We start from the raw sequence: 144,179 nt of genomic DNA, 5'->3' as shown, positions 1-144,179 counted from the left end.
CAAGGTGGAACTCAACACTGCACATGCTTCAGAGACTGTGCGAACAGAGGCGGGCTGTTATGTTTTTGTGGGAGGATACACATACACGGGCAGGCAGTAGGATGGCAGACATGGAGTTGTCAGGTGTGCAGTGGTCGAAGATTCAAGACATGTGTCAAGTCCTTCAGTGTTTTGAGGAATGCACACGGCTGGTTAGTGCAGACAACGCCATAATAAGCATGAGCATCCCCCTAATGCGTCTGCTGATGCAAAGTTTGACGCACATAAAGGATCAGGCGTCTGCACCAGAGGAAGAGGAAAGCCTTGATGACAGTCAGCGATTGTCTGGTCAGGGCAGTGTACATGACGAGGTACCGGGCGAAGAGGAGGTGGAGGATGAGGAGGATGATGGGGATGAGTATATTTTTAATGAGGAAGCTTTCCCGGGGGCACGGGAAATTGGTGGCGTGGCAAGGCCGGGTTCTGGTTTTTTGAGGGACACAAGTGACGTAGATTTGCCTGCAACTGCCCCTCAACCAAGCACAACCGCAGATTTGACAACGGGAACTTTGGCCCACATGGCGGATTATGCCTTGCGTATCCTCAAAAGGGACACACGCATTACAAAAATGATGAACGATGACGATTACTGGTTGGCCTGCCTCCTTGATCCTCGCTATAAAGGCAAATTGCAAAATATTATGCCACATGAGAACTTGGAACTAATATTAGCAACAAAACAATCAACTCTTGTTGACCGTTTGCTTCTGGCATTCCCTGCACACAGCGCCCGTGATCGTTCTCACACGAGCTCCAGGGGCCAGCAGACCAGAGGTGTTAGAGGGGCAGAAATCAGAAGTGGCGTTGGCCAGAGGGGTTTTCTGACCAGGTTGTGGAGTGATTTTTCTATGACCGCAGACAGGACAGGTACTGCAGCATCAATTCAAAGTGACAGGAGACAACATTTGTCCAGTATGGTTACAAACTATTTTTCATCCCTTATCGACGTTCTCCCTCAACCGTCATTCCCATTTGATTACTGGGCATCCAAATTAGACACCTGGCCAGAATTGGCAGAATATGCATTGCAGGAGCTTGCTTGCCCGGCAGCTAGTGTCCTATCAGAAAGAGTATTCAGTGCTGCAGGTTCAATACTAACAGAAAAAAGGACTCGTCTGGCTACCCAAAATGTAGATGATCTAACCTTCATTAAAATGAACCACAACTGGATTTCAAAATCTTTTGCCCCACCCTGCCCGGCTGACACCTAGCTTTCCTATGAAAAGGTCTTGCCTGTGGACTATTCTGAATGACTTTTCCAATCTCGTAATTTTCTTCACCTGATTGTCCAGCATACGACATGTTTCCACCTCACGAAATGGCCAAACTCCCCACACGGGGCCGTGCTATCGCCACTTTGCGCTTGGACCCTTGAGAGTGCTGTTTGTCTGAAGAGGTGGGTGTGGCCGCTTTTGGTCGACGGCACTGCCACTGGGTCCCTCATAGTACAATAAAGTGTCTCTGGCGGTGGTGGTGCGCACCCAACGTCAGACACACCGTTGTAATATGAGGGGCCCTGTGCCTGTACCGCCGGCCACAAGACAGTTCCCCCCCCCAGCTCAAACAGTGCTCTACCACTAGCAAAATTATCTCTCACAGCTTCACCAATGTGTAGTCTAGGCGCTGACATCCTTCAATGCCTGGCACTGACAATACCATTGTTTTGACATTTTTGTTATGTTAGGCCTTCGAAGCCTGTCTGCGGTCCCTTCTTTCTACAACTACTACACTGACCAGGCCACTGCTGGCCGTGTTACCCTGGAACCAATTTAAAAGTGCCTACAGTCAGCCCAATTTTGTTATGTTAGGCCTTCGAAGACTGTCTGCCGTCACTCCTTCCACTAGACTTCCACTGACCATACACTGCTGCCCATGTACCCCTGGAACCAATTTAAAAGTGCCTACAGCCAGCCCAATTTTGTTATGTTAGGCCTTCGAAGCCTGTCTGCGGTCACTCCTTCCACTAGACTTCCACTGACCAGACCACTGCTGCCCGTGTACCCCTGCAACCAATTTAAAAGTGCCTACAGCCAGCCCAAGTTTGTTATGTTAGGCCTTCGAAACCTGTCTGCGGTCACTCCTTCCACTAGACTTCCACTGACCAGACCACTGCTGCCCGTGTACCCCTGGAACCAATTTAAAAGTGCCTACAGCCAGCCCAAGTTTGTTATGTTAGGCCTTCGAAGCCTGTCTGCGGTGACTCCTTCCACTAGACTTCCACAGACCAGACCACTGCTGCCCGTGTACCCCTGGAACCAATTTAAAAGTGCCTACAGCCAGCCCAAGTTTGTTATGTTAGGCCTTGGAAGCCTGTCTGCAGTCACTCCTTCCACTAAACTTCCACTGACCAGACCACTGCTGCCCGTGTACCCCTGGAACCAATTTAAAAGTGCCTACAGCCAGCCCAAGTTTGTTATGTTAGGCCTTGGAAGCCTGTCTGCAGTCACTCCTTCCACTAAACTTCCACTGACCAGACCACTGCTGCCCGTGTACCCCTGGAACCAATTTAAAAGTGCCTACAGCCAGCCCAAGTTTGTTATGTTAGGCCTTCGAAGCCTGTCTGCGGTCACTCCTTCCACTAGACTTCCACAGACCAGACCACTGCTGCCCGTGTACCCCTGGAACCAATTTAAAAGTGCCTACAGCCAGCCCAAGTTTGTTATGTTAGGCCTTGGAAGCCTGTCTGCGGTCACTCCTTCCACTAGACTTCCACTGACCAGACCACTGCTGCCCGTGTACCCCTGGAACCAATTTAAAAGTGCCTACAGCCAGCCCAAGTTTGTTATGTTAGGCCTTGGAAGCCTGTCTGCGGTCACTCCTTCCACTAGACTTCCACTGACCAGACCACTGCTGCCCGTGTACCCCTGGAACCAATTTAAAAGTGCCTACAGCCAGCCCAAGTTTGTTATGTTAGGCCTTCGAAGCCTGTCTGCGTCCCGTTCTTTCAACTACAACTACACTGACCAGGCCACTGATGGCCGTGTTCCCCTGGAACCAATTTTAACTTGCCTACAGCCAGCCCTATGTTATTATGTTAGGCCTTCGAAGCCTGTCTGCGTCCCGTTCTTTCAACTACAACTACACTGACCAGGCCACTGATGGCCGTGTTCCCCTGGAACCAATTTTAACTTGCCTACAGCCAGCCCAATGTTAGGCCTTTGATGCCTGTCTGCCGTCACTCCTTCCACTAGGCCTCCACTGACCTGTCTATTGCTGCCCGTGTACCCCTTGAACCAACATCATTAAATATAAAAAAAATTAATTTGATTATAAAAAATAAGATCGTGTTGAGATCTCAAATGCAGACATTTTAACAATCAAAACAAACACACAACAAATATCTGGAACTGTACTACAAAGGTCCAACAGCTACAATTTCTTTCTCCTGCAAGAAGTTAACTGAAAGTTTTTTGGAGTTGTTAACACAGATATGGCATCCACCGAGTGTTGTCCTGTCGCGTCTCCTTTAAATTATTTCCAATAAGATGTTAAACTATTAATTTAATAAAATCAATAATTAAAAAAATAATTGAGTAAGTCAAAAGCACATTGCAAATAAACATTAATTACAAATCAAGAAGCATGGCGCGTCCGAGGGTGAGTAGATACCGAATAAGAATATAATCACCCTCGGACGCGCAATGCTTATTTACAACAGCCTTCCTTCCTAAGAATCAGCCCTTCCGTGGTATAGAGAGAGGTTGTGTTACACTCCAAGGTGTTCCCCAGGTTGCCTTTCCTGAGCTTCGATCTTCCGGCTCTCGTTTAGTAGCTGTTGGAAACTACGCTGCATTAGGCCTACTAATTGTGTATGGGTGAAACAGTGGCGCATCTGCGGTCCCTCCTTCCACTAGGCCTCCACTGACCTGTCTACTGCGGCCCGTGTACCCCTTGAACCAACCTAATAAAATATTTAAAAAATTAATTTGATTATAAAAAATAAGATCGTGTTGAGATCTCAAATGCAGACATTTTAACAATCAAAACAAACACACAACAAATATCTGGAACTGTACTACAAAGGTCCAACAGCTACAATTTCTTTCTCCTGCAAGAAGTTAACTGAAAGTTTTTTGGAGTTGTTAACACAGATATGGCATCCACCGAGTGTTGTCCTGTCGCGTCTCCTTTAAATTATTTCCAATAAGATGTTAAACTATTAATTTAATAAAATCAATAATTAAAAAAATAATTGAGTAAGTCAAAAGCACATTGCAAATAAACATTAATTACAAATCAAGAAGCATGGCGCGTCCGAGGGTGAGTAGATACCGAATAAGAATATAATCACCCTCGGACGCGCAATGCTTATTTACAACAGCCTTCCTTCCTAAGAATCAGCCCTTTCGTGGTGTAGAGAGAGGTTGTGTTACACTCCAAGGTGTTCCCCGGGTTGCCTTTCATGAGCTTCGATCTTCCGGCTCTCGTTTAGTAGTTGGTGGAAACTACGCTGCATTAGGCCTACAAATTTGGTATGGGGTGTAGAGACAGGTTGTGTTACACTCCAAGGTTTTCACCAGGTTGCCTTTCCTGAGCTTCTATCTTCAGGCTCTCATTAAATTGTGGTTAAATGGAACAACTGCATTTGGCGTACTAGTTGGTTTGGGGCCTACTATCGGTGTCTGCCGCTCCTTGCTGTTCTCCTGGTTTCCTGTCCTGAAATTCCATTTTCAGCCTCTCGTTAAGTAGTTGTTAATGTTAAACTGCATTTGGCCTACTAGTTGGGTTGGGGCCTACTATCGGTGTCTGCCACTCCTTGCTGTTCTCCTCCACTGAACAAAGCTGTGCCGCCTGTTTACTACGGTTGCCAATTTTGAACTGCATTTCGACTACTTACTGATTTGGCCCTACTCTCTGTGTCAGCCTCTCATTCCAGTTGTCCTCCACTGCAATGCCCCCTGGTTATTCCTGTGTTACCAATTTTGAACTGCATTTAGCCCACTTTCTTCTTTGGGCCTATATCTGTGTTTCCACTTCATCGTGCCCATTGCCCAGCCAGTGATAGATGAGTCTGCTGGTACATTGACCCATAACGCAACATTCCCCGTGCACGCTACACAACAACATTGTGACCCTGCTGAAAGTCAGGTTGCTCTTCCCGCATACCATACCACCTTACACGGGGACAAAGAGGAAGGTGCAGATGAAAGTGCAGGTTCCTTCATCAGGTGGGGGGAGGAATACTAGTTGGCGACGTCACTGGCACAGGGCCTCTCATAGTACGCAAAAGTGTTGCTGCCGGTGGGAGGCGCCCCCGCCGTGCAAACACACCGCTGTACTTTGAGGGGCCCTGTGCCAGTGCCAATGCCAACGAGTGGGCCCCCCTGCTTGCTCAGGTTCACAGCACTTGCAAAGTTGAAATACTTACCTCTCCCTGCTCCACTGCCGTGACGTGGTCCAGATTTCCTGGGCCCACTAATTACTTGAACCAGCCCTACCCCCCACAACTTTAGCCAAATGACCCCCAATTTCAAATGCCTTCCAATTATTATAAGGTAAATTACGCTTGACAAGCTTCATTAAGAAGAATGGATGGTTTTGACATTAAAATGGGCACTCTAGGTGTTTTCCTGGCCCCCACTCACTGCCGACTATGCTGCCCCATTGACTTGCATTGGGTTTCGTGTTTCGGTCGATCCCGACTTTACGTCATAATCGGCCGATTTCACTCGACCCGACTTTGGACATAGTCGGGTTTCGCAAAACCCGGCTCGACTCTAAAAAGGTCAAGGTCGCTCAACTCTAATCCTGACCAGTTCAGCTAAGCTAAGTTTTTGCATGCCCTTTTCTGTCCATAGATTGTGGACTTATCCACTGTGCTTTCTATGTTTGTCCAGCTTATCAGTGTGAATTAATTCTGTCTTGCTGGAAGCTCTGGGAGGCAGATTTGCCCTCCACACCTTTAGTCAGGTGTGGAGATTTTTGTAAACTCTGCGTGGATTTTTGTAGTGTTTTATACTGACCGCACAGTATTCCATCCTGTCCTATCTATTTAGTTAGACTGGCCTCCTGCGCTCATCCTGGTTTCATTCTGTGTATGTCTTTTCCCTCTCCACTCACAGTCATTATTTGTGGGGGGCTAATCTATCCTTTGGGGATTTTCTCTGAGGCAAGATAGCTTTCCTGCTTCTATCTTTAGGGGTAGTTAGCTCTTAGGCTGTGACGAGATGCCTAGGGAGAGTTAGGAGCATTCCACAGCTACTTCTAGTGTTGTGTTGAGCTTACGGACTGCGGTCAGTACAGTTACCACTTCCTTCTGAGCTCGTTCCATGTTGCTCCTAGACCACTGTATCATAACAGAGCGGGTTTCTTTTTTGTTGCTAAGAAGGATGGCTCCTTGAGACCCTGTATAGATTATCGTCTTCTTAATAAGATCACGGTCAAATTCCAATACCCCTTGCCTTTGCTTTCTGATTTGTTTGCTCAGATTAAGGGGGCTAGTTGGTTTACTAAGATTGACCTCCGAGGGGCATATAATCTTGTTCGTATTAAACAGGGTGACGAATGGAAAACTGCATTTAATACGCCCGAAGGCCATTTTGAATACCTCGTGATGCCATTCGGGCTCTCTAATGCTCCATCTGTGTTCCAATCTTTCATGCATGATATTTTCCGCAATTATCTTGATAAATTCATGGTTGTATATTTGGATGATATTTAGATTTTTTCCGAAAAAAAGAAGTAAGACAGGCAATTAACAGTAAAAAGAAAGCATTTGCACTACTAAAGCAGGATGGCACCATTGAAGCTCTAAAAAACTATAGGGAGAAAAATACTTTATCTAAAAAACTAATTAAAGCTGCCAAAAAGGAAACAGAGAAGCACATTGCTAAGGAGAGTAAAACTAATCCCAAACTGTTCTTCAACTATATCAATAGTAAAAGAATAAAAACTGAAAATGTAGGCCCCTTAAAAAATAGCGAGGAAAGAATGGTTGTAGATGACGAGGAAAAAGCTAACATATTAAACACCTTCTTCTCCACGGTATTCACGGTGGAAAATGAAATGCTAGGTGAAATCCCAAGAAACAATGAAAACCCTATATTAAGGGTCACCAATCTAACCCAAGAAGAGGTGCGAAACCGGCTAAATAAGATTAAAATAGATAAATCTCCGGGTCCGGATGGCATACACCCACGAGTTCTAAGAGAACTAAGTAATGTAATAGATAAACCATTATTTCTTATTTTTAGGGACTCTATAGCGACAGGGCCTGTTCCGCAGGATTGGCGCATAGCAAATGTGGTGCCAATATTCAAAAAGGGCTCTAAAAGTGAACCTGGAAATTATAGGCCAGTAAGTCTAACCTCTATTGTTGGTAAAATATTTGAAGGGTTTCTGAGGGATGTTATTCTGGATTATCTCAATGAGAATAACTGTTTAACTCCATATCAGCATGGGTTTATGAGAAATCGCTCCTGTCAAACCAATCTAATCAGTTTTTATGAAGAGGTAAGCTATAGGCTGGACCACGTTGAGTCATTGGACGTGGTATATCTCGATTTTTCCAAAGCGTTTGATACCGTGCCGCACAAGAGGTTGGTACACAAAATGAGAATGCTTGGTCTGGGGGAAAATGTGTGTAAATGGGTTAGTAACTGGCTTAGTGATAGAAAGCAGAGGGTGGTTATAAATGGTATAGTCTCTAACTGGGTCGCTGTGACCAGTGGGGTTCCACAGGGGTGGGTATTGGGACCTGTTCTCTTCAACATATTCATTAATGATCTGGTAGAAGGTTTACACAGTAAAATATCGATATTTGCAGATGATACAAAACTATGTAAAGCAGTTAATACAAGAGAAGATAGTATTCTGCTACAGATGGATCTGGAGAAGTTGGAAACTTGGGCTGAAAGGTGGCAGATGAGGTTTAACAGTGATAAATGTAAGGTTATACACATGGGAAGAAGGAATCAATATCACCATTACACACTGAATGGGAAACCACTGGGTAAATCTGACAGGGAGAAGGACTTGGGGATCCTAGTTAATGATAAACTTACCTGGAGCAGCCAGTGCCAGGCAGCAGCTGCCAAGGCAAACAGGATCATGGGGTGCATTAAAAGAGGTCTGGATACACATGATGAGAGCATTATACTGCCTCTGTACAAATCCCTAGTTAGACCGCACATGGAGTACTGTGTCCAGTTTTGGGCACCGGTGCTCAGGAAGGATATAATGGAACTAGAGAGAGTACAAAGGAGGGCAACAAAATTAATAAAGGGGATGGGAGAACTACAATACCCAGATAGATTAGCGAAATTAGGATTATTTAGTCTAGAAAAAAGACGACTGAGGGGCGATCTAATAACCATGTATAAGTATATAAGGGGACAATACAAATATCTCGCTGAGGATCTGTTTATACCAAGGAAGGTGACGGGCACAAGGGGGCATTCTTCCTAGAGCAGAACAATATTGTATCATACAATTAGGTTCTGTAGAAGGACGTAGATCTGGGGATTTATTATTATGGAATATAGGCTGAACTGGATGGACAAATGTCTTTTTTCGGCCTTACTAACTATGTTACTATGTTACTATGTTACTATGTCTCATGTGAAGCAGGTCAGGATGGTATTCCAGATCCTTCATGATAATGTTTTATTTGTGAAGGGGTCTAAGTGCCTGTTCGGAGTTCAGAAGGTCTCTTTTTTGGGTTTTGTTTTTTCTCCCTCGTCTATGGAAATGGATCCTGTTAAGGTCCAAGCTATTCATGACTGGATTCAACCCACATCTGTGAAGAGCCTTCAAAAATGTTTGGGCTTTGCTAATTTCTATCGCCATTTCATTGCCAACTTTTCCAGTGTGGTTAAGCCCCTTACTGATTTGACGAAGAAAGGCGCTGATGTGACGAATTGGTCCTCTGCGGCTGTTGAGGCCTTTCGGGAGCTTAAACGCCGATTTACTTCTGCCCATGTGTTGCGTCAGCCGGATGTTTCTCTTCCTTTTCAGGTTGAGGTCGACGCTTCTGAGATTGGGGCAGGGGCCGTTTTGTCTCAGAGGGATTCTGATGGTTCTTTGATGAAACCGTGTGCTTTTTTTTCCAGAAAGTTTTCGCCTGCGGAACGCAATTATGATGTCGGCAATCGGGAGGAGTTGGCTATGAAGTGGGCGTTTGAGGAGTGGCGACATTGGCTTGAGGGAGCTAAGCACCGTGTTGTGGTCTTGACTGATCATAAGAATCTGATTTACCTCGAGTCGGCCAAGCGGCTGAATCCTAGACAGGCTCGATGGTCCCTGTTTTTCTCCCGTTTTGATTTTGTGGTCTCGTATCTTCCAGGATCTAAGAATGTTAAGGCTGATGCCCTCTCTAGGAGTTTTTTGCCTGATTCTCCTGGAGTCCTTGAGCCGTTGGCATTCTTAAGGAAGGGGTGATTCTTTCTTCCATCTCCCCTGATTTGCGGCGGGTGCTTCGGGAATTTCAGGCTGATAGGCCTGACCGCTGTCCAGTGGGGAAGCTGTTTGTTCCTGATAGATGGACAAGTAAGGTAATTTCTGAGGTTCATTGTTCAGTGTTGGCTGGTCATCCTGGGATTTTTGGTACCAGAGATTTGGTTGCCAGGTCCTTTTGGTGGCCTTCCTTGTCGCGCGATGTGCGTGCTTTTGTGCAGTCCTGTGGGACTTGTGCCCGGGCCAAGCCTTGCTGTTCCCGCGCTATTGGGTTGCTTTTGCCGGTCCCTGAGAGGCCCTGGACGCATATTTCCATGGATTTTATTTCGGACCTTCCTGTTTCCCAGAAGATGTCTGTTATCTGGGTTGTTTGTGACCGGTTCTCTAAAATGGTCCATCTGGTACCTTTGCCTAAGTTGCCTTCCTCCTTAGATTTGGTTCCATTGTTTTTTCAGCATGTGGTTCGTTTGCATGGCATTCCGGAGAATATTGTGTCTGACAGAGGTTCTCAGTTTGTCTCTAGGTTTTGGCGGGCCTTTTGTGCTAGGATGGGCATTGATTTGTCCTTTTCTTCGGCGTTTCATCCTCAGACTAATGGCCAAACTGAGTGAACTAATCAGACCTTGGAAACCTATTTGAGATGCTTTGTGTCTGCTGATCAGGATGATTGGGTGGCTTTCTTGCCGTTGGCCGAGTTTGCCCTTAATAATCTGGCTAGTTCGGCTACTTTGGTTTCACCTTTCTTTTGTAATTTTGGTTTTTATCCTCGTTTTTCTTTGGGGCAGGTTGAGCGTTCTGATTGTCCTGGTGTGGATTCTGTGGTGGACAGGCTGCAGCAGATTTGGACTCATGTGGTGGACAATTTGACGTTGTCTCAGGAAAGGGCTCAACGTTTTGCTAACCGCCGTCGGTGTGTTGGTCCCCGGCTTCGTGTGGGGGATTTGGTTTGGTTGTCTTCTCGTCATGTTCCTATGAAGGTTTCTTCCCCTAAGTTTAAGCCTCGGTTTATTGGTCCTTATAAGATTTCTGAAATTATCAATCCGGTGTCTTTTCGTTTGGCTCTTCCAGCCTCTTTTGCCATTCATAATGTTTTCCATAGATCTTTGTTGCGGAGATATGTGGTGCCCATTGTTCCCTCGGTTGATCCTCCTGCCCCGGTGTTGGTTGAGGGAGAGTTGGAATATGAGGTTGAGAAAATTTTGGATTCTCGTTTTTCGAGGCGGAGGCTTCAGTATCTTGTCAAGTGGAAGGGTAATGGCCAGGAGGATAATTCTTGGGTTGCTGCCTCCGATGTCCATGCCGCCAATTTGGTTCGTGCTTTTCACTTGGTTTGTCCTGATCGGCCTGGGGGTTCTGGTGAGGGTTCGGTGACCCCTCCTCAAGGGGGGGTACTGTTGTGAATTCCGCTCTTGGGCTCCCTCCGGTGGTTGTAAGTGGCACTTTTGTGAGTTCTGCTCTTGGGCTCCCTCCGGTGGTTTTAAGTGGTATGGCTGCTCCTTGGATTTAGCAGTCTGCAGCTGCTTCCACTGATTGTCTTTCTGCTCGGCTGTTTATGCCTGGCTCTTCCCTTCAGCCAGTGCCACTTGTCTATGGTTCCTGGTTGGATTCACATCTCTCTTGGATTTCCCTGTTATCCTGACCAGTTCAGCAAAGTTAAGTCCTTGCTTGCTCTTTTCTGTCCACAGGTTGTTGACTTATTCGTTCTGTGCTTTCTATGTTTTGTCTAGCTTGTCAGTATGGATTAATTCAGTTTAGCTGGAAGCTCTGGGAAGCAGATTTACCCTCTACACCTTTCGTCAGGTGTGGAGATTTTTGTAAACTCTGTGTGGATTTTTTGTAGTTTTTAATACTGACCGCACAGTATTCTATCCTGTCCTATCTATCTAGCTAGACTGGCCTCCTGTGCTACATCCTGGTTTCATTCTGTGTATGTCTTTTCCCTCTCCACTCACAGTCATTACTTGTGGGGGGCTATCTATCCTTTGGGGATTTTCTCTGAGGCAAGATAGTTTTCCTGTTTCTATCTTTAGGGGTAGTTAGTTCTCAGGCTGTGACGAGGTGCCTAGGGAGTGAAAGGAGCATCCCACGGCTACTTCTAGTGTTGTGTTGAGCTTAGGGACTGCGGTCAGTACAGGTACCACCTCCTTCAGAGCTCGTCCCATGTTGCTCCTAAACCACCAGATCATAACAGCTCCTCCTCCCCACCGACCCCTGGGAATGACTCGAGTATAAGCCGAGAGGGGCAATTTCAGCCTAAAAAAATGGTCTGAAATTCTCAGCTTATACTCGAGTATATACGGTATTTATTTTCACCAGGTAAACCAATATAACTGCACAAAATTTAGAAATAAACATTTCTGACATGCAAAACAAACCCCCAAAAAACTAGTGACCAATATACTGTCTTTATGATGACACTCAGCAGCCTCCATCCATAGATTCTGCCAGTTGCTTGATCTGTTTACGATCCACATTGCATGCAGCAGCCACCACAGCCTCCCAGACACTGTTCCGAGAGGTGTTCTGTTTTCCCTCCCTGTAGATCTCACATTTTATGAGGGACCACAGGTTTTCTATGGGGTTCAGATCAGGCGAACAAGGGGGCCATGTAATTATTTCTTTCTTCTTTGAGACCTTTACTGGCCAGCCACGCTGTGGAGTAGTTGGAGGCATGTGATGGAGCATTGTTCTACATGAAAATCATGTTTTTATTGAACGATACCGACTTCTTCCTGTACCACTGCTTGAAGAAGTTGTCATCCAGAAACTGGCAGTAGGTCTGGGAGTTGAGCTTCACTCCATCCTCGAAAAGGTCCCACAAGTTCATCTTTGATGATACCAGCCCATACCAGTACCCCACCTCCAGCTTGCTGGCGTCTGAGTTGGAGTGGAGCTCTCTGCCCTTTACTGATCCAGCCTCTGGCCCATCATGAGTCACTCTCATTTCATCAGTCCATGAAACCTTTAAAAAGTCAGTCTTAACATATTTCTTGGCCCAGTCTTGACGTTTAATCTTGTTTTTTGTTCAAAGGTCGTTTTTCAGCCTTCCTTAACTTGGCCATGTCCGAGTATGGCACACTTTGTGCTTTTTGTTACTCCAGTAACGTTGCAGCTCTGAAATATGGCAATACTGGTGGCAAATGGCATCTTTGCAGCTTCACGCTTGATTTTCCTCAATTCATGGGCAGTTATTTTGCGCCTTTTTTGCCCAACATGCTTGTTGCGACCCTGTTGGCTATTTGCCATGAAACGCTTGATTGTTCGGTGATCACGCTTCAATAGTTTGGCAATTTCAAGACTGCTGCATCCCTCTGCAAGACATCTCACAATTTTGGACTTTTCAGAGCCAGTCAAATCTCTCTTCTGACCCATTTTGCCAAAGGAAAGGAAGTTGCCTAATAATTAAGCACACCTTATATAGGGTTTTGATGTCATTAGACAACACCCCTCCTCATTACAGAGATGCACATCACCTGATTTACTTAATTGATAGTTGGCTCTCAAGCCTGAACAGCTTGGAGTAGGACAATATGTATAAAAAGTATCATGTGATCAAAATACAACTTGCCTAATAATTCTGCACACAGTGTATATGAATTTGGAAGTCACAAAACAAAAATACTCCAATGTTCAATGTTAAAATATAACTTTTAATATGAAAAATAAAATTATACAATAACGTGAATTACCGTATATACTCGAGTATAAGCCGAGATTTTCAGCCCAAATTTTAGGGCTGAAAGTGCCCCTCTCGGCTTATACTCGAGTCAAGGTGGGTGGCAGGGTCGGCGGGTGAGGGGGAGAGGGCGCTGAGGCATACTTACCTGCTTCCAGCGATCCTGACGCTCCCCTGCCCGTCCCACGGTCTTCGGTGCTGCAGCTCTTCCCCTGTTCAGCGGTCACGTGGGACCGCTCATTAGAGAAATGAATAAGCGGCTCCACCTCCCATAGGGGTGGAGCCGCCTATTCATTTCTCTAATCAGCGGTAACGGTGACCGCTGATAGAGGAAGAGGCACCGAAGACAGCTGTCCGGGAGAAGGAGCCGGACGCGGGGACCAGGTAAGTATAGCATATTTACCTGTCCCCGTTCCAGCCGCCGGGCGCCGCTCCATCTTCCCGGCGTCTATCTGCGCTCTGACTGTGCAGGTCAGAGGGCGCGATGACGCATATAGTGTGCGCGCCGCCCTCTGCCTGATCAGTCAGAGCGGAGAGACGCCGGGTCCGGACGCTGGGAGCTGCAAGCAAGAAAGGTGAGTATGGCATTTTTTTTTTAATTGCAGCAGCAGCAGCAATGGCACAGATATATGTGGAGCATCTATGGGGAAATATGAACGGTGCAGAGCACTATATGGGGCACAGCTATGGGGAAATATGAACGGTGCAGAGCACTATATGGGGCACAGCTATGGGGAAACATGAACGGTGCAGAGCACTATATGGCACAGCTATGGGGAAATATGAACGGTGCAGAGCACTATATGGCAGAGCTATTGGGCAATATGAACGGTGCAGAGCACTATATGGCAGAGCTATGGGGCAATATGAACGGTGCAGAGCACTATATGGCACAGCTATGGGGCAATATGAACGGTGCAGAGCACTATATGGCAGAGCTATGGGGCAATATGAACGGTGCAGAGCACTATATGGCAGAGCTATGGGGCAATGTGAACGGTGCAGAGCACTATATGGCAGAGCTATGGGGCAATATGAACGGTGCAGAGCACTGTGGCACAGCTATGGGGCAATATGAACGGTGCAAAACACTATATGGCAGAGCTATGGGGCAATATGAACGGTGCAGAGCACTATATGGCACAGCTATGGGGAAATATGAACGGTGCAGAGCACTATATGGCAGAGCTATGGGGCAATATGAACGGTGCAGAGCACTATATCGCACAGCTATGGGGAAATATGAACGGTGCAGAGCACTATATGGGGCACAGCTATGGGGAAATATGAACAGTGCAGAGCACTATATGGGGCACAGCTATGGGGAAATATGAACGGTGCAGAGCACTATATGGCACAGCTATGGGGAAATATGAACGGTGCAGAGCACTATATGGCAGAGCTATGGGGCAATATGAACGGTGCAGAGCACTATATGGCAGAGCTATGGGGTAATATGAACGGTGCAGAGCACTATATGGCAGAGCTATGGGGCAATATGAACGGTGCAGAGCATATATGGCACAGCTATGGGGCAATATGAACGGTGCAGAGCACTATATAGCACAGCTATGGGACAATAATGAACGGTGCAGAGCACTATATGGCACAGCTATGGGGAAATATGAACGGTGCAGAGCACTATATGGCACAGCTATGGGGCAATATGAACGGTGCAGAGCACTATGTGGCACAGCTATGGGGCAATATGAACGGTGCATAGCACTATATGGCACAGCTATGGGGCAATATGAACGGTGCAGAGCACTATATGGCACAGCTATGGAACAATAATGAATGGCGCAGAGCATTATATGGCACAGCTATGGGGTAATATGAACGGTGCAGAGCACTATATGGCACAGCTATGGGACAATAATGAATGGCGCAGAGCACTATATGGCACAGCTATGGGGTAATATGAACGGTGCAGAGCACTATATGGCACAGCTATGGGGCAATATGAACGGTGCAGAGCACTATATGGCACAGCTATGGGGAAATATGAACGGTGCAGAGCACTATATGGCAGAGCTATGGGGCAATATGAACGGTGCAGAGCACTATATGGCAGAGCTATGGGGCAATATGAACGGTGCAGAGCACTATATAGCACAGCTATGGGACAATAATGAACGGTGCAGAGCACTATATGGCACAGCTATGGGGAAATATGAACGGTGCAGAGCACTATATGGCACAGCTATGGGGCAATATGAACGGTGCAGAGCACTATATGGCACAGCTATGGGGAAATATGAACGGTGCAGAGCACTATATGGCAGAGCTATGGGGCAATATGAACGGTGCAGAGCACTATATGGCAGAGCTATGGGGCAATATGAACGGTGCAGAGCACTATATGGCACAGCTATGGGGCAATATGAACGGTGCAGAGCACTATATGGCAGAGCTATGGGGCAATATGAACGGTGCAGAGCACTATATGGCAGAGCTATGGGGCAATATGAACGGTGCAGAGCACTATATGGCAGAGCTATGGGGCAATATGAACGGTGCAGAGCACTATATGGCAGAGCTATGGGGCAATATGAACGGTGCAGAGCACTGTCGCACAGCTATGGGGCAATATGAACGGTGCAGAGCACTATATGGCAGAGCTATGGGGTAATATGAACGGTGCAGAGCACTATATGGCAGAGCTATGGGGCAATATGAACGGTGCAGAGCACTGTGGCACAGCTATGGGGCAATATGAACGGTGCAGAGCACTATATGGCACAGCTATGGGGCAATATGAACGGTGCAGAGCACTATATAGCACAGCTATGGGACAATAATGAACGGTGCAGAGCACTATATGGCACAGCTATGGGGAAATATGAACGGTGCAGAGCACTATATGGCACAGCTATGGGGCAATATGAACGGTGCAGAGCACTATGTGGCACAGCTATGGGGCAATATGAACGGTGCAGAGCACTATATGGCACAGCTATGGGGCAATATGAACGGTGCAGAGCACTATATGGCACAGCTATGGGACAATAATGAATGGCGCAGAGCACTATATGGCACAGCTATGGGGTAATATGAACGGTGCAGAGCACTATATGGCACAGCTATGGGGCAATATGAACGGTGCAGAGCATTATATGGCACAGCTATGGGGAAATATGAACGGTGCAGAGCACTATATGGCAGAGCTATGGGGCAATATGAACGGTGCAGAGCACTATATGGCACAGCTATGGGGAAATATGAACGGTGCACAGCACTATATGGCAGAGCTATGGGGAAATATGAACGGTGCAGAGCACTATATGGCACAGCTATGGGGAAATATGAACGGTGCAGAGCACTATATGGCACAGCTATGGGGCAATATGAACGGTGCAGAGCACTATATGGCAGAGCTATGGGGCAATATGAACGGTGCAGAGCACTATATGGCACAGCTATGGGGCAATATGAACGGTGCAGAGCACTATATGGCAGAGCTATGGGGCAATATGAACGGTGCAGAGCACTATATGGCAGAGCTATGGGGCAATATGAACGGTGCAGAGCACTATATGGCAGAGCTATGGGGCAATATGAACGGTTCAGAGCACTGTGGCACAGCTATGGGGCAATATGAACGGTGCAGAGCACTATATGGCAGAGCTATGGGGCAATATGAACGGTGCAGAGCACTATATGGCAGAGCTATGGGGCAATATGAACGGTGCAGAGCACTGTGGCACAGCTATGGGGCAATATGAACGGTGCAGAGCACTATATCGCACAGCTATGGGGAAATATGAACGGTGCAGAGCACTATATGGGGCACAGCTATGGGGAAATATGAACAGTGCAGAGCACTATATGGGGCACAGCTATGGGGAAATATGAACGGTGCAGAGCACTATATGGCACAGCTATGGGGAAATATGAACGGTGCAGAGCACTATATGGCAGAGCTATGGGGCAATATGAACGGTGCAGAGCACTATATGGCAGAGCTATGGGGCAATATGAACGGTGCAGAGCACTATATGGCACAGCTATGGGGCAATATGAACGGTGCAGAGCACTATATGGCAGAGCTATGGGGCAATATGAACGGTGCAGAGCACTATATGGCAGAGCTATGGGGCAATATGAACGGTGCAGAGCACTATATGGCAGAGCTATGGGGCAATATGAACGGTGCAGAGCACTGTCGCACAGCTATGGGGCAATATGAACGGTGCAGAGCACTATATGGCAGAGCTATGGGGTAATATGAACGGTGCAGAGCACTATATGGCAGAGCTATGGGGCAATATGAACGGTGCAGAGCACTGTGGCACAGCTATGGGGCAATATGAACGGTGCAGAGCACTATATGGCACAGCTATGGGGCAATAAGAACGGTGCAGAGCACTATATAGCACAGCTATGGGACAATAATGAACGGTGCAGAGCACTATATGGCACAGCTATGGGGAAATATGAACGGTGCAGAGCACTATATGGCACAGCTATGGGGCAATATGAACGGTGCAGAGCACTATGTGGCACAGCTATGGGGCAACATGAACGGTGCAGAGCACTATATGGCACAGCTATGGGGCAATATGAACGGTGCAGAGCACTATATGGCACAGCTATGGGACAATAATGAATGGCGCAGAGCACTATATGGCACAGCTATGGGGTAATATGAACGGTGCAGAGCACTATATGGCACAGCTATGGGACAATAATGAATGGCGCAGAGCACTATATGGCACAGCTATGGGGTAATATGAACGGTGCAGAGCACTATATGGCACAGCTATGGGGCAATATGAACGGTGCAGAGCACTATATGGCACAGCTATGGGGAAATATGAACGGTGCAGAGCACTATATGGCAGAGCTATGGGGCAATATGAACGGTGCAGAGCACTATATGGCAGAGCTATGGGGAAATATGAACGGTGCACAGCACTATATGGCAGAGCTATGGGGAAATATGAACGGTGCAGAGCACTATATGGCACAGCTATGGGGCAATATGAACGGTGCAGAGCACTATATGGCAGAGCTATGGGGAAATATGAACGGTGCAGAGCACTATATGGCACAGCTATGGGGCAATATGAATGGTGCAGAGCACTATATGGCACAGCTATGGGGAAATATGAACGGTGCAGAGCACTATATGGCACAGCTATGGGGAAATATGAATGGTGCAGAGCACTATATGGCACAGCTATGGGGCAATAATGAACGGTGCAGAGCACTATATGGCACAGCTATGGGGCAAGAATGATCTATTTTTATTTTTGAAATTCACCGGTAAATGCTGCATTTCCACCCTAGGCTTATACTCGAGTCAATAAGTTTTCCCAGTTTTTTGTGGCAAAATTAGGGGGGTCGGCTTATACTCGGGTCGGCTTATACTCGAGTATATTCGGTATACACATGCCACCACCAAAGTGTCCGAGGACACTTATAAAGGAGACCTAGGGAGGTGCCTATCCCTATGATAACCTGTAGTTACCCTACCTAACTGCGGAGGTTAGCACCCTAGATCCTACGCAATAGGGCCTTACTCATCAACGGCTCACCCTGCTGGCCCTATCGACCCTGTTGTGGAGCAGGGGAGAGAAAAAATAGTAGAAAAAGGTAAAAAATAAAATAGTTAGTATATGTTGCACCTGAGTGTCAGGGTAAAGTCATTTGTCTACTCTAGAAGGATTATGTATATAGACTTATTGATAATACATTTTCCCCTATTCTTAGGCTGCCTAAAAGCGGGGGTTGACGTCCTAAATAAGGCGAACCCGCTCCTCGACAGCTATCCCTTCTGTCCCTTAATAGATGTTAATTAGCATAGTCAAGAGGAGAATATGATAGGTAAGGTGCTATGTGCAAAAATGAAGATGAGATGTAGTGCTTGCCACAGGTAATTGGCTTCAAGGTCACATCACAGACTGTTGTTGAATAACGGATAGGTAGTCTATGTAACCCTCTCATATGCAATGATAGAAAGAATAGAGTATTTGCATATAGTATATGGTATAGTCTATATAGCCAGAGTAATTAATCTGTGATAGCATTAAAAGTTAGCATCTTATATAATAAATGGGCTAGATGCTTTAAAGCGAACCTGTCAGCAGATTTTGCCGCTATAAGATACGGCCACTGCTTTTCAGGGCTTATCTACAGCATTCCTTAATGATGGAGATAAGCCCCCGATCCGACCTGCAAGTGATTAAAAATAAGCTATATTATACTCACCTGGGGCGGGCGGTCCGGTCCAATGGGTGTCGCAGTTCGGGGTCCGGCGCCTCCCATCTTCTTGCGACACCACCCTCCTGCTTCTTCATCACTCTCCGGCATCGGCGCTCCTGCGCAGGCGTACTTCTCTACCCTTTTGAGGACAGAGCAAAGTACTGCAGTGTGCAGGCGCTGGGAAAGGTCAGAGAGGCCCAGCACCTGTGCACTGCAGTACTTTGGTCTGCCCTCAACAGGGTAGAGAAGTACACCTGCGCAATAGCGCCGATGCCGGGGAGCGATGAAGAAGCAGGAGGGTGGCGTTGCAAGAAGATGGGAGGTGCAGGACCAAGACCAGGGATACCCATCGGAGCGGACTGCCTCTCGGGTGAGTATGATATAACTTATTTTTCTTCACTTGCAGGTCGGACAGGGGGCTTATCTACAGCATTATAGAATGCTGTATATAAGCCCTGAAAGGCACTGGCCGCATCTTATAGCGGCAAAATCTGATGACAGGTTCCCTTTAAGGCTAGAATAAATGGTGCACAACACTATAATGTCCTTGAACTGAAAAAATTATTTTTAGCCAGCATTATAGTTCCCTTATATGAATAAAGTGCTTTGTGCCTTGTATGTAAATAGTGGGTAAGTCAATCTCTGACAGCGTCATTTAACTCGCACTTCCTGGTAAGCACGCTGGAAATCCCACCCATCGGTGACCCCCATCACGTGATCGCGGATCACTGATGGGTTGGCATGACAACCAGAGGTCTTCAGCAGACCTCTATGGTTGTCATAGCCGAAATGCTATGAGCGCCACCCGTTGTTCGGTACTCATAGCAAGTGAGCATTTCTGCTACATACAGGCGATCTGATCATTGCCTGTATGTAGCAGAGCCGATCGGACAACTGCAGCTTCTAATCTAACATGGAGACTATTGAAGCATGCAAAAAGTTAAAAAAAATGTTTTTAAAAATATTAAAAATATAAAAGTTCAAATCACCCCCCTTTGCCCCATATTTGGTATCGCTGTGTTCAGAATCGCCAAATCTATCAATATTTTAAAAAATTAACCCAATCGCTAAAGGCGTAATGAGAAAAAAAGGCAAAACGCCAGAATTATGTTATTTTGGTCACCGCTACATTGCAATAAAATGCAATAACGGGCGATCAAAAGATCGTATCTGCACCAAAGTTGTATCAATAAGAACATCAGTTTGTCACGCAAAAAAAAAATAAGCCCTCACCCAGCACCAAATCACCAAAAATGGAGACGCTACAGGTCTCGGAAAATGGCACCTTTTTTTTTAACCAACGTTTGGATTTTGTTTTCACGACTTAAATAAAAAAGAACCTGGACATGTTTAGTGTCCATGAACTTATAATGACCTGGAGAATCATAATGGCAGATCAATTTTAGCATATAGTGAACACGGTAAAAAACAACAACAGTGGAATGGCACGTTTTTGCAATTTCACGGCACTTGGAATTTTTTCCCCATTTTCCAGTAAACTATATGTTTGCTATGGAGTTATTAGTGTCTGCCTGATGTGGTTTTTGCCTTCATCTGGATCAACATGTTAGGGTAAAGGTTAAACTTAATAGGCTTATGTCTACCTTCTGTTCTGTCCCCACATGAGGCGAATGGAGGTGTCCTTGACTAATAAGGGTTGTGAGAGAGAGAATCGTACCTTCAGTATTTCCTCGATATGAGGCAGACAGGACCAATGCTGCTCAGTGTCCGGAGAGATGAAGCACTCCAGGGATTGTGCAATCCAGACTTGTTGATTTGGAAATCTGGACTTACAGCGTATAACTGGTAATACAGTACTTTCTCCAGAAATGCATGTGTAGACAAGTGTTGTGAATTCTGTTATCGAACTCCCTCCTGTGGTCATGAATGGTACTTCGGCGAGTTCTGTCCATGGACTCCTTCTGGTGGCTGTGTGTGGAGCTGCTGCTTTTGAGGTTCCTTCCACAGGTGACTTAGTTTATTCTTTGGCTGGCTGCTCTATTTAACTCCACTCAGATCGTTACTCCATGCCAGCTGTCAATGTTCTTGTACTGGTTCAGTTCGATCTTGGATCTTTCTGGTGACCTGTTTACTCCAGCAGAAGCTAAGTCCCTGCTAGTTAATTATTTGTTCATTGTTTTCTTGTCCAGCTTGCTATCATGATTTTGCCTTGCTAGCTGGAAGCTCTGGGATGCAGAGTGGCACCTCCGCACCGTGAGTCGGTGCGGAGGTCTTTTTGCACACTCTGCGTGGTCTTTTTGTAGTTTTTTGTGCTGACCACAAAGATACCTTTTCTATCCTCAGTCTGTTTAGTAAGTCTGGCCTCCCTTTGCTGAAACTTGTTTCATTCCTGTGTTTGTGACTTTCATCTTAACTCACAGTCAATATATGTGGGGGGCTGCCTTTTCCTTTGGGGAATTTCTCTGAGGCAAGGTAGGCTTTATTTTCTATCTCTAGGGCTAGTTAGCTCTTAGGCTGTGAAGAGGTGTCTAGGTAGAGTTAGGTACGCTCCACGGCTATTTCTAGTGTGTGTGATAGGATTAGGGGTTGCGGTCAGCAGAGCTCCCACTTCCCAGAGCTTGTTCTGTGTTAGTTTAACCATCAGGTCGTTCCGGGTGCTCCTAACCACCAGGTCCATAACAGTACAGCTGGCCCAAAGTATTAATGCATCTCAATAGAGGGATAAGAGAAGTTCTGAGACCATTTTTTTTTCTCTGCAGTGTGTTTTGTCTTTCTTTTCCCCTTAACGTCTGGGTGGTTCAGGACACAGGTGTAGATAGGGACATTCAATGTCTGTCCTCTTGTGTGGATCATCTCACTGCAAGGGTACAAAACATTCAAGATTTTGTTGTTCGGAATCCGATGTTAGAGCCTAGAATTCCAATTCCTGATTTGTTTTCTGGGGATAGATCTAAGTTCCTGAATTTCAAAAATAATTGTAAACTGTTTCTTGCTTTGAAACCCTGCTCCTCTGGTGACCCCGTTCAACAAGTAAAAATCATTATTTCTTTGTTGCGTGGTGACCCTCAAGACTGGGCATTTTCCCTTGTGCCAGGAGATCCTGCATTGCGTGATGTAGATGCGTTTTTTCTGGCGCCTGGATTGCTTTATGATGAACCAAATTCAGTGGATCAGGCAGAGAAAATCTTGCTGGCTTTGTGTCAGGGTCAGGATGAAGCGGAGGTATATTGTCAGAAGTTTAGAAAGTGGTCTGTGCTTTCTCAGGGGAATGAGTGTGCCCTGTCGGCAATTTTCAGAAAGGGTCTTTCTGAAACCCTTAAGGATGTCATGGTGGGATTTCCCACGCCTGCTGGTCTGAATGAGTCTATGTCCTTGGCCATTCAGATCGATCGGCGCTTGCGGGAGCGCAAAGCTGTGCACCATTTGGCGGTATTCTCTGAGCATAGGCCTGAGCCTATGCAATGTGATAGGACTTCGACCAGAGCTGAACGGCAAGAACACAGACGTCGGAATGGGCTGTGTTTTTACTGTGGGGATTCCACTCATGCTATCTCCGAGTGTCCTAAGCGCACTAACCGGTTCGCTAGGTCTGCCACCATTGGTACGGTACAGTCTAAATTTCTTTTGTCCGTTACTCTGATTTGCTCTTTGTCGTCCTATTCTATGATGGCATTTGTGGATTCAGGCGCTGCCCTGAATTTGATGGACTCGGAGTTTGCCAGGCGCTGTGGTTTTTTCTTGGAGCCCTTGCAGTATCCTATTCCATTGAGAGGAATTGATGCTACGCCTTTGGCCAAGAATAAGCCTCAGTACTAGACTCAATTGACCATGTGCATGGCTCCTGCACATCAGGAGGATATTCGCTTTTTGGTGTTCATAATCTGCATGATGTGGTCGTTTTGGGGTTGCCATGGCTACAGGTCCATAATCCAGTATTGGATTGGAAATCTATGTCTGTGTCCAGCTGGGGTTGTCAAGGGGTACATGGTGATGTTCCATTGCTGTTAATTTCGCCTTCCACTCCTTCTGAAGTCCCTGAATTTTTGTCGGATTACCGGGATGTATTTGATGAGCCCAAATCCAGTGCCCTACCTCCTCATAGGGATTGCGATTGTGCTATTAATTTGATTCCTGGTAGTAAGTTTCCTAAGGGCCGACTGTTCAATTTATCTGTGCCAGAGCACGCCGCTATGCGGAGTTATATAAAGGAATCCTTGGAGAAAGGTCATATTCGCCCGTCGTCATCACCGTTGGGAGCAGGGTTCCTTTTTGTGGCCAAGAAGGATGGTTCTTTGAGACCTTGTATTGATTACCGCCTTCTTAATAAGATCACAGTCAAATTTCAGTACCCTTTGCCGCTGCTGTCTGATTTGTTTGCTCGGATTAAGGGGGCTAGTTGGTTCACCAAGATAGATCTTCGAGGGGCGTATAATCTTGTGCATATTAAACAGGGCAATGAATGGAAAACAGCATTTAATACGCCCGAGGGCCATTTTGAGTACCTGGTTATGCCATTCGGGCTTTCTAATGCTCCATCTGTATTTCAGTCCTTTATGCATGACATCTTCCGAGAGTACCTGGATAGATTCATGATTGTATATTTGGATGATATTTTGGTCTTTTCGGATGATTGGGAGTCTCATGTAAAGCAGGTCAGAATGGTGTTCCAGGTCCTTCGTGCGAATTCCTTGTTTGTGGAGGGGTCAAAGTGTCTCTTTGGAGTTCAGAAGGTTTCATTTTTGGGTTTCATTTTTTTCCCTTCTACTATCGAGATGGACCCTGTTAAAGTTCAGGCCATTTATGATTGGACTCAGCTGACATCTGTGAAGAGCCTGCAGAAGTTCCTGGGCTTTGCTAATTTTACCGTCGCTTCATCGCTAATTTTTCTAGTGTTGCTAAACCGTTGACTGATTTGACCAAGAAAGGTGCTGATGAGGTCAATTGGTCCTCTGCGGCTGTAGAGGCTTTTCAGGAGTTGAAGCGTCGTTTTTCTTCTGTCCCTGTGTTGTGTCAGCCAGATGTTTCGCTCCCGTTTCAGGTCGAGGTTGATGCTTCTGAGATTGGAGCAGGGGCTGTTTTGTCGCAAAGAAGTTCTGATGGCTCGGTGATGAAACCATGTGCTTCTTTTCTAGAAAGTTCTCGCCTGCTGAGCGCAATTATGATGTTGGCAATCGAGAGTTTTTGGCCATGAAGTGGGCATTTGAGGAGTGGCGACATTGGCTTGAAGGAGCCAAGCATCGCGTGGTGGTTTTGACGGATCACAAGAATTTGACTTATCTCGAGTCTGCCAAACGGTTGAATCCTAGACAGGCTCGATGGTTGCTGTTTTTCTCCCGTTTTGATTTTGTGGTTTTGTACCTTCCGGGCTCTAAGAATGTGAAGGCTGATGCCCTGTCAAGGAGTTTTGTGCCTGACTCTCCGGGTGTTCCTGAGCCAGCAGGTATTCTCAAAGAGGGGATAATTTTGTCTGCCATCTCCCCTGATTTGCGGCGGGTGCTGCAGAAGTTTCAGGCTGATAGACCTGACCGTTGTCCAGCGGAGAAACTGTTTGTCCCTGATAGATGGACTAGTAGAGTTATCTCTGAGGTTCATTGTTCGGTGTTGGCTGGTCATCCTGGAATCTTTGGTACCAGAGATTTGGTGGCAAGATCCTTTTGATGGCCTTCTTTGTCACGGGATGTGCGTTCTTTTGTGCAGTCCTGTGGGACTTGTGCTCGGGCTAAGCCCTGCTGTTCTCGTGCCAGTGGGTTGCTTTTGCCCTTGCCGGTCCCGAAGAGGCCCTGGACGCATATTTCCATGGATTTTATTTCAGATCTCCCTGTCTCTCAAAGGATGTCGGTCATTTGGGTGGTTTGTGATCGCTTCTCTAAGATGGTCCATTTGGTACCCTTGTCTAAATTGCCTTCCTCCTCTGATTTGGTGCCATTGTTTTTCCAGCATGTGGTTCGTTTGCATGGCATTCCGGAGAACATCGTCTCGGACAGAGGTTCCCAGTTTGTTTCGAGGTTTTGGCGGTCCTTTTGTGCTAAGATGGGCATTGATTTGTCTTTTTCCTCGGCTTTCCATCCTCAGACAAATGGCCAAACCGAACGAACTAATCAGACTTTGGAAACATATCTGAGATGCTTTGTTTCTGCTGATCAGGATGATTGGGTGTCCTTCTAGCCTTTGGCTGAGTTCGCCCTTAATAATCGGGCCAGCTCGGCTACTTTGGTTTCGCTGTTTTTCTGTAATTCTGGTTTTCATCCTCGTTTCTCTTGAGGGCAGGTTGAGCCTTCGGACTGTCCTGGTGTGGATACTGTGGTGGACAGGTTGCAGCAGATTTGGACTCATGTGGTGGACAATTTGACATTGTCCCAGTAGAAGGCTCAACATTTCGCTAACCGCCGGCGCTGTGTTGGTCCCCGACTTCGTGTTGGGGATTTGGTTTGGTTGTCGTCTCGTTATGTTCCTATGAAGGTTTCCTCTCCTAAGTTTAAGCCTCGTTTCATTGGTCCATATAAGATTTCTGAAGTTCTCAATCCTGTGTCATTTCGTTTGGCCCTCCCAGCTTCTTTTGCCATCCATAATGTGTTCCATAGGTCGTTATTGCGGAGATACGTGGCGCCTATGGTTCCCTCCGTTGATCCTCCTGCCCCGGTGTTGGTCGAGGGGGAGTTGAAGTATGTGGTGGAGAAGATTTTGGATTCTCGTATTTCGAGACGGAAACTCCAGTACCTTGTCAAGTGGAAGGGTTATGGTCAGGAAGATAATTCCTGGGTTTTTGCCTCTGATGTTCATGCTGCCGATCTAGTTCGTGCCTTTCATTTGGCTCGTCCTAATTGCCCTGGGGGCTCTGGTGAGGGTTCGGTGACCCCTCCTCAAGGGGGGGGGTACTGTTGTGAATTCCGTTATCGAACTCCCTCCTGTGGTCATGAATGGTACTTCGGCGAGTTCTGTCCATGGACTCCCTCTGGTGGCTGTGAGTGGAGCTGCTGCTTTTGAGGTTCCTTCCACAGGTGACTTAGTTTATTCTTTGGCTGGCTGCTCTATTTAACTCCACTCAGATCGTTACTCCATGCCAGCTGTCAATGTTCTTGTACTGGTTCAGTTCGATCTTGGATCTTATTGGTGACCTTTTTACTCCAGCAGAAGCTAAGTCCCTGCTAGTTAATTATTTGTTCATTGTTTTCTTGTCCAGCTTGCTATCATGATTTTGCCTTGCTAGTTGGAAGCTCTGGGATGCAGAGTGGCACCTCCGCACCGTGAGTCGGTGCGGAGGTCTTTTTGCACACTCTGCGTGGTCTTTTTGTAGTTTTTTGTGCTGACCACAAAGATACCTTTTCTATCCTCAGTCTGTTTAGTAAGTCTGGCCTCCCTTTGCTGAAACTTGTTTCATTCCTGTGTTTGTGACTTTCATCTTAACTCACAGTCAATATATGTGGGGGGCTGCCTTTTCCTTTGGGGAATTTCTCTGAGGCAAGGTAGGCTTTATTTTCTATCTCTAGGGCTAGTTAGCTCTTAGGCTGTGAAGAGGCGTCTAGGTAGAGTTAGGTACGCTCTACGGCTATTTCTAGTGTGTGTGATAGGATTAGGGGTTGCGGTCAGCAGAGCTCCCACTTCCCAGAGCTTGTTCTGTGTTAGTTTAACCATCAGGTCGTTCCGGGTGCTCCTAACCACCAGGTCCATAACAGACAAGGTACAGTAAGATGTAGCACCATGTATGACTGCAAGTGTGAGCAGCAAGAGGTCGAAAGACTCATGCCTTCCTAAGCCCGGTTCAAGTATGTCCTCTCACAACAGCAAGTAAACTGAAACTGAAATTCCTGCCAGAGGAAGAGAAGACTTGACCCCTGAACCGGAAGTGAAAGACATGCCCACAAGAATTAATGAATAACAAGCTGCCATACGGAAAAAGGCCATTTGGTGGCAGAAGAGCAAAATATAACAACATACATGGAACAGCACACCTTCAGCCTTTAAAACTATGAAACTATAAGCAATACTCCTTTCTGCAAATTAACAATAAAGCCAGTTTTACACAGATTTTTTAACAATCAAACTCATCTTACATAGGATGAAATTGGTCTGAGTTGGCCACCATCTGCACACCTATATTTTGCTGGCATTATCTGTTATGATCGTCCTACAATATAACAACCCTAAAATAAAGCTGTCTCCTTTCAGATATCGTTCTGATGTAGTTTACACTTTACAATTATGGCAATTGGCAGATAGATTACTGGGAGAGTGGGAAGGAAAAAGCTTTTACTTTCACACAAAAATGTTAAAGCTCATTTTGAGTTTGCAAAAGACAAGTGGGAGCTTTCCCAAAAATCGAAAGAGGAAGGTGCTGTGGTCAGATGACACCAAAATTGAACATTTTGGCGACCAAAGTAAATGCTATGTCTGCTCAACACAGTTTATAACCCCAAGAACATCGTTCCCACAGTGAAAGATGGGGTGGCAGCACCATTCTATGGGGATGTTTTTCAGAGGCAGGGACAAAGAAAATAATCTGAGTCATGTGGAAGATGAATGGTGTGAAATAAAGGGATATTCTTGAGCAAAACCTGTTTCAGTCTGTCAGTGATTTCAGAATGGGACGGAGATTCAACTTTCAACAAGACAGTAAACCAAAGCATACTGCTAAAGCAACACTCAAGTGGTTTAAGATGAAACATGTAAATGTTTTGGAGTGGCCCAGTCAAAGCCCAGACATTGATCCAATTGAGAATCAGTGTTCAGACTTAAAGATTGCTGCTCACCTTCCATAGGGGTGGAGCCGCATATTCATTTCTGTAATGGGCGGCCCCACGTGACCACTCATACAGTAGAAGGTGCGGCCAGGACAGGAAGCAGCGCTAGCGAGGGAGCCGGGTGAGTATTTTAATAAAAGCGGGCGGGCGCACAGGGAGTGGGAGGGGGTGGGGACATGGATCTTTATTATAAACACGAGAAACAAAAAAAAAAGGATTATTCATATCTTCTCTACAGCAAACGCTGCTGCAGAGAAGATATGAATGGCAGCTTCAGCACCAGATGCAGGGGACAGCGCTTATCTCTAGCGCTGTCTCCTGCACGGTGCGTATGGTACCCAGTCGGCACACGGGTGGCACACGTGTGCTGCACGTGTGCCACACTGATGTGCCACAGAAACGCACGGGCACACGGACACGGATAATTCCGGTACCGATTTTTCCGGTACCGGAATTATCTGGACGTGTGGGACTGCCCTAACTTGAAGGAGCTGGAGCAATTTTGCCTTGAGCAATGGGCAAAAATCCCTGTGGCCTTATGTGGAAAGCTCAGACTTAGGCTGCCGTCACACTAGCAGTATTTGGTCAGTATTTTACATCAGTATTTGTAGCCAAAACCAGGAGTGGAGCAAATAGAGGAAAAGTATAATAGAAACATATGCACCACTTCTGTATTTATCACCCACTCCTGGTTTTGGCTACAAATACTGAGGTAAAATACTGACCAAATACTGCTAGTGTGACGGCAGCTATTTGGTCAGTATTTTACATCAGTATTTGTAAGCCAAAACCAGAGTGGAACAATTAGAGGAAAAGCATAATAGAAACATGTCACCACTTCTGCATTTATCACCCACTCCTGGTTTTGGCTTACAAATACTGACGTAAAATACTGACCAAATACTGCTAGTGTGACGGCAGCCTTATCCAAAGTGACTTGCAGCTGTAATTGTCACAAAAGGAGGCTCTACAATGAAGTACTGACTTTAAAGGGGTGAATAGTTACAGTGGGGAAAAAAAGTGTTTAGTCAGCCACCAATTTTGCAAGTTACATAGTAACATAGCTATTAAGGTTGAAGGAAGACTTTAAAGGGAAGGTGCCATCAAAAAAAATTTTATTACAGCAATTGAAAAAATGTAAAGAATTAATGTTTACATTTTCTTAAAAAATATTATCATTTGTTTATAATTTAGTAAAATATGAAAAATAATTTGAAAAGGTTTGGTATTTCCACTTTTAAACACTAGAGGGAGCAGCTACTGAAATTTGACAAAAATCTAGTGTACAACTAGTTCACATTACAGCACTGCAGTAATTATGGGCAGAGTCTGCTGATGTGTGTGATGTCACTCCTCTCCTTCTGGGTGTTTGCTAAGGGATACGAGAGGATTCAGGAACACAGTGAGCAGCCATTTTGTTGGTGACTGCAAAGTTATACTGACAAGTAAACAGTCACAGAGGATGGCAGGCAGCAAGGATTCTGGGAGATATATGGTGGAGGGAGCAGGGTGACAGCAGCACAGAGTATTTCAGGAGAGCAGTGTGCTGGTCTATGGAGGCACCATGTTCTGTGCGCTGAGCAGCCAGGGATTTACGTAGAGCGCTGTCTTTTATACACATGGATGGACTGTCTGCTCCACAGAAATCCAGGAAACATTTCTGAGGATTGATGGTCTGTTCTGATCCAGACATTGCATGCAAAGACCCCATTCCCCTCCTCAGATCCTGTCCTGGTGATGTGTGAAAGCGAGGCGACAGGTGCAGTCTGGGGTGACGCTGGGAAGCAGGCTGGGGGAAAAGGTAGCCATATAGTAACGATAAAAATGAGACCCTTCTATTCAGCTGCCTCACTAGCCTCCCCCTGACTGCACCTAACTGGAGGTTATGCTGCCCCCTCTATTACCCCAGACCCGTGTACAGCTGCTCAACCAGAACCACCCTAGATTGGGTCCCCTTTCTGAAGATAATACTGCCATAGTGTTCTCACATAATACCGCCATATAGATCACACATAATACCACCATAGTGTTCTCTCATAATACCACTATAGTGTTCTCACATAATACCGCCATATAGATCATACATAATACCGCCATATAGATCACATACAATACTATCAAATAGATCACATAATACTGTCATAGGCCGGCTTCACACTCAGCGTATGAAAATACGGTCCGTATATTACGGCCGTAATACGCTGAAATGTCCCGAAAATAGTGGTCCGTAGCTCCTCCGTAGGCAGGGTGTGTCAGCGTTTTTTGCGCATGGCATCCTCCGTATGTAATCCGTATGGCATCCGTACTGCGTGGTTTTCTCGCAGGCTTGCAAAACCAACATACCGCTATAGAAATGATCCATGTGTCCCAAAAAGAAAAAAAAAAAAATATATATACTGTCTATATATATATATATATATATATATATATATATATATGTCATTAGACACATATGTGTATATATATTAATATTTATTCCAGTGCTATACAGCTTGAAAGCCAGTAATTCAATTACCGGCTTTTTCTTTCTCTTTCTTAAAACCCGACATGATTTGAGACATGGTTTACATACAGTAAACCATGTCTTCTCTCCATTTTTTTTGCAGATTCCACACTACTAATGTCAGTAGTGTGTATCTGCAAAATGTGGCCGTTCTAGCTCTTAAAATAAATGGTTAAATGGCGGAAAAAATTGGCGTGGGCTCCCGCGCAATTTTCTCCGCCAGAGTAGTAAAGCCAGTGACTGAGGGCAGATATTAATAGCCTGGAGAGGGTCCAGGGTTATTGGCCCCCCCCTGGCTAAAAATATCTGCCCCCAGCCACCCCAGAAAAGGCACATCTGGAAGATGCGCCTATTCTGGCACTTGGCCACTCTCTTCCCATTCCCGTGTAGCGGTGGGATATGGGGTAATGAAGGGTTAATGCCACCTTGCTATTGTAAGGTGACATTAAGCCAAATTAATAATGGAGAGGCGTCAATTATGACACCTATCCATTATTAATCCAATTGTAGTAAAGGGTTAAATAAAACACAAACACATTATTTAAAATTATTTTAATGAAATAAAAACAATGGTTGTTGGAGTATTTTATTCTACGCCCAATCCAGTCACTGAAGACCCTCGTTCTGTGAAAGAAAAAACATAATAAACCAACAATATACTTACCCTCCGCAGATCTGTAACGTCCAACGATGTAAATCCTTCTGAAGGGGTTAAAACATTTTGCAGCAAGGAGCTTTGCTAATGCAATGCTACTCCTCGCTGCAAAACCCCGGGGAATGAGTCTAAATATAGATCAATGAGCTATATTTAGCTTCATTTGCGGTGAGGCGCCCTCTGCTGGATGTTCATAGATCGTGGGAACTTTCCTAGAAAGCTCCCATGTTTTAACCCCTTCAGAAGGATTTACATCGTTGGACGTTACAGATCTGCGGAGGGTAAGTATATTGTTGGTTTATTATGTTTTTTCTTTCACAGAACGAGGGTCTTCAGTGACTGGATTGGGCGTAGAATAAAATACTCCAACAACCATTGTTTTTATTTCATTAAAATAATTTTAAATAATGTGTTTGTGTTTTATTTAACCCTTTACTACAATTGGATTAATAATGGATAGGTGTCATAATTGACGCCTCTCCATTATTAATTAGGCTTAATGTCACCTTACAATAGCAAGGTGGCATTAACCCTTCATTACCCCATATCCCACCGCTACACGGGAATGGGAAGAAAGTGGCCAAGTGCCAGGAATAGGCGCATCTTCCAGATGTGCCTTTTCTGGGGTGGCTGGGGGCAGATATTTGTAGCCAGGGGGGGCCAATAACCGTGGACTCTCTCCAGGCTATTAATATCTGCCCTCAGTCACTGGCTTTACTACTCTGGCGGAGAAAATTGCGCGGGAGCCCACGCCAATTTTTTCCGCCATTTAACCCTTTATTTTAAGAGCTAGAACGGCCAAATTTTGCAGATACACACTACTGACATTAGTAGTGTGGAATCTGCAAAAAAAATGGAGAGAAGACATGGCTTACTGTATGTAAACCATGTCTCAAATCATGTCGGGTTTTAGGAAGGAGAAAGAAAAAGCCGGTAATTGAATTACCGGCTTTCAAGCTGTATAGCGCTGGAAAAAATATTAATATATATACATATACAGTATGTGTCTAATGACATATATATATATATATATATATATATATATATATATAGACAGTATATATATTTTTTTTTTTCTTTTTGGGACACATGGATCATTTCTATAGCGGTATGTTGGTTTTGCAAGCCTGCGAGAAAACCACGCAGTACGGATGCCATACGGATTACATACGGAGGATGCCATGCGCAAAAAACGCTGACACACCCTGCCTACGGAGGAGCTACGGACCACTATTTTCGGGACATTTCAGCGTATTACGGCCGTAATATACGGACCGTATTTTCATACGCTGAGTGTGAAGCCGGCCTATCACACAGGATAGGATTAGATACATGGGTCAGCAGACAGTATCACACAGGAGAGGATTAGATACACGGCTCAGCAATCAGTATCACACAGGAGAGGATTAGATACATGGCTCAGCAGACAGTGTCACACAGGAGAGGATTAGATACACGGCTCAGCAGACAGTATCACACAGGAGAGGATTAGATACACGGGTCAGCAGACAGTATCACACAGGAGAGGATTAGATACACAGGTCAGCAGACAGTATCACACAGGAGAGGATTAGATATACGGGTCAGCAGACAGTATCACACAGGAGAGGATTAGATACATGGCTCAGCAGACAGTATCACACAGGAGAGGATTAGATACATGGCTCAGCAGTCAGTATCACACAGGAGAGGAATAAAACATGGCTCAGCAGGCAGTATCACACAGCATAGGATTAGATACATGGGTCAGCAGACAGTATCACGCAGGAGAGGATTAGATACACGGCTCAGCAGACAGTTTCACACAGGATAGTCTTAGATACACGGCTCAGCAGTCATTATCACACAGGATAGGATTAGATACACAGCTCAGGAGACAGTATCACACAGGATAGGATTAGATACATGGGTCAGCAGACAGTATCACACAGGAGAGGATTAGATACACGGCTCAGCAATCAGTATCACACAGGAGAGGATTAGATACATGGCTCAGCAGACAGTGTCACACAGGAGAGGATTAGATACACGGCTCAGCAGACAGTATCACACAGGAGAGGATTAGATACACGGCTCAGCAGACAGTATCACACAGGAGAGGATTAGATACACAGGTCAGCAGACAGTATCACTCAGGAAAGGATTAGATACACGGCTCAGCAGACAGTATCACACAGGAGAGGATTAGATACACGGGTCAGCAGTTATGACACAGGACAATCGCGATTTCACCCGCCGCTATTGCGCGCACATATCAGCTATACAAAACAGCTGACATGTTGCAACTTTGGTGTGGGCTCACCGCCGGAGCCCACATCAAAGGGGGAGACACGACATGCGCAGTACTAGTACGGCGCCTGTCCTGAAGGGGTTAAGGGAATGAATATTCACTGCCCTCGACGCCTATGGGAGTGGAGAGAGGTGAATATTCATTTCTCTTAAGTAGCGGGCACCCATGATCACCCGGCCACTTCTGGAAGTCTGCAGCTGCAGCTTTCACTGTGCACGCTATTACAGAGAAAAGAATATTCACTGCCAGCGCAGGGAATATTCATTTCTCTTTAGCAGTGGGCACAGGCTTTAGCCGCAGCAGCTGGCTCCTGCCTCTGTGACCCGCTGCTCCACTGCTGCCACTCCCCCTCCAACTTCTGGGACAATGACTCGAGTATAAGCTGAGGGGGGGCATTTTCAGCACAAAAAAAGGTACTGAAAAACTCAACTTATACTCGAGTATATACGAAATGTACAATTGGTGGAGAAAGGTTGAGCTTGATGGACCTAGGTCTTTTTTATACCTATTTAACTATATATGTAATGTACTATTTGTTTTTGCATTGTAAGGCTGGTAAATAAAGCTTTATGGATGTAGTACACTTACCCATACAATTGATCTTCAATTCTTTTGTCTGTGCATTTTCCAGTGTAGCCAGAAAAAGTTCACAAAGTTTATTAATGAAATGATCAGCAAGTTTTAATGTTGCTGCAGTTGAAGAGTAAAGCTTTCCATACAAGTAACACACCGCAGCTTTTAGTCCTTCATTAGGGTACATCAATCCCTGTGGTAACTGTTCTACAAGATTGTCTTGACAGAAAAATAAATATAGTAATCAGAATAGTTATATTCAACTGGATTGCAATATACTTCACTAACATATAAACTTTAAGGTCACTGCTGAAAGGACTAGAACTCATCTGATATAGTGATGAGCGAACCCGTTGATGTCCAGGTTTGCCAGTTTGACAAATATACAGTAAAAAGTTTGGCTCGGGTCTGAACTTGACCCAATAGAAGTCAATTTTGACCCACACTTTGGTGCTTAAAAATGTCTGTAAAATGATCATAGTTAAGGCTAGGGGGCTGCAACAGGAAGTAAAATGGAGGTAAGTGCAAGACAATTGCCCTGCAAACAAATATGGATAGGAAAATTACTTAAAATAACAATGTTAAAAAAGGACCCCCTTGCAGCGGGGGCAGGTCTAAGCCTGACAGAGGAACCATATAAGGCCCCACGCCCTTGCCCTTCTCCCGAGCACCCCTGTGTGTTGACTTGGGTTCAGTGGGTGATGAGGTACAGCGACCGTGGTGCCCTCTAGAGGCCATTCACCTCACCCTTGCTGTGCAAGGGGTTCTTTCTCTACGCCTGCTGCTTCTAGACCTGCCCACACAGTAAGCTGCTCTCCCTTTCAACCAGGGGCTGGCTGGCATTTTTCAGCCTGGGAAGCAATCACAAGGCAGTGGCCCTTCAGTTGCGGTGCTTTTGCCCTGCTTATTTCTGGCTGCTGCATTAAAGCAGCAGAGATAGCAGGCTTTAAAAACAGGCTTGTACATAGATATGGGAACAGAACGGAGCTAGATGCATATATATGGAAGCATAACCAAGCTTGCTGCCTACATAGATACTATAACAGAAGCAAGCTGACTACATAGACACGAGACCAGAACCAAGATTGCTACGTAGACAAGGAAACTGACTGGAGCTTACTACAGAGATATGGGAGCAGAAGCGAGCTTACCAGAGATGCAGGAGCAGAACCGAACTTACTACAGAAATATAGGAGCAGAACAGAGCTTACTACAGAGATATAGGAGCAGAACCGAGCTTACTACAGAGATATTGGAACAGAACGGAGCTTACTATAGTGCTATGGGAGCAGAACCAAGCTTACTACAGCGATATGGGAACAGAACACAGCTTACTATAGAGTTATGGAAGCAGAACCGAGCTTACTAAAGAGATATAGCAACAGAACGGAGCTTACCATAGAGCTATGGGAGCAGAACCAAGCTTACTACAGAGATATGGGAACAGAACGAAGCTTACTACAGAGATATAGGAGCAGAACGGAGCTTACTACAGAGATATAGGAGCAGAACTGAGCTTACTACAGAGATATGGGAACAGAGCGCAGCTTACTATAGAGCTATGGGAGCAGAACCAAGCTTACTACAGAGATATAGCAACAGAACAGAGCTTACCATAGAGCTATGGGAGCAGAACCGAGCTTACTACAGAGATATGGGAACAGAACGGAGCTTACTACAGAGATATGGGAGCAGAACCGAGCTTACTACAGAGATATGGGAGCTGAACCGAGCTTACTACCAAGATATGGGAGCAGATCCAAACTTACTACAGAGAAAAGGGAGCCTAACTGAGCTTACTACAGAGATATGGGAGCAGAACCAAGCTTACTACAGAGATATGGGAGCAGAACCAAGCTTACTGCAGAGATAAGGGAGCAGAAGCGAGCTTACTATGTCTACTACAAGATATGGAAACAGAACCAAGCTTACGGCATACATACCGTACCAGAATCTAGATTACTACATTGATATAGTACCAGAACCAAGGTTACTGCTTAGATATGGTACCATAACTGAGCTTACTTAAAAACATACATACATACAACTCCAGAAACACGAACATGTAAACACACAGTACAGCAGGGGCATTGCTAGGATCCTTAAAGATCAAGGGCCCAACCCCAAAGTGCATGTCTCCCCATACGACCACCCTATAGCCATTCAAAATAGCATGTATATATAATTACAGTATACCACTGTTGCTAACCAAAAACACACAATGCAAAGACCAATATTATCAATATTACTACTATAAAAGGCCAAAACAATATGGTTGCACAATGCGCACTACCATCACCACCTAACCGCGAATACATAATATAATGACCATTACCTCTACATAACAAAACACTCTATACAAAGACCAATGACACCACCATGGACCTTCTACTACATAAGCTCTGAATATACAGAATGATAGTCTTACAGCCTCCAATACACAATATAATAGTCCCCAAAGCCCTTTATTATACATTGAGGATCCCAGTGCTCCCTATATACCGTATAGTAAAATTGTTACATAGCACCTATATAAAATATGATGTTCCCATTGTCCCTATATATAGTATGATGGTCCCCACTGCCCCTATATACAGCATGAAGGTCCCCCTGCCCCCTATAGTATGAAGATCCCCACTGCCCCCAATACATAGAGTATGAAGGTCCACACTGCCCCCTGTATATAGTATGAAGGTCCCACTGCCCCTTATATATAGTATGAAGGTCCCCACTGCCCCATCTATATAGTGGCTAACAAAGTGGCTTAAGGATAACAATGTCAATGTTTTGGAGCAGTCCGAGCAAGGTGACCTACAAACCTGGATGAGTTACACCAGTTGTGTCAGGAGGAATGGGCCCAAATTCTGATTAACTATTGTGAGAAGCTTGTGGGAGGAGATCCCAAACATTTGACCCAAGTCATTCAGTTTAAGGGCAATGGTATCAAATACTAATGAAATGGATGGAAACTTTTGACTTTGCAATAAGTAATAAAAATGCCTTAAAACATTCCCTGTGTCTCTCATTATTCTGGCATTTGGCAAATATTGATAATTGTGGTAATCCTGATTGACCTAAAACACGAAAGGTTTATTCTGATTTCATGTCAGATAATGAGAAAAACATGCATATGTGTCTTTTTATATAGTGTATGGAAACTACTGGTTTCAACTGTATAGTATGATGGCCCCACCGCCCTGTATATATATTGTGGTGCACTAAAAGGTGTAGTGCTGGACGGAAGATATGTTTCTCCCAGCAGGATAAGTTTTGGCCTTTTATTTCCCTAAGGTTGAGGACCTGCAGTGATGTCACGATCATGTGATCAGCCCATGTGATGGATACCTCACCTGTGGGTGTGGCTATAGACTATGTAATGGAGTTTCTTTTGTTTGGCACATGTTATTCTGGGGATGGAACTAGGCTGGAAGGAGCCTGAACTGTCTTCTCTCCCACACATGTCACAAAGGTTGGTGACACGACTGTTAGCAGCCCTGGGAATGGCACCTGGCAGAGGCCGCTGACCTGGCAGCCGCTTAGTTAAGCCCATCCCATATAAGGGTGAGTCTGAGACCAGTGGTTCTCCAAGCTGGAGTATGTTTGGTTTTTCTCTTACTTTCTGTCTCGGACTGTTTAAAGCGCCAATAAACCACTGAAGTTTGGACTGCAAGCCTGTGTGTTGCCTCATTACTGCGGCCCTGCCATTGCTCACCTGAGCTAATCCCTACAATTTGGTGTTTCGAATGCGGGCACACGCAGTGAGGCCAGGCTATTTTTGCTTATTTTTACTCCAGCTTATGTCCTGGGTAAAAGGAGTGGCGCAGACCCAGTCGGGGAACTCTGCAGAAATGGAGGCCACAATAAAGGTGCTTGTGGATGCTATGCAACAACAGCAGCAGGCTACGCAGCAGCAGCAGGAAACCAACCAGCTGTTGATACAGCATATCACGGTGTCGCAGACAAGAGGAGCTTCACGGGGAATCCATGATGTCCGGAAAGCAGTTCGCACAGCGATTCCCAAAATGGAGAAATCTGATGACGTCGAGACATACTTGGACATGTTTGAGGGAGTAGCTGAGCGGGAGAGACTACCCCGGGACCAGTGGGCAGAAGTTATTGCTCCATTTCTGGCTCCAGGACCTATGAAAGCCTATCAAGATCTATCCCCTGAGCAGAGAGAGGACTACGCAGTCGTCAAGGGTGAGATACTGGCACGTCTTGAGGTAAATGTGTTGGTCCGGGCCCAGCGGGTACATCAGTGGGAGTTTAACCCCTCCAAGCCAGCTCGCTCCCAGTATTATGACCTGTTGCACTTGTTTCAGAAATGGTTGCAGCCTGAGGTTCTGTCTCCCGTGGCCATGCTGGACCGCCTAGTGACTGATAAATTTTGGAGGGGTCTGCCCCGCGACCTCCAGTCATGGGTCGGGCATGCATCCCCTACTAATGCTCTCCAGATGATGGACCTGATAGAACGATATGGGGCAACCAAAGAGCTCCAGGGAGGGACTCCCCGGAAGATGTCCGGAAGGTTCCCTAAATCTCCACCCCTGGCTTGGTGAGCAGAGCCTAGGAAGGCCACTCAAGACTTATCTGGAGGAGAAAGAGGCCCCATAGTCTGCTGGCGGTGCCAGGAGCCTGGCCATATGAGAGCTGATTGCCCCCACCTGGCTGAGCCCATGGAGACAAACTTTGGGTATCGCCAATCCCATTATGCCGAACTGATTTGCGCTACTGGTATCCAGGAGGGATCCAATATGGGACATTTGTGTAAGGTGGATGTGGAGGGTACCCCAGCCGTGGCCTTACTGGACTCAGGGAGTCTCGTGACCCTGGTACGAGCCAGTCTGGTACAGTCCAGCGAGTACACTGGTCGGAAAATTGGGGTGTTATGTATACATGGGGACTTAAAAGACTATCCTACCGCACTAGTGGTGATAAACATGCCAGCGGGGAGGCGGTGCCACGAGGTGGGGGTTGTGGTTAACTTACATTATGAATTGATACTTGGTAGAGATTTTCCTTTATTTTCTGTACTATGGCCCACAGTTGTCTCACCTAGTGGACAACTGCCATCACCGATGACAACCAGGCTACATTCTCCAGAAGTGGGGCATGAACCTGGTAGCCCAGAGGAAGAGTTGGCGGTAGGCGTGGCCTCCCCTTTGGTCGAGGAGGGGGAAAATTCTCCCATAGCAGTGTTGGCCGGGGATGTGGAAGACTTGCCGCCAGGACCTGAATTGTTAGATTTAAATGTATCGAGCGATAAATTTGGTACAGCGCAACTCCGAGACCCTACTTTGATTAGGGCCAGGGAAAATGTACTGTTTATTAATGGGGAACCCCAACAACCTGGGGCATCTACCCAGTGGCCACGCTTTGAGCTAAACCGAGACCTGTTGTATCGAGTTGAGAAAGTACGTGGGGAAATGGTAGAACAGTTATTGGTACCTCAGGCCTATCGTAGGCTGGTAATGGACAAAGCGCATGCGCATGTACTCGGGGGGCATTTGGGCCAAAAGAAAACCCTGGACCGAATTTTGCAGCGGTTTTACTGGCTAGGGGTCCATGAAGAAATTAAACGGTATTGTAATTCCTGTCCTGTGTGCCAGGTAACCAGTCCTCAGCCACACTTTCGGAGTCCTTTAGTGCCTTTACCTATTATAGAGGTGCCTTTCGAAAGAGTGGCAATGGATCTGGTCGGTCCTGTTAATAAGTCAGCAAGGGGGCACCAACACATACTAGTAGTTCTAGATTATGCCACCCGGTATCCGGAGGCTGTTCCGCTGCGCCACACGTCAGCTAAGCTTATAGCAAAGGAACTCATGGGAATGTTTTCTAGGGTGGGGATTCCGCAAGAGATTTTAACAGACCAAGGAACCCCCTTTATGTCAAAAATTATGAAAGAGTTCTGCCGCTTGTTAAATGTCAAACAGTTGCGCACCTCAGTTTATCACCCCCAAACAGATGGGCTGGTAGAAAGATTCAACAAAACGCTAAAGAGCATGCTAAAAAAACCAGTTTCTAAAGATGGGAAGGATTGGGATCTTTTACTCCCATATTTGTTGTTTGCAGTACGGGAGGTGCCGCAGGCATCTACGGGGTTCTCGCCCTTTGAATTGTTGTATGGCCGACATCCCCGGGGCTTACTTGATATAGCCAAGGAGGCTTGGGAGAACCAACCAACCCCCCACAAGAGTGTAATAGAGCATGTTGCAAAAATGCAGGAAAGGATGGAGACAGTCCTACCATTGGTACGGGAACATATGGAAGCAGCACAACAGTCTCAGAGTCGGGTCTATAACCGGGAGGCTCGGGTAAGAACCTTTAGTCCTGGGGATCGCGTGTAGGTACTTGTGCCCACAGTGGATAGCAAATTTCTGGCAAGGTGGCATGGGCCCTATGAGATTATGGAGAAGGTGGGACCGGTAGACTATAAGGTACACCAACCAGGCCGGAGGAAACCAGAGCAGGTTTATCATGTTAATTTGCTTAAACTGTGGAAAGACAGAGACCACCTTAGCGGGGATAGTCCGCTGCCTACATTTTCTGTAGAGAAGGCTCCATTACCTCTGAGTGAGTCAGGAGAAGCCTTGTCTGTAGTCAAAATACCAGATATGTTATCTCCTAAACAGGTTCAGGAGGTCCGGGAGTATGTTAGCCGAAATACAGACGTTTTTTCTGAACTCCCTGGACGTACCTCCATAGTCCAACATGACATTGTTACGGAGCCACAGGCCAAAGTCCGATTAAAGCCATATCGGGTGCCTGAGGCTCGGTGACAAGCCATATCCCGGGAGGTGGAAAATATGTTAAAATTAGGGGTCATAGAAGAGTCGCAAAGTGACTGGGCCAGTCCAATAGTCCTTATACCTAAGCCTGATGGGACCCTAAGATTCTGTAATGACTTCAGAAAACTTAATGAAGTTTCAAAATTTGATGCTTACCCCATGCCCCGGGTGGATGAATTGATAGAACGGTTTGGGCAGGCACGGTATTTTGCAACCCTTGACCTTACAAAAGGGTATTGGCAGGTGCCCCTAACAAAAGCAGCTAAGGAAAAAACGGCTTTTGTAACGCCCGAAGGGTTGTTTCAGTATAAGGTGTTACCTTTTGGTTTGCATGGTGCGCCGGCGACGTTCCAACGGCTAATGGATATTGTCCTCCGTCCCCATCGCCGTTATGCCTCAGCCTATCTGGATGATATTATTGTGGACAGTGCAGACTGGGAAAGTCACTTACCCAAGGTACAGGCGGTGGTTGACTCTCTCCGACAAGCAGGGCTAACAGCCAATCCAAAGAAGTGTTCCATAGGGATGGAGGAAGCTCGGTACTTGGGTTACGTCATTGGGAGAGGGGTCCTTAAGCCCCAAATAAACAAAGCACAGGCAATTCAGAACTGGCCCCGTCCCCTCACAACAAAGCAGGTAAAAGCCTTTTTAGGCTTAGTGGGATATTACAGGCGATTTGTTCCCAACTTTGCAACGTTGTCCGCGCCTTTAACAGACTGCTTGAAAGGGAGGAAGTCTGTGATGGTCCAATGGAATGTTCAGTTAGAAGAGGCCTTTGTAAAGTTAAAATCAGTACTGTGTGGTACACCTGTTCTGATTACACCTGATTTCAAGAGAGAGTTCATCGTGCAAGCCGATGCTTCTGAGATAGGTCTGGATGCCGTGTTGTCTCAAGAAATTAACGGAGAAGAGCATCCTGTTAGTTTCCTGAGCCGGAAGCTTACCCCAGCCGAAAGCAGGTACAGTATTGTGGAGAGAGAGTGCCTGGCCATTAAATGGGCACTTGAGTCTCTTCGCTATTATTTGCAGGGGAGAAAATTTCGCTTGGTGACAGATCACTCCCTCTTACATGGATGAGTCAAGCTAAGGAGAGAAATGCACGAGTCACCAGATGGTTTCTGTCCCTGCAAAATTTTAAATTTTCAGTAGAACATCAGGCCGGCAGACTACAGGGGAATGCAGATGCCCTGTCCAGAGTCCACTGTATGTCATGTGTCCACCCCAATAGGGTTGAACAAAGGGGGGAGGTATGTGGTGCACTAAAAGGTGTAGTGCTGGACGGAAGATATGTTTCTCCCAGCAGGATAAGTTTTGGCCTGTTATTTCCCTAAGGTTGAGGACCTGCAGTGATGTCACGATCATGTGATCAGCCCATGTGATGGATACCTCACCTGTGGGTGTGGCTATAGACTATGTAATGGAGTTTCTTTTGTTTGGCACATGTTATTCTGGGGATGGAACTAGGCTGGAAGGAGCCTGAACTGTCTTCTCTCCCACACATGTCACAAAGGTTGGTGACACGACTGTTAGCAGCCCTGGGAATGGCACCTGGCGGAGGCCGCTGACCTGGCAGCCGCTTAGTTAAGCCCGTCCCATATAAGGGTGAGTCTGAGACCAGTGGTTCTCCAAGCTGGAGTATGTTTGGTTTTTCTCTTACTTTTTGTCACGGACTGTTTAAAGTGCCAATAAACCACTGAAGTTTGGACTGCAAGCCTGTGTGTTGCCTCATTACTGCGGCCCTGCCATTGCTCACCTGAGCTAATCCCTACTATATATATATATATATATATATATATACATATATATATACACATATATATATATATATATATATATATATATATATATATATATGTATATATATATATATATATATATATATATAGTATAAAGGTCCCCACTTCACCATATAAATAGTTTTATGGCCCCAGTTGCCCCATGTGTATAGTAGGATGGTCCCAGTTCCCCCATATATATAGTATGATGACCCCAATTCCCTCATATATAAAGTATGATGGTCCTACAGCCCCATATATATTGTATGATGGCCTCAGTTCTCCCCATATATATAGTAGGATATCCCCAGTTCACCCCATGTATATAGTGTGATGGCCCCAGTTCCCTCATGTATAAAGTATTATGGCCCCACAGCCCCATATACAGGGGTTGGACAAAATAATGGAAACATCAACAAAAGTTAGTTTAATATGGTGTAGGTCTACCTTTTGCGGCGATTACAGCTTCAATTCTCCGAGGTATGGATTCATACAAGATGTGAATTGTTTCCAAAGGAATTTTAGCCCATTCTGCAGTTAAAACAAACTCCAGTTCTTTGAGCGACGATGGCTGCAGAAATCGACGTCTAATTTGAATCTCTAAAATAGACCATAAATGCTCAATAATGTTGAGGTCTGGGGATTGTGGGGGCCAGATGAGATGCTCAACTTCATTAGAATGTTCCTCATGCCATGCTTTAATGATTCTAGCTGTATGAATTGGTGCATTATCATCCTGAAAGATGGCGTTCCCCTCCGGGAACAGTGCTTGAAACATTGGATGCACTTGGTCGCCCAAAATGCCTAAATAATCTCGGCTGTAAATTCTTCCATGGAGGGATATCATTGGCCCGGCAGATCTCCACGAAATAGCACCCCAGATCATCACAGAACCTCCGCCATGTTTTACAGTTGGGAGACGGCAGTCTGGACGGAATGCTTCTTTCGGCTGTCTCCAAAAGTACACTCGGCCGGAGGTCGGAAAGAGGGTAAACGATGATTCGTCTGAGAATATCACGTGTTTCCACTGCTCGAGGGACCAATTCTGGAGGTTTCTACACCATTCTAAACACTTGGAAACATTTGTCATTGAGAGCAGCGGTTTTCTAATTGCAGCTCTTCCGTGGAATCCAGATTTGTGCAGCTCCCGACGAACAGTTTTCGTGGAAACTGGGTTCTACATAGTAACATAGTTAGTAAGGCCGAAAAAAGACATTTGTCCATCCAGTTCAGCCTATATTCCGTCATAATAAATCCCCAGATCTACGTCCTTTTACAGAACCTAATAATTGTATGATACAATATTGTTCTGCTCCAGGAAGACATCCAGGCCTCTCTTGAACCCCTCGACTGAGTTCGCCATCACCACCTCCTCAGGCAAGCAATTCCAGATTCTCACTGCCCTAACAGTAAAGAATCCTCTTCTATGTTGGTGGAAAAACCTTCTCTCCTCCAGCCACAAAGAATGCCCCCTTGTGCCCGTCACCTTCCTTGGTATAAACAGATCCTCAGCGAGATATTTGTATTGTCCCCTTATATACTTATACATGGTTATTAGATCGCCCCTCAGTCGTCTTTTTTCTAGACTAAATAATCCTAATTTCGCTAATCTATCTGGGTATTGTAGTTCTCCCATCCCCTTTATTAATTTTGTTGCCCTCCTTTGTACTCTCTCTAGTTCCATTATATCCTTCCTGAGCACCGGTGCCCAAAACTGGACACAGTACTCCATGTGCGGTCTAACTAGGGATTTGTACAGAGGCAGTATAATGCTCTCATCATGTGTATCCAGACCTCTTTTAATGCACCCCATGATCCTGTTTGCCTTGGCAGCTGCTGCCTGGCACTGGCTGCTCCAGGTAAGTTTATCATTAACTAGGATCCCCAAGTCCTTCTCCCTGTCAGATCTACCCAGTGGTTTCCCGTTCAGTGTGTAATGGTGATATTGATTCCCTCTTCCCATGTGTATAACCTTACATTTATCATTGTTAAACCTCATCTGCCACCTTTCAGCCCAAGTTTCCAACTTATCCAGATCCATCTGTAGCAGAATACTATCTTCTCTTGTATTAACTGCTTTACATAGTTTTGTATCATCTGCAAATATCGATATTTTACTGTGTAAACCTTCTACCAGATCATTAATGAATATGTTGAAGAGAACAGGTCCCAATACTGACCCCTGCGGTACCCCACTGGTCACAGCGACCCAGTTAGAGACTATACCATTTATAACCACCCTCTGCTTTCTATCACTAAGCCAGTTACTAACCCATTTACACACATTTTCCCCCAGACCAAGCATTCTCATTTTGTGTACCAACCTCTTGTGCGGCACGGTATCAAACGCTTTGGAAAAATCGAGATATACCACGTCCAATGACTCACCGTGGTCCAGTCTATAGCTTACCTCTTCATAAAAACTGATTTGATTGGTTTGACAGGAGCGATTTCTCATAAACCCATGCTGATATGGAGTTAAACAGTTATTCTCATTGAGATAATCCAGAATAACATCCCTCAGAAACCCTTCAAATATTTTACCAACAATAGAGGTTAGACTTACTGGCCTATAATTTCCAGGTTCACTTTTAGAGCCCTTTTTGAATATTGGCACCACATTTGCTATGCGCCAGTCCTGCGGAACAGACCCTGTCGCTATAGAGTCACTAAAAATAAGAAATAATGGTTTATCTATTACATTACTTAGTTCTCTTAGTACTCGTGGGTGTATGCCATCCGGACCCGGAGATTTATCTATTTTAATCTTATTTAGCCGGTTTCGCACCTCTTCTTGGGTTAGATTGGTGACCCTTAATATAGGGTTTTCATTGTTTCTTGGGATTTCACCTAGCATTTCATTTTCCACCGTGAATACCGTGGAGAAGAAGGTGTTTAATATGTTAGCTTTTTCCTCGTCATCTACAACCATTCTTTCCTCACTATTTTTTAAGGGGCCTACATTTTCAGTTTTTATTCTTTTACTATTGATATAGTTGAAGAACAGTTTGGGATTAGTTTTACTCTCCTTAGCAATGTGCTTCTCTGTTTCCTTTTTGGCAGCTTTAATTAGTTTTTTAGATAAAGTATTTTTCTCCCTATAGTTTTTTAGAGCTTCAATGGTGCCATCCTGCTTTAGTAGTGCAAATGCTTTCTTTTTACTGTTAATTGCCTGTCTTACTTCTTTGTTTAGCCACATTGGGTTTTTCCTATTTCTAGTCCTTTTATTCCCACAAGGTATAAACCGCTTACACTGCCTATTTAGGATGTTCTTAAACATTTCCAATTTATTATCTGTATTCTCATTTCTACCCAGTCTACCAGATTAAGGGCATCTCTAAGCTGTTCAAACTTTGCCTTCCTAAAGTTCAATGTTTTTGTGACTCCCTGACAAGTCCCCCTAGTGAAAGACAGGTGAAACTGCACAATATTGTGGTCGCTATTTCCTAAATGCCCAACCACCTGCAGATTTGTTATTCTGTCAGGTCTATTAGATAGTGTTAGGTCTAAAAGTGCTGCTCCTCTGGTTGAATTCTGCACCAGTTCTGTAGGTGTTCATTGAGCATAGCAGTGATTTTCGGAGCAATGGTCCTGCGATCCTTTCTCATAATTCGCTTTAGAGTCCGACGGTCTCTCTCAGTCAACTTTGACTTACCTGTGCTTTGCTGCGGACATTTTTCCTTCTCTTTCAAGCGCAGTCATTACTTTGGAGACAGTACCTCTTGACACGCCAAGCATTCGGGCACTTTCTGTTACACTAGCGCCTGCCATCCGAGCACCAACAATTTGGCCTCTTTGAAAATCTGAGAGGTCTGCCATTGGTATCAGGTTCTCATCAATGTTCTTACAATTATGCAAAACAAACAGTTAATTTAGGGTGGTTTCACACTTGCGTTTTAAAACGCATGCGTTTAAAAAAAAAAAAAGCATGGTGAAAAAACGCACGTAAACGCGTGCAAACGCCGCGTTTTTTTGACGCATGTGTTTTTGCATGTGGTGAAAAAAAGCGGCGTTTTACCACGTTTGCATGCGTTTTTTCATGCGTTTGCCTTTTTTAAACGCATGCAGATAAATGTGCTGCCAATCATCAAAATAAAGTAAAAAACCCACTATAAACAGAAAGAGCTAGGGGTAGGGGTAGGGTTAGGGGTAGGGATCCTAACCCTAAAGGGATCCTACCCCTAACCCTACCCCTAACCCTACCCCTAACCCTAACTCTACCCTTAAAGGGGTTAGGGGTAGGGGTAGGGTTAGGGGTAGCATATGGTTAAAAACGCATGCGTTTACATAGACAGCAATGCATTTTTTTTGCCGCAAAAAAAGCATGCTTTTTTTTGCGGCAAAAAAAACGCAGCTAAAATTACTACATGTTGCATTTCTGCAACACAACGCATGCATAAAAAAGATGCATGCGGTGGAAAAACACGGCAAAACGCATGCAAAAAAACGCATGCGTTTTTAATTTTAAGTATAGGGGAAAAAAACGCATGCGTTTTTTTGCGTTTTTTACTGCAAAAACGCAAAAAAAAAACGCAAATGTGAAACCAGCCTTACACACATATCACATAACACAAATAATCAACTACAAAACATTACCATATGTCACGGTTTGCATGTTTATCACAAGTTCGAAAATTATGATGCCAAAACATTAGGTGTTTCCATTATTTTGTCCAACCCCTGTATATTGTAGGATATCCCCAGTTTACCCCAAATATATATATAGTATGATGATCCCAGTTCCCTCATATATATAGTAGGATAGTCTGGGCTCTGTAGTACATGACAGCACCCCACAGGCAGACTCTGTAGTATAAGGCAGCACCCCCCACAAGTAAACTCTGTAGTATAAGGCACCAACCCCCCCAAGGCAGACTCTGTAGTATAAGGCAGCATCCCCAACCCCACAGGCAGACTCTGTAGTATAAGGCAGCCCCCCCATAGGTAAACTCTGTAGTATAAGGCATCAACCGCCACCAAAGGCAGGCTCCGTAGTATAAGGCAGCAACCCCCCCACAGGCAGACCTTGTAGCCTAGTAGCATAATTTCTGGGAGCAGTGGTATCCCAGCTCCCAGCAATTCTAGGAGTACATTTCTTGAAATGCGATATCTGGACTAAGCAAGCACCTTTGCAAACACAACCTCCAGGGGCAGGTGACACCCCACCTCTTATGGCCAGTAAAGGGCAATGGTTGACCGCCGGAGGCCACCCAGGAGCATGAGGTGCCTGCTTAGGTACAAAGTTACTATTCTTGACACAGACTTGACTGCAGAGTACACAGAGGCTTTTTGGAACAGTACTCCCACAGACGGGGTATCTGAGTACACACAGAGGCTTAAAGCACAGTCCTCCCACAGGCAGGTGTGCAGAGTACACACAGTGAATTTTTGGCACAGTACTATCACAGACATGGATGTGTAAGATTAGAAAAATTTGTTTGGACATACCGTACTATCAGAGACATGGGTGCATAAGAATAGAAAAATGTGTTTAGACGCACATGGCTCTCACCAACATGGTTGTAGATTACAAAAGAATTTGGGTATACATAGTACTATCATAGACACAGGAGCAAAGTACACATAGAGAATTACCGCAAGTACACAATGATTACCTGTACATGACAGCTGATACCCAGCAGTATCGGACCCGAACAGGTTTGCGACCAATCGGGGTCGAATAACCCCTTAAATACCGCTGTCAATTGTGACAGTAGTATTTAAGTTGCTACAAGGGGGTCACAAGACCCCCTTAGAAACCATGGGACCCCCACGATGAGAATCGCGGGTCGTGATAGTTACCAAGGTACTCTGAGGTCATGTGATGATGATGCAAGTTCGCGCCATCTCCGTCCCCGAGCTCAAACTTTAAAAAAAAAAACTTGGGTGAACCCGACGATCCCGATCATCGGGTGGTTCGTCCATCACTAATTTTTACCACTAACATGCCATATTTCCACATCTCAATGATATCAAATTCTGTAAAGCACCTATGGGTTCAAAATACTCACTACACCCCTAGATGAATTCCACGAGGGGTCTAGTTTCCAAAATGGGGTCACTTGTGGGTAGGTTCTTTTTTTTACATCAGGGGCTCTTCAAACGCGGCATAGCATTCACAATCTATCCCAGGCAAATAGCGCTCTTTCCTCTCTTATTCCTGCCATGTGTCCAAGCAGAGGTTTTTGACCACATATGGATTATACTCGCATTCAGGCAAATTGTGAAACAAATTATGGGGTCTGTTTTCTCCAATTATCCATTGTGAAAATTACAATTTTGGGGCTAAAACAGGCCCGGATTGAGCATCTACAGAGCCGTGCAAATGCCCGGTGGGCTGGCAGGTCCCCACGACAAAGTGGGCTGCCAGCCCTTTAAAGCTTCTATGTGAAGGACCTATGTGTGCCAGCTGTCTAGTTGCCGCAGCCGCAGCAGTGCTCGTGCACAGATGCGGGCCATGGCGGACTTTGTCAGCGCGTGCAACTAGACAGCACGCGCACACAGGGCCTTCACATAGAAAATTTAAATGGCCGCGGCCCACCTTGTGGTGGGGACCTGCGTCAGTGAGTGAGCACAGCTGCTGCCGCGGCCCTCGTTCTTGTGTGCGCACAGTTGCTGCTCTTCTCAGCGCTGGCAAGCTGGAGACCACGCACACACATAGGGCCGAGATTTGAAAAGGCCACTGCCGCAGTATGCAGAGGGCGCCTCCATCTGTGTTTGATGCTAGCCTGCCTTTACCAGTGTCAGAGAAGACTCACCAAGTCCAGGGATCCTCTCCACTTCAACGCCGATGCTGGACAGTGGACTGCCTCAGCTCTTCATCCTTCCCCCATCTGGCGTGAGTCCCAAGATGAGAACATTTTTTATGTATATACAGCAGTTGCACCTATATAAAGTATATAGACTGCTGTATACACAATATATAAGTGATACTGCTGTATATAATCACTGTATCACCTACATTATATACATTATATAATGTGCCAGGTATCACAGCAACACACACACTTCACACGCCGGCCACCAGGGGGAGCAAAAGGTTCTATCTATTAGGCCACTCCTCACACTTGGGTAAAACTGGGGGTTGGTTAGGAAGTTAGGGAGTTCTGACTGGAGGGAGAAGGAGATAGTCAGTAGGAGAGGAGCAAACTGGGCTTAGCCCAGGAAAGGGAAAGAAGGATACGGAGCTGCGCCTGCAACCCATGCGGCAGCCTCCTAAGAAAGGACAAGAAAGGAAGTGTGCCGTAGTGAGTGAGCACCGAAGTCGTAGCAACAGGAGTGAAACACCAGTGGGAGACCAGCAAGAAGCAGGCTGCCTCCCACTGAGCGCAGAACCGGTGGCCGGAACACCAAGGGAGTAATAGACTCTACGCTTTACTTCAGAGACCGGCAGGACAGTCAATTCCAAGTTGGCTGTCCGACCTAAGAACCTAAGCAGACAAGGTGGCAACGCGGAGGAGGGGCGACGCTAGGGTCCCTATAAAATAGCTTCAGGCCACCACCGTCATACGGGTTTGTCCTATCCATCTGGGGGACAGAGAGAAGAGTAACAAGAGTGAGGAACCTATGGGAGCTAATGCAAGTAGGGACTTACTATGTTACTGTGCGCAAGGGGAAGGCTACTGATTTCCACCTGGATAAGGGGACTCTGGAATTGCCGTCAGACCGGCCGGACTCTGCCACCCTGTCATCCGGCACGCTGGACTATGGATGCTGAAGCCTTCATTAAAAGGTAAAGAGACTGCACCCATTGTGTCCTCGTTATTCACTGCGCCTTGCACTATCCACCATCAACATCTACACTTCTGGGAAGCCCTGGGGATACACTTCACCTGTGGGAAGGTATACCATCTAGCTGCCATTCCATCACCCCAGCGGACCCCTAAGCAGCGTCGGTCACCCTGACTGAATACCACAGGTGGCGTCACAAACACTACCATTATCTACCAAACAAACTGTTCTCCCCTTTTATTTGGGCGCCCCTCATAGGGCCACGGTCCGGGTCAGGCCACCGTGACATCCCAGCTGAGGGAACCGGAGGACCCGGTACCGAGTACCCCATTGCCCTTACGTGGGGGCGTGGCACAAACAGTATATATATATATATATATATATTGTGGGAATATAGCTCATCAGGGATCTCTGCTTTGGCCCAAGCAGGTGGCTATGGAGTCACAACGAACAATAGCAGGCTAGCGAGTTCCACACAGGTATGTGTCAGGTGTATTTATTGTACACATTTGCCGTACAATGTTACACGTGCCAAACATGAAATAAAATGTCTAAGGCCGTCTGGCCACTAACTAACAACAAGATACTAACTGCAAAATAAACCTATAAAACAAGAAAGAAGTTTGTGCAACCTTACTGTGTCAGCTCCCAGACCAGCAGATGAGAGACTGAGATCCCAGCAGTTCCTTGATTATATCAGCTGAAGCAAAAGCTGGATCGTATGTGTGGAAGGGAAGCACCAGAGCTTTCAGGCTGATCACTAAAGAAACCAGGACCGGATTACAGAGAAATAAACAGCTTCACAATCAATACCGTGATACATATGAAATGAAACGGGGAGAAACATATCTGTTTTCTAGTACTTCTCCCCTTGGCACCTCACATACCCCCTTCCTTTGTTCGAGCCTGTAGGGTCGGACACGATGAGTCACTAAGCAGTGTGTTCTGGATAACGCATCTGCATTCCCGTGCGCTGCGCCTGCCCTGTGCTCAACGGAAAAGTTAAAAGGTTGTAATGCCAAGAACCAGCGTGTCACCCTCGCATTGCCCTCTTTTGCGCGGGACATCCATGTTAGGGGTGAATGGTCCGTTACTAGCCTAAATTGGCGACCTAGTAAATAATAGCGTAAGGTGAATAGGGCCCATTTCACAGCCAGGGCTTCGCGTTCAACCACGCTATAATTCTTTTCTGCCCTGGTAAGCTTCCTACTCAGATAGCTTACTGGGTGTTCCTCGCCATTCACTTCCTGTGACAACACTGCACCGAGGCCGACACCAGAGGCGTCCGTTTGGACAATAAACTCCCGTTTAAAGTCAGGGGCAACCAACACTGGTTGGTCACAGAGGACCGTTTTCAAATACTGAAAGGCCTTCTCTGCTTCTGCGTTCCACTTTATTGTGATAGATTTTGAGCCCTTGGTAAGCTCTGTGAGAGGGGCCGCAATAGTGGCAACATTTTTAATGAAGCGCCTATAATAGCCAACGATTCCTAAAAAGGCTCCGACCTGTTTTTTGTTGACCGGTCGTGGCCAATTCTGAATAGCGTCCACTTTATTGGTCTGTGGCTTTACGACTCCTCGCCCTATGCTATATCCCAGATAGCGAGCCTCTTCCAATCCCAAGGTACATTTCTTAGGATTGGCAGTTAACCCAGCAGTTTTTATCGAGTCTAAGACGGCTTGTACTTTTGACAAATGTGTGCCCCAGTCATCACTAAAGACAATGATATCGTCCAAGTATGCGGACGCATACCGGACGTGGGGTTTAAGGACAATATCTATTAGACGTTGCAAGGTGGCTGCAGCACCATGCAACCCAAATGGCATATCACGGTACTGGAACAGTCCCTGGGGCGTTACAAAGGCCGTTTTCTCTTTGGCTGAATCCGTGAGGGGAATCTGCCAATAATCTTTTGTTAAGTCGATAGTAGATATGTACCTGGCCGAACCCAGTCTCTCTATAAGCTCATCAACTCTCGGCATCGGGTAGGCATCGAATTTTGATACCTCATTTAATTTCCGAAAATCATTACAAAACCAAATAGTCCCATCGGGTTTGGGCACTAGCACGATTGGGCTAGCCCAATCACTCCGGGACTCTTCAATGACTCCAAGTTCTAACATTTTCTCGACTTCCTGGGCAATGGCTTGTCTCCGAGCCTCCGGAATTCGATATGGTTTTAGTCGTACACGGACCTGTGGATCAGTAACAATGTCGTGTTTAATTAAGTGAGTACGACCAGGAAGCTCTGAAAAAACCTCTGCGTTTTTCTGTATAAATTCCTTAGTCTCTCGTTTCTGACTTTCGGATAGTGTCTCTGCAATACCCACCTCTGGCAATGCTACCTGGGGGTCATTTACCACAGATGGGGGTGCCCTACGAGGTCCATCATTAAGGGTGGCTTTTGTCATTAGACTCTCCCTATCCCGCCAGGCCTTAAGCAAGTTTATGTGGTAGATTTGTTCGGTTTTCCTCTTGTCTGGTTGATATATCTTATAATTCACTTCACCTATTCTCTCCAACACCTCGTATGGGCCCTGCCACTTTGCAAGAAATTTATTTTCTACAGTGGGTACTAATACTAACACCCTGTCTCCGGGTTGAAAGACTCGTGTTTTAGCCGCTCGGTTATATACCGTGCTTTGGGCCTGTTGCGCACGTTCTAAACATTCTTTAACTATTGGCATGACCGCCTCAATTCTATCTTGCATAAGCATTACGTGTTCAATTACACTGCGATAAGGAGTCACCTCTTGTTCCCAAGTCTCTTTAGCAATATCTAACAGGCCTCTAGGACATCGCCCGTAAACTAACTCAAAAGGCGAAAAGCCTGTGGAGGATTTGGGTACTTCCCGTATAGCGAACAGGAGATATGGTAGGAGAGCATCCCAATCCCTCCCGTCCTTATCTACCACCCTTTTCAACATTCCCTTCAGGGTTTTATTAAATCGCTCCACCAACCCGTCAGTCTGAGGGTGATATACTGAAGTACGCAAGTGGGAGATTTTTAGTAGCTTACACAAGTCCTTAAGTATTCGAGACATAAAGGGGGTTCCCTGATCTGTTAGTATTTCTTTCGGAATGCCGGTGCGAGAAAACATATTAACAAGCTCCTTTGAAATTGCTTTCGCATTGGCATTCCGCAGAGGCACTGCTTCAGGGTAACGAGTGGCATAATCTAGTACTACCAAAATGTACTGATGTCCCCTGGCAGATTTAACTAATGGACCCACTATATCCATTGCTATCCTCTCGAAGGGCACCTCTATTATTGGTAAGGGCACAAGGGGGCTTCTAAAATGTGACATAGGTGTGGTCAATTGACACGTAGGACAGGACTGACAATACCGGGTCACGTCCCCCCCTAGACCCGGCCAAAAGAAACGCTGCAGAATACGGTGTTTTGTTTTTTCTCCGGCCAGGTGTCCCCCCAAGGGATGTTTATGTGCCAGTTCCAAAACTACCTGGCGAAAGGACTTGGGCACCACTAGTTGCTCTACTGCCACCCCCCGCACTTTGTCTATATGATACAGCATACCCTGTTGCACAGCTAGGTGTGGGAACTCATTTTGAGCCCCTGGGTACAATGGTCTTCCCTCAGAGACCTTTACATTTTCCCATGCCCTTGCCAGAGTAGGGTCCTGGTGTTGAGCGGTCCCGAACTTACCACGGGCCACCTCAAGACCTGGCATTTCTATAGCCTCCTCTAGTTCACTTGCGTCGCCTGCATATACAGCCAGAGGTGAGTCTACAGATTCTGGAGTTACCTCTGAGATGGACTCCCCCCCCCCCCCCTCTTGCTGCAATAGCTCAGGGGTTAGCCCCACGGCACCCTCCTCAACTAGAGTGCTCATGCCATTTTTAAGGTTCCACAAGTCCCAAAATAAGGGAAAGTCTCTCCCCAATATTACATCATGTCCCATAGACTTTAGGACTGCCGCTTGATGTCTTTTGGTTCCTACTGGCGTGGCAAGGGTGACCCAGGCAGTGGGGTAGTTTTTTATATCGCCATGGATGCAACTAATGCCCAGGGTTGAGTTCGTTAGGGCTCTAGGGTCCACCAAACTGGCATGTACCAGAGTTACTTGACTGCCGGAATCCAAGACGGCATTCACACTATGGCCGTCGACCTCGAGGCAACACACGTGTCGTTCATTTCCTGTGAGGACCTCTGCAACACAGACTGACTGTACATATAACGAAAGACGTCTCATAGCATTACAGTCCATTGGCTCTGTAGTCATTGGGCAGTTAGCTGCTACATGGCCAAGCCTGCGACATCGCCAACATTGTATAGGTCCTTGCTTCCTCGCCGGAGACGCCTGATAGGGTCTGCTGAATTGCTGTGAGACTGTACCGCCTCCATAGTTCTTTGTGGGTCTGCTACCCTTTATTGCAACGTTCTCTTCTTTTGAAGATGAAGTAGGTCTCGCAGTATTTTCTGGCGATTTCTTGGGAGCCCAGCGAGGTGATAACGTCCCTTGGAGTAGGCTTTCGGAAGCATTGTAGCGTTCGACCATATTCACCAACTGGTCGGCTGTATATGGGTCACCTTGTCCAACCCACCTCTGTAACTTAGGGGGCAAGGACCGCAGGTACTTGTCTAGAACAACACGTTCCACCATCTCTGCAGATGTCAAAATCTCTGGTTGCAGCCATTTTTTTACTAGATGGATAAGATCATGCATTTGTGAGCGGGCTGGCTGATCTTCCACAAAAGTCCATAAATGTACCCTCTGTGCTCGTACATATGTGTTTACTCCCAGCCTTGCCAGGATTTAGCTTTTTAATTTGGTATAGTCCATAGCATCCACTCCACTTAAATCGTAATAGGCCTTTTGTGGATCTCCACTCAGAAATGGCGCAACCACTTCAGCCCACATGTCCACCGGTAAATGCTCACGTTCTGCAATACGTTCAAATACGGTGAGATACGCTTCTACATCATCGTCAGCAGTCATTTTAAGCAGGGTTTTTTGTACGGCTTTCCGTGCACCAGCAACACTTTGTGCATGATCCCTCTCATCTCGGGGCTGCCGAATCAAAGCCTGCTTTATTGCATTCAACTGCTCTTGCTGAATCTGGTTTTGCTGGTCCAGGGCTTGCTGGAAGTAAGTATTGGTCTGCTGTTGTTGCACATTTGCCTGCAATAACTGTTTCACTAGTTCCTCCATATTACTGGACTCTTGGCTCTTCAAAAGCACATGAGCTTTCAGCCAGGACATACACAGAGCACTTTATCTGCAGTCACAGTCCAACAGCCACTATGCCCGCATTCTCCACCATTTGTGGGAATATAGCTCATCAGGGATCTCTGCTTTGGCCCAAGCAGGTGGCTATGGAGTCACAACGAACAATAGCAGGCTAGCGAGTTCCACACAGGTATGTGTCAGGTGTATTTATTGTACACATTTGCCGTACAATGTTACACGTGCCAAACATGAAATAAAATGTCTAAGGCCGTCTGGCCACTAACTAACAACAAGATACTAACTGCAAAATAAACCTATACAACAAGAAAGAACTTTGTGCAACCTTACTGTGTCAGCTCCCAGACCAGCAGATGAGAGACTGAGATCCCAGCAGTTCCTTGATTATATCAGCTGAAGCAAAAGCTGGATCGTATGTGTGGAAGGGAAGCATCAGAGCTTTCAGGCTGATCACTAAAGAAACCAGGACCGGATTATAGAGAAATAAACAGCTTCACAATCAATACCGTGATACATATGAAATGAAACGGGGAGAAACATATCTGTTTTCTAGTACTTCTCCCCTTGGCACCTCACAATATATATATATATACACAGTACAGACCAAAAGTTTGGACATTCTCATTTAAAGATTTTTCTGTATTTTCATGACTATGATAATTGCACATTCACACTGAAGGCATCAAAACTATGAAATAACACATGTGGAATTATATACTTAACAGAAAAGTGTGAAACAACTGAAATTATGTCTTATATTCTAGGTTTTTCAAAGTAGCCACCTTTTGCTTTGATGACTGCTTTGCACACTCTTGGCATTCTCTTGATGAGCTTCAAGAGGTAGTCACCGGGAATGGTCTTCTGACAATCTTGAAGGAGTTCCCAGAGATGCTTAGCACTTGTTGGCCCTTTTGCCTTCACTCTGCAGTCAAGTTCACCCCAAACCATCTCAATTGGGTTCAGGTCCGGTGACTGTGGAGGCCAGGTCATCTGGCGTAGCACCCCATCACTCTCCTTCTTGGTCAAATAGCCTGTCACGGGGATACCGCGACAGAGAGGTTCCAGAGAACCGCAGCGCTCTGAGCCTCGTTCACACACAGTGAACAGAAGCTCTTCTCCTGTATTTTGACCTGGCTGCTTTGTGCCAGCAGTGCAGGAGCTAACCTTATTTGCTAAGTTGCTGTGAGCTGGGTCTCTCAGCTGAAGTGGATTTTTGTAATCTCCTCCTCTATATAGACCCAGCCTTGACTACAGCTAGTGTCAGTGATCAGTTCTGCTGCCTGGCTTGGAGGTTGAAGGAGAGTGATATTTGGAGCTTGGAGGTTTATTACAGAGATTGATGTCTGCTGTTTTGGTTGCTTGTTAAACCTGTTTTCCTTCCTAGTTTTCTCCTTCTCTTCCCTTCTACGTGTACCCTCTGTGGTTGTGTGAGCATTTGCTGAGTTTGAGACTTTTAGTTACCTTGTCTGTATACCCTGTTTATTGTTGTGTTTATACACTGGTGCAGTCCTCCTCCCTGGGGGGGATAGGGGGCCACTTATAGGGCCTGCACAGGAGACAGGGATACGCTGGCGGCTCGGGCCTCCTAACCATCATAGGTACCGCCGAGATAAGGGAAAGCCAGGGCCCCATTAAAGTGGTAGGGACAGGTGCGGGTCCCAGTACGCCGTCCTGCCCCTTTAACGCCGCTTACGGCGTGACATAGCCCTTACACAGCCTGGAGGTGTCATTGGGGTCATTGTCCTGTTGAAAAATAAATGATGGTCCAACTAAACACAAAACTGGATGGAATAGCATTCCGCTGCAACATGCTGTGGTTTATGCTGGTTCAGTATGCCTTCAATTTTGAATAAATCCCTAACAGTGTCACCAGCAAAGCACCCCCACACCATCACACCTCCTCCTCCATGCTTCACGGTGGGAACCAGGCATGTAGAGTCCATCTGTTCACCTTTTCTGCATCGCACAAAGACACGGTGGTTGGAACCAAAGATCTCAAATTTGGACTCATAAGACCAAAGCACAGATTTTTACTGGTCTAATGTCCATTCTTTGTGTTCTCCCAAACAAGTCTCTTTTGCTTGTTGCCTGTCCTTAGCAGTGGTTTCCTGGCAGCTATTTTACCATGAAGGCCTGCTGCACAAAGTCTCCTCTTGAGGCCGGGATCACACACAGTGAGATACGGCCGAGTCTCGCAGGTTAAAACCAAGCTCTGGCACCTGCACTCCAAAGCGGAGTGTGTGGCCGCACAGCAATACATGGAGCCGCACACTCCGCTCTGGAGTGCCGGTGTCAGAGCTTGTTTTTAACCTGTGAGACTCGGCTGTATCTCGCTGTAGTGTGACTCCGGCCTAACAGTTGTTGTAGAGATGTGTCTGCTGCTAGAACTCTATGTGGCACTGACCTGGTTTCTAATTTGAGCTGCTGTTAACCTGCGATTTTTCAGGCTGGTGACTCTGATAAACTTATCCTCAAAAGCAGAGGTCTTCCTTTCCTGGGGCGGTCCTATTGTGAGCCAGTTTCTTTGTAGCGCTTGATGGTTTTTGCCGCTGCACTTAGGGACACTTTCAAAGTTTTCCCAATTTTTCGGACTGACTGACCTTCATTTCTTAAAGTAATGATGGCTACTCATTTTTCTTTGCTTAGCTGCTTTTTATTGCCATAATACAAATTCTAACAGTCTATTCCGTAGGACTATCAGCTGTGTATCCACCAGCCTTCTGCACAACACAACTGATGGTTCCAACACCATTTATAAGGCAAGAAATCCCACTTTTTACACCTGACAGGGCACACCTGTGAAGTGAAAACCATTCCCGGTGACTACCTCTTGAAGCTCATCAAGAGAATGCCAAGAGTGTGCAAAGCAGTCATCAAAGCAAAAGGTGGCTACTTTGAAGAACCTAGAATATAAGACATAATTTCAGTTGTTTCACACTTTTTTTGTTAAGTATATAATTCCACATGTGTTAGTTCATAGTTTTGATGCCTTCAGTGTGAATGTACAATTTTCATAGTCATGAAAATACAGAAAAATCTTTAGATGAGAAGGTCTGTCCAAACCTTTGGTCTGTACTGCATATATATATGTAGAAAAAGAGGAACAGCACCAGAAAAAATACCTTAAGGCTGTGTGCACACGTAGCAGATTTTTTCGCTATAAAAACGTTATAAAACCGCGAAAAAAATGCTCACATTAAGCCTCCTATTTAATAGAATGCAATCCGCATTTTTTGTGCACATGCTGCATTTTTTTCCTGAGCAGATTCGCATTCCAGAAAAAAACGCAGCATGCTCATTAAATTTGCGGAATAGCGGGGATTCTGCACACCTAGGAATGCATTGATCTGCTTACTTCCCGCATGGGGCTATGCCCACCATGCGGGAAGTAAGCAGATCATGTGTGGTTGGTACCCAGGGTGGAGGTGAGGAGACTCTTCTCCATGGACTGGGCACCATATAATTGTTAAAAAAAAGAATTAAAATTAAAAAATCGTGATATACTCACCTTCGATGGCCCCCGGAGTCTTCCTGCCCCTCAGCGCTGCACGCAGCCGCTTCCGTTCCTGTAGATGGTGTGTGAAAGACCTGCGATGACGTTCCGGTCACATGACCGCGATGACGTCGCGGTCACGTGACCGTAACGTCATCGAAGGTCCTGCACACACACCATCTATAGGAACGGAAGCCGCTGAGGAGATCGGCTGTTTGCGGTAGGTGAGTATAACCATTTTTTATTTTTTTTAATTATTTTTAACATTCTATCTTTTACAATTGATGCGGCATAGGCTGCATCAATAGTAAAAAGTTGGTCACACTTGTCAAACACTGTTTGACAAGTGTCACCAACCTGTCAATCAGTTTTCCAAGCGATGCTACAGATCGCTTGGAAAACGCTAGCATTCTGCAAGCTAATTATGCTTGCAAAACGCTAGTTTTCTGCAGGAATATGCATGCCAATTCCGCATGCGATATACCTGCGGCAGGAGGCGCAGAATTGCCGCGGAAATTTCCGCGGCAATTCTGCAACGTGTGCACTTAGCCTAAAGCTTGCACGTTTCCCTGACCAGCATTCCAATGGCCTTTCAAGACAGTAAAAAAAAAAGGGAAACTGCACAAAAAAATGTGCAGGACTTTAATGCCCTGTGGCGTGGCAACGTTTCGGATAAAACAAATCCTTTCTCAAGCCGTGACTTTTTTTGTGCTGTTTCCCTTTTTGTTTACGGCAACGTTTCGGATAAAACAAATCCTTTCTCAAGCCGTGACTTTTTTTGTGCTGTTTCCCTTTTTGTTTACTATATAGTAAACAAAAAGGGAAACAGCACAAAAAAAGTCACGGCTTGAGAAAGGATTTGTTTTATCCGAAACGTTGCCACGCCACAGGGCATTAAAGTCCTGCACATTTTTTTGTGCAGTTTCCCTTTTTTTTAATATATATATATATATATATATATATATATATATATATATATATATATATATATATATATATATATATTATACACACTGCTCAAAAAAATAAAGGGAACACTTAAACAACAGAATATAACTCCAAGTAAGTCAAACTTCTGTGAAATCAAACTGTCCACTTAGATAGCAACACTGTTTGACAATCAATTTCACATGCTGTTGTGCAAATGGAATACATAACAGATGGAAATTATTGGCAATTATCAAGACACACTCAATAAAGGAGTGGTTCTGCAGGTGGGGAGCACAGACCACATCTCAGTACCAATGCTTTCTGGCTGATGTTTTGGTCACTTTTGAATGTTGGTTGTGCTTTCACACTCGTGGTAGCATGAGACGGACTCTACAACCCACACAAGTGGCTCAGGAAGTGCAGCTCATCCAGGATGGCACATCAATGCGAGCTGTGGCAAGAAGTTTTGCTGTGTCTGTCAGCGTAGTGCCCAGAGGCTGGAGGCGCTACCAGGAGACAGGCCAGTACACCAGGAGACATGGAGAGGACCATAGGAGGGCAGCAACCCAGCAGCAGAACCGCTACCTCAGCCTTTGTGCAAGGAGGAACAGGAGGAGCACTGCCAGAACCCTGAAAAATGACCACCAGCAGGCCATAAATGTGCGTGTGTCTGCACAAACAGAAACCGACTCCATGAGGATGGTCTGAGTGCCTGACGTCCACAGATGGAGGTTGTTCTTCCAGCTCAACACCGTGCAGGACGCTTGGCATTTGCCACAGAACACCAGGAATGGCAAATTCACCACTGGCGCCCTGTGCTCTTCACAGATGAAAGCAGGTTCACACTGAGCACATATGACAGCGATATGATAGCATATGGAGAGCGATCTGCTGCCTGCAACATCCTTCAGCATGACCAATTTGGCAGTGGTAGAGTAAACAAAGAGCTAGCACTCGACTGTAGATGGGATGTTGATGGTGCAAGTGAACGGAGTCAGATGACCCCAAATACTTGAAGAGAGACGAATCACTGCACACGTCAGGACAAGTCAATTTTGCTGAAGTGAGTGTTTTTATTAAGGTGCAAAGGCTGAAGACGTAACAAGGCAACTGCCCACAATTTGGCAGTGGGTCAGTAATGGTGTAGGTTGGCATTCCTTTGGAGGGCCGCACAGCCCTCCATGTGCTCGCCAGAGGTATCCTGACTGCCATTAGGTACCAAGATGAGATCCTCATAACCCTTGTGAGACCATATGCTGGTGCAGTTGGCCCTGGGTTCCTTCTAATGCAGTACAATGTCAGACCTCATGTGGCTGGAGTGTGTCAGCAGTTCCTGCAAGATGAAGGCATTGAAGCTATGGACTGGCCTGCCCGTTCCCCAGACCTGAATCCGATTGAACACATCTGGAACATCATGTCTCGCACCATCCACCAACATCAAGTTGCACCAGAGACTTCCAGGAGTTGGCGGATGATTTAGTCCAGGTCTGGGAGGAGATCCCTCGGAAGACCTTCCGCCACCTCATCAGGAGCATACCCAAGCATTGTAGGGAGGTCATACAGGCACGTGGAGGCCACACACACAACTGAGCCTCATTTCCTTGTCTTGAGGCATTTCCACTGAAGTTGGATCAGCCTGTAACTTCATTTTCCACTTTGATTGTGAGCATCATTCCAACTCCAAACCTCCGTGGGATATTAGTTGTGATTTATGTTGATAACTTTTAGGTTTTATTGTTCTCAACACATTCCACTATATAATGAATAAAGATTTACAACTGGAATATTTCATTCAGTGACATATAGGATGTGGGATTTTAATGTCCCTTTTATATTTTTGAGCAGTATATATATATATATATATATATATATATATATATATATATATATCAGTAACACACATATATATATCATTATATTTCATAGAGAGATAGATAGCAGAATAGCCGATAATTCATTTGTTGGCTTCTGTGAAATAATTGCAGAAGCTGACAGGATAGGAGACATGGTTTACATTCAGTAAATCATTTCAGAACAGTTAGATTTATATATGTCAGTGACTAATACTGTTAGTACTATGTGTGTGTGAAATTTGGGACCTGTTTGTATTCAATAAAAGAATGTATTCACGGAAAAACTGGCGTGGGCTCCTGCACAATTGTCTGCAGCAGAGTGGGAAAGCCAGTGTCAGAGGACAGATATTAATAGCCTAGAGAGGGAACATGGTTATTTACCCCCCACCCCGGCTAAAAACATCTGCCCCCAGTCACCCCAGAAAAGGCGCATCTGTAAGATGCACCAATTCTGGAACTTAGCCTCTCTCTTCCCACTGCCCTGTAGGGGTGGCATATGGGGTAATAAGGGGTTAACCCCTTTCTGCCATTAGACGTACTATTCCATCCATGTGGGGTGGGCCCTACTTCCCAAGGATGGAATAGTACGTCATAGGCGATCGGCCGCGCTCACGGGGGGAGCGTGGCCGATCGTGGCCGGGTGTCAGCTGCTTATCGCAGCTGACATCCGGCACTATGTGCCAGGAGCGGTCACGGACCGCCCTCGGCACATTAACCCCCGGCACACCGCGATCAAACATGATCGCGATGTGCCGGCGGTGCAGGGAAGCATCGCGCAGGGAGGGGGCTCCCTGCGGGCTTCCCTGAGACCCCCGCAGCAACACGATGTGATCGCGTTGCTCTGGGGGTCTCCTACCTTCCTCCCTGCAGCAAGTCCCAGATCCAAGATGGCCGCGGATCCGGGTCCTGCAGGGAGGGAGTTGCCTTACCAAGTGCCTGCTCAGAGCAGGCACTTGGTAACGCTGCAGCGCTCTGAGACAGATCGGTGATCTGTCAGAGTGCTGTGCAAACTGGCAGATCACCGATCTGTATTGTCCCGCCCCCTGGGACAAAGTAAAAAAGTTTTAAAAAATTTTTTACAAGTGTGTAAAAAAAATTTTTAAAAAAATCCTAAATAATGAAAAAAAAAATATATATATATATTATTCCCATAAATACATTTCTTTATCTAAATATAAAAAAAACAATAAAAGTACACATATTTAGTATCGCCGTGTCCGTAACGACCCGACCTATAAAACGGTCCCACTAGTTAACCCCTTCAGTAAACACCGTAAGGAAAAAAAAAAAAGAGACAAAAAACAACGCTTTATTATCATACCGCCGAACAAAAAGTGGAATAACACGCGATCAAAAAGACGGATATAAATAACCATGGTACCGCTGAAAGCGTCATCTTGTCCCGCAAGAAACGAGCTGCCATACAGCAACATCAGCAAAAAAATAAAAAAGTTATAGTCATCAGAATAAAGCGATGCAAAAATAATTATTTTTTCTATAAAATAGTTTTTATCGTACAAAAGCGCCAAAACATAAAAAAATGATATAAATGAGGTATCACTGTAATCGTACTGACCCGATGAATAAAACTGCTTTATCAATTTTACCAAACACGGAATGGTATAAACGCCTCCCCCAAAAGAAATTCATGAATAGCTGGTTTTTGGTAATTCTGCCTCACAAAAATCGGAATAAAAAGCGATCAAAAAATGTTACGTGCCCGAAAATGTTACCAATAAAAACGTCAACTCGTCCCACAAAAAACAAGACCTCACATGACTCTGTGGACTCAAATATGGAAAAATTATAGCTCTCAAAATGTGGTAACGCAAAAAATATTTTTTGCAATAAAAAGCGTCTTTCAGTGTGTGACGGCTGCCAATCATAAAAATCCGCTAAAAAACCCACTATAGAAGTAAATCAAACCCCCCTTCATCACCCCCTTAGTTAGAGAAAAATAAAAAAATTAAAAAAATGTATTTATTTCCATTTTCCCATTAGGGTTAGGGCTAGGGTTAGGGTTAGGATTAGGGCTAGGGTTAGGGCTAGGGTTATGGTTAGGGCTAGGGTTAGGGTTAAGGCTACAGTTAGGGTTAAGGGTACAGTTAGGGTTGGGGCTAAAGTTAGGGTTAGGGTTTGGATTACATTTGCGGTTGGGAATAGGGTTGGGATTAGGGGTGTGTCTGGGTTAGAGGTGTGGTTAGGGTTACCGTTGGAAATAGGGTTAGGGGTGTGTTTGGATTAGGGTTTCAGTTATAGTTGGGGGGTTTCCACTGTTTACACACATCAGGGGCTCTCCAAACGCGACATGGCGTCCGATCTCAATTCCAGCCTATTCTGCGCTGAAAAAGTAAAACAGTGCTCCTTCCCTTCCGAGCTCTCCCGTGTGTCCAAACAGGAGTTTACCCCAATATATGGGGTATCAGCGTACTCAGGACAAATTGGACAACAACTTTTGGGGTCCAATTTCTCCTGTTACCCTTGGGAAAATACAAAACTGGGGGCTAAAAAATAATTTTTGCGGGAAAAAAAAAGATTTTTTATTTTCACGGCTCTGCGTTATAAACTGTAGTGAAACACTTGGGGGCTCAAAGTTCTCACAACACATCTAGATAAGTTTGTGGGGGGGTCTAGTTTCCAATATGGGGTCACTTGTGGGGGGTTTCTACTGTTTAGGTACATTAGGGGCTCTGCAAACGCAATGTGACGCCTGCAGACCATTCCATCTAAGTCTGTATTCCAAATGGCGCTCCTTCCCTTCCGAGCCCTCCCATGCGCCCAAACGGTGGTTCCCCCCACATATGGGGTATCAGCGCACTCAGGACAAATTGCACAACAACTTTTGGGGTCCAATTTCTCCTGTTACCTTCGGGAAAATACAAAACTGGGGACTAAAAAATAATTTTTGTGGGAAAAAATTTTTGTTTTATTTTTACGGCTCTGCATTATAAACTTCTGTAAAGCACTTGGTGGGTCAAAGTGCTCACCATACCTCTAGATAAGTTCCTTAGGGGGTCTACTTTCCAAAATGGTGTCACTTATGGGGGGTTTCAATGTTTAGGCACATCGGTGGCTCTCCAAACGCAACATGGCGTCTCATCTCAATTCCTGTGAATTTTGCATTGAAAAGTCAAACGGCGCTTCTTCCCTTCCGAGCTCTCCCATGCGCCTAAACAGTGGTTTACCCCCACATATGGGGTATCAGCATACTCAGGACAAATTGGACAACAACTTTTTGCTTCCAATTTCTTCTCTTACCATTGGGAAAATAAAAAAATTGGGGGCGAAAAGAAAATTTTTGTGAAAAAAAAATGATTTTTTATTTTTACGGTTCTGCATTATAAACTTCTGTGAAGCACTTGGTGGGTCAAAGTGCTCACCACACCTCTAGATAAGTTCCTTAGGGGGTCTACTTTCCAAAATGGTGTCACTTGTGGGGGGTTTAAATGTTTAGGCACATCAGTGGCTCTTCAAACGCAATATGGCGTCCCATCTCAATTCCTGTCAATTTTGCATTGAAAGGTCAAACAGCGCTCCTTCCCTTCCGAGCTCTCCCATGCGCCCAAACAGTGGTTTACCCCCACATATGGGGTATCAGAGTACTCAGGACAAATTGTGCAACAAGGTTAGAGGTCCATTTTCTCCTGTAACCCTTGGTAAAATAAAACAAATTGGAGCTGAAGTAAATTTTTTGTGAAAAAAAGTTAAATGTTAATTTTTATTTAAACATTCCAAAAATTCCTGTGAAACACCTGAATGGTTAATAAACTTCTTGAATGTGGTTTTGAGAACCTTGAGGGGTGCAGTTTTTAGAATGGTGTCACACTTGGGTAATTTCTATAAAATAGACCCCTCAAAATGACTTCAAATGAGATGTGGTCCCTAAAATAAAATGGTGTTGTAAAAATGAGAAATTGCTGGTCAACTTTTAACCCTTATAACTCCCTAGCAAAAAAAAATTTTGGTTCCAAAATTGTGCTGATGTAAAGTAGACATGTGGGAAATGTTACTTATTAAGTATTTTGTGTGACATATCTCTGTGATTTAATTGCATAAAAATTCAAAGATGGAAAATTGCAAAATTTTCTAAATTTTCGCCATATTTCCGTTTTTTTCACAAATAAACGCAGGTAATATCAAATAAGTTTTACCACTATCATGAAGTACAATATGTCACAAGAAAACAATGTCAGAATCACCGGGATCCGTTGACGCGTTCCAGAGTTATAACCTCATAAAGGGACAGTGGTCAGAATTGTAAAAATTGGCCCGGTCCATAACGTGCAAACCACCCTTGGGGGTAAAGGGGTTAATGTCACCTTTGTCTTGTAAGGTGACATTAAGCCCATTAGTAATGGAGAGGTGTCAATAAGACACCTATCCATTACTAATCCTAAAGTTTGTAAAGGGCTAACCCCTTAGTGATAGAGCCAAATTTTTGAAATCTGACCAGTGTCACTTTATAGTGATTTTGAGACTGTTTTTTCGTGACACATTATACTTTATGATAATGATAAAATTTAGGTCAATATGTTTTGTGTTTATTAAAAAAATATCAAAAATTTGAGAAAAATATTAAAAAATTAGCAATTTTCAAACTTTGAATGATTATCCCTTTAATCCAGATGGCCATACCACAGCAAACCATTAATAATTAACATTTCCCACATGTCGGCTTTACATCAGCACCATTTATAAAATGTTATTTTATTTTGTTAGCATTTTAGGAGGATTAAAAATGCAGCAGCAATTTTTCATTTTCTCAAGGAAATTTACAAAATTTATTTTTTTAGGGACTTTATGTTTGAAGTGACTTTAGGGGTCTCATATATTGGGAATCCCCCAAAACAAGATACCATTTTAAAAACAGCACCCCTAGACATATTGAAATCTGCTGTCAGGTAGTTTATTAACTCTTCAGGTGCTTTACAGGAATTAATGCAAAGTGGCATGATAGGAATGTAAATGTGCATTTTTACCACCTAAATGTCTCTAACTTCTGAACAGATTACTAGAGCAATCAGACTCTAAGGCCGCTATTTGGTCGTGAATTGCCATGGCAAACATCAGGACCACAAAATCAAGATCTGAGGGCACCAATTTGGTTAAATAGGAAGCCCCCACACTCTGTTAACCATTTATAATGATGTAGTCACTATTGACAGCAGCATCTAAGGGGTTAAACAGAGTTGGACGGTGCAAACACTGATCGTGGCTGATGCAGCAAGTTGTCAGCTATAGTGAACAGCAAACAGCTACTGGATTGTCACCTGTATGGGGAGGCTATCCTCTTATATCTCAGGTCAGTTAAAAGACGTATTGGCTGTCATTAAGGGGTTAAATAAACACACACACACATGCGGAATAAAGTATTTTAATGAAATGAAAGACCACACAGTTTTGCCATCTTTATTCTTCTGCCATTCCAAACGATGCCCTCAATCTCCTGTAATAAATGATCAACTAAAAAACCAACAATATACCCATACCTGTTCGGCGTACAGTCAGTCCCATGGCGTAATCCATATCTAGGGTATATACAGTTTACAACCAGGAACGGTGCTAATGTGACTTGGGAATGAATGAAATGCTGGGAGCGGAGCTTCAGTGACTAGCAGTGATGTCACTGAAGTTGCGCTCCCTCACAGCATAAACTCAGATGAACTCTTGAGCGTGGTAAAATGCCAGCTGATTTTCCCACTGAATTTTTATATTTTTTAAAGCCTTCTTTTTTTGCTTTTCACTGAATTTCTTAGTCCCTTTAGGGGACTTGAACCTACAATCATACGATCGCTTATGCTGTGTTCAGTAATACCATAGTAGTACTGTATATAGCAAAAATCAGTTTCTGTCATGAACATCAGTCAGAAGCTGGCATTCACTTGAGTATCATCATGACAGACTCTTGGCCATCATGACAAACCTACAGCACCCCACGTTTGTGTCACGGGAGAGCAAATATCTGTTGAAAAATGCCTGTAGAAAAATTAACATTTGGCAGCAGACTGTATTCACTGTAAGTTTACACTTAAAACATAAACTTACAACTATGCTCTTTAGCCAAAAAAGTTTCTTGATCACCCTTAACACTTTAGTAACCTATAATCCAAAATGACTGACACTTTTCACTTTCTCTTCACTCCTAAAGTACAGCCCTCTATATCAGATCTTAGTGCTGATGGCGAGAACTTAAAATAACACTCAAATACATTTAAGTACATAGGTGTAACATGAATAATGTGAAATAGTTCACTGTATACTGTGGCTCCATTATCGTTTTTGTGGCGCTATTCTGCTTCTTGTTGTGATGATGCCATTTTACTTCATCTCATTTGCATTTTGCGGATATTCTACATTCAAATGTTCTTTCATATTTATTCCAAATGTGGCTAATGTCAGTCCTCATTACCACCTCTTTGCAAATTTATCACTGGTCTATCACCTGTGACCCATAGCTTTGGTACAATGTTTTTTCCTGAAAAATCTTTTCATTACTTTTGTTTTTCTGTTTGCTTTATTACATGTACGTATTTATTTATTGTGGATTTTCTTTATATATATTCATGTGTGTGTGTATATATATATATATATATATATATATATAGTACACTTTATATAATGTATAGTGCATCTGTTTACAGTTATGTTCCAGAAAACTAATTATTTCTCCCAGAAAAATATTGCAATTACACCTTTTTTTTACACAGGAAAGATATACAGTATATCTTGGTACCGTGTTAGCCAGTAGATAAAAAAATATTTAGAATTGAGAGTCCTCAGTGGTTGATACCTTTTAATGGCTAACTGAAAAGATGGTAACAAATTGAAAGCTTTCGAGACTACACAGACCTTTTTTTATACACCTTTATTTCCTTTGAGTGTATTGGAACAACAACAAAAACTGAGAAAAAAAGTCAAATTGGTCATCATTTCACACAAAACCCACCAAATGGGCAGGACAAAATTGCTGTCACCTTTCCAAACTTGTGAGTAAACAATTTTTTTTCAAGCATGTGATGCTCGTTCAAACTCACCTGTGGAAAGTAACAGGTGTGGGAAATATGAAAATTTCACCTGAAACCAGATAAAAAGAGGAAAAGTTAACTCAATCTTTGCATTTTGTGTGTGTGCACCACAATAAGCATGGAGAGAAGAAAGAGGAGAAGAAAGCTGTCTGAGGACTTAAGATCCAAAATTGTTGAACAATATCAACAAATTCAAGGTTACAAGTCCATCTCCAGAGATCTATATCCACGGTGTGCAACATAATCAAGCACTGCAACCCATAGCACTATAGCTAATCTCTCTGGACATGTACAGCAGAGAGAAATTAATGATAGTCTTGAGAGTAAATAAGCAGCCCCAATCAAGTTCCAAAGAAATTCAAGCTGCCCTGCAGGCTCAGTGTATGTGGTATTATTCAGTCACTATGTGGTGATAATATGTGGTCAGGTCATGGTGTGACAGTATTTGTCCCTTGTATGTGGTATTATTGCTCATTTTAAAAAAATGTATGTGACACATTCCCTTAAAGAAACATAAATAAAAATATATCTAAAAAGAGTATTGGATATCTTAAGAAATATTTAATAGGATAGAGTAGAGTATGGCCCGGCCAAAAGAGTCTATCTAGTCATAGTGGCGGCTTAAAAAAAATATTTTAGCCAAAATAAAAGCTCCTGGCTATGTAAGTATTCTGGTGTTAGATGGGACTTGTTAATGAGTGATTGCTGTGGACGTGGTAAACGTGGAATTTTTCTATGAGTGTGGGAGGTTTGAGGGTTGGAGGTGGAGCTGAGATGGAGCCCGGTTGAAGTCTCAAGGGGGCCCGAAAATTTTGCCAGTATGGGGCCTCGAATATCCTGGTGGCAGCCCTGATCCCATGCCATTCGTCTTTCGGCAGGGCAATCACCCAAACATAATTCAAGAAACACCCAAAAACGGATGAAAACAAAGCCCTGTAGAGTTCTGAAGTGGCCAGCAATGAGTCCGGATCTACAGTGATGATCAAAAGGGTAACAATGTTTTGAACTTTTGACTTTCAGGCTCCATATCTCACCATCCACTACTGCTTCAAACGTGAGACTACCATCATTTTATAGACAATAATCTTGGCTATCTCATACATAAATTTGACTTGCAACTATTTAATATATGATCAGTTATAAACATTCTTGTCATGTTACTGTATTGTTACTGTTTTGCTCTTGGTAGTGGAAAAATATTTTTCGTCCTGTATACTGCAAAATACAACCTTTTCTCATATTCCCTAATAACTAAGTGTGTTAGTATGTTGATTTCCAAGCGAAATGTCACTGGTTTGAATCGAGGAGCAGCCATGAAGAAGATTTCCCAAGAAAAGAGAAACAGCATGACCCAGCTTATCGACAGCGGTCTCTCGGCCCAAAAAAATTGCCAAACTGCATCATGTGAGTGCCATGACAGTTGGAAGAATATGAAATGAAGTCTCTCCATGCATTCAAAAGCCATGAGATGAACAGAAAGGCAAAATATTGGCGTCAACAAGTGGGCTCATCACAAGATCTAACAGAATCAAATGCTTGAAACATATCTTTGGTTAATATTGGTTGTTCACTTCTTTTCACTACTCAAACGGGGTTGGGTATTTTGTTTCGTCTCCTTATAACTGATACATAGACTAAACTCAAGGATTTGGTGCAATAAGCTTAATGGTCAGCGTATTCTATCTTTTTTCTTGAACAGTCTGGTACATCATTACACTTAATTGATTTCCTTTGCAGATTCTATGATTCCGGTATAAGCAGTTTCATATTTAGTGTTCTTGAATTGTTGTTATTTTCTGTTCTACCCTTATATATCATTTGCAATGAGAGTTTTATCTTGTTACCTTTGTATGTCCATATGGCATGTTCTTATTACACGGGTGGTTCTCATCCACAGGCAATTTGCCTTGCTCTCATCCGTGAGCTCGCCTGTTTCTGCGTGTAGGCATGCGGTCTGGATCCATTCTGACTTCCGGAAGTGCATTTTAGCATGCCACTCACTAAACACAATCCCTGAAGTCCATTTTGTGACAAGGGGTAGAGTCCAAAAGCCACGCACCACCCATAGTCAACACGTGATTGATTTACACATGACTTGGGTTCCTCTAGATTTGCTAGCCTGGTGGAGTTATTGAAATGCAGGGTGCATACCATTATATTTATAATTTAATCATTGCATTAGCACCTAGCTCGTTTCTATGCCTAGCTGTATCCTACATCTCAGTTTCAACCCCCCCCCACACACACTTGAAATCTTTTCAGCTTGGAGTTGGGTGGCTGTATGGTATATATTGTTGCATTGGCACTTTATTTATAATAGCCATTAGATTTTATAGCCTTCTGTTGCATCTTGTACCTTGATGTACTCCATCTTTTTAGACTTTGTATATTACATCTATTTATATCCTTTATTGTTGGATTGATTTATATATTTGCTGTGATCTCCCCTTTTTGAAGGCTTTTTCTGCCCTGTCTTTTTTATGTGTACCTGTTTTTATAAGATTGATTAATAAAATTGTATTTTTTAAGTTGGAATCTCTTCATATCTGACAGCTATTTTTATTGCTGTTACAGATAATGGTGTTTAAAAAACAAAGAAGTGTCTAACGTTATATTGTTTTTGGACATATTTGAGTAACTAGGCTCTGATGGGTGCAAATGGATCTGGAATAAACAAGGTGAAAAAGGGTATGAAAAGGATTACATAGTGTTGAAGCAAAAAACGACCCAAAGCATACATTGAGATTGGCAAGGAAATGGTTCAATGAGAATGAAGTAGAGTGGCCCTCACTCTTCTTCGACTTCAACCCAATCGAACACTTGTGTAGAGTTTAAGAAAAAGCTGTATATATACCCAAGTGAATTGACCAGTATGCACCAACTTTGGGAACGTGTAGAAGAAACCTGGGATCAGATTTCAGTGGAGACATGTTTGAATCTGATAGATAGCATGCCCAGAAGGATTCAGGAAGTGTTTTGAAAGCCGAAAGGTGGGTTTACGAAAAACTAACAAAATAATAAAATAGAAATTTTGATTTTTAGGAGCAAAACAGTAACAATGCAGTGACATGACAAGAATCTGCATAACAAATCATATACAAAATAGTTGCAGGTCAAATTTATGTATGAGATAGGCAAGATGATTGTCTATAAAATGATGGTTGTCTCACTGTCACGGGGTTACCGCGACAGAGAGGGGCCTGGAGACCTCAGTGTCTGATTTCACATACTCCTGCACTTCTCCTTCATATTAAACTGTGCAGGCTTCTGTTAGCAGTGCAGGGGTTAATCTGCTCAGCTTAAAGTCACTGTAGCTTTCCAGCTTGGATGATCTCAGCTGTTCAGTATTGACCACTCCTCTCTACTATAAATTTTTGCCTTTGGCAATCTGGATTGCCAGTGTTAAGTGTTGTACTCCTTGGTGAGGAGCGGAGGAGTCAGTTGTTGGTAGAGTTGTTTTGGCGTGTTTTTCTTTGACTATTGCTAGGTCTTTCGGCTGTTTGGAATCCCTCTTCTTCTCATATCTAGTTTCCCTACTTTTACTTCTCAATGTTCTCTTCTGTTGTCTGTGAGTGCATATTTGTTATATTGGTATATTCATTTATCCTTGTACGTCCTTCCTTATTTGTCTGGTTTGTGTATATACATACAATATTCCCATGATTAAGGAGTTCAGCAAAGTGTGTGGCCCCAGCATCTTTACCATCAGAAGTAATCTGTGGAGTAGGGATAGTTAGGGTGCCCCTAGCGTTAGGGACAGAGAAAGAGCCCCTGGCCCCCGATAATCTAACAACAACAGAAATAAGACACTCCTGTTCAAATGGTCAAAACATTGTTACCCTTTTGCTCACTACTTGAAATCCCATTGCACACCTGTGGAGAGATCTTAAAATTGCTGTTGGGAGAAGACATCCTTCAAATATGAGAGACCTGGAGAAATTTGCAAAAGAAAAGTGGTCCAAAATTCCACTTGAGAGGTGTGAGAAGCTTGTTTATGGCTACGGGGAAGCAATTGATTGCAGTTATTTATTCCAAAGGGTGCAAAACCAAATATTAAGTTGAGGTTACCAAAAATTTTGATTGACCTATTTTTGAGGTTTTGTGTGAAATAATGTCCAATTTGCCTTTTTTTCTTCTGTTTCTTTTTTTTGTTGTTCTAATACAAACAAATGAAATCATAGAATGTTAGAATTGGAAAGGACCTCCAGCGTCATTGGGTCCAACCCCCTGCTCAATGCAGCACCAGATTCACTAAACCGGCTCAGACAAATGTCTGCCAGCCTATGTTTGAGGACTTCCATTAAAGGAGAACTCACCATCTCTCTTGGTAGCCTGTTCCACTCATTGATCACCCTCACTGTCAAAATGTTTTTTTCTAATATTTAATCTGTATCTTCTCCCTTTCTGTTTTATTCCATTGCTTCTCGTGTTTCCATGTGCAAATAAGAATAGGTATGATCCCTCTACACTGTCACAAGAAACATGTGTATAACAAAAAATGTGTAATTGCAATAATTTTCCTTGAGAAATACTGTATTTTGCGCACTAAAAGACACACTCCAAATTTGGGGGAGGAAAACAGGAAAATAATGTTTTTAACAAAATGGTGGTGCGTCTTATAGTCCGATTTACCGTATATACTCAAGTATAAGCTGACCCGACTATAAGCCGAGGCACCTACTTTTGCCATGAAAAACTGGGTATGCTTATTGACTCGAGTATAAGCTGGGTATGCATTGTGCCCTCATGCATGGCTCCCCAGTCCCTGTCATTGTATGCATGGCTCCTTATCCCTATGTATGATTAAAAAAAGAATAAAAAAAAAAACAACAGCTTATTTACCTGCCTGCGCTCCCTCGGTGGCACTGCATCTTGTTCCGGCTTCCAGCAGCTCTTCCTGTTGAGAGATCACATGGCCCCGCTCATTAAGGTAATGAATATGCGCGTCACGCCTATTGGAGTGGAGAGGCGTGCATATTCATTACCTTAATGAGCGGTGCCACGTGATCGCTCGGCTGGAACAGCTGCAGGCACCGGCGGCCGGACCGAGATGCAGTGCGAGCACCGAGGGCACGTCGCTAGGTGAGTATGATGAGTGCAGGAAGCCGGCTGCTGAGGCTTGCACTGTGCACTATTACAGCAGTGGCACAGGCTTTAGCCACAGCCACTGGCTCCTGCCTCTGTGACCCGTTGCTCTGCTGCTCCCCCTCCCCCACCGGTTTCTGGGACCGTGACTCGAGTACAAGTCGAGGGGGGAATTTTCAGCAGAAAAAAAGTGCTGAAAAACTCAGCTTCTACATGAGTATATACGGTAATTCTAGCTTACAGGAGCCAGCGTATTTGCTTCGGGAAGCTGGCTGCAGGAGTGGGGCAATGCTGTGGGCACTGAGCACAATTCTGGTGCAATTTGAGCCCCAAAAATCTGTTTTTCCTGACATTTGTGTTTTAGACACTTTCTGTGCATTATCAGACAAAAAGTTACCTCCCTGAAAAGGGTGGTGATTTAGCTGAATGTGCTGTGTCTTAACATGTGTAACTGTTTACCAAATATTCAACAACATTTTTCTGAAAATTTCTGATGCAAAGAAAGTCAACTAATAAATAAAATTAGAGTAGAAAGTCTAAAGAAGCATCAGATTTATCAAACAGGATACACTACTATGAGAAACTGTTGCATTTTAAATGTCCAATGTCTGAGAATTAGAAAATACTGATAAATATGCACATCTTAATTCTGCAAAATCATATTATTATACAAAATCTCTTATGTGGAAGTTGAAAAGTTTCTTACAATGGTCTGTAGACATAATTTCAGCAACACTTGGCATTGCATCTACAAGTTTTCCCAGGAAGTTAAGTATTGGTAGGCATAATCTCATGCTGGTTACCTCTGATAGCTAAAAAAGTAAACAGGACTTGTTAGTGATTTGAAGTACACATTTCAAAAACTTTGCTTTTTAAGAGACTTTCTTATATAGAGAAATAAACCTATATATTTTTACACAAAAGTATGTGTCTCGGAAATACAAAAACAAGCCATATTTACAGTGGAGAAAAAAAGTATTTAGTCAGCGACCAATTGTGCAGTCCTCCCACTTAAAAAGATGAGAGAGGCCTGTAATTGACATCATAGGTAGACCACAACTATGAGAGTCAAAATGAGAAAACAAATCCAGAAAGTCACCTTGTCTGATTTGGCAAGATTTATTTTGCAAAATATGGTGGAAAATAAATATTTGGTGACCTGAAAACATGCAAGATTTCTGGCTCTCACAGACCTGTAACTTCTTCTTTTAAGAGGCTCCTCTGTCATACACTCATTACTGTTTCAACTTGTTATCAGTATAAAAGACACCTGTCCTCAACCTCAAACAGTCACACTCCAAACTCCACTATGATGAAGACCAAAGAGCTGTCAAAGGATACCAGAAACAAAATTGTAGCCCTGCACCAGGCTGAGAAGACTGAATCTGCAATAGGCACGCAGCTGGGTGTGATGAAATCAACTGTGGGAGCAATAATAAGAAAATTGAAAACATACAAGACCATTGATAATCTCCCTCGATTTGGGGCTCCACGCAAGATCTCAACTGACCTGCATGACCTGCATAGAGCTGGGACCACTGTAACAAAGGCTACTATCAGTGACACACTACACCGCCAGGGACTCAGATCCTGCAGTGCCAGACGTGTCCCCCTGCTTAAGACAGTACATGTCCAGGCCCATCTGAAGTTTGCTAGAGAGGATTTGGATTATCCAGAAGAGTATTGGGAGAATGTCATATGGTCTGAAGAAACCAAAGTAGAACTGTTTGGCAGAAGCAAAACTTGTCGTGTTTGGAGAAGACAGAATGCTGAGTTGCATCCAAAGAACACCATGCCTACTGTGAAGCATGGGGGTGGCAACACCATGCTTTGGAGCTGATTCTCTGCAAAGGGTCCAGAATGACTGATCTGTATACATGAAAGAATGAATGGGGACATGTATCGTGAGATTTTGAGTGCAAACCTCCTTCCATCAGCAAAGGCATTGAAGATGAAATGTGGATGGGTCTTTCAGCATGATAATGATTCCAAGCACACCGGCAGGGCAATGAAGGAAGGGCTTCGTAAGAAGCATATGGAGGTCCTGGAGTGGCCTAGCCAGTCTCCAGGTCTCAACCCCATAGAAAACCTTTAAAGGGAGTTGAAAGTCCGTGTTGCTCAGGGACAGGCCCAGAACATAACTGCTTTTGAGGAGATCTGCATGGAGCAATGGGCCAACATGCCACCAACAGTGTGTGCCAACCTTGTGAAGACTTACAGAAAACGCTTGACCTCTGATATTGCCAACAAAGGATATATAACAAAATATTGAGATTAATTATTGGTAATGACCAATTACTTATTTTCCACCATAATTTGCAAAATAAACCTTGCCGAATCAGACAAGGTGATTTTCTGGATTTGTCTTCTCAATTTTGACTCTCAAAGTTGTGGTCTATCTATGATGTCAATTACAGGCCTCTCATCTTTTTAAGTGGGAGAACTTGCAAAATTGGTCACTGACTAAATACTTTTTTTCCCCACTGTAGGTCCCAAAGTAAACTCCTACTGTCAATATCATTTATATATATTTTCTAGAAAAAAAAGGTTCTCCACCAAATACACAGTAATGGCATGTTCTGTAGTGACTAAATATGGTGACAAGAATTTGTCAATGGCAAGCCTCTGTACTGAAACCAAATCCACAGAGTACATCATATCAAGAACTCAGAATATTCTTCAATAGCAACTACTTATGGTTTGCAGATGGTATTCTGATGTGTGGCAAAGAATTGCAAATAAAAAATGGCTATACAAATCATGAGTACATTCAGAGGTAAGTGGCAAAAACTGATTAGAATGCGAGGGTCAAAAACAGTTCAACTAGCTCAAAATTAAGGAAATACAAATGCACCTTTACAATTAAACAGGGACCTTGGGACATGTTTCCTCAGGCAAACTACACTATAGGGGAATAGTAAGATTGAACAAAAAGATTTGCAAGACCCTAGTCCAGTGGCTACATCGGTAATCTGTGACTGCCGGACCAGAGCCCCTTGAACCTCTTTCTATCCATTGTTATCCCTGGAATATCTTCTGATCCTAACACGACATGTGGGACACATGCATGACACTCCTGCGGTCCTACTAAACCCAAGAGATGCTGGGGATGCTGCAAATAGGAGGTTTGCGAGGTTCGGGTACAGCAGTCATTGACTACCACAGTGGCCACTGGACAAAGATGTTGCAAATCTTTTGGCTGAACTCTAGTAAATAGACTTTAATTAAAAAAATATACTTAGAAATCATGCTTATCCCTAGTCTATTGATTTATGGGGAAAGCAAAATATATTATGTTTTGCTTAATTTATGCTTTCATCAAATTATGTAAACATATAACTTTTTTTATTATATCTATTATGTCTGTGTCAATAAAGTTATAACTTTTTAATCAAAAATAAACTACACTTCTTTGATTCAACGTAGTTTAATAACTGTATCGTTGGTCAGTATGTTCATATTTCATCAAATTATGTCTGGGGTCATATTCTTTTTTTTTTTTTAAATTAGTTCAGTAGACTTGAATTTGAATATAATGACATTTACTCATTTATAATTTCAATAAAACACATTATTTCTGTTATCGGAACTTTTCTTTAAGAGAAAATGTCATCAAATGTTTCATGTTGAACTGGATATACTGTAATAGTAGCTGGAGAGTGAGTAAAAAACATTTTGTTTAGTTTCATTTATTTTATTTTTGCGGAGATAATACCAATCAAACTATTTAGCACCTAATGAGTTAACTTTTAAGTCCAGGTGGATGGAATCAGATGTTTAACAGTGAGCATGTACTTCTTCCACCTGTATGAGGTGCCTAATTATAAGCAGGTGGCTACACAGGAGAAAAAAACACGCCCCTACCATAGCTTAGGTTTCTCAGTGTGTGAGATGTAATGATACATGTCTGATTGCTTCCTGGTCTAACCTTCTGCATACTTAGAAAGTGCTGGGAGATGAGAGCACAGATGCCTTACACATTTAAGTTAAGGTCCATGTTGGGAAAGGGGCAGCGCAGCTGAGTTTAACTTTGTCACATTAAAAACCCTTTTATCAGTTTTCTTCCAATCCTAGCAGTGTTAACTCTGTGGTATTGCCCTTTCCCTCACACTACCTGTCTGGAGATGAGTCACACATATGTCTATTGTCATAAGGAGAATCTTGCAATAGCCCTGCTGTGAGTGCACAACCATCTACTCCTGTGTGAAATGTAATGATGCCCTGCTATGTTCTTACTGCTTAGGGATTACAAAATGCTTTTAGCACAACAGACATAAGTGTGATACATGTACAAACAGGCAGTGTGTGGGGAGATGCAGTATGGCTGACCTGACAGAGATATGAGAGGAATGCTGATAGAAGGTGTTAGGAGTCGAGTTTCCTCTGCTGCACAGGGGGAATCTCGATCCGTGTCTGCTGCGGTCTCCCATTCTGCTTCGGCCGCAGTGGGCTCTGCTCAGTGGAGGCGTCGCTCCCAGCGTCTTGCTGGGACTGATTCTGTGCAGAGGGTTACTGCTGCCTTTTCTGGCTCTCCTGTTGTACCCTGCACTGATCTGCGGCGAGCGGGCTTCTCTGGGACTAAGTCCTTATTTGCACACACTGAGCATGCCCAGGGCAAGATCTCCCGTTGGAGATCGAGGGTCACATGCTCAGGCACTGCAGCACATCCCATTGGTCCTCTTGGCAGGTCCTGAAAGGGCAAAACTTCTGTAGCTGCTTCCTGTGCTGCAACTATATAAACTGCGCATGACCGCACGGCCATGCGCTAGTATTGTCTTGTTATAATGTGTGTGTGTGTGTAGATGGATGTATGTCGATGGATGAAAGCTCCTAAGTATCCCTCCCTAGTGTTGTTGACTGCTCGCGGATGATGGTAGCTATCTAGCGCCCAACTAGCCATCTGCACGTAACACACATCACAGCGTCCAGTTGCTGTGTCTGCCAGTACGGCGCCGTGCGCTTCCTCTGCGCTTTCCTTACCCAAGCCTGGGTGGTTAGTGGCGTCCGTCAGTGCGGCACCGGATGCACTCTCGTGCCTCTATGCACTATTTAATAGTTTCCTTACACACCCAGTTGCGGTGTTGTGCCAGCAAGTGGTCTAATCGGACTTCAATCCTGAGTTGGGGTTGTGTTCGCTGACTTCTTGCTCGCGCTCTATGTGCGGTACCGCGGTCCTGTGATGCAACAGGATCGCTTCCTTCACGCAGGGTGAAGTTAACCCGTGCGTGTATACTTTTAGTACCGCCATATAGTCCGTCTTACTAGCAGCAGGGTTTATACCTGCACGGTGGACCTCGGACTGCGAACGCACCTAGTTTCATATCATCTATACTTGGTGCGTTCCGCCAGTCCCTAACATAATACTAGCGCCAAGGTCTGGCTAGTAAATGGCGGACATTCAGCAATCTTTGCGGTATATCCAGCAGCTGGAGGGTAGGTTGACGGCTCTCGAGAGCTCAACCTCAGCTGTGGATGTTACCGCAGTTGCTGTACAGGCTGCTAGCGTGGCTGCAGCAACCTTGTCCACTGCCACCCCTGTTCCGACATTTTCTCGCCTCCCGTTGCCAGAAAAATTTTCTGGAGATTGCAAAACTTGTAGGGGATTCGTGAGTCAGTGCTCTATCCACCTCGAGCTCCTGGCTGCACGTTTTCCTACAGAGCGGGCTAAGGTGGGATTTATTGTCTCTCTCTTGTCGGACAGGGCGTTGGAGTGGGCTACGCCGCTGTGGGAGCGTGGTGATCATGTGGTGCAGAGTGCTCCATTGTTTCTGAGCACTCTGAAAAAGGTCTTTTTAGGACCTCAAGTCACCCATGACACAGCGCTCCAACTACTGGCATTAACTCAGGGTGAGTCCTTGGTCAGCCATTTTTCCGTCCGCTTCCGTACTTTAACTTCTGAGCTGGAGTGGGCGTATAAAGCCCTTATCCCCATATTTTGGAGGGGCCTGGCTGATCACGTTAAGGACGCTTTGGCCACTAGGGAGATTCCTGCCACACTGGAGGAGTTAATAACTGTCTCTACTCGTATTGACCTCCGTTTTAACGAGCGGAGGTTAGAGCGAGCCCAGTGTAGGCAGAGGTTTCGGCTGGCTCCCACCTTCGCCAAACCTTTGGAATCTCCAATCTAGGCATCTGAGTCACATGTTTGCCAGCAGTCAGGACATCTTGCCTCCAAGGGTCCTCAGCGGTCGGGGAAACGTCAGCGTCTAGTGGCAGTTGGAGGAGGTACACTAGACACGGCGACGTTTGCCTCAAAGTTGTCCTTCAAGGGGACAATTACCATAGGCCCATCTACTCTTATGGTCGAGCTATGCGTGGATTCTGGGGCAGAGGGTAATTTTATGTCTTCCTCTTTTGCCCAGCGTCACGCAATATCCTTGGTGATGCTCGCCAAGCCTGTAACCGTTCAAGTGGTAAATGGGTCAACACTACCCTCACAGATTACCCACCAAACCATTCCTTTCACGCTTTCTGTGTCTCCATCACATCAGGAGATAATCTCCCTATTAGTCATTCCTGAGGGAATTGATGAGGTCCTGTTGGGGATACCATGGCTTCGCTACCATTCTCATCATATTGAGTGGTCCTCTGGGAGAATTTTGGGATGGAGTAAATCCTGCGAGGGTAGATGTCAGAGGGAGTGCGTTCAGGTTGCTACTACACAGGTACCCGCAGATCTTTCCTCTCTTCCCAAGCACTATTGGCCCTATGCAGACGTGTTCTCCAAAAGAGCTGCGGAGACCCTTCCGCCTCACCGCCCCTATGACTGTCCTATTGACCTCTTGCCTGGTGCTGAGCCTCCCCGGGGTCGAGTCTATCCGCTATCTCTCCCGGAGACGGAGGCAATGTCTCAGTACATCCAAGAGAATCTGGCAAGAGGATTCATTAGGAAGTCAGTGTCACCGGCAGGGGCTGGGTTCTTCTTCGTACAGAAGAAGACTGGAGACTTACGTCCATGCATAGACTACAGGGGTCTTAACGCCATCACCGTTAAGAACAAGTACCCATTACCCCTGATATCTGAGCTGTTTGATAGGCTACGGGGAGCGAGGATATTTACTAAGTTAGATCTGCGGGGTGCTTACAACCTGATTCGCATCCGTGAGGGGGATGAATGGAAGACGGCTTTTAACACCAGGGATGGGCACTATGAATATCTGGTGATGCCCTTCGGGCTCTGTAATGCCCCAGCCGTTTTACAAGACTTTGTGAACGACATCTTCCGGAATATACTCACCACCTCGGTCGTAGTCTATCTGGATGATATTCTCATCTTCTCTCCAGATATTGACTCCCATCGGAGAGATGTTCGCAAAGTCTTCGACCTCTTACGGGCAAACTCCCTCTACGCCAGGTTGGAGAAGTGTGTGTTTGAGCAGGAGTCCTTGCCTTTCCTTGGTTATATCATCTCTGCCCAGGGTTTGGCTATGGATCCTGCCAAGCTACAGGCTGTAATGGACTGGCAGGAACCCCATTCTCTTAAAGTGGTGCAGCGCTTTATGGGGTTCATTAATTACTATCGCCAGTTCATCCCACACTTCTCAAATTTGGTAGCTCCCTTGGTTGCCCTCACCAAGAAGGGAGCAAATCCCAAGTTGTAGTCAGAGGAGGTCTCCAAAGCCTTTCTCTCGATCAAGTCACACTTCGCTAGCGCTCCCATCCTACATCGCCCCGATGTTGATAAACCATTTATCTTGGAGGTGGATGCCTCATCCGTTGGTGCTGGAGCAGTCCTTTTCCAAAAGGATGCTCAAGGTCGGAAGCATCCTTGCTTCTTCTTCTCCAAGACCTTCACACCAGCGGAGAGGAATTATTCCATCGGGGACAGGGAGTTGCTAGCCATGAAGTTGGCTTTTTCAGAGTGGAGACATCTCTTGGAGGGAGCTCGCTTTCTCTTCCAAGTCTTCACTGACCACAAGAACTTGGTATATCTACAAACAGCCCAGCGGCTGAATTCTCGCCAGGCTAGATGGTCCCTGTTCTTCTCCCGGTTCCATTTTACTCTCCATTTCCTCTCCGGGGAGAAGAACGTTCGTGCTGACGCTCTCTTCCGCTCCGTAGTGTCATCGGAGGAGAAGGAAGAGGAGCCTCGGCTTATTGTTCCTTCTGAGAGCCTGAGAACTGTAGCTCCGGTTTCGCTAGAGTCTGTGCCCCCAGGCAAGACTTTCGTACCAGCTAACTTGCGACCGGAGGTTCTCTCTTGGGCTCACTCCTCCAGAGTGGGTGGGCATTTTGGGACCAAGAGGACATCTGAGCTTTTGGCGAGAACATACTGGTGGCCGCATATGGCCCGAGATGTCAGGGACTATATTCAGGCGTGCGTTTCTTGCGCCCAGAATCGGTCTCCTCGGCAACGGCCTGCTGGGTTGCTTTACCCTCTACCGGTGGCAGACAGGCCCTGGGAGATGGTCGGGATGGACTTTGTGGTGGGCTTACCCAAGTCGCGTGGCTGCTCCATTATTTGGGTTGTCACCGACCATTTCTCTAAGATGGTGCATTTGGTGCGGCTTCTTCGGTTACCCTCAGCACGGGCCTTGGCGGTGTTGTTCATTAAGCACGTTTTCCGATTGCATGGTATGCCTGATAAGATTGTCAGCGATCGGGGTCCCCAGTTCGCGTCTCGGTTTTGGAGAGAGCTCTGCCGTTTACTCAGCATAGAGTTAAACCTCTCCTCTGCATACCATCCCGAGACGAATGGGTTGGTGGAGAGAACCAACCAGAATCTGGTGACATATTTGCGACATTTCGTCTCTGCTAGGCAGGATGACTGGGCATCTTTGCTACCTTGGGCGGAATTTGCCTTGAACAACGCCGTAGCAGATTCCACTGGTCAAACTCCCTTTCTCCTTAATTACGGCCAGCATCCGCGTGTCCCTGTGCCCATGCCCGTGTCATCCACCGATTCTAGGGTGGCAGACTGGGCGGTGGAGGCACGTGACATCTGGGACCGCACACAGGATGCCATCCGGGCCTCCAAGGAGAGAATGAGGGTTTCGGCTGATACACACCGGCGCCCCGCTCCGGTCTTTGCTCCTGGCGACTTAGTGTGGCTCTCCGCCCGTAACATCAGGCTGCGAGTTGAGTCCACTAAGTTTGCTCCTCGCTACATTGGCCCGTTTAAGGTTCTGGAACAGGTCAACCCTGTGGTCTACCGTTTGGCTATTCCTCCACGCCTTGGTATCACCGATACTTTTCACGTTTCCCTCTTAAAGCCCGTTCATTTGTCCCGGTTTTCTGAGTCATCTGCTGGGACATCGGGTTCATCCACGGATGAGTTTGAGGTGAATGCTATTGTGGGGTGCAAGGTGGTACGTGGCAAGAAATGTTATCTGGTGGACTGGAAGGGTCACGGCCCAGAGGATAGAACCTGGGAGCCTGTGGAGCACATTCGGGCTCCGCTGCTTATTGCAGCTTTTGAGCGTAGTGAGGCTCAAGGAGGGGGGGCCCTAGGAGGGGGGGTAATGTTAGGAGTCGAGTTTCCTCTGCTGCACAGGGGGAATCTCGATCCATGTCTGCTGCGGTCTCCCATTCTGCTTCGGCCGCAGTGGGCTCTGCTCAGCGGAGGCGTCGCTCCCAGCGTCTTGCTGGGACTGATTCTGTGCAGAGGGTTACTGCTGCCTTTTCTGGCTCTCCTGTTGTACCCTGCACTGATCTGCGGCGAGCGGGCTTCTCTGGGACTAAGTCCTTATTTGCACACACTGAGCATGCCCAGGGCAAGATCTCCCGTTGGAGATCGAGGGTCACATGCTCAGGCACTGCAGCACATCCCATTGGTCCTCTTAGCAGGTCCTGAAAGGGCAAAACTTCTGTAGCTGCTTCCTGTGCTGCAACTATATAAACTGCGCATGACCGCACGGCCATGCGCTAGTATTGTCTTGTTATAATGTGTGTGTGTAGATGGATGTATGTCGATGGATGAAAGCTCCTAAGTATCCCTCCCTAGTGTTGTTGACTGCTCGCGGATGATGGTAGCTATCTAGCGCCCGACTAGCCATCTGCACGTAACACACATCACAGCGTCCAGTTGCTGTGTCTGCCAGTACGGCGCCGTGCGCTTCCTCTGCGCTTTCCTTACCCAAGCCTGGGTGGTTAGTGGCGTCCGTCAGTGCGGCACCGCATGCACTCTCGTGCCTCTATACACTATTTAATAGTTTCCTTACACACCCAGTTGCGGTGTTGTGCCAGCAAGTGGTCTAATCGGACTTCAATCCTGAGTTGGGGTTGTGTTCGCTGACTTCTTGCTCGCGCTCTATGTGCGGTACCGCGGTCCTGTGATGCAACAGGATCGCTTCCTTCACGCAGGGTGAAGTTAACCCGTGCGTGTATACTTTTAGTACCGCCATATAGTCCGTCTTACTAGCAGCAGGGTTTATACCTGCACGGTGGACCTCGGACTGCGAACGCACCTAGTTTCATATCATCTATACTTGGTGCGTTCCGCCAGTCCCTAACAGAAGGCTTTGTAATATGGCACAACTAAACTCATATGCACTTTCTTATCATGCAGGAGGTTAGGCCAAAAAATTTCTTTGTATGATCTTAAGCAAGCAGCAACACAGCAGAAAAAGAACCCATCCCCACCATAGCTGAAGTTTTTCAGTGTGTGATGTAAGGATACAGCTCTTCTTTTTTGCCGTGTTGCTGCTTGCTTATGATTATACAAAGAGAAGAAGTATTTGCCACCTGTGAAAACTATCTAATAACACCCACTAGGACTTAAAAGTTAACTCATGAGATCCCAAATAATTTGATTGCTAATATCTCTGCAACAGAATGGCATTTTTTTTTTTAAAGCATTTTATTCTGCTCTGCAGCCACTACCATATTGTGTCTCCAGCTCACCATAAGGAAAGAAAAAATGTCCTCTTTAATTTGATTCAACAGGGTCTCCTTTCGGCCTCAGTCAATGTGGCATGCATTAACTTTTGTTTTTGTTTTTTTCAAAATAAATCACTACAACAAAGTGTCCAGCCGTTTTTCATTAGTACCATTTAATTTTCTAGCCTTTCGTAAATCCTTTACCAACTTTTTTAAATGTTTTGTTGCCAATGCCATCAATTTCTAAATGTGTGGGTTTTTTCAAGTGAAATGGAAAAACGTCTAACTTTAGGGTTCTGATCTGTGTTCTATGTACTGTTGTAAATAAAATATGGCTATAAGAGATTTCCAAATCATTGTATTTTTGTTTTCTCTAAATTGCACATTCAGAAATATTTTGAAAATGGGATTGTCAAATACACTTAGGTTATCTAATTTTAATTACGGTACCTTTATTAAGCATCCATCCAAAACACAATGAATGAACCGTTCCACCTTGAAGCCTAAAATTAGCTGCACCAAAACTGAACAAAACAAATAGAATGAACATGTACTTAAAATTAGCATATCAAAAGCAACAAGATATTGATTCCAATAACTGCATACTGACAAAAGGACCATGTAAGTAAATACATTCTACATTATTGCAGAGCAAAATTCTAGTACAGTTCTAGTACAGTGTAAACACACAAACAGGATTTTTGAAGAAAGATTGAATGGTCAACTCATAATTTCAGGAACTCTTATAATTCCTGGGAGATGGACAACCAAGGAGCACAGAAACTACAATAAAACAAGTATGCAGCATTAATCAACAAAATTATGCTTTGCAACATTGTATAACAGCACAGCTAAGTACATAATGCCACGCCATGTGGCTTGTGCATTTCAGAAGTGATTTTATTGGCATAGCCGATGACAGCTATAAAAAAAAGAATAAAGAAAAATGACAGAAATGCTGTTTTCTGCGTGCCTTGCAACCTCAAAAAATGAAATTCAAATCTAAAAACTACAGTAATTTGTAATCACCGTAATCATATGCACACATAAAATAACATTAACATGTAATTTTTACTGCAAAGTGAACACCTTAAAAAGAAAACTAAAAAATAGTGGCGGAATTGCTGTAGCCTTGTCCTCGAGCGCTAGTATGAATTCTATCCACCTCAAAACATAGGACAGATCATAGCAATTAGATACATTTGCCTACTATATATGCCATACTTATCCATACTTTCATGTGTGTTTCATTCTGTCTTAAGCATTGGGGTGTATTTTTCTTTAAGGCCAGGTGCATATGTTGAGTATTTGGTGAAGTTTTTCAGTATTAATAAGCCAAAACAAGGAGTTTGCAAACGATGCAGAAGTGGTGACATGTTTCTATTATACTTTTCTTTTGTTCCTTTCCTGGTTTTGGCTTACAAATACCGAGGTAAAAAAAATAAACACTAAACATGTGCACGTCGCCTAAGTCTCTATAGTTCCCTAATACATGTATCAGTGTACGTGCACACAGAGATATTTTTCCTTTCTTTAGTCATTATTTCCTTGCAACTATTACCCCACTTGCCACGGCACCAGGGCAAGTGGGAAGAGCTAAGCACCAGATTTGGTGATTCTAATGGATGCACCATTTCTGGAGTGGCTGAGGTCCATGCCACCTTCCTACACATTAATATCAGCCCCAAGCTGGGGCACGCCGTTCTGTCTGTATCTGGTTTTCGGCGTGACAATGAATATGTTTGCTTTAAGCCTTTACTCTTTTCCCCCTAATTTGAGTTGGGATACTGTTGGCTGTTACTTGGTGACCCTGTGTTAGGAGTCGAGTTTCCTCTGCTGCACAGGGGGAATCTCGATCCGTCTCCGCTGCGGTCTCCCATTCTTCTCCAGCCGCAGTGGAGTCTGCTCAGCAGGGACGTCGATCCCAGCATCTCGCTCAGTCTGACTCTGTGCGAAGAGTTACTGCTGCTTTTCCTGCTTCTGCCATTGAAGCCAGTGCTGGGCAGCGGTGAGTGGACGTTTCTGGGTCTAAGTCCTGCTTTTCTCTGTCTGAGCATGCCCAGGGCAGGATCTCCCGTTGGAGATCGAGGGTCACATGCTCAGGTACTGCAGCACATCCCATTGGTCCTTTTGGCAGGTCCTGAAAGGGCAAAACTTCTGTAGCTGTTTCCTGTGCTGCAGCTATATAAACTGCGCATGACCGCACGGCCATGCGCTAGTATTGTCTTGTAAATATGTGTGTGTGTTGTGAGTGAAAGTCGCTCTTTAAATAACCCTCCCTATTGAATGTCTGTTCGCGGAAGGTGTATGTTTTTTATCTAGTGCCCGACTTATCCAACAGCACGAAACACATATTACAGCTACCAGTTGCTGTGTCCGCCAGTACGGCTCTGTGCGCTTGCTCTGCGCTTTCCTGACCCAAGCCTGGGTGGTTAGTGGCGTCCGTCAGTGCGGCACCGCACGCACTCTTGTGCCTTAATATTATTATTTATGTTCCTCTGACACACCCAGTTGCGGTGTTGTGCCAGCAAGTGTCTAATCGGACTTCAATCCTGTGTAGGGGTTGAGTCCGCTGACTTCTTGCTCGCGCTTTATGTGCGGTACTGCGGTCCTGTGACGCAACAGGATCGCTTCCTTCACGCAGGGTGAAGTTAACCCATGTGTGTATACTTAGTACCGCCATATAGTCCGTCTTACTAGCAGCAGGGTCTTTTACCTGCACGGTGGACCTCAGACTGCGAACGCACCTAATACCATAACATCTGATTCTTGGTGCGTTCCGCCAGTCCCTAACAGAATACTAGTGCCAAGGTCTGGCTAGTAATGACGGACGATCAGCGTTCACAGCGGTACATCCAACAGCTGGAGGGTAGGTTGGCGGCTCTAGAGCGTGCAACCTCAGCTGTGGACGTTTCTGCTGTCGCTGTTCAGGCTGCAAGTGCAGTTGCAGCCAGTTTGTCCGCTGCCACCCCTGCTCCGACCTTATCCCGTCTCCCGCTTCCAGACAAGTTTGCTGGTGACAGTAAGCTATGTCGGGGATTCGTGAGCCAGTGCTCCATACATCTCGAGCTGCTGGCTGCACGTTTTCCTACGGAATGGGCGAGGGTGGGATTCATCTTGTCTCTTTTGTCGGGCAGGGCGTTGGAGTGGGCAACGCCGCTTTGGGAACATGGTGATCGTGTGGTACAGGGTGCTCCTATCTTCCTGGATGCTCTGAGGCAGGTCTTTTTGGGACCCCGTGTCACCCACGATACCGCGCTCCAATTGTTGGCAATTACTCAGGCTTCGTCCATGGTCAGCCAGTTCGCCATCCTATTCCGGACTCTAGCTTCTGAGCTGGAATGGCCGGATAAAGTCCTTATTCCGGTGTTCTGGAAAGGACTGGCAGATCATGTAAAGGACGCCTTGGCCACCAGGGAGATTCCCGCCACACTGGAGGAGCTTATTACTATAGCTACCCGCATCGATCTCCGTTTTAACGAGCGAAGGTTGGAGCGGACCCAGTGTAGGCAGAGGTTTCGGCTGGCTCCCACCTTTGCCAAACCTCTAGAATCTCCTGTTATGGCGTCTGACTCCCATGAGGCCATGGAGGTTTCTCGAGCGGGACCTAGGTCTCAGACCGCTCGAGTACCTGTGGTGTGTAAAAATTGCCAGCAACCGGGACCTTACGCTAATAAATGTCAACGGCGGTCGGGAAAACGATCGCGTCTAGTGACCATTGGAGGAGGTTCACTGGACACAGCGGCATTTTCCTCCAAATTGTCCTTTAAAGAGACAATCCTGTTAGGCACATCCACTCTTACAGTAGAGCTTTGTGTGGATTCAGGAGCAGAAGGAAATTTTATGTCTTCTGCTTTTGCTCTGCGCCACGCAGTACCTCTGGTTATGCTTGCCAAACCAGTAACCGTTAGAGTGGTGAATGGGTCGACACTTCCGCTACAGATCACACATCAGACTGTCCCTTTCACATTAGCCATGTCCTCATCCCACCAGGAGATTATTTCCCTTCTAGTCCTTCCCGAGGGAATGGATGAGATTCTGCTGGGAATACCCTGGCTCCGTTTCCACTCCCCACATTTTGAGTGGACCTCTGGGAGGATATTGGGTTGGAGTGAATCCTGTAAGGGCAGATGTGTGAAAGAGTGCGTTCAGGTTTCCACCACTGAGATGCCCGCAGATCTCTCTACTCTCCCCAAATACTATTGGTCTTATGCAGACGTCTTCTCCAAAAAGGCCGCAGAGACCCTTCCGCCTCACCGTCCCTATGACTGTCCTATAGATCTCTTGCCTGGAGCAGAACCTCCTCGGGGACGTGTCTATCCCCTCTCTCTCCCGGAAACGGAGGCTATGTCCCAGTACATCCAGGAGAATTTGGCAAGAGGGTTTATTAGGAAGTCAGTGTCACCAGCAGGGGCAGGGTTCTTCTTCGTACAGAAGAAGAATGGAGAGTTGCGTCCTTGCATAGACTACAGGGGTCTTAACGCTATCACCGTTAAGAATAAGTACCCGCTGCCCCTGATTTCTGAGCTTTTTGATAGGCTACGGGGAGCTAAGGTATTTACCAAATTAGACCTGCGGGAAGCTTATAACCTGATTCGCATCCGTGAGGGGGACGAATGGAAGACGGCGTTTAACACAAGAGATGGGCACTATGAGTATCTGGTGATGCCCTTCGGGCTCTGTAATGCCCCAGCCGTTTTCCAAGACTTTGTCAACGACATCTTCCGGGATATGCTTTCCACCTCGGTCGTAGTCTATCTGGATGATATTCTCATCTTCTCTCCAGATATTGACTCCCACCGGAGAGATGTTGGCAGAGTCTTCGACCTCTTACGGGCAAACTCTCTTTACGCAAAGTTGGAGAAGTGTGTGTTTGAGCAGGAGTCTTTACCTTTCCTGGGCTATATAATCTCTGCCCAGGGATTGGCTATGGATCCTGCCAAACTACAGGCTGTGATGGACTGGCAAGAACCCCATTCACTTAAAGCAGTGCAGCACTTTATGGGGTTCATTAGTTATTACCGCCAGTTCATTCCCCATTTCTCAACTTTGGTAGCTCCCTTGGTAGCCCTCACCAAGAAGGGAGCAAATCCCAAAGTGTGGTCTGAAGAGGTCTCCAAGGCCTTTTCTTCTACTAAGTCTCATTTTGCTAGCGCTCCCATCCTACATCGTCCCGATGTCGATTAGCCGTTTATAATGGAGGTGGATGCCTCTTCCGTTGGTGCTGGAGCAGTCCTCTTCCAAAAGGATGCTCAAGGTCGGAAGCATCCGTGCTTCTTCTTCTCCAAGACCTTCACACCAGCGGAGAGGAATTATTCCATCGGGGACAGGGAGTTGCTAGCGATGAAATTGGCTTTCTCAGAGTGGAGACATCTCTTGGAGGGGGCTCGTTTTCCCTTTCAAGTTTTTACTGACCACAAAAATTTGCTCTATTTGCAAACAGCCCATTGGCTAAATTCTCGCCAGGCCAGATGGTCCTTATTCTTCTCCCAATTCCACTTCACCCTCCATTATCTCGCTGAGGAGAAGAACATTCGAGCTGATGCTCTTTCTCGCTCTGTTGTGTCATCTGAGGAGGAGGAAGGAGAGCCTCGGCTTATTGTTCCTTCTGAGAGCTTGAGAACCGTGGCTCCGGTGTCGCTTGAGTCTGTGCCTCCGGGCAAGACTTTTGTGCCCATAAATTTGCGACCGGAGGTTCTCTCTTAGGCTCATTCCTCCAGGGTGGGTGGACACTTTGGGACAAAAAGGACATCTGAGCTGCTGGCGAGGACGTACTGGTGGCCGCATATGCTCCGAGATGTCAGAGATTACGTTCTGGCGTGTGTCTCATGCGCCAAAAATAAGTCTCCTCGACAACGGCCGTCTGGGTTACTCTATCCCTTGCCGGTGGCAGACAGGCCCTGGGAGATGGTCGGGATGGACTTTGTAGTGGGTTTGCCCAAGTCTCGCGGCTGTACCATCATTTGGGTTATTACCGATCATTTCTCGAAAATGGTGCATTTGGTGCCGCTCCCACGGTTACCTTCTGCACGGGCCTTGGCAGCGTTGTTCATAAGACACATCTTCCGCCTACACGGCATGCCAGACAAAATTGTCAGTGACCGGGGTCCCCAGTTTGCGTCTCGGTTCTGGAGAGAGCTTTGTCGTTTTCTCAGCATTGAGTTAAATCTCTCTTCCGCATATCATCCCGAGATGAATGGGTTGGTAGAGAGGGCCAATCAGACTCTGGTCACATATCTACGACATTTTGTTTCTGCCAGGCAGGATGACTGGGCATCTTTATTACCATGGGCAGAGTTCGCCCTTAATAACGCTGTAGCCGACTCCACCGGTCAGACTCCTTTCCTCCTTAATTACGGCCAGCATCCGCGGGTTCCTGTGCCTATGCCCGTGTCCTCTGCTGACTCCAGGGTGGCAGACTGGGCAGTGGAAGCACGGGACATTTGGGACCGCACTCAGGATGCCATTCGGGCCTCGAAGGAGAGAATGAGGTCCTCCGCCGATGCACATCGGCGCCCTGCCCCGACCTTTGCTCCTGGCGATTTAGTGTGGCTCTCCGCCCGTAACATCAGGCTGCGAGTTGAGTCCACTAAATTTGCTCCTCGCTACTTGGGCCCATTCAAGGTCCTCGAGCAGGTTAATCCTGTGGTCTATCGTTTGGTCCTTCCGCCACGCCTGGGTATCACCGACACCTTTCATGTGTCCCTCTTGAAACCCGTGTATATGTCCCGGTTTTCCGAGTCATCTGCTGGGACATCGGGTTCGTATACGGACGATTATGAGGTGAACGCTATTTTGGGGTTTAAGGTGGTACGTGGCAAAAAATTTTATTTGGTAGACTGGAAGGGTTATGACCCCGAGGACAGGTCCTGGGAGCCTGTTGAGCACATTCGGGCCCCGCAGCTCATTGCTGCCTTCGAACGTAGCGAGGCCCAAGGAGGGGGGGGGCCCTAGGAGGGGGGGTAATGTTAGGAGTCGAGTTTCCTCTGCTGCACAGGGGGAATCTCGATCCGTCTCCGCTGCGGTCTCCCATTCTTCTCCAGCCGCAGTGGAGTCTGCTCAGCAGGGACGTCGATCCCAGCGTCTCGCTCAGTCTGACTCTGTGCGAAGAGTTACTGCTGCTTTTCCTGCTTCTGCCATTGAAGCCAGTGCTGGGCAGCGGCGAGTGGACGTTTCTGGGTCTAAGTCCTGCTTTTCTCTGTCTGAGCATGCCCAGGGCAGGATCTCCCGTTGGAGATCGAGGGTCACATGCTCAGGTACTGCAGCACATCCCATTGGTCCTTTTGGCAGGTCCTGAAAGGGCAAAACTTCTGTAGCTGTTTCCTGTGCTGCAGCTATATAAACTGCGCATGACCGCACGGCCATGCGCTAGTATTGTCTTGTAAATATGTGTGTGTGTTGTGAGTGAAAGTCGCTCTTTAAATAACCCTCCCTATTGAATGTCTGTTCGCGGAAGGTGTATGTTTGCTATCTAGCGCCCGACTTATCCAACAGCGCGAAACACATATTACAGCTACCAGTTGCTGTGTCCGCCAGTACGGCGCTGTGCGCTTGCTCTGCGCTTTCCTGACCCAAGCCTGGGTGGTTAGTGGCGTCCGTCAGTGCGGCACCGCACGCACTCTAGTGCCTTAATATTATTATTTATGTTCCTTTGACACACCCAGTTGCGGTGTTGTGCCAGCAAGTGTCTAATCGGACTTCAATCCTGTGTAGGGGTTGAGTCCGCTGACTTCTTGCTCGCGCTTTATGTGCGGTACTGCGGTCCTGTGACGCAACAGGATCGCTTCCTTCACGCAGGGTGAAGTTAACCCATGTGTGTATACTTAGTACCGCCATATAGTCCGTCTTACTAGCAGCAGGGTCTTTTACCTGCACGGTGGACCTCAGACTGTGAACGCACCTAATACCATAACATCTGATTCTTGGTGCGTTCCGCCAGTCCCTAACACCCTGGGTCCAGATGTCCTGATTTAACCTGATTACCTGGGCTGCCACGTGAGTGTCCCAGCTGATGTAACTGATGCATCTGGAGCCTCACTCCCAGTGATTTTGAGTCTCTTGAAACCGGTGTTTCTGCTGAGCATCTACTACTCTGTGCTCTGACTACCATGCGGTGTTAACCCCGTCATGCTCATGTCCAGTACGGCAGTGTTTGCACCATCACGCTTGAGTTCCTTCCTAGGTCCGATGCCCGGAGCCTGACGACCGCAGTCTGGAACCTGATGACCGCTGTTTGGAGCTTGGAGCCGACCGCTGTCTGGAGCTTGGAGCCTGATGTCTCTGGTGGTGCCTGTAGGTCGTGTCGGATGTCCGGAACCGAACGACTCCAGTCTGATGTCTGCCGGTGACCTCGTGTATCCTGATGTCCTGCCTGTGTCCTGATGTCCCGCCTATGTGTGCCTCGGTGATCCGTTGGTGCCTTGGGGTCCACTGGGTGGTACCCTTCTGAGGTGTGGAATCAGGAGCCTGACATCGTCATGTTTTGTTTATGTTCTGTGTGACTTTACTTTAGTAAACTTTACTTTCTCTATACCTGAAGTTGTGGAGTGTAATCAAGTCCTACGTGTCTCTTTCCTTGTCCATATACTCAGCTGCCACAGAACCCCGGTCACTGCCCTCCCTTAGTTCAGGTAGGCCGGGTCCCCTCTCTGCGGTTTAAAGGGTCCGTATTTCGTCCCCGCGGGATGCACGCCCCACGCCTTCTGAGGTTGGTTGGCTTTGGGGCGTCTATGGGCTGGGCCGCATCTGCGGCCACAGCTGATCGTGACAATAGGTCCCTCTATAATAACCAGTAAAGGCTAAGCAAACAGCTATGACCTGATATTAATAGCTTGGGAATTTGTATGGCTATTGGCCCCTTCCTAGAATATTAACATCAGTTTCCAGCTTTTGGCTTTCACTAAGCTGGTTAGGAAAATAAAGGAGGGCCCCATGACTTTTTTATTATTATTTATTTATTTATTTAGTATGTGCAACACATCAGGTGCTGACTTTAAGTCTTATCGGCGTTGCCTGGTCTCGTTGATCGCAGGGAGACCAGGCGACAATGATGAGTTTGATTCAGCACACAGTGCCTGGAAATAGTACTGCTTTTACCAGATGCCGAAGCATGCCTCCGGAGCTTTTCATTACAGTACGTGTCACACTGGTGACACATGGTTGGTGTGAAAAATTTAATATGTGCATACCACCATTAAATACAATGGGTGTACGTGTGTTCTTATTTGCACATACAGACATAAAAAACAGACCTGTGAAGAAGGCCTTAAACTGATGCCAATTTAGCCTATGGGTTATGGATAAATGAAGCAAGATCATTGTGAAAAACTATTGAAAAGCTGATGACTGTTCTGTTAAATTGTTTACATTATAGTCACTAAATCATGAATGCTTCTTTATTACAGCCCCTATTTAATGGGTAATTTGGGAGATTTCCCTGATGGATATGTTAATTGAAGTAAATAAAAATGATGTGAAGGCCATATTATAATATTTTATTTTTCCTTTTGAACCTATGTTTAAACTTCCTTACTTTCTGTAATAAGGTTTAAGGCAGATTCATCCTCCAAATTCACCAGCATTTCTGAAATAAGGAATAAGAAACACAAATTTAAAGCATAAAAAGAATGTTAAAAAATTCTTCAAACAAATAGGATAGTTGTCCACAGCATACATGATATATACAAAGCTTATGTTGAATGTAATATTCACCATGTGAAACCATGGGGCCCACCAGTCATGGAAACAAGTAACATGACAGATCCAGTCAGAAAGGGGTTAATAATATCTCCCTCCACATATCATTCTCCGCCACTAGAACACCATGGGAAATGTGTTGTATGCTGCTACAGCCATTAAATTTTTGGGCAAGGGTGTCTATGATCCCCATAAATAAATTTTTAAAAATGTACCCCCCATGGGGAAATATTTATCAGCCCATGCACTTAGTGTGTGGGCATTACAAGTCTAGGAGACACGCGCCTTAACATTGGGCCTAGTTTTTAATGATGTCTTCCTCCACGTATCATCATTCTCCGCCACTAGAACACCATGGTGAATGTGTTGTATGCTGCTACACCCATTCAATTTTTGGGCAAGGGTGTCTATGATCCCCATAAATAATTTTTTAAAAATGTTCCCCCCATGGGGAAATGTTTGTCAGCCCATGCACTTAGTGTATGGGCATTACAAGTCTAGGAGACACACTCTTTTACATTGGGCCTAGTTTTTTGGGCCTTCCTCCACGTCTCATCGTCCACCGCTAGTGAGCACTGATGAGCGAATGTGCTCGCCACTACTCGGTACTTGCCCGGGTATCACTGTGCTCGGTGTACTTGGCGAGCACCGAGCATCTACGGAATTATTAGGCAGGAGCTTGTGTCTCCGCCCTACAATTTTGGTGCTCTTTACAGCGCCAATGAACATGCAGGGATTGTCTACCATGTACTGTAATACCGCAGCCATCTTTGTTGTGGTATTACAGTGATTGGCTGGCCGCACAGCCACATCAGGTCTATAAGAGACCTGACACCGCCCTGCTCGGTGCATTCTGCTCCGGACTCAGCTAGTGTAGGGAGAGCTGCTGCTGAGATAGGGTCAGATTTGTTCTTTTATTAGTTAGTGTGAGTCTACAAGTGTTCAATCCACAAATCCTGATAAACCAACAGTACTTTTTAGGGCTATTTAGGGGGTATATAGATCATTATGCTAGGTAGGCAGGGGAGTCTATGTGCACATATCCACATCACTGCAAGGCATGCAGGCGCTGTATGTGGGTCTATAAATCTCCCTGCATACATCAAAAGGCTCCATTTCTGTATGCTGCTGCGTATTTTATATATACCTAGCTGCAGGTATCCGTGGTCAGGAATTTTTTTGGGGGGGCACCTTATACCTGCTAATTTTAGTACAAAACAGCTTTAGTTCAGCTTATACCTGCTCATTTTATTACAAAGAAATCCATAGCCCCATTTTTTTCAACATTTATTTGCTTGGTCACACTGCAGACTACAGCCAGGTAATTTTAATACAAGAGCGTTAAAATCTAACAATTTAAAAAAGTTTTTGTCCCAGGCATCAGATTTGAGTGCGCATACAATTCTGGCCTTTTTTGGGGGGTACTATAGTTTTTTTTGGGAGTGTCTTATAACATTTTTGGACAATATTTTGGTGACCAAAAAATCCATAGCTGGCAAAAAAATATTTAGTTACAGTTCTTATATTTAGCACTGTGATTTGTATGCCACATGCATCGCATATCATTGCGCTAAATATTGCACAATTTTAGTACTCCAAATTTTTTATTTTAGTGTCATAGCCTACTTATTGACACAATTTTGGTGGTCCCAAAAAAATCAAGGCTACATTTTGATCAGTATGTTATCTCCGTCAGACGCACAGTGGATCTGTGGGGTCCAAATCCTCGCTTTGCAGGCATACATTGCATTTTTTGGTCTGCTACGCTTGCTGTATACAGAATTTTGTGGTTTAGAGAAATGTACAAAATGCAAGCCACATAATGAAACAGTCTGTTATCTTAGTCAGATGCCTGGTCTATCTGTGGTCTCCAAATCCTTGCTTTTCAGGCATACATAACATTTTTTGGTCTGCTACCCTTGGTGTATACAGTATTTTGTTGTTTTTAAAACTGCAAAAAATACTGGCCACATATTGAAACAGTCTGTTATCTCAGCCACACGTCTGGTCTATCTGTGGTCTGCAAATCTTAGCTTTTCAGGCCTACATTCCAGTTTTTGGTCTGCTACCCTTGGTGTATACATTATTTTGTTTTTTTTTTTTAATTTTACAAAATACAGGCCACAAATTGAAAGTCTGTTATCTCAGTCAGATGCCTGGTCTATCTGTGGTCTCCAAATCTTTGCTTTTCAGGCATAGATTCCAGTTTTTGGTCTGCTACCCTTGGTGTATACAGTATTTTGTTGTTTTTAAAATTTTAGAAAATACAGGACACATATTGAAAGTCTGTTATCTCAATAAGACGCCTGGTCATTCTGTGGTCTCCAAATCCTTACTTTTCAGGCATACATTCCAGTTTTTGGTCTGATACCCTTGGTATATGTATACATATTAGTCCATAAATCAATGAAAAGAACATATTAAAAAATGATAGACACCCAAAATTCTTTTAGACAGGCCACAAAAATGTTAAGTTCAAAAAACATATAATTTTATTAGTATCAAAAAGATAAAAACCTCAAGCTATAATACACAATCCAATCATGATGTAAAAATACCTCCGATCTAAAAGCAGATCTCATGTAAACATACACTGATACCTAGAACGCATACCTGGGGCCTCGCAGGCCTGCTAGGTTAATTGATTTCCATTTTCTGCAAGATTACTTTAGTTAGAATTCTGAAACTCTAGGTATTCCTCAGATATATAGTTGTTAGTAATTTCCAGTTGTTCATATATTTTTATGTTACAGGCATTTCGGTATAACATCTCTTTTTTGGGAATACCCTATATTCACATACCTGGGGCCTTTTAGGCCCGTACCAGGTTTACATGTGATTAAAAGAGATGTTTTCTGTAAAAATTTTTCAAATGATATTGTAGATGAGGTAGTTTTGTGTACTAACTTAGAAGGAAAACGTATCGCTTCAGTAAAAAAAAAACATGTAAAAATGTAACAAAAGAGGAACTGTATGCTTATATTGCCCTTATAGTGAAACTCATCAAGAATTCCATGCCAACAGGAAGGACAAGAGACGTCTATTCTTGATGGAAATTTGCTATGAACTTTTAATGCCTACCATGATGGAGCCAAGCAACACGAAATGCTTGCAAAGGCAAACTATGGAAGCTATGATCCGATGTGGTATACATTTTCAGGAACATCCAGAGCTGAGAGACAAAAAAAGAAAGCGTTGTTATATTTGTCCAGGAAAGGAAATCTGAGCGTATTTGTAGGCTCCTTAGCAGGGGTCACCAGGAGGTCAGATCCATTACGGATCCCCTCCTGGCGGACCCCAACGCCGCTAGTGGGAATGCATCCTTAATTTGCAATTTCAAATAAACTTTGAAAAATATTTTTATTTGAGTTATTCCATGTTATTTGCACACGGGCCTAAAAGGCCCCAGGTATGTGAAAGTGTAGATTTTTATGGTCATGTGTTCTAGGGTTAATAACTGTACAGTAAATATTTTCTGTAAGCCACTGAGTGACTATATGCCATATAAATCAACATGAATGGTAAATATGTATGAGGAGACCTAACAGGAAAACCTCCATATAGAAAGTGCTGAGTGCATAAATATCAACAACCTCGCATGCAGGTCATATATACAGTCATGGCCAAAAGTATTGACACCCCTGCAATTCTGTCAGATAATACTCATTTTCTTCCTGAAAATGATTGCAAACACAAATTATTTGGTATTATTATCTTCATTTAATTTGTCTTAAATGAAAAAAACACAAAAAGAATTGTCCTAAAGCCAAATTGGATATAATTCTACACCAAACATAAAAAGGGGGTGGACAAAAGTATTGGCACTGTTCAAAAAATCATGTGATGCTTCTCTAATTTGTGTAATTAACAGCACCTGTAACTTACCTGTGGCACCTAACAGGTGTTGGCAATAACTAAATCACACTTGCACCCAGTTGACATGGATTAAAGTTGACTCAACCTCTGTCCTGTGTCCTTGTGTGTACCACATTGAGCATGGAGAAAAGAAAGAAGTCCAAAGAACTGTCTGAGGACTTGAGAAACCAAATTGTGAGGAAGCATGAGCAATCTCAAGGCTACAAGTCCATCTCCAAAGACCTGAATGTTCCTGTGTCTACCGTGCGCAGTGTCATCAAGAAGTTTAAAGCCCATGGCACTGTGGCTAACCTCCCTAGATGTGGACAGAAACGAAAAATTGACATGAGATTTCAACGCAATATTGTGCGGATGTTGGATAAAGAACCTCGACTAACATCCAAACAAGTTCAAGCTGCCCTGCAGTCCGATGGTACAACGGTGTCAACCCGTACTATCCGTCGGCATCTGAATGAAAAGGGACTGTATGGTAGGAGACCCAGGAAGACCCCACTTCTTACCCCGAGGCATAAAAAAGCCAGGCTGGAGTTTGCCAAAACTTACCTGAAAAAGCCTAAAACGTTTTGGAAGAATGTTCTCTGGTCAGATAGGACAAAAGTAGAGCTTTTTGGGCAAAGGCATCTACATAGAGTTTACAGGAGAAAAAAAGAGGCATTCAAAGAAAAGAACACGGTCCCTACAGCCAAACATGGCGGAGGTTCCCTGATGTTTTGGGGTTGCTTTGCTGCCTCTGGCACTGGACTGCTTGACCGTGTGCATGGCATTATGAAGTCTGAAGACTACCAACAAATTTTGCAGCATAATGTAGGGCCCAGTGTGAGAAAGCTGGGTCTCACTCAGAGGTCATGGGTCTTCCAGCAGGACAATTGTTGTGGATTCTGTTTTTGGGCTCCCTCTGGTGGTTACAGATGGTACTGGGTGACTTGTGTTCTCTGTGGTCTCTGGTGTCCACCTGTTCTATCAGGATATGGGAGTTTCCTATTTAACCTGGCTTTCTTGTCATTTCCTCGCCGGCTATCAATGTAATCAGTGTGTCTTGTTACCTCTGCTTTCCGCTTCTGTAATCTTCAGGACAAGCTAAGTTTTTGATTTTCCTGTTCCACGTTTTGTTTTATTTTTGTTTTAGTCCAGCTTGCAGATATGTGATTCCTTGTTGCTGGTTGCTCTAGTGGGCTGATATTACTCCTCATGTTCCATGAGTTGGCACATGAGTTCAAGCAATTTCAGGATGGTTTTTTGTAGGGTTTTTCGCTGACCGCGCAGTTCACTTTTGTATCCTCTGCTATCTAGCTTTAGCGGGCCTCATTTTGCTGAATCTGTTTTCATAACTACGTATGTGCTTTCCTCTCATTTCACCGTCATTACATGTGGGGGGCTGCTATTTCTGTGGGGTGTTTCTCTGGAGGCAAGAGAGGTCTGTGTTTCTTCTAATAGGGGAAGTTAGTCCTTCGGCTGGCGCGAGACGTCTAGGAATCATCGTAGGCACGTTCCCCGGCTACTGCTAGTTGTGTGAATTAGGTTCAGGATCGTGGTCAGCTCAGTTTCCATCACCCTAGAGCTCGTTTTGTTTTTTGTGCTTGTCCTTTTGTGATCCCCTGTCATTGGGATCATGACAGTATAGCCGGCCACAAAAGTGGTAATCGTATTGGCTGAAGTAGGAGGAAAAGTAGTCTGAGGAAGTTTTTTGTTTTTTTTTCTCTCCCCTCAGAGTTTGCTGCCTAGCCTTAATTGCAGCCTGGCTGCGTCTTACCTCCTCTTAATCCTTGAATGGCTCTGACCTCAGCTGTTTATCATGGACGTCCAGAGTTTGGCTTCCAGCCTGAATAATCTTGCTGCTAAGGTTCAAAATATACAAGATTTTGTTGTACATGCTCCTAATTCTGAACCTAGAATTCCTATCCCAGAGTTTTTTTCTGGAGATAGATCTAGTTTTCTGAATTTTAGGAACAATTGCAAGTTGTTTCTTTCTTTGAAATCTCGCTCCTCTGGAGACCCTGCTCAGCAAGTCAAGATTGTAATATCTTTCCTGCGGGGTGACCCTCAGAATTGGGCATTTGCATTGGCACCAGGGGATCCTGCGTTGCTCAATGTGGATGCGTTTTTTCTGGCATTGGGTTTGCTCTATGAGGAACCTAACCTAGAGATTCAGGCTGAAAAAGCTTTATTGGCTCTCTCTCAGGGGCTAGATGAAGCAGAAATATATTGTCAGAAATTTCGGAAATGGTCGGTGCTTACTCAGTGGAATGAGTGCGCCCTGGCTGCAAAATTCAGAGATAGCCTTTCTGAGGCCATTAAAGATGTTATGGTGGGGTTCCCTGCGCCTACAGGTCTGAATGAGTCTATGACTATGGCTATTCAGATTGATCGGCGTTTACGGGAGCGCAAACCTGTGCACCATTTGGCGGTGTCTTCTGAACAGGCACCTGAGACAATGCAATGTGATAGAATTCAGTCCAGAAGTGAACGGCAAAACTATAGGCGGAAAAATGGGTTGTGTTTTTATTGTGGTGATTCAGCTCATGTTATATCAGCATGCTCTAAACGCACAAAAAAGGTTGATAAGTCTGTTGCCATCAGTACTTTAAAGTCTAAGTTCATTCTGTCTGTGACTCTGATTTGTTCATTATCAGCCATTTCCGTCGATGCCTATGTGGATTCAGGCGCTGCCCTGAGTCTTATGGATTGGTCATTTGCCAACCGATGTGGGTTTAGTCTGGAGCCTCTGGAAGTCCCTATTCCTTTGAAAGGAATTGACTCTACACCTTTGGCTATGAATAAACCTCAGTACTGGACACAAGTGACCATGCGTATGACTCCCGTTCATCAGGAGGTGATTCGCTTCCTGGTACTGTATAATTTACATGATGTCTTAGTGCTTGGTCTGCCATGGTTACAAACTCATAACCCAGTCTTGGACTGGAAAACGATGTCTGTGTTAAGCTGGGGATGTCAGGGGGTTCATGATGATGCACCTCCGATTTCTATCGCTTCATCTACTCCTTCTGAGGTTCCTGTATTTTTGTCTGATTATCGGGATGTTTTTGAGGAGCCTAAGCTCAATTCGCTTCCTCCTCACAGGGATTGCGATTGTGCTATAGATTTGATTCCTGGCAGTAAATTTCCTAAAGGTCGTTTGTTCAATCTGTCAGTGCCAGAGCATACTGCTATGCGGGATTATGTTAAGGAGTCCTTGGAAAAGGGACATATCCGTCCATCTTCGTCTCCTTTGGGAGCAGGTTTTTTTTTCGTGGCCAAAAAAGATGGTTCCTTGAGGCCTTGTATAGATTACCGTCTTTTGAATAAGATTACGGTCAAATATCAGTATCCTTTGCCATTGTTGACTGATTTGTTCGCTCGCATTAAGGGGGCTAAATGGTTCACTAAGATTGATCTTCGGGGTGCGTATAATCTTGTGCGGATTAAGCAGGGTGATGAGTGGAAAACCGCATTTAATACGCCTGAGGGCCATTTTGAGTATTTGGTGATGCCTTTTGGACTTTCTAATGCTCCTTCTGTCTTCCAGTCCTTTATGCATGATATTTTCCGTGAATATCTGGATAAATTTATGATTGTGTATTTGGATGATGTTTTGTTTTTTTCTGATGACTGGGAGTCCCATGTTCAGCAGGTCAGGAAGGTGTTTCAGGTCCTGCGGGCCAATTCTTTGTTTGTAAAAGGTTCAAAGTATCTCTTTGGAGTCCAGAAGATTTCTTTTTTGGGGTATATTTTTTCCCCTTCTACTATTGAGATGGATCCCGTCAAGGTTCAGGCTATTTGTGACTGGACGCAGCCTACATCTCTTAAGAGTCTACAGAAGTTCTTGGGCTTTGCTAATTTTTATCGTCGTTTCATAACTAATTTTTCTAGTGTTGTTAAGCCTTTGACGGATCTGACTAAGAAGGGTGCTGATGTTGCTGATTGGTCTCCTGCGGCTGTGGAGGCCTTTCAGGAACTTAAGCGCCGGTTTTCTTCTGCTCCTGTGTTGCGTCAGCCAGATGTTTCGCTTCCTTTTCAGGTTGAGGTTGATGCTTCCGAGATTGGAGCGGGGGCGGTTTTGTCACAGAGAAGCTCCGATTGCTCAGTGATGAAGCCATGTGCGTTCTTTTCTAGAAAGTTTTCGCCCACTGAGCGGAATTATGATGTTGGTAATCGGGAGCTTTTGGCCATGAAGTGGGCATTTGAGGAGTGGCGTCATTGGCTTGAGGGTGCTAGACATCGTGTGGTGGTCTTGACTGATCACAAAAATCTGATTTACCTTGAGTCTGCCAAGCGTCTGAATCCTAGACAGGCTCGTTGGTCACTGTTTTTCTCCCGTTTCGATTTTGTGGTTTCATACTTGCCAGGTTCAAAGAATGTGAAGGCGGATGCTCTTTCTAGGAGTTTTGTGCCTGACTCCCCTGGAAATTCTGAGCCCACTGGTATCCTTAGGGATGGGGTGATTTTGTCGGCTGTCTTCCCAGACTTGCGACGTGCTTTGCAGGAGTTTCAGGCGGATAAACCTGATCGTTGTCCGCCTGAAAGATTGTTTGTTCCGGATAATTGGACCAGTAGAGTCATCTCCGAGGTCCATTCTTCTGCGTTGGCAGGTCATCCTGGAATATTTGGTACTAGAGACTTGGTGGCCAGGTCTTTTTGGTGGCCTTCCTTGTCGAGGGATGTGCGTTCTTTTGTGCAGTCTTGTGAAGTTTGCGCTCGGGCTAAGCCTTGCTGTTCTCGGGCCAGTGGATTGTTGTCACCTTTGCCTATCCCGAAGAGGCCTTGGACGCACATTTCCATGGACTTTATTTCGGATCTCCCTGTCTCTCAAAAAATGTCCGTCATCTGGGTTGTGTGTGACCGCTTTTCTAAGATGGTTCATCTGGTACCCTTGCCTAAGTTACCTTCCTCCTCTGAGTTGGTCCCTCTGTTTTTTCCGAACGTGGTTCGTTTGCATGGGATTCCGGAGAACATCGTTTCTTACATGGGATCCCAGTTTGTGTCTAGATTTTGGCGGACGTTCTGTGCTAAGATGGGCATTGATTTGTCCTTTTCGTCTGCATTCCATCCTCAGACGAATGGCCAGACGGAACGAACTAATCAGACCTTGGAAACTTATTTAAGGTGTTTTGTTTCTGCTGATCAAGATGACTGGGTTACCTTTTTGCCGCTTGCCGAATTTGCCCTTAATAATCGGGCTAGTTCTGCTACCTTGGTTTCTCCTTTCTTTTGTAATTCGGGGTTTCATCCTCGTTTTTCCTCTGGTCAGGTGGAGCCTTCTGATTGTCCTGGAGTGGACATGGTGGTGGATAGGTTGCATCAGATTTGGAGTCATGTGGTGGACAATTTGAAGTTGTCCCAGGAGAGGGCTCAGCAGTTTGCTAATCGCCGTCGCCGCGTGGGTCCTCGACTTCGTGTTGGGGACTTGGTGTGGTTGTCTTCTCGTTTTGTTCCTATGAAGGTCTCTTCTCCTAAGTTCAAGCCTCGGTTCATCGGTCCCTATAAGATCTTGGAAATTCTTAACCCTGTGTCGTTTCGTTTGGATCTCCCGGCATCGTTTGCTATTCATAATGTGTTCCATCGGTCGTTGTTGCGGAAGTATGAGGTACCTGTTGTTCCTTCGCTTGAGCCTCCTGCTCCGGTGCTGGTGGAGGGAGAATTGGAGTATGTTGTGGAGAAGATCTTGGATTCTCGTGTTTCCAGACGGAAACTTCAATATTTGGTCAAGTGGAAGGGTTATGGTCAGGAGGATAATTCTTGGGTGGTTGCCTCTGATGTTCATGCTGCTGATTTGGTCCGTGCATTTCATAGGGCTCATCCTGGTCGCCCTGGTGGTTCTCGTGAGGGTTCGGTGACCCCTCCTCAAGGGGGGGGGTACTGTTGTGGATTCTGTTTTTGGGCTCCCTCTGGTGGTTACAGATGGTACTGGGTGACTTGTGTTCTCTGCGGTCTCTGGTGTCCACCTGTTCTATCAGGATATGGGAGTTTCCTATTTAACCTGGCTTTCTTGTCATTTCCTCGCCGGCTATCAATGTAATCAGTGTGTCTTGTTACCTCTGCTTTCCGCTTCTGTAATCTTCAGGACAAGCTAAGTTTTTGATTTTCCTGTTCCACGTTTTGCTTTATTTTTGTTTCAGTCCAGCTTGCAGTTATGTGATTCCTTGTTGCTGGTTGCTCTAGTAGGCTGATATTACTCCTCATGTTCCATGAGTTGGCACATGAGTTCAAGTAATTTCAGGATGTTTTTTTGTAGGGTTTTTCGCTGACCGCGCAGTTCACTTTTGTATCCTCTGCTATCTAGCTTTAGCGGGCCTCATTTTGCTGAATCTGTTTTCATAACTACATATGTGCTTTCCTCTCATTTCACCGTCATTACATGTGGGGGGCTGCTATTTCTGTGGGGTGTTTCTCTGGAGGCAAGAGAGGTCTGTGTTTCTTCTAATAGGGGAAGTTAGTCCTTCGGCTGGCGCGAGACGTCTAGGAATCATCGTAGGCACGTTCCCCGGCTACTGCTAGTTGTGTGAATTAGGTTCAGGATCGCGGTCAGCTCAGTTTCCATCACCCTAGAGCTCGTTTTGTTTTTTGTGCTTGTCCTTTTGTGATCCCCTGTCATTGGGATCATGACAGACAATGACCCAAAACACACTTCAAAAAGCACTAGAAAATGGTTTGAGAGAAAGCACTGGAGACTTCTAAGGTGGCCAGCAATGAGTCCAGACCTGAATCCCATAGAACACATGTGGAGAGATCTAAAAATGGCAGTTTGGAGAAGGCACCCTTCAAATATCAGGGACCTGGAGCAGTTTGCCAAAGAAGAATGGTCTAAAATTCCAGCAGAGCATTGTAAGAAACTCATTGATGGTTACTGGAAGCGGTTGGTTATTTTGGCTAAAGGTTGTGCAACCAAGTATTAGGCTGAGGGTGCCAATACTTTTGTCTGGCCCATTTTTGGAGTTTTGTGTGAAATGATCAATGTTTTGCTTTTTGCTTCATTCTCTTTTGTGTTTTTTCATTGATGACAAATTAAATGAAGATAATAATACCAAATAATTTTTGTTTGCAATCATTTTCAGGAAGAAACTGAGTATTATCTGACAGAATTGCAATGGTGTCAGTACTTTTGGCCATGACTGTATAGAGGGCTACAGGAAATAGTACCGAGGGTATTACCCTAACATTGGTACTTAATATCCTAACAAAAACAACTAAACAAGTGCCTGGAAAATGCGGGTTCATTAGCAAACCATGGAAAAATCTCAAAACATATTTACCGCAGTGAGATGACACGAGACCTGTGAGACCTGCATGCAAGGCTGTTGATATTTATGCACTCAGCACTTTCTATATGGAGGTTTTCCTCTTAGGTCTCCTCATACATATTTAGCATTCATGTTGATTTATATGGCATATAGACACTCAGTGGCTTACAGAAAATATTTACTGTACAGTTATTAACCCCTTAGTGACCGCCGATACGCCTTTTAACGGCAGCCGCTAAGGGTACTTAAACCACAGCGCCGTTAATTAATGGCGCTGTGGAAAAAGTAAATAGCGCCCCCCAGAGTCGGATTTTCTCCGGGGTCTCGGCTGCCGGGGGTAGCCGAGACCCCAGAGAACATGATTCGGGAAGTTTTGTACCGACCCCGCATTTGCGATCGCCGGTAATTAACCGTTTACCGGCAATCGCAAAAAAAAAAAAAAACAACGCGATTTCTTTTTAATTTCTCTGTCCTCCGATGTGATCGCACATCAGAGGACAGAGAAAAGGGGTCCCCGATCGCCCCCCGATACTCACCTGTCTCCCCCGGTGCTCCTCGTAGCTCCCGATGGGCACCGCCATCTTCAAAATGCCCACCGGCTGGCCCCGGGAGAATCTTTGGGGTCTCGGCTACCAGGGGTAGCCGAGACCCCAAAGAGCATGATCAGGGTCGGTTTTACCGACCCCTGTTTTGCGATCGCCGGTAATTAACTGTTTACCGGCTATCGCAAAAAAAAAAAAAAAAAAAAAGCAAAGTGTAATTCTCTGTCCTCTGATGTGATCGCACATCAGAGGACAGAGAAATAGGGGGATTCGGGGACCCTATCATACTCACCGGTGTCCCTGGGTCCTCCTGCTGCTCCTCCTGGCCGCCGGGGAAAAGAAAATAGCGGGCGCATGCGCAGTGCGCCCGCCATCTGTCTCCATCTGCCGGCCGGCAGGAGAAGAGCAGTTGGGGCTAAAATTAGGGTTAGGGTTAGGGCTAGGGTTAGGGCTAGGGTTAGGGCTAGGGTTATGGCTAGGGTTAGGGCTAGGTTTAGGGCTAGGGTTAGGGCTAAATTTAGGGTTAGGGTTGGGGCTAGGGTTGAGCGAAACGGGTCGTTCATTTTCAAAAGTCGCCGACTTTTGGCAAAGTCGGGTTTCATGAAACCCGATCCGACCCCTGTGCGGGGTCGGCCATGCGGTACGCGACTTTCGCGCCAAAGTCGCGTTTCAATGACGCGAAAATCGCCATTTCTCAGCCAATGAAGGTAAACGCAGAGTGTGGGCAGCATGATGAAATAGGTCCTGGTCCCCACCATCTTAGAGAAGGGCATTGCAGTGATTGGCTTGCTGTCTGCGGCGTCACAGGGGCTATAAAGGGGCGTTCCCGCCGACCGCCATGTTACTGCTGCTGATCTGAGCTTAGGGAGAGGTTGCTGCCGCTTCGTCAGAAGCAGGGATAGCGTTAGGCAGGGTCCATTAACCACCAAACCGCTTGTGCTGTAGCGATTTCCACTGCCCAACACCACCTTCGGTGTGCAGGGACAGTGGAAGCTACATTTTTTTTTTTTTTCCCCTCAGCGCTGTAGCTCATTGGGCTGCCCTAGAAGGCTCCCTGATAGCTGCATTGCTGTGTGTACGCCGCTGTGCAAACCAACTGCTTTTTTCAAAGCACAAATCCTCTTGTTCCTTCCTTTCTGCACAGCTATCTTTTTGGTTTGTACACACTTTTTATTTAATTTGTGCATCAGTCCACTCCTTATTGCTGCCTGCCATACCTGGCTGAGATTACTGCAGGGAGATAGTAATTGAAGGACACTCCCTGTTTTTTTTTTTTTTTTTGTGGGAGATTAAGATTGACATTTCTGCTAGAGTGCCATCCCTGTCTGTGTCATCTCGCACTCAGTGGGCCATAGAAAGCCTATTTATTTTTTTGCTTGATTTGGGTTATAAAATCTACCTGAAAAAATCACTACATCAATCAGTGGGAGAAAAATATTGGCCTCAGGGCTTGTGTGCCACTCTTGACTCCTGTGTGCATCATCACTCACTCAGTGGGCCATAGAAAGCCTATTTATTTTTTTGCTTGATTTTGGTTCTAAAATCTACCTGAAAAAATCACTACATCAATCAGTGGGAGAAAAATATTGGCCTCAGGGCTTGTGTGCCACTCCTGACTCCTGTGTGCATCATCACTCACTCAGTGGGCCATAGAAAGCCCTTTTTTTTTTTTTTTTGCTTTATTTGGGTTCTAAATTCTACCTGAAAAAATCAATAAATCAATCAGTGGGAGATTAATATTGGCCTTTGGGCTTGTGTGCCAGTCCTAAGCGTGCCATCTCTCTCTCTCAGATAGTGGGCCATAGAAAGCCTATTTATTTTTATTTTTTTTTATTGGGTTTATAAATTTTCCCTGGAAAAAAAAAAAAAGTGGGAGATTAATATTGGCCTCTGGGCTTGTGTGCCAGTCCTGAGCGTGCCATCTCTCTCACAAATAGTGGGCCATAGAAAGCCTATTTATTTATTTTTTTTTGGTTTTATAAATTCTCCCTTTAAAAAAAAAGGGAGATTAATATTGGCCTTTGGGCTTGTGTGCCAGTCCTAAGCGTGCCATCTCTCTCTGTCTCTCAGATAGTGGGCCATAGAAAGCCTATTTATTATTTTTTTTATTGGGTTTATAAATTTTCCCTGGAACAAAAAAAAAAAAGTGGGAGATAAATATTGGCCTCTGGGCTTGTGTGCCACTCCTGACTCCTGTGTGCGTCATCTCTCACTCAGTGGGCCATAGAAAGCCTTTTTTTGTTTTATTTGTTTTCTAAATTCTCCCTGAAAAAATCATTTTATTTTCTTTGGTTTCTAAATTCTTCCTGAAAAAATCATTTTATTCTATTTTTTTTTTTCCTAAAGTCTCCCTGAAAAAAAAAAAAATCAGTGGGAGATTAATATTGCCCTTTCTGCTTGTGTGCCAGTCTTGACTCCTGGGTGTGCCATCTCTCTCTCTCTCTCCAATTGTGGGCCATAGAAAGCCTATTATTTTTTTAGCTTGATTTGGGTTCCAAAATCTACCTGAAAAAATCACTACATCAATCAGTGGGAGATAAATATTGGCCTCTGGGCTTGTGTGCCACTCCTGACTCCTGTGTGCGTCATCTCTCACTCAGTGGGCCATAGAAAGCCTTTTTTTGTTTTATTTGTTTTCTAAATTCTCCCTGAAAAAATCTTTTTATTTTATTTGGTTTCTAAATTCTTCCTGAAAAAATCATTTTATTCTATTTTTTTTTTCCTAAAATCTCCCTGAAAAAAAAAAAAAAAAAAAAACAAATCAGTGGGAGATTAATATTGCCCTTTCTGCTTGTGTGCCAGTCTTGACTCCTGGGTGTGCCATCTCTCTCTCTCTCTCCAATTGTGGGCCATAGAAAGCCTATTATTTTTATTAGCTTGATTTGGGTTCCAAAATCTACCTGAAAAAATCACTACATCAATCAGTGGGAGATAAATATTGGCCTCTGGGCTTGTGTGCCACTCCTGACTCCTGTGTGCGTCATCTCTCACTCAGTGGGCCATAGAAAGCCTTTTTTTGTTTTATTTGTTTTCTAAATTCTCCCTGAAAAATCATTTTATTTTCTTTGGTTTCTAAATTCTTCCTGAAAAAAATCATTTTATTCTATTTTTTTTTTTTCCTAAAGTCTCCCTGAAAAAAAAAAAAAAAAAACAAATCAGTGGGAGATTAATATTGCCCTTTCTGCTTGTGTGCCAGTCTTGACTCCTGGGTGTGCCAACTCTCTCTCTCTCTCCAATTGAGGGCCATAGAAAGCCTATTATTTTTTTAGCTTGATTTGGGTTCCAAAATCTACCTGAAAAAATCACTACATCAATCAGTGGGAGATAAATATTGGCCTCTGGGCTTGTGTGCCACTCCTGTGTGCGTCATCTCTCACTCAGTGGGCCATAGAAAGCCTTTTTTTGTTTTATTTGTTTTCTAAATTCTCCCTGAAAAAATCATTTTATTTTATTTGGTTTCTAAATTCTTCCTGAAAAAATCATTTTATTCTATTTTTTTTTTCCTAAAGTCTCCCTGAAAAAAAAACAAAAAAAAACAAATCAGTGGGAGATTAATATTGCCCTTTCTGCTTGTGTGCCAGTCTTGACTCCTGGGTGTGCCATCTCTCTCTCTCCAATTGTGGGCCATAGAAAGCCTATTTTTTTTTTTGACTTGATTTGGGTTCCAAAATCTACCTGAAAAAATCACTACATCAATCAGTGGGAGATAAATATTGGCCTCTGGGCTTGTGTGCCACTCCTGACTCCTGTATGCGTCATCTCTCACTCAGTGGACCATAGAAAGCCTTTTTTTGTTTTATTTGTTTTCTAAATTCTCCCTAAAAAAATCATTTTATTTTATTTGGTTTCTAAATTCTTCCTGAAAAAATCATTTTATTCTATTTTTTTTTCCTAAAGTCTCCCTGAAAAAAAAACCCAAAAAACAAATCAGTGGGAGATTAATATTGCCCTTTCTGCTTGTGTGCCAGTCTTGACTCCTGGGTGTGCCATCTCTCTCTCTCTCTCCAATTGTGGGCCATAGAAAGCCTATTATTTTTTTAGCTTGATTTGGGTTCCAAAATCTACCTGAAAAAATCACTACATCAATCAGTGGGAGATAAATATTGGCCTCTGGGCTTGTGTGCCACTCCTGACTCCTGTGTGCGTCATCTCTCACTCAGTGGGTCATAGAAAGCCTTTTTTTGTTTTATTTGTTTTCTAAATTCTCCCTGAAAAAATCATTTTATTTTATTTGGTTTCTAAATTCTTCCTGAAAAAATCATTTTATTCTATTATTTTTTTTCCTAAAGTCTCCCTTAAAAAAAAAAAAAAATCAAATCAGTGGGAGATTCATATTTACATTTGTGCTTCAGTGACAGTCCTGCGTGTGTGGCATCTCTCTCATTTGTTGCCACCAACAACAGAGTGTGTAACATTGTGCCTGATTTTCGTTGTGGTCTCACTCACCTGTAAAGGGGTAGCTAAATCATACTGAAGTTATAGCTCACCGTGTAATTTGTGTGACAGCAACAAATACCGTTAGTTTGTTTACGTTTTTAAAACAATGAGGAAGTATGGTGGAAGAGGTCGTGGCCGGGGGCGTTCATTGTCAGCTGGTAATGAGGGTAGTGGTAGTGGTGGAGCATCAGCTGGTCGTGGGAAAAAAAATATTGCACCTAAGTCTGGAGCTGTGGAGCCAGGTTCGTCGTCTGGCTACACAAGGCCTCGAACGCTCCCTTTTCTGGGAGTAGGAAAACCGCTTTTAAAGCCGGAGCAGCAAGAGCAAGTTTTGGCTTATCTTGCTGACTCAGCCTCTAGCTCTTTTGCCTCCTCTCGTGAAACTGGTAAATGTCAAAGCAGCGCGTCGTTAGTGGATGTTCACGGTCAGGGACAAGTCGCTTCCTTGTCCTCTTCAGCAAAAACAACAACAGAGAAGAATGCAGCAGGCGACACAACGGGTTACTCCATGGAGCTCTTTACACATACCGTCCCTGGCTTAGAAAGTGAAGCAGTTAACAGTCCATGCCCATTACAAGTTGAATCTGACATGGAGTGCACTGATGCACAGCCACAGCCAGACTACTATGCTGGTCCTTTGACTCAGACCACAACATTGCCCTCGCAGGGTGCTGATCAAGAATCAGACCCTGATGAGACTATGTTGCCCCATCACGAACGCTATACCACCGACCGACACGGTGACACAGACGAAGTTGCACACGAGCTACAAGAAGAGGTAATAGATGACCCAGTTCTTGACCCCGATTGGCAGCCATTGGGGGAACAGGGTGCAGGCGGCAGCAGTTCTGAAGCGGAGGAGGAAGGGCCGCAGCAGGCATCAACATCGCAACAGGTTCCATCTGCCGGGCCCGTATCTTGCCCAAAACGCGTGGCAAAGCCAAAACCTGTTGGAGGACAGCGTGGCCATCCGGTTAAAGCTCAGTCTGCAATGCCTGAAAAGGTATCCGATGCTAGAAAGAGTGCAGTCTGGCATTTTTTTAAACAACATCCAATTGATCAGCGCAAAGTCATCTGTCAAAAATGTTCAACTACCTTAAGCAGAGGACAGAATCTGAAAAGTCTCAATACAAGTTGCATGCATAGACATTTAACCACCATGCATTTGCAAGCCTGGACTAACTACCAAACGTCCCTTAAGGTTGTAGCACCCTCGGCCAATGAAGCTAGTCAGCAACGCAACATCCCTTCCGGCAGTGTAGGGCCACCATTTTCCGCACCACCTGCAGTATCTGTGCAGGTTTCTTTGCCAGGCCAAAGCAGTCAGGGTCAGGGAATCACCAGTTTCGTAGTAGGAAACACTGCATCTAGGGCACCGGTGGCAACAATACCATCTCCCACCGTCTCTCAGTCTGCCATGTCCACCGGCACCCCCGCTAGTTCCACGATCTCCAGCTCTCCAGTCCAGCTCACCCTACATGAGACTATGGTTAGAAAAAGGAAGTACTTAGCCTCGCATCCGCGTACACAGGGTTTGAACGCACACATAGCTAGACTAATCTCGTTAGAGATGATGCCCTACCGGTTAGTTGAAAGCGAAGCTTTCAAAGCCCTGATGGACTACGCTGTACCACGCTACGAGCTACCCAGTCGACACTTTTTTTCCAGAAAAGCCATCCCAGCCCTCCACCAGCATGTTAAAGAGCGCATCGTCCATGCACTCAGACAATCTGTGAGCACAAAGGTGCACCTGACAACAGATGCATGGACCAGTAGGCATGGCCAGGGACGTTACGTGTCCATCACGGCACACTGGGTAAATGTGGTGGATGCAGGGTCCACAGGGGACAGCAAGTTTGGGACAGTTCTGCCTAGCCCACGGTCTAGGAAACAATTGGCTGTAGCCGTTCGCACCCCCTCCTCCTCCTCTTCGTCCTCCTGCAGAAGCGAGAGCTCGTCCACAGACCGCAGTCGCACAACCACTCCATCCGCAGCTGCCACTGTTGCACACCAGGTCTCCCATTATGGGGCAGCTACTGGCAAACGTCAGCAGGCTGTATTGGCTATGAAGTGTTTGGGCGACAACAGACACACCGCGGAAGTTCTGTCCGAGTTCTTGCAGAAAGAAACGCAGTCGTGGCTGGGCACTGTAGATCTTGAGGCAGGCAAGGTAGTGAGTGATAACGGAAGGAATTTCATGGCTGCCATCTCCCTTTCCCAACTGAAACACATTCCTTGCCTGGCTCACACCTTAAACCTGGTGGTGCAGTGCTTCCTGAAAAGTTATCTGGGGTTATCCGACCTGCTCCTCAAAGTGCGTGGACTTTGCTCACATATCCGCCGTTCGCCCGTACACTCCAGCCGTATGCAGACCTATCAGCGTTCTTTGAACCTTCCCCAGCATCGCCTAATCATAGACGTTGCAACAAGGTGGAACTCAACACTGCACATGCTTCAGAGACTGTGTGAACAGAGGCGGGCTGTTATGTTTTTGTGGGAGGATACACATACACGGGCAGGCAGTAGGATGGCAGACATGGAGTTGTCAGGTGTGCAGTGGTCGAAGATTCAAGACATGTGTCAAGTCCTTCAGTGTTTTGAGGAATGCACACGGCTGGTTAGTGCAGACAACGCCATAATAAGCATGAGCATCCCCCTAATGCGTCTGCTGATGCAAAGTTTGACGCACATAAAGGATCAGGCGTCTGCAGCTGAGGAAGAGGAAAGCCTTGATGACAGTCAGCCATTGTCTGGCCAGGGCAGTGTACAGGACGAGGTAGCGGGCGAAGAGGAGGAGGAGGACGAGGAGGATGATGGGGATGATTATATTTTTAATGAGGAAGCTTTTCCGGGGCCACTGGAAATTGGTGGCGCGGCAAGGCCGGGTTCTGGTTTTTTGAGGGACACAAGTGACGTGGATTTGCCTGAAACTGCCCCTCAACCAAGCACAACCGCAGATTTGAGAACTGGAACTTTGGCCCACATGGCGGATTATGCCTTACGTATCCTCAAAAGGGACACATGCATAACTAAAACGATGAATGATGACGATTACTGGTTGGCCTGCCTCCTTGATCCTCGCTATAAAGGCAAATTGCAAAATATAATGCCACATGAGAACTTGGAACTAATATTAGCAACCAAACAATCAACTCTTGTTGACCGTTTGCTTCTGGCATTCCCTGCACACAGCGCCCGTGATCGTTCTCACACGAGCTGCAGGGGCCAGCAGACCAGAGGAGTTAGAGGGGCAGAAATCAGAAGTGGCGTTGGCCAGAGGGGTTTTCTGACCAGGTTGTGGAGTGATTTTGCTATGACCGCAGACAGGACAGGTACTGCAGCATCAATTCAAAGTGACAGGAGACAACATTTGTCCAGTATGGTTACAAACTATTTTTCATCCCTTATCGATGTTCTCCCTCAACCGTCATTCCCATTTGATTACTGGGCATCAAAATTAGACACCTGGCCAGAATTGGCAGAATATGCATTGCAGGAGCTTGCTTGCCCGGCAGCTAGTGTCCTATCAGAAAGAGTATTCAGTGCTGCAGGTTCAATACTTACAGAAAAAAGGACTCGTCTGGCTACCCAAAATGTAGATGATCTAACCTTCATTAAAATGAACCACAACTGGATTTCGAAATCTTTTGCCCCACCTTGCCCGGCTGACACCTAGCTTTCCTATGAAAAGGTCTTGCCTGTGGACTATTCTGAATGCCTTTTCCAATCTCGTAATTTTCTGCACCTGATTGTCCAGCATACGACATGTTTACACCTCACTAAATGGCCAAACTCCCCACACGGGGCCGTGGTATCGACACTTGGCGACAGCACCCGTGAGAGTGCAGTTTGTCTGAAGAGGTGGGTGAGCCCGCTTTTGGTCGACGGCACTGCCACTGGGTCCCTCCTAGTACAATAAAGTGTCTCTGGCGGTGGTGGTGCGCACCCAACGTCAGACACACCGTTGTAATATGAGGGGCCCTGGGCCTGTACCGCCGGCGACAAGACAGTTTCCCCCCACCCCAGCTCAAACAGTGCTCTACCACTTGCAAAATTATCTCACAGCTCCACCAATGTTTAGTCTATGCGCTGACATCCTTCAATGCCTGCCACTGACAATACCATTGTATTGACATTTTTGTTATGTTAGGCCTTCGATGCCTGTCTGTGGTCACTCCTTCCACTAGGCCTCCACTGACCACACCACTGCTGCCCGTGTACCCCTGGAACCAATTTAAAATTGCCTACAGCCATGTGTTATTATTTTAGGCCTTCGATGCCTGTCTGCGGTCACTCCTTCCACTAGGCCTCCACTGACCACACCACTGCTGCCCGTGTACCCCTGGAACCAATTTAAAATTGCCTACAGCCAGCCCAATTTTTTTACTTTAGGCCTTCGATGCCTGTCTGCGGTCACTCCTTCCACTAGGCCTCAACTGACCACACCACTGCTGCCCGTGTACCCCTGGAACCAATTTAAAATTGCCTACAGCCATGTGTTATTATTTTAGGCCTTCGATGCCTGTCTGCGGTCACTCCTTCCACTAGGCCTCCACTGACCACACCACTGCTGCCCGTGTACCCCTGGAACCAATTTAAAATTGCCTACAGCCATGTGTTATTATTTTAGGCCTTCGATGCCTGTCTGCGGTGACTCCTTCCACTAGGCCTCCACTGACCACACCACTGCTGCCCGTGTACCCCTGGAACCAATTTAAAATTGCCTACAGCCATGTGTTATTATTTTAGGCCTTCGATGCCTGTCTGCGGTGACTCCTTCCACTAGGCCTCCACTGACCACACCACTGCTGCCCGTGTACCCCTGGAACCAATTTAAAATTGCCTACAGCCATGTGTTATTATTTTAGGCCTTCGATGCCTGTCTGCGGTCACTCCTTCCACTAGGCCTCCACTGACCACACCACTGCTGCCCGTGTACCCCTGGAACCAATTTAAAATTGCCTACAGCCATGTGTTATTATTTTAGGCCTTCGATGCCTGTCTGCGGTCACTCCTTCCACTAGGCCTCCACTGACCACACCACTGCTGCCCGTGTACCCCTGGAACCAATTTAAAATTGCCTACAGCCATGTGTTATTATTTTAGGCCTTCGATGCCTGTCTGCGGTGACTCCTTCCACTAGGCCTCCACTGACCACACCACTGCTGCCCGTGTACCCCTGGAACCAATTTAAAATTGCCTACAGCCATGTGTTATTATTTTAGGCCTTCGATGCCTGTCTGCGGTGACTCCTTCCACTAGGCCTCCACTGACCACACCACTGCTGCCCGTGTACCCCTGGAACCAATTTAAAATTGCCTACAGCCATGTGTTATTATTTTAGGCCTTCGATGCCTGTCTGCGGTCACTCCTTCCACTAGGCCTCCACTGACCACACCACTGCTGCCCGTGTACCCCTGGAACCAATTTAAAATTGCCTACAGCCATGTGTTATTATTTTAGGCCTTCGATGCCTGTCTGCGGTCACTCCTTCCACTAGGCCTCCACTGACCACACCATTGCTGCCCGTGTACCCCTGGAACCAATTTAAAATTGCCTACAGCCAGCCCAATTTTTTTACTTTAGGCCTTCGATGCCTGTCTGCGGTCACTCCTTCCACTAGGCCTCCACTGACCACACCACTGCTGCCCGTGTACCCCTGGAACCAATTTAAAATTGCCTACAGCCATGTGTTATTATTTTAGGCCTTCGATGCCTGTCTGTGGTCACTCCTTCCACTAGGCCTCCACTGACCACACCACTGCTGCCCGTGTACCCCTGGAACCAATTTAAAATTGCCTACAGCCATGTGTTATTATTTTAGGCCTTCGATGCCTGTCTGCGGTCACTCCTTACAATATGCCTCCACTGACCACACCACTGCTGCCCGTGTACCCCTGGAAACCAATTTAAAATTGCCTACAGCCATGTGTTATTATTTTAGGCCTTCGATGCCTGTCTGCGGTCACTCCTTACAATATGCCTCCACTGACCACACCACTGCTGCCCGTGTACCCCTGGAACCAATTTACAATTGCCTACAGCCAGCCCAATTTTTTTACTTTAGGCCTTCGATGCCTGTCTGCGGTCATTCCTTCCACTAGACCTCCACTGACCACACCACTGCTGCCCGTGTACCCCTGGAACCAATTTAAAATTGCCTACAGCCATGTGTTATTATTTTAGGCCTTCGATGCCTGTCTGCGGTCACTCCTTCCACTAGGCCTCCACTGACCACACCACTGCTGCCCGTGTACCCCTGGAACCAATTTAAAATTGCCTACAGCCATGTGTTATTATTTTAGGCCTTCGATGCCTGTCTGCGGTGACTCCTTCCACTAGGCCTCCACTGACCACACCACTGCTGCCCGTGTACCCCTGGAACCAATTTAAAATTGCCTACAGCCATGTGTTATTATTTTAGGCCTTCGATGCCTGTCTGCGGTGACCCCTTCCACTAGGCCTCCACTGACCACACCACTGCTGCCCGTGTACCCCTGGAACCAATTTAAAATTGCCTACAGCCATGTGTTATTATTTTAGGCCTTCGATGCCTGTCTGCGGTCACTCCTTCCACTAGGCCTCCACTGACCACACCACTGCTGCCCGTGTACCCCTGGAACCAATTTAAAATTGCCTACAGCCATGTGTTATTATTTTAGGCCTTCGATGCCTGTCTGCGGTCACTCCTTCCACTAGGCCTCCACTGACCACACCACTGCTGCCCGTGTACCCCTGGAACCAATTTAAAATTGCCTACAGCCATGTGTTATTATTTTAGGCCTTCGATGCCTGTCTGCGGTGACTCCTTCCACTAGGCCTCCACTGACCACACCACTGCTGCCCGTGTACCCCTGGAACCAATTTAAAATTGCCTACAGCCATGTGTTATTATTTTAGGCCTTCGATGCCTGTCTGCGGTGACTCCTTCCACTAGGCCTCCACTGACCACACCACTGCTGCCCGTGTACCCCTGGAACCAATTTAAAATTGCCTACAGCCATGTGTTATTATTTTAGGCCTTCGATGCCTGTCTGCGGTCACTCCTTCCACTAGGCCTCCACTGACCACACCACTGCTGCCCGTGTACCCCTGGAACCAATTTAAAATTGCCTACAGCCATGTGTTATTATTTTAGGCCTTCGATGCCTGTCTGCGGTCACTCCTTCCACTAGGCCTCCACTGACCACACCACTGCTGCCCGTGTACCCCTGGAACCAATTTAAAATTGCCTACAGCCAGCCCAATTTTTTTACTTTAGGCCTTCGATGCCTGTCTGCGGTCACTCCTTCCACTAGGCCTCCACTGACCACACCACTGCTGCCCGTGTACCCCTGGAACCAATTTAAAATTGCCTACAGCCATGTGTTATTATTTTAGGCCTTCGATGCCTGTCTGTGGTCACTCCTTCCACTAGGCCTCCACTGACCACACCACTGCTGCCCGTGTACCCCTGGAACCAATTTAAAATTGCCTACAGCCATGTGTTATTATTTTAGGCCTTCGATGCCTGTCTGCGGTCACTCCTTACAATATGCCTCCACTGACCACACCACTGCTGCCCGTGTACCCCTGGAACCAATTTAAAATTGCCTACAGCCATGTGTTATTATTTTAGGCCTTCGATGCCTGTCTGCGGTCACTCCTTACAATATGCCTCCACTGACCACACCACTGCTGCCCGTGTACCCCTGGAACCAATTTACAATTGCCTACAGCCAGCCCAATTTTTTTACTTTAGGCCTTCGATGCCTGTCTGCGGTCATTCCTTCCACTAGGCCTCCACTGACCACACCACTGCTGCCCGTGTACCCCTGGAACCAATTTAAAATTGCCTACAGCCATGTGTTATTATTTTAGGCCTTCGATGCCTGTCTGTGGTCACTCCTTCCACTAGGCCTCCACTGACCACACCACTGCTGCCCGTGTACCCCTGGAACCAATTTAAAATTGCCTACAGCCATGTGTTATTATTTTAGGCCTTCGATGCCTGTCTGTGGTCACTCCTTCCACTAGGCCTCCACTGACCACACCACTGCTGCCCGTGTACCCCTGGAACCAATTTAAAATTGCCTACAGCCATGTGTTATTATTTTAGGCCTTCGATGCCTGTCTGCGGTCACTCCTTACAATATGCCTCCACTGACCACACCACTGCTGCCCGTGTACCCCTGGAACCAATTTAAAATTGCCTACAGCCATGTGTTATTATTTTAGGCCTTCGATGCCTGTCTGCGGTCACTCCTTACAATATGCCTCCACTGACCACACCACTGCTGCCCGTGTACCCCTGGAACCAATTTACAATTGCCTACAGCCAGCCCAATTTTTTTACTTTAGGCCTTCGATGCCTGTCTGCGGTCATTCCTTCCACTAGGCCTCCACTGACCACACCACTGCTGCCCGTGTACCCCTGGAACCAATTTAAAATTGCCTACAGCCATGTGTTATTATTTTAGGCCTTCGATGCCTGTCTGTGGTCACTCCTTCCACTAGGCCTCCACTGACCACACCACTGCTGCCCGTGTACCCCTGGAACCAATTTAAAATTGCCTACAGCCATGTGTTATTATTTTAGGCCTTCGATGCCTGTCTGTGGTCACTCCTTCCACTAGGCCTCCACTGACCACACCACTGCTGCCCGTGTACCCCTGGAACCAATTTAAAATTGCCTACAGCCATGTGTTATTATTTTAGGCCTTCGATGCCTGTCTGCGGTCACTCCTTACAATATGCCTCCACTGACCACACCACTGCTGCCCGTGTACCCCTGGAACCAATTTAAAATTGCCTACAGCCATGTGTTATTATTTTAGGCCTTCGATGCCTGTCTGCGGTCACTCCTTACAATATGCCTCCACTGACCACACCACTGCTGCCCGTGTACCCCTGGAACCAATTTACAATTGCCTACAGCCAGCCCAATTTTTTTACTTTAGGCCTTCGATGCCTGTCTGCGGTCATTCCTTCCACTAGGCCTCCACTGACCACACCACTGCTGCCCGTGTACCCCTGGAACCAATTTAAAATTGCCTACAGCCATGTGTTATTATTTTAGGCCTTCGATGCCTGTCTGCGGTCACTCCTTCCACTAGGCCTCCACTGACCACACCACTGCTGCCCGTGTACCCCTGGAACCAACATCAGAAAATATAAAAATAAGTATTTTGCTTATAAAAAAGAAAATACTGGAGAGATATCAAATGCAGACATTTTAACATTAAAAACAAACACATACAACAAAAATCTGGTACAGTACTAAAAATGGCCACCAGCTACAATAACTTTCTCCTGCAAGTAGTTAACTGAAAGTTTTTTTCAATTTAAAACACAGATATGGCATCCACCGAGTGTTGTCCTGTCGCGTCTTCTTTATATTATTGCCAAGAAGATGCAAAACAATGAACATAATAAAATCATTATTTACCAAAAAAATAGAGTAAGTCAAAACCACATTGCAAATAAACATTCATTACAAATAAAGAAGCAGGGCGCGTCCGAGGGTGAGTATATACCTAATAAGAATATAATCACCCTCGGATGCGCCCTGCTTCTTTCCGACAGCCTTCCTTCCTAAGAATCAGCCCTTACGTGGTGTAGAGAGAGGGTTTGTTACACTCCAAGGTGTTCCCCAGGTTGCCTTTCCTGAGCTTCGATCTTCATGCTCTCGTTTAGTAGTTGTCGGAAAGTAGGCTGCATTAGGCCTACAAATTGGGTATGGGGTGGAGAGAGATGGTGTGTTACACTCCAAGGTGTTCCCCAGGTTTCCTTGCCATTGCTTCGGTCTTCCGACTCTCGTTTAGTAGTTGTAGAAAACTACACTGCATTAGGCCTACAAAATGGGTATCGGGTGGAGAGAGATGGTGTGTTACACTCCAAGGTGTTCCCCAGGTTGCCTTTCCTGAGCTTCGATCTTCCCGCTCTCGTTTAGTAGTTGTTGGAAACTACACTGCATTAGGCCTACAAATTGGGTATGGGGTGTAGAGAGATGGTGTGTTCCACTCCAAGGTGTTCTCCAGGTTGCCTTTCCTGAGCTTCGATCTTCCGGCTCTCGTTTAGTAGTTGTTGGAAACTACACTGCATTAGGCCTACAAATTGGGTATGAGGTGTAGAGAGATGGTGTGTTCCACTCCAAGGTGTTCTCCAGGTTGCCTTTCCTGAGCTTCGATCTTCCGGCTCTCGTTTAGTAGTTCTTGGAAACTACACTGCATTAGGCCTACAAATTGGGTATGGGGTGTAGAGAGATGGTGTGTTCCACTCCAAGGTGTTCTCCAGGTTGCCTTTCCTGAGCTTCGATCTTCCGGCTCTCGTTTAGTTGTTGGAAACTACGCTGCATTAGGCCTACAAATTGGGTATGGGGTGTAGAGAGATGGTGTGTTCCACTCCAAGGTGTTCCCCAGGTTTCCTCGCCAATGCTTCGATCATCATGCTCTCGTTTAGTAGTTGTTGGAAACTACGCTGCATTAGGCCTACAAATTGGGTATGGGGTGTAGAGAGATGGTGTGTTCCACTCCAAGGTGTTCTCCAGGTTGCCTTTCCTGAGCTTCGATCTTCCGGCTTTCGTTTAGTAGTTGTTGGAAACTACGCTGCATTAGGCCTACAAATTGGGTATGGGGTGTAGAGAGATGGTGTGTTCCACTCCAAGGTGTTCCCCAGGTTTCCTCGCCAATGCTTCGATCTTCATGCTCTCGTTTAGTAGTTGTTGGAAACTACGCTGCATTAGGCCTACAAATTGGGTATGGGGTGTAGAGAGATGGTGTGTTCCACTCCAAGGTGTTCTCCAGGTTGCCTTTCCTGAGCTTCGATCTTCCGGCTCTCGTTTAGTAGTTGTTGGAAACTACACTGCATTAGGCCTACAAATTGGGTATGGGGTGTAGAGAGATGGTGTGTTCCACTCCAAGGTGTTCCCCAGGTTTCCTCGCCAATGATTCGATCTTCATGCTCTCGTTTAGTAGTTGTTGGAAACTACGCTGCATTAGGCCTACAAATTGGGTATGGGGTGTAGAGAGATGGTGTGTTCCACTCCAAGGTGTTCCCCAGGTTTCCTCGCCAATGCTTCGATCTTCATGCTCTCGTTTAGTAGTTGTTGGAAACTACACTGCATTAGGCCTACAAATTGGGTATGGGGTGTAGAGAGATGGTGTGTTCCACTCCAAGGTGTTCTCCAGGTTGCCTTTCCTGAGCTTCGATCTTCCGGCTCTCGTTTAGTAATTCTTGGAAACTACACTGCATTAGGCCTACAAATTGGGTATGGGGTGTAGAGAGATGGTGTGTTCCACTCCAAGGTGTTCTCCAGGTTGCCTTTCCTGAGCTTCGATCTTCCGGCTCTCGTTTAGTAGTTGTTGGAAACTACGCTGCATTAGGCCTACAAATTGGGTATGGGGTGTAGAGAGATGGTGTGTTCCACTCCAAGGTGTTCCCCAGGTTTCCTCGCCAATGCTTCGATCTTCATGCTCTCGTTTAGTAGTTGTTGGAAACTACGCTGCATTAGGCCTACAAATTGGCTATGGGGTGTAGAGAGATGGTGTGTTCCACTCCAAGGTGTTCTCCAGGTTGCCTTTCCTGAGCTTCGATCTTCCGGCTCTCGTTTAGTAGTTGTTGGAAACTACGCTGCATTAGGCCTACAAATTGGGTATGGGGTGTAGAGAGATGGTGTGTTCCACTCCAAGGTGTTCTCCAGGTTGCCTTTCCTGAGCTTCGATCTTCCGGCTCTCGTTTAGTAGTTGTTGGAAACTACACTGCATTAGGCCTACAAATTGGGTATGGGGTGTAGAGAGATGGTGTGTTCCACTCCAAGGTGTTCCCCAGGTTTCCTCGCCAATGCTTCGATCTGCATGCTCTCGTTTAGTAGTTGTTGGAAACTACGCTGCATTAGGCCTACAAATTGGGTATGGGGTGTAGAGAGATGGTGTGTTCCACTCCAAGGTGTTCCCCAGGTTTCCTCGCCAATGCTTCGATCTTCATGATCTCGTTTAGTAGTTGTTGGAAACTACGCTGCATTAGGCCTACAAATTGGCTATGGGGTGTAGAGAGATGGTGTGTTCCACTCCAAGGTGTTCTCCAGGTTGCCTTTCCTGAGCTTCGATCTTCCGGCTCTCGTTTAGTAGTTCTTGGAAACTACACTGCATTAGGCCTACAAATTGGGTATGGGGTGTAGAGAGATGGTGTGTTCCACTCCAAGGTGTTCTCCAGGTTGCCTTTCCTGAACTTCTATCTTCAGGCTCTCATTAAATTGTGGTTAAACGGAACAACTGCATTTGGCGTACTAGTTGGTTTGGGGCCTACTATCGGTGTCTGCCACTCCTTGCTGTTCTCCTGGTTTCCTGTCCTGAAATTCCGTTTTCAGGCGCTCGTTGAGTAGTTGTTAATGTTAGACTGCATTTGGCCTACTAGTTGGGTTGGGGCCTACTATCGGTGTGTGCCACTCCTTGCTGTTCTCCTCCACTGAACAAAGCTGTGCCGCCTGTTTACTACGGTTGCCAATTTTGAACTGCATTTCGACTACTTACTGATTTGGGCCTACTCTCTGTGTCAGCCTCTCATTCCAGTTGTCCTCCACTGCAATGCCCCCTGGTTATTCCTGTGTTACCAATTTTGAACTGCATTTAGCCAACTTTATTCTTTGGGCCTATATCTGTGTTTCCTCCTCATCCTGCCCATTGCCCAGCCAGTGATAGATGAGTACATTGACCCATAACGCAACATTCCCCGTGCACGCTACACAACAACATTGTGACCCTGCTGAAAGTCAGGTTGCTCTTCCCGCATACCATACCACCTTACACGGGGACAAAGAGGAAGGTGCAGATGAAAGTGCAGGTTCCTTCATCAGGTGGGGGGAGGAATACTAGTTGGCGACGTCATTGGCACAGGGCCTCTCATAGTACGCAAAAGTGTTGCTGCCGGTGGGAGGCGCCCCCGCCGTGCAAACACACCGCTGTACTTTGAGGGGCCCTGTGCCAGTGCCAATGCCAACGAGTGGGCCCCCCCTGCTTGCTCAGGTTCACAGCACTTGCAAAGTTGAAATACTTACCTCTCCCTGCTCCACTGCCGTGACGTGGTCCAGATTTCCTGGGCCCACTAATTACTTGAACCAGCCCTACCCACCACAACTTTAGCCAAATGACCCCCAATTTCAAATGCCTTCCAATTATTATAAGGTAAATTACGCTTGACAAGCTTCATTAAGAAGAATGGATGGTTTTGACATTAAAATGGGCACTCTAGGTGTTTTCCTGGCCCCCACTCACTGCCGACTATGCTGCCCCATTGACTTGCATTGGGTTTCGTGTTTCGGTCAATCCCGACTTTACGTCATAATCGGCCGATTTCACTCGACCCGACTTTTGAGATAGTCGGGTTTCGCGAAACCCGGCTCGACTCTAAAAAGGTCAAGGTCGCTCAACTCTAGTTGGGGCTAAATTTAGGGTTAGGGTTGGGGCTAAATTTAGGGTTAGGGTTGGCGCTAAATTTAGGGTTAGGCTTCTTTCACACTTACGTCGGTACGGGGCCGTCGCAATGCATCGGCCCGACATACCGACGCACGTTGTGAAAATTGTGCACAACATGGGCAGCGGATGTAGTTTTTCAACGCATCCGCTGCCCAATCTATGTCCTGGGGAGGAGGGGCGGAGTTACGGCCACGCATGTGCGGTCAGAAATGGTGGATGCGACGTACAAAAAAACGTTACATTGAATGTTTTTTTGTGCTGACGGTCCGCCAAAACACTGATCCAGTGCACGACGGACGCGACGTGTGGCCATCCATCACGATCCGTCGGCAATAGAAGTCTATGGGCAAAAAACGCATCCTGCGGGTACATTTGCAGGATCCGTTTGTCTAAAACGATGGATTGCGACGGATGCCAAATGACGCAAGTGTGAAAGTAGCCTTAGGGCTAGGGTTAGGGCTAAAGTTAGGGCTAGGGTTGGGGCTAAAGTTAGGGTTAGAGTTGGGATTAGGGTTAGGGTTTGGATTAGGGTTGGCATTAGGGTTACGCTTGGGATTAGGGTTAGGTTTGGGATTAGGGTTAAGGTTAGGGTTGTGATTAGGGGTGTATTGGGATTAGGGTTAGGTTTGAGGTTACGGTTGAGATTAGGATTAGGGGTGTGTTGGATTTAGGGTTTTGATTAGGGTTATGGTTAGGGTTGACATTAGGGTTGTTTTGGGGTAAGGGTTGTGATTATCGTTAGGGTTAGTGATTAGGATTATGGATCGGGTTGGGATTAGGGTTAGGGGTGTGTTGGGGTTAGGGTCGGAGCTAGAATTGGGGGGTTTCCACTGTTTAGGTACATCAGGGGGTCTCCAAACACGACAGCCAATTTTGCGCTCAAAAAGTCAAATGGTGCTCCCTCCCTTCTGAGCTCTGCCGTGCGCCCAAACAGTGGGTTACCCCCACATATGGGGCATCAGCGTACTCGGGATAAATTGGACAACAACTTCTGGGGTCCAATTTCTCCTGTTACCCTTGTGAAAATAAAAACTTGGGGGCTACAATATCTTTTTTGTGGAAAAAAAAATATTTTTTATTTTCACGACTCTGCATTCTAAACTTCTGTGAAGCACTTGGGCATTCAAAGTTCTCACCACACATCTAGATAAGTTCCTTGGGGGGTCTAGTTTCCAAAATTGGGTCACTTGTGGAGGGTTTCTACTGGTTAGGTACATCAGGGGCTCTGCAAACGCAACATAACGCCCACAAACCATTCTATCAAAGTCTGCATTCCAAAACGGCGCTCCTTCCTTCTGAGCTCTGCCGTGCGCCCAAACAGTGGTTTACCCCCACATATGGGGTACCAGCATACTCAGGACAAATTGGACAACAACTTTTGGGGTCCAATTTCTCTTGTTACCCTTTTGAAAATAAAAACTTGGGGGCTAAAAAATCTTTTTTGTGGAAAAAAAAAATATTTTTTATTTTCACGACTCTGCATTCTAAACTTCTGTGAAGCACTTGGGCATTCAAAGTTCTCACCACACATCTAGATAAGTTCCATGGGGGGGCTAGTTTCCAAAATGGGGTCACTTGTGGGGGATTTCTACTGTTTAGGCACATCAGGGGCTCTCCAAACGCGACATGGCGTCCGATCTCAATTCCAGACAATTCTACATTGAAAAAGTAAAACGGCACTCCTTCTTTTCCAAGCTCTGCGGTGCGCCCAAATAGTGGTTTACCCCCACATATTGGGTATCAACGTACTCAGGAGAAATCGCACAACAACTTTTGTGGTCTAATTTCTCCTGTTACCCTTGTGAAAATAAAAATTTGGGGGCAAAAAGATAATTTTTGTAGAAAAAATGCGATTTTTTTTTTTCACGGCTCTACGTTATAAACGTCTGTGAAGCACATGGGGGTTCAAAGTGCTCACCACACATCTAGATAAGTTCCTTAAGGGGTCTAGTTTCCAAAATGGTGTCACTTGTGGGGGGTTTCTACTGTTTAGGCACATCAGGGGCTCTCCAAACGCAACATGGCGTCCAATCTCAATTCCAGTCAATTTTACATTGAAAAAGTAAAACGGCACTCCTTCTCTTCCAAGCTCTGCAGTGCGCCCAAACAGTGGTTTACCCCCACATATTGGGTATCGACGTACTCAGAAGAAATTGCACAACAACTTTTGTGGTCTAATTTCTCCTGTTACCCTTGTGAAAATAAAAATTTGGGGGCAAAAGATCATTTTTGTAGAAAAAATGCAATTTTTTATTTTCACGGCTCTACGTTATAAACTTCTGTGAAGCACATGGGAGTCCAAAGTGCTCACCACACATCTAGATAAGTTCCTTAAGGGGTCTAGTTTCCAAAATGGTGTCACTTGTGGGGAGTTTTCACTGTTTAGGTACATCAGGGGCTCTCTAAACATGACATGGCGTTTGATCTCAATTCCAGCCAATTCTGCATTGAAAAAGTCAAACGGCGCTACTTCACTTCCAAGCTCTGCGGTGCGCCCAAACAGTGGTTTACCCCCACATATGGGGTATCGGCGTATTCAGGAGAAATTGCATAACAAAATTTATGGTTACATTTCTGTTTTTACACATGTGAAAATAAAAAAAATGGTTCTGAATTAAGATGTTTGCAAAAAAAAGTTAAATGTTCATTTTTTCCTTCCACATTGTTTCACTTCCTGTGAAGCACGTAAAGGGTTAATAAACTTCTTGAATGTGGTTTTGAGAACCTTGAGGGGTGTAGTTTTTAGAATGGTGTCACACTTCGTTATTTTCTATCATATAGACCCCTCAACATGACTTCAAATGTGATGTGGTCCCTAAAAAAAAATGGTGTTGTAAAAATGAGAAATTGCTGGTCAACTTTTAACCCTTATAACTCCCTAACAAAAAAAAAATTTTGTTTCCAAAATTGTGCTGATGTAAAGTAGACATGTGGGAAATGTTATTTATTAACTATTTTTTGTGACATATCTCTCTGATTTAAGGGCATAAAAATACAAAGTTTGAAAATTGCAACATTTTAAAAATTTTCGCCATATTTCTGTTTTTTTCATAAATAATCGTAAGTAATATCGAAAAAATGTTACCACTATATCATGAAGTACAATATGTCACGAAAAAACAATCTCAGAATCAGCGGGATACATTAAAGCGTTCCAGAGTTATAACCTCATAAAGTGACAGTGGTCAGAATTGTAAAAATTGGCTCGGTCATTAAGTACCAAATTGGCTCTGTCACTAAGGGGTTAACATATAGGTATCAGTGTATGTTTACATGAGATCTGCTTTTAGATCTGAGGTATTTTTACGTCATGATTGGATTGTGTATTATAGCTTGAGGTTTTTATCTTTTCGATACTAATAAAATGATATGTTTTTTTTAACTTAACATTTTTGTGGCTTGTCTAAAAAGTTTTTGGGAGGTCCTTGTGTGTCTACCCATGGTATATACAGTATTTTGTGGTTTTAAAAATTTTAAAAAATACAGGCCATATATTGAAATAGTCTGTTATCTCTGTCTGACACCCGTTCTATGTGTGGTCTAAAAATAGTTGTTTTTCATGCATACATTCCAATTTTTGGTCTGTCTAATACCCTAAGTCTATACACTATTTTGGTTAAAAAAGAAAACATATATTACAGTGTGGTAGTTCGGTGACACGCCTCATCTATCTGTGGGCTACAAAGTGTGCTTTTGAGGCTTCCATTCTACTTTTTTGCAGTGTGTTACCCTAGCTCTAAACACTATTTAGCAGTAAAAAATAAATATACAGGCCACATATTGAAGAGTCTGGTATCTCAGTCAAACGCCAGATGTAACTGTGGCCTACAAATTGTGGCATTTCAGGGCTACATTCCACTGTATTTGCTGTCTTTGACCTGATTTCTATACACTATTTTTGGGGCCAAAATTAAAACACAGCCCACATATTTTACAGTGTGGCATCTCCGTGACACGCCTCATGTATCTTTGGTCTACAAAGTGTGCTTTTCAGGCTTCCATTCACCTTTTTTTGCTGTGTATTACCCTAGCTCTAAACAGTAAACACTATTTTGGGCTGAATTTAAAAAAAAAATGTACCCTCCATGAGGAAATGTTTGTCAGCCCATACACTTAGTGTATGGGCACTTCAAGTCTAGGAGACCCGCTCCTTTAAATTGTGACTTTTTTAATGAGGCCTTCCTCCACGTCTCATCATCCACCGCCACTGGTACACCAGGGTGAACGTTTTCTATGCTGCTGCAGTCAGTCAATTTTTTGGCAAGGGTGTCTATGATCCCAATAAAAAATTGTTTAAAAAATGTACCCCCCATGGGGAAATGTTTTTCAGCCAATACATTTAGTGTTTGGGCATTACAAGTCCAGGAGACCCGCTCCTTTGTAATGGAACATTTTTTTTAGGAGGCCCTCATCCATGTTTCTTCCAAGGCGGGATTGGGGTGCGTGCACATTTGGGTCAAGGCGGCCCTTGCATTCAATGCATAAGGAAACAGTATGGCAGGACCAACTGAAGATTGTGAAGTGAGTTTTCCTGTGGCCATCCAGTACCTGGGTTCAAAGGCTTCTCGGGTTCCATATGACTTGATAGCAGGGCAGGCTGTCATGATCCCAATGGCAGGGGATCACAAAAGGACAAGCACACAAAAAACAGAACAAGCTCTAGGGTGATGGAAACTGAGCTGACCGCGATCCTGAACCTAATTCACAACACTAGCAGTAGCCGGGGAACGTGCCTACGATGATTCTAGACGTCTCGCGCCAGCCGAAGGACTAGCTTCCCCTATTAGAAGAAACAAAGACCTCTCTTGCCTCCAGAGAAACACCCCACAGAAATAGCAGCCCCCCACATGTAATGACGGTGAAATGAGAGGAAAGCACATACGTAGTAATGAAAACAGATTCAGCAAAATGAGGCCCGCTAAAACTAGATAGCAGAGGATACAAAAGTGAACTGCGCGGTCAGGGAAAAACCCTACAAAAAACCATCCTGAAATTACCTGAACTCATGTGCCAATTCTTGGAACATGAGGAGTAATATCAGCCCACTAGAGCAACCAGCAACAAGGAATCACATAACTGCAAGCTGGACTAAAACAAAAATAAAGCAAAACGTGGAACAGGAAAATCAAAAACTAGCTTGTCCTGATGATTACAGAAGCGGAAAGCAGAGGTAACAAGACACACTGATTACATTGATCGCCGGCGAGGAAATGACAAGAAAGCCAGGTTAAATAGGAAACTCCCATATCCTGATAGAACAGGTGGACACCAGAGACCGCAGAGAACACAAGTCACCCAGTACCATCTGTAACCACCAGAGGGAGCCCAAAAACAGAATCCACAACAGTACCCGCCCCTTGAGGAGGGGTCACCGAACCCTCACGAGAACCACCAGGGCGACCAGGATGAGCCCTATGAAATGCACGGACCAAATCAGCAGCATGAACATCAGAGGCAACCACCCAAGAATTATCCTCCTGACCATAACCCTTCCACTTGACCAAATACTGAAGTTTCCGTCTGGAAACACGAGAATCCAAGATCTTCTCCACAACATACTCCAATTCTCCCTCCACCAGCACCGGAGCAGGAGGCTCAAGCGAAGGAACAACAGGTACCTCATACTTCCGCAACAACGACCGATGGAACACATTATGAATAGCAAACGATGCCGGGAGATCCAAACGAAACGACACAGGGTTAAGAATTTCCAAGATCCTATAGGGACCGATAAACCGAGGCTTGAACTTAGGAGAAGAGACCTTCATAGGAACAAAACGAGAAGACAACCACACCAAGTCCCCAACACGAAGTCGAGGACCCACGCGGCGACGGCGATTAGCAAACTGCTGAGCCCTCTCCTGGGACAACTTCAAATTGTCCAACACATGACTCCAAATCTGATGCAACCTATCCACCACCATGTCCACTCCAGGACAATCAGAAGGCTCCACCTGACCAGAGGAAAAACGAGGATGAAACCCCGAATTACAAAAGAAAGGAGAAACCAAGGTAGCAGAACTAGCCCGATTATTAAGGGCAAATTCGGCAAGCGGCAAAAAGGTAACCCAGTCATCTTGATCAGCAGAAACAAAACACCTTAAATAAGTTTCCAAGGTCTGATTAGTTTGTTCCGTCTGGCCATTCGTCTGAGGATGGAATGCAGACGAAAAGGACAAATCAATGCCCATCTTAGCACAGAACGTCCGCCAAAATCTAGACACAAACTGGGATCCCCTGTCAGAAACAATGTTCTCCGGAATCCCATGCAAACGAACCACGTTCTGAAAAAACAGAGGGACCAACTCAGAGGAGGAAGGTAACTTAGGCAAGGGGACCAGATGAACCATCTTAGAAAAGCGGTCACACACAACCCAGATGACGGACATTTTTTGAGAGACAGGGAGATCCGAAATAAAGTCCATGGAAATGTGCGTCCAAGGCCTCTTCGGGATAGGCAAAGGTGACAACAATCCACTGGCCCGAGAACAGCAAGGCATAGCCCGAGCGCAAACTTCACAAGACTGCACAAAAGAACGCACATCCCTCGACAAGGAAGGGCACCAAAAAGACCTGGCCACCAAGTCTCTAGTACCAAATATTCCAGGATGACCTGCCAACGCAGAAGAATGGACCTCGGAGATGACTCTACTGGTCCAATTATCCGGAACAAATAGTCTTTCAGGCAGACAACGATCAGGTTTATCCGCCTGAAACTCCTGCAAAGCACGTCGCAAGTCTGGGAAGACAGCCGACAAAATCACCCCATCCCTAAGGATACCAGTGGGCTCAGAATTTCCAGGGGAATCAGGCACAAAACTCCTAGAAAGAGCATCCGCCTTCACATTCTTTGAACCTGGCAGATATGAAACCACAAAATCGAAACGGGAGAAAAACAGTGACCAACGAGCCTGTCTAGGATTCAGACGCTTGGCAGACTCAAGGTAAATCAGATTTTTGTGATCAGTCAAGACCACCACACGATGTCTAGCACCCTCAAACCAATGACGCCACTCCTCAAATGCCCACTTCATGGCCAAAAGCTCCCGATTACCAACATCATAATTCCGCTCAGTGGGCGAAAACTTTCTAGAAAAGAACGCACATGGCTTCATCACCGAGCAATAGGAGCTTCTCTGTGACAAAACCGCCCCCGCTCCAATCTCAGAAGCATCAACCTCAACCTGAAAAGGAAGCGAAACATCTGGCTGACGCAACACAGGAGCAGAAGAAAACCGGCGCTTAAGTTCCTGAAAGGCCTCCACAGCCGCAGGAGACCAATCAGCAACATCAGCACCCTTCTTAGTCAGATCCGTCAAAGGCTTAACAACACTAGAAAAATTAGTTATGAAACGACGATAAAAATTAGCAAAGCCCAAGAACTTCAGTAGACTCTTAAGAGATGTAGGCTGCGTCCAGTCACAAATAGCTTGAACCTTGACGGGATCCATCTCAATAGTAGAAGGGGAAAAAATATACCCCAAAAAAGAAATCTTCTGGACTCCAAAGAGACACTTTGAACCTTTTACAAACAAAGAATTGGCCCGCAGGACCTGAAACACCTTCCTGACCTGCTGAACATGGGACTCCCAGTCATCAGAAAAAACCAAAACATCATCCAAATACACAATCATAAATTTATCCAGATATTCACGGAAAATATCGTGCATAAAGGACTGGAAGACAGAAGGAGCATTAGAAAGTCCAAAAGGCATCACCAAATACTCAAAATGGCCCTCAGGCGTATTAAATGCGGTTTTCCACTCATCACCCTGCTTAATCCGCACAAGATTATACGCACCCCGAAGATCAATCTTAGTGAACCATTTAGCCCCCTTAATGCGAGCGAACAAATCAGTCAACAATGGCAAAGGATACTGATATTTGACCGTAATCTTATTCAAAAGACGGTAATCTATACAAGGCCTCAGGGAACCATCTTTTTTGGCCACGAAAAAAAAACCTGCTCCCAAAGGAGATGAAGATGGACGGATATGTCCCTTTTCCAAGGACTCCTTAACATAATCCCGCATAGCAGTATGCTCTGGCACTGACAGATTGAACAAACGACCTTTAGGAAATTTACTGCCAGGAATCAAATCTATAGCACAATCGCAATCCCTGTGAGTAGGAAGCAAATTGAGCTTAGGCTCCTCAAAAACATCCCGATAATCAGACAAAAATACAGGAACCTCAGAAGGAGTAGATGAAGCGATAGAAATCGGAGGTGCATCATCATGAACCCCCTGACATCCCCAGCTTAACACAGACATCGTTTTCCAGTCCAAGACTGGGTTATGAGTTTGTAACCATGGCAGACCAAGCACTAAGACATCATGTAAATTATACAGTACCAGGAAGCGAATCACCTCCTGATGAACGGGAGTCATACGCATGGTCACATGTGTCCAGTACTGAGGTTTATTCATAGCCAAAGGTGTAGAGTCAATTCCTTTCAAAGGAATAGGGACTTCCAGAGGCTCCAGACTAAACCCACAGCGGTTGGCAAATGACCAATCCATAAGACTCAGGGCAGCGCCTGAATCCACATAGGCATCGACGGAAATGGCTGATAATGAACAAATCAGAGTCACAGACAGAATGAACTTAGACTGTAAAGTACTAATGGCAACAGACTTATCAACCTTTTTTGTGCGTTTAGAGCATGCTGATATAACATGAGCTGAATCACCACAATAAAAACACAACCCATTTTTCCGCCTATAGTTTTGCCGTTCACTTCTGGACTGAATTCTATCACATTGCATTGTCTCATGTGCCTGTTCAGAAGACACCGCCAAATGGTGCACAGGTTTGCGCTCCCGTAAACGCCGATCAATCTGAATAGCCATAGTCATAGACTCATTCAGACCTGTAGGCGCCGGGAACCCCACCATAACATCTTTAATGGCCTCAGAAAGGCCATCTCTGAATTTTGCAGCCAGAGCGCACTCATTCCACTGAGTAAGCACCGACCATTTCCGAAATTTCGGACAATATATTTCTGCTTCATCTTGCCCCTGAGAGAGAGCCAATAAAGCTTTTTCAGCCTGAATCTCTAGGTTAGGTTCCTCATAGAGCAAACCCAATGCCAGAAAAAACGCATCCACATTGAGCAACGCAGGATCCCCTGGTGCCAATGCAAATGCCTAATTCTGAGGGTCACCCCGCAGGAAAGATATTACAATTTTGACTTGCTGAGCAGGGTCTCCAGAGGAGCGAGATTTCAAAGAAAGAAACAACTTGCAATTGTTCCTAAAATTCAGAAAACTAGATCTATCTCCAGAAAAAAACTCTGGGATAGGAATTCTAGGTTCAGACATAGGAGCATGTACAACAAAATCTTGTATATTTTGAACCTTAGCAGCAAGATTATTCAGGCTGGAAGCCAAACTCTGGACGTCCATGATAAACAGCTGAGGTCAGAGCCATTCAAGGATTAAGAGGAGGTAAGACGCAGCCAGACTGCAATTAAGGCTAGGCAGCAAACTCTGAGGGAAGGGAAAAAAAAAAAAAAACTTCCTCAGACTACTTTTCCTCCTACTTCAGCCAATACGATTACCACTTTTCGGGCCGGCGATACTGTCATGATCCCAATGGCAGGGGATCACAAAAGGACAAGCACACAAAAAACAGAACAAGCTCTAGGGTGATGGAAACTGAGCTGACCGCGATCCTGAACCTAATTCACAACACTAGCAGTAGCCGGGGAACGTGCCTACGATGATTCTAGACGTCTCGCGCCAGCTGAAGGACTAGCTTCCCCTATTAGAAGAAACAAAGACCTCTCTTGCCTCCAGAGAAACACCCCACAGAAATAGCAGCCCCCCACATGTAATGACGGTTAAATGAGAGGAAAGCACATACGTAGTAATGAAAACAGATTCAGCAAAATGAGGCCCGCTAAAACTAGATAGCAGAGGATACAAAAGTGAACTGCGCGGTCAGCGAAAAACCTTACAAAAAACCATCCTGAAATTACCTGAACTCATGTGCCAACTCTTGGAACATGAGGAGTAATATCAGCCCACTAGAGCAACCAGCAACAAGGAATCACATAACTGCAAGCTGGACTAAAACAAAAATAAAGCAAAACGTGGAACAGGAAAATCAAAAACTAGCTTGTCCTGATGATTACAGAAGCGGAAAGCAGAGGTAACAAGACACACTGATTACATTGATCGCCGGCGAGGAAATGACAAGAAAGCCAGGTTAAATAGGAAACTCCCATATCCTGATAGAACAGGTGGACACCAGAGACCGCAGAGAACACAAGTCACCCAGTACCATCTGTAACCACCAGAGGGAGCCCAAAAACAGAATCCACAACAGCAGGCCTTGCATTCAATGCAACATTTTTTCAGGAAGCCCTCCTGTACCTCTCGTGAAAAGGGTATTGTGGTGCGATGTATTTCTTGGCAGCCCAGCTACTCACTGCATAGGCAATAACAGCATAGGAGATCCACTGTTTAATAATGGCCTTTAGGAATATTAATGCCGCCTGATGCCCCTCTAAAAATAGCCTTTGTGACTTTAAGAGTCCCTCCTTCAAAAATGAAACAAGATGTGTCTCCTAATGTGTCACACACCACATGGCCAGCTAGGGTTGTTAAATGTTACAATGACATTTCCCAGTGAATCCATTTGTATTGGTTGAAAGCAATGTTAAAGTTGAAAAACTCATCAAACACACTGCGTGTGAACATAGCCCAAGTGGTGGAGGAACATTTTGGTCTGGGGTAAATTATTTTGCCTTATATACAAGTCATTAGCCTGGAAAGGATGTACCTTAACATATTTCCCAGCGAAATCCATTTTGGTTACGTTTTTGTATGTTGCTTGGTGCACTTGTAAAAATGGCGTGAAACTCTGACAACATTGCTTACAGCTGTGATCTAGGAGTCAGAAATGTTTCCAGCGGCGATCCCCATGACGTCCCTGTGTTATTTGAGCAGTCTTTCCATCAGTTTCTGACATTTTTAGATCTTAAAAGGACCCCCTGGGGGGGATCGCCGTAAAAATACTCGGGTTTCCCATAGACTTACATTGGGCTCATGTTCAGGGTGAGTACCCGAGTATTCCAATTTGCTCGACCCAAGCAACGAGCACCCGAGCATTAGTGCTCGTTCATCACTACTCAGTACAATCTGCAGTTGTTAATCATGCTGGGTGAGCAGAGACAAACAAACTTTGAGTCATTAATTCAGGGGCAGGCATATCATTGTTGCAACCTGTACAGCTGCACAGGAACTTTAGAAGTAAGGGGTTCCTTTTTCACCTCCAAAAGAAGATGGAATTGTGCATAGCTAAGGGCCCAAATACTGTTGTTGCACTAGTACTTTTTTCTGTCTGTGTCCACCAGCGCTTTATCTAATTTACACTATAGCTGAATTTGTATTAATATCAGGATTATATAGCAATTCTGACATGGATTTTAAAAGGTAATATACTAGTTTATTAAGTCTAATAGTTTTATTGAACAATATATTGTTATAGTTTGTGTTCTGAAATCTGGTGAGAGATCCATTAAAAAGTTCTGATGCAATTGATACTTCTTTTGCAGTAAAAATGAATGAATATGTATTACTTACCCAGCATCAGAGTAACAAAATGGGCACAAATTCTTCCATCGCTGCCCAGAAATGAGTAAACTGTAGATGATTTTTTATCTAGGAATGTCTGAAAACTAGACAGCATATGCTTCTTCCGAACAACCTTAATTAAAATATAAATATATATATATTCATCAAATACATTAACTTTTGCTTGAAGAAAACTCAAAATTTTCACACAAATGATTATACCTAAGTCCTCAATCTAATGTTCATGATTTTTCAAATACACAAAAAATATCTGAGTGTTATGGATCTGAGTTTCATCAGCCTTTGGTCAATGTGTCAGTTTTTACCTTCATCGTTTCATCAGTGATTTTCACATATGAAAAATATATACCGTATTTTCTGGCGTATAAGACGACTTTTTGACCCCTAAAAATTGTCCCAAAAGTCGGGGGTCATCTTATACGCCGGGTACGGCGTGTGCAGGGAGCGATCCTGGATGTCGGCGTGTGGTTCCCAGGGTCTGGAGGAGAGGAGACTCTCCTTCAGGCCCTGGGATCCATATTCATGTAAAAAATAAAGAATAAAAATAAAAAACATGGATATACTCACCCCTCCGACGGCCCCTGGCTCACAGCGCTGCTAGTGTCTGCCTCCGTTCCTAAGAATGCAGAGAGTGAAGGACCTTCGATGACATCGCAGTCAGGTGAACGGTCACCTGACCGCTCATGTGACCGCGACGTCATCGAAGGTCGTTCACTCTCTGCATTCTTAAGAACGGAAGCAGACGCTAGCAGCGCTGTGAGCCAAGGGCCGTCCGAGGGTGAGTATATCCATGTTTTTTATTTTTATTCTTTATTTTTTACATGAATATGGATCCCAGGGCCTGAAGGAGAGTCTCCTCTCCTCCAGACCCTGGGAACCACACGCCGAATAAGATGACTGGGCGTATAAGATGACCCCCGTCTTATACGGCGGGCATATCCCAAATTCCATATTTTATATGGAAAAGTTGAGGGTCGTCTTATACGCCCAGTCATCTTATACACCAGAAAATACGGTAAATAAATTGCAAAGCTTTTCCTAGCCATTGCAATATTAAAGAAGCACTCCCATCAAAGTTTTTATCCACTTAATATATTGCAATCATTATATTATATAGCACTGTGTACTTATAATTGCTCATTTTGCAGTTCTACCCAGCTAATTCTTCTCTTTTCTCTGTGAAAGGCAGAAACAGAAAGTCTCTTGTTTGTGCATTTATCATTCCCCTCTTCAACTCCTGACCAAGCTGCTCTGCTCCTCCCCAATACGATTGACTTTTGCATTCATTCTTGGGCCCCCGTGAGACTCCACCCCAGCTCCGCCTCCGGCCCAGCTCCACCTCCAACCCTCGAACCTTCCATAATCCCACCACCCACTCTTGGAAAAAATCCACTTCTGCACCCCGTACTCACCAATCACACATTTTCATCAGCCACCATATGCATACATTGCCAGTAGCTTTTGCAGTCCCCTCACCTGCTCACCTCATCATTTGCAGTCCCCGACCCCGCTTACTTCATCATTTTCAGTCCTCCCCTTCATAATTTGAAGTCCCCCTCCTCCCACTCTTCATCATTTGCAGTCCCCTTCCCTTCATCATTTGTGGTCCTCCTTCCCCCTCTCTTCATCATTTGCAGCCTCCCTCCATTCATTATTTGCTGCTCTCCTCCCCTCTCCCGTCATCATTTGCGGTCCCCCTCCCCTCTCCCTTCATCATTTGCAGTCCCAGACTCACTTCATCATTTCAACCTTAGTCCAAAAAATATGTTTATGGGCACTTCAACTGAATACGACCACCAAATCCCACATCAATATATGTTAGGGACAAAGAAGCGATCCCACACTTTATAAAATCAATTGTTTTTTATTCAAGCCAAAAAAGGACAATAAACAACAAAAAGTAAACAAGCAAAATGCCGTCTAGGAGACGCCAGACTACTATCATATAAAAAATTCCCCACCCATGATTGACAATTCAAAACAAACAAGTTGTCCAGCTATCAACCAATACTGGTTATATTCATTAGATAAGACTTTGTAACATTAGTAATTCAAACAACAAAAAAACAGGATTTTTCCACACCTTTTAACTCCAACCAGACATAATACAGTATGTCCGAACCTAAATGTATTCACATACGAGATTTTAAATTGTGTATCAAACATAACATAATATAATACCCAGGAAAAATGAGACCTGTCTTTAAAAATCACTGCATGGTCTCCACACTATTCATGTGCCAATAGGCTTACCCTGGTGTTTAGAGGTTTTATTAAGGATAATACAATGTTAGAGAACAAGGTGGATAAATGTAGATATTTACCTGGTGTGTGGTATAAATCTGGCGTCCCCTCACCCCGACGCACGTTTTGCTGCCAGATTCCTCCGGGGCATGTCAAGGTGAGGGGGACCATGTTTTTATATGAGTGCTAACCTATCAAAATAGTTGGTGTCTCTCAGGTGATACGGTGCATTGCACATACATCCCGCCTCTTCCCTCTCCCTTCCTAGCAACGCTCAATGACACGCACGCCAGTCTGCGTGCCAGTGTCAATATGTGAGCGCCGCCCAGAAATGATGGAGTACGGGACGGTAGCGCATACGCACTACCGAGAAAGCTGCCGATCCAGTATTGTGGCGCATTGCGCGTCATCCCCGATATCTCAGTCCTTTTCCCCAGTAGCGCTCAATGACACACACGCTATACTGCATGCTAGAGTCAGTGTAAGAGCGCCGCCTGGAAATGACGGAGTCTGGGGTGACTGCGCATGCACACTACCGAACGACAACACCAACCAAGGATATAGGGCCTAGTAAATATGGAGAAGTTGGAGAAAAGAGGTGCGGATTATATAAGGAGGATTAGTCAAATACCACAGTTATAACATATACAAAAATAGGATACAAAAATAGCCAATGGATAATCCTTTAGAGTCCCAAATCCCATAATCCCATAGTGATTAATCCCCCTGTTGTGAATTCCGCTCTTGGGCTCCCTCCGGTGGTTGTAAGTGGCACTTTTGTGAGTTCTGGTCTTGGGCTCCCTCTTGTGGTTTCAAGTGGTATGGCTGCTCCTTGGAGTTAGCTGTCATCAGCTGCCTCCACTTATTGTCTCTTCTGCTCGACTATTTAGGCCTGGCTCTTTTCTTCAGCCATTGGCACTTGTAAATGGTTCCTGGTTGGATTCACATCTCTTTGGATTTCCCTGTTATCCTGACCAGTTCAGCAAAGCTAAGTTTTTGCTTGCTCTTTTCTGTCCATAGATTGTGGACTTATCCGTTCTGTGCTTTCTATGTTTGTCCAGCTTATCAGTATGAATTAATTCTGTCTTGCTGGAAGCTCTGGGAAGCAGATTTACCCTCCACACCTTTAGTCAGGTGTGGAGATTTTTTGTAAACTCTGCGTGGATTTTTTGTAGTGTTTTATACTGACCGCACAGTATTCCATCCTGTCCTATCTATTTAGCTAGACTGGCCTCCTGTGCTCATCCTGGTTTCATTCTGTGTATGTCTTTTCCCTCTCCACTCACAGTCATTATTTGTGGGGGGCTAATCTATCCTTTGGGGGTTTTCTCTGAGGCAAGATAGCTTTCCTGCTTCTATCTTTAGGGGTAGTTAGCTCTTAGGCTGTGATGAGGTGCATAGGGAGAGTTAGGAGCATCCCACGGCTACTTCTAGTGTTGTGTTGAGCTTAGGGACTGCGGTCAGTACAGTTACCACTTCCTTCAGAGCTCGTTCCATGTTGCTCCTAGACCACCGTATCATAACATCCCCCCATGGTTCTCATTAGAGAGCCGTAGATTATTATTTTGTATAAGGATAAAGTGCAAATTTTCATTGGATTCCCTAAATGTTAAATATAAAGTGACCTAGTACCTAAAGTGATATATCAAATGTACATAATTAAACCCATATTATAATTGGATACATATTCCCATAAAAATCTAAGAAAATCATTCCCTAGGTATTTATTTATAAAGTGACTTTGTGCCTACCCATTGAAGTGACTTTGTATTCAATTTTCCATCCCATATAAGGATGCAATGTATATTTTCATTAGATCCCCTAAATATAAAATGACCTAATATAGGTGATATATCCAAATATACAATTAAACCCTTAGTATAGTGAAGAACATTTTCCCATAAAAATCCCAAGAAAATAGTTCCCTAAATACTCATTTATAAGGTGACCTTATGTCTATCCATAAGAGTGACTTTAAACACAATTAACTTACAAACCACCCCTTCATCCCCCAAAAACCTCCAGAACAATATAACAAACAACATATTTTTACCCAAAAATTTTTTTACAAAAATCTTATAAAGCCTTATATTCCTCCATAAAACATTGTGATGGTTTGGTGGCCACAGCCCTCTTTCTACGCTCTAGCAACATTGAAGGTTCTTTGGCGGACCTCATCCTGATCCTCCTCGAATTTGTAGTGAAACATAATGTCTTCACCTTCAACAATAAGACCTACCTCCAGCTCCAAGGTACGGCTATGGGGCATCATGTGCCCCCTCATATGCTAATCTATTCCTTGGAGCATGGGAAAGAAATATCATAAATGCAACCCCCGTGGCCTACGTATTAAATCCATTGATCAGGTAGATTTGGGGTTTAGGGGAGGTGATATTGGGAAATCCCTTGCAAAATTGTAATGTCGCTGGATTTACTGTTTGGCCACTTTGAGTCCGGCTGGACTTAATGAAAACATGGGCTTTTCAGCTTTCTTATGATTGGCATCTTTTTAAAGGGAAATTTATAATTTAAAAAGGGGGGACTCTTTCCGTGTAGTTAATAGAATTGTGCTGTTTAAAAATTGTTGATTTTAATTATTTTTATTTTTATCTCCATTTTAGTATTATTTATTATATGAGCGCCAGGTTGATTTAGTGTCAAGTCCTCTATGGAGAAGAATTGGATTTGGGACTGTTGGGTGTGAATAATCCTATATCTTCCTACAACTAAAGAAGAAATATGCTCTTGGATGAAGATTTTTTGTAAAAAAATTTTTTGTAAAAATATGTTGTTTGTTATATTGTTCTGGAGGTTTTTGGGGGGTTGTAGGGGCGATTTGTAAGTTAATTGTGTATAAAGTCACTCTTATGGATAGACATAAGGTCACCTTATAAATGAGTATTTAGGGAACTATTTTCTTGGGATTTTTATGGGAATATGTTCTTCACTATAATAAGGGTTTAATTGTATATTTGGATATATCACCTACGGTATATTAGGTCACTTTATATTTAGGGGATCTAAGGAAAATATACATTGCATCCTTATATGGGATGGAAAATTGAATACAAAGTCACTTCAATGGGTAGGCACAAAGTCACTTTATAAATAAATACCTAGGGAATGATTTTCTTAGATTTTTATGGGAATATGTATCCAATTATAATATGGGTTTAATTATGTACATTTGATATATCACTTTAGGCACTAGGTCACTTTATATTTAACATTTAGGGAATCCAATGAAAATATGCACTTTATCCTTATACAAAATATATTTGCAGCACTCCACCCCCCTCCTTTCATCATTTGCAGTCCCCCACCATTTATCATTTGTGGGCCTCCTCCCCCTTCATCATTTGCAGTCCTCTTCCGCCCTCCCTTCATCACTTGCGGTCCCCCTCCCCTCTCCCTTCATCATTTGCGGTCCTCCTCACCCATTTAATTCATTTTATTAAAAAAAAAAACTTTGCCATACTTATGGCGGACATGGAGCTGTGCAGACGTTCAGGTATGACAGCCGTGGAGCTCTGGGAAAGCTACTATTTAGTCTTAGGATTATTTAGTCTAGAAAAAAGACGACTGAGGGGCGATCTAATAACCATGTATAAGTATATAAGGGGACAATACAAATATCTCGCTGAGGATCTGTTTATACCAAGGAAGGTGACGGGCACAAGGGGGCATTCTTTGCGTCTGGAAGAGAGAAGGTTTTTCCACCAACATAGAAGAGGATTCTTTACTGTTAGGGCAGTGAGAATCTGGAATTGTTTGCCTGAGGAGGTGGTGATGGCGAACTCAGTCGAGGGGTTCAAGAGAGGCCTGGATGTCTTCCTGGAGCAGAACAATATTGTATCATACAATTAGGTTCTGTAGAAGGACGTAGATCTGGGGATTTATTATGATGGAATATAGGCTGAACTGGATGGACAAATGTCTTTTTTCGGCCTTACTAACTATGTTACTATGTATGTTACTAGCGCCGAGTTGTGAGACACACAGCACTTTAATATATCCTGGGGCACGGTGAGCAGAAGCACAAAGGGGGGGCCCGGACCCAGTCTGAACTTCTGCCCACCGGACCTCATACAGCAGTAAGGGTAGTAATGCCCTGCTTGGCGGCCCTGCAGTGACTTATGATGACTCACACAAGGATAATTGACCTCCTGTTTCTACAAAGAGTTTAGAAATATTCAACCTGCCAGTTTTTAATCACTTGATGTCATAGACCTAATGGAAAACAGAAAAAATAACAGGGTAAAGAGTAAAATGAGTAATTGTAAGTGCACAGTGACATATTGTTAGGGGTCGAGTTTCTGCCTCTGCACAGGGGTAATCTCAGGCCATCTCCGCTGCGGTCTCCCATTCTTCTCCTGCCGCAGTGGAGCTTGCTCAGCAGAGACGTCGATCCCAGCGTCTCGCTCAGTCTGACTCTGTGCTTAGAGTTACTGCTGCGTTTCCTGCTTCTCCCATTGAAGTCAGTGCTGGGCAGCGGCGAGCGGACGTTTCTGGGGCTAAGTCCTGCTTTTCACATTCTGAGCATGCCCAGAGTAAGATCTCTCAGTGGAGATCGAGGGTCACATGATCAGATACTGCAGCTAAGGTCCTTGTAGCTGCTAGGACTAAATCCTGCTTTGCACTCTGAGCATGCCCAGGGCGAGATCTCTCAGTGGGGATCCAGGGTCACATGCTCAGGTGCTGCAGCACTCCATTGGTCCTTCTTTGGAAGGTCCTAAACATGCTGCAGCTATTTAAGCCTCGCATGGCCGCACGGCCATGCGCTAGTATTGTCTTTTGTAAATGTGTGTGTGTTGTGAGTGAAAGTCGTTCTTTAAAATCCCCTCCCTATTGTATGACTGCTCGCGGAAGGTGGGTGATTGCTACCTAGCGCCCGACTTAGCCATCAGCACGGTACACACATTACAGCGTCTTATTGCTGTGACCGCCAGTGCGGCGCCGTGCGCTTCCTCTGCGCTTTCCTAACCCAAGCCTGGGTGGTTAGTGGCGTCCGCCAGTGCGGCACCGCACGCACTCTCGTGCCTCTAAATATATTCTCTTGCTGCGGTACCGCGGCCCTGTGACTCAACAGGGTTCGCTTCCTTCACACTGAGTGAAGTTAACCCAAGTGTGTATTCATATTGTACCGCCATCTCGTCCGTCTCTACTAGCAGCAGGGTTTTCACCTGCACGGTGGACCTCGGACGGCGAACACACCTAATACCATTACACCTTATACTTGGTGCGTTCCGCCAGTCCTAACATAATACTAGCACCAAGGTCTGGCTAGTAATGACGGACGATCAGCGTTCACAGCGGTACATCCAGCAGCTGGAGGGAAGGTTGGCGGCTCTTGAGCGTTCAACCTCAGCTGTGGATGTTACTGCTGTCGCTGTTCAGGCTGCAAGTGTGGCTGCAGCTACCTTGTCCACTGCCGTTCCTGTACCGACGCTATCTCGCCTCCCGCTACCAGAGAAATTTTCTGGTGACAGTAAGTCCTGTAGGGGTTTCGTGAGTCAGTGCTCAATACATCTCGAGCTTCTGGCCTCTCGTTTCCCCACAGAGCGGGCTAAGGTGGGCTTTATCGTATCTTTATTGTCGGACAGGGCGTTGCAGTGGGCTACGCCGCTGTGGGAGCGTGGCGATCATGTGGTGCAGAGTGCTCCGTTATTCCTGTGCACTCTGAAACAGGTCTTTTTAGGACCTCGTATCACCCATGATACGGCGCTCCAACTGTTGGCATTGACTCAGGGCTCGTCCTTGGTCAGCCATTTTGCCGTCCACTTCCGCACCCTAGCATCTGAGCTGGAGTGGTCGGATAAGGCCCTTATTCCTATATTTTGGAGGGGGCTGGCTGACATGTTAAGGACGCCCTGGCCACTAGGGAGATTCCCGCCACACTGGAAGAGTTAATAACAGTGTCTACTCGTATTGACCTCCGTTTTCACCAGCGGAGGTTAGAGCGAGCCCAGTGTAGGCAGAGGTTTCGGCTGGCTCCCACCTTCGCCAAACCTTTAGAGTCTCCAGTCCAGGCTCCTGAGTCCCATGAGCCTATGGTAGTGTCACGAGCGGGATCTAAGTCCCGGACCGCTCGTGCACTCCAGGTTTGTCATGTTTGCCAACAGTCAGGACATCTTGCCACCAGATGTCTCCAGCGGTCGAGGAAACGTCAGCGTCTAGTGGTAGTAGGTGGAGGTGCACTAGACACGGCGACGTTTGCCTCCAAATTGTCCTTTAAGGGGACAATAACATTAGGCTCTTCCTCCCACTCGGTAGAGCTCTGCGTGGATTCTGGGGCGGAGGGCAATTTTATGTCTTCTGCCTTCGCCCAACGTCACGCAATACCCCTGGTTAT

The 144,179-nt window shown here is 45.2% G+C and overlaps 1 long non-coding RNA gene across 1 annotated transcript; it reads right to left on the bottom strand.

The window, feature by feature from the left end:
* Positions 1-85,199: 85,199 nt before the first annotated feature.
* On the bottom strand, positions 85,200-135,696 carry LOC138647740 (uncharacterized). The gene is made up of 3 exons (XR_011315028.1): positions 135,572-135,696; positions 94,276-94,326; positions 85,200-85,267 (listed from the first exon to the last, which is right to left on the bottom strand). It is a non-coding gene; the product is annotated as an uncharacterized lncRNA (long non-coding RNA).
* Between the last annotated feature and the right edge of the window lie 8,483 nt (positions 135,697-144,179).

The sequence above is a fragment of the Ranitomeya imitator genome, chromosome 8 (assembly GCF_032444005.1).
Source record: "Ranitomeya imitator isolate aRanImi1 chromosome 8, aRanImi1.pri, whole genome shotgun sequence".
Lineage (NCBI taxonomy): Eukaryota > Metazoa > Chordata > Amphibia > Anura > Dendrobatidae > Ranitomeya > Ranitomeya imitator.
Note: the sequence above shows the minus strand (reverse complement) of the source record. Positions and strands in the feature narration are given on the sequence as shown.